General features: G+C 33.7%; 14 protein-coding genes and 1 non-coding gene across 20 annotated transcripts; 7 read left to right on the forward strand and 8 right to left on the reverse strand.

Annotated features, from left to right (window-relative positions):
- Positions 1–3663: 3663 nt before the first annotated feature.
- Positions 3664–6940, reverse strand: LOC145608483 (heat shock protein 90-5, chloroplastic-like). Its single transcript, XM_081664099.1, has 5 exons — positions 6715–6940; positions 6030–6134; positions 5819–5902; positions 5579–5722; positions 3664–4652 (listed from the first exon to the last, which is right to left on the reverse strand). Exons 1-5 carry the CDS (start codon positions 6862–6864, stop codon positions 4491–4493), a joined length of 645 nt encoding a protein of 214 aa, XP_081520225.1. The 5' UTR covers positions 6865–6940; the 3' UTR covers positions 3664–4490.
- Positions 6941–19787: 12847 nt separating this feature from the next.
- Positions 19788–22868, forward strand: LOC145606927 (uncharacterized). Its single transcript, XM_081662750.1, has 2 exons — positions 19788–20024; positions 20142–22868. Exons 1-2 carry the CDS (start codon positions 19788–19790, stop codon positions 22866–22868), a joined length of 2964 nt encoding a protein of 987 aa, XP_081518876.1.
- Positions 22869–26395: 3527 nt separating this feature from the next.
- LOC145609010 (outer envelope pore protein 16-3, chloroplastic/mitochondrial-like) lies at positions 26396–34739 on the reverse strand. 2 transcript variants are annotated; one of them, XM_081664587.1, is made up of 3 exons: positions 34610–34739; positions 33398–33749; positions 26396–26919 (listed from the first exon to the last, which is right to left on the reverse strand). In XM_081664587.1, the coding sequence occupies exons 2-3, from the start codon at positions 33735–33737 to the stop codon at positions 26771–26773; spliced, it is 489 nt and encodes a 162-aa protein (XP_081520713.1). In that variant the 5' UTR covers positions 33738–33749; positions 34610–34739; the 3' UTR covers positions 26396–26770. The 2 variants fall into 2 exon arrangements, with proteins under 2 accessions (XP_081520713.1, XP_081520714.1); XM_081664588.1 differs by lacking the exon at positions 34610–34739 and having other exon boundaries at positions 33398–33766.
- A 2666-nt stretch (positions 34740–37405) lies between these two features.
- Positions 37406–43130, forward strand: LOC145608672 (CDK5RAP3 protein homolog). Its single transcript, XM_081664278.1, has 10 exons — positions 37406–37542; positions 37629–37763; positions 39236–39330; positions 39421–39515; positions 39610–39745; positions 39854–40006; positions 40126–40677; positions 40827–41035; positions 41285–41417; positions 42782–43130. Exons 1-10 carry the CDS (start codon positions 37482–37484, stop codon positions 42911–42913), a joined length of 1701 nt encoding a protein of 566 aa, XP_081520404.1. The 5' UTR covers positions 37406–37481; the 3' UTR covers positions 42914–43130.
- A 509-nt stretch (positions 43131–43639) lies between these two features.
- On the reverse strand, positions 43640–48501 carry LOC145606928 (protein STRUBBELIG-RECEPTOR FAMILY 2-like). Its single transcript, XM_081662751.1, has 16 exons — positions 48411–48501; positions 47455–47587; positions 47286–47357; positions 47136–47201; positions 46973–47044; positions 46804–46875; positions 46417–46488; positions 46232–46297; positions 46079–46144; positions 45667–45998; positions 45231–45469; positions 44876–45141; positions 44631–44775; positions 44309–44448; positions 44057–44213; positions 43640–43786 (listed from the first exon to the last, which is right to left on the reverse strand). Exons 1-16 carry the CDS (start codon positions 48499–48501, stop codon positions 43640–43642), a joined length of 2136 nt encoding a protein of 711 aa, XP_081518877.1.
- A 1749-nt stretch (positions 48502–50250) lies between these two features.
- Positions 50251–55489, forward strand: LOC145608821 (uncharacterized). Of its 3 annotated transcripts, none has more exons than XR_014105902.1 (4): positions 50251–51079; positions 54601–54666; positions 54780–54922; positions 55001–55489. XR_014105902.1 is itself a non-coding variant. In XM_081664415.1 (3 exons), the coding sequence occupies exons 1-3, from the start codon at positions 50420–50422 to the stop codon at positions 54837–54839; spliced, it is 786 nt and encodes a 261-aa protein (XP_081520541.1). In that variant the 5' UTR covers positions 50251–50419; the 3' UTR covers positions 54840–55489. The 3 variants fall into 3 exon arrangements, 1 of the variants encoding a protein (XP_081520541.1); XR_014105901.1 differs by having other exon boundaries at positions 54780–54903; XM_081664415.1 differs by having other exon boundaries at positions 54780–55489.
- Positions 55490–56105: 616 nt separating this feature from the next.
- On the reverse strand, positions 56106–61847 carry LOC145608241 (squamosa promoter-binding-like protein 17). The gene is made up of 4 exons (XM_081663851.1): positions 61100–61847; positions 58011–58153; positions 57767–57901; positions 56106–56853 (listed from the first exon to the last, which is right to left on the reverse strand). Exons 1-4 carry the CDS (start codon positions 61453–61455, stop codon positions 56366–56368), a joined length of 1122 nt encoding a protein of 373 aa, XP_081519977.1. The 5' UTR covers positions 61456–61847; the 3' UTR covers positions 56106–56365.
- An 8620-nt stretch (positions 61848–70467) lies between these two features.
- On the forward strand, positions 70468–71161 carry LOC145609451 (pathogenesis-related protein 1-like). The gene has a single exon (XM_081664933.1). It carries the CDS (start codon positions 70470–70472, stop codon positions 71007–71009), a length of 540 nt encoding a protein of 179 aa, XP_081521059.1. The 5' UTR covers positions 70468–70469; the 3' UTR covers positions 71010–71161.
- A 2437-nt stretch (positions 71162–73598) lies between these two features.
- LOC145609003 (uncharacterized) lies at positions 73599–75495 on the reverse strand. The gene is made up of 2 exons (XM_081664582.1): positions 75241–75495; positions 73599–74305 (listed from the first exon to the last, which is right to left on the reverse strand). The coding sequence occupies exon 2, from the start codon at positions 74258–74260 to the stop codon at positions 73847–73849; it is 414 nt and encodes a 137-aa protein (XP_081520708.1). The 5' UTR covers positions 74261–74305; positions 75241–75495; the 3' UTR covers positions 73599–73846.
- A 2773-nt stretch (positions 75496–78268) lies between these two features.
- LOC145608199 (transcription termination factor MTEF18, mitochondrial-like) lies at positions 78269–82953 on the reverse strand. 2 transcript variants are annotated; one of them, XM_081663812.1, is made up of 4 exons: positions 80743–82953; positions 79584–79659; positions 79124–79205; positions 78269–78602 (listed from the first exon to the last, which is right to left on the reverse strand). In XM_081663812.1, the coding sequence occupies exon 1, from the start codon at positions 82664–82666 to the stop codon at positions 80879–80881; it is 1788 nt and encodes a 595-aa protein (XP_081519938.1). In that variant the 5' UTR covers positions 82667–82953; the 3' UTR covers positions 78269–78602; positions 79124–79205; positions 79584–79659; positions 80743–80878. The 2 variants fall into 2 exon arrangements, with proteins under 2 accessions (XP_081519938.1, XP_081519937.1); XM_081663811.1 differs by lacking the exon at positions 79584–79659.
- A 10741-nt stretch (positions 82954–93694) lies between these two features.
- On the reverse strand, positions 93695–100985 carry LOC145608474 (UBP1-associated protein 2A-like). The gene is made up of 6 exons (XM_081664089.1): positions 100724–100985; positions 97419–97539; positions 97119–97262; positions 95630–95826; positions 95467–95542; positions 93695–94515 (listed from the first exon to the last, which is right to left on the reverse strand). The coding sequence occupies exons 1-6, from the start codon at positions 100855–100857 to the stop codon at positions 94156–94158; spliced, it is 1032 nt and encodes a 343-aa protein (XP_081520215.1). The 5' UTR covers positions 100858–100985; the 3' UTR covers positions 93695–94155.
- Positions 100986–104566: 3581 nt separating this feature from the next.
- On the forward strand, positions 104567–104638 carry TRNAD-GUC (transfer RNA aspartic acid (anticodon GUC)). The gene has a single exon. It is a non-coding gene; the product is annotated as a tRNA-Asp (tRNA).
- A 72-nt stretch (positions 104639–104710) lies between these two features.
- LOC145608015 (peptidyl-tRNA hydrolase, mitochondrial-like) lies at positions 104711–109900 on the forward strand. 2 transcript variants are annotated; one of them, XM_081663617.1, is made up of 9 exons: positions 104711–105054; positions 105670–105754; positions 106870–106937; positions 107037–107087; positions 107167–107240; positions 107977–108035; positions 108111–108187; positions 109409–109526; positions 109784–109900. In XM_081663617.1, exons 1-8 carry the CDS (start codon positions 104770–104772, stop codon positions 109520–109522), a joined length of 813 nt encoding a protein of 270 aa, XP_081519743.1. In that variant the 5' UTR covers positions 104711–104769; the 3' UTR covers positions 109523–109526; positions 109784–109900. The 2 variants fall into 2 exon arrangements, with proteins under 2 accessions (XP_081519743.1, XP_081519742.1); XM_081663616.1 differs by lacking the exon at positions 109784–109900 and having other exon boundaries at positions 109409–109745.
- A 2510-nt stretch (positions 109901–112410) lies between these two features.
- LOC145608835 (myb family transcription factor PHL5-like) lies at positions 112411–117868 on the reverse strand. The gene is made up of 7 exons (XM_081664426.1): positions 116443–117868; positions 116151–116364; positions 115990–116066; positions 115858–115897; positions 113397–113454; positions 113238–113307; positions 112411–112973 (listed from the first exon to the last, which is right to left on the reverse strand). The coding sequence occupies exons 1-7, from the start codon at positions 117049–117051 to the stop codon at positions 112764–112766; spliced, it is 1278 nt and encodes a 425-aa protein (XP_081520552.1). The 5' UTR covers positions 117052–117868; the 3' UTR covers positions 112411–112763.
- Positions 117869–130589: 12721 nt separating this feature from the next.
- On the forward strand, positions 130590–132269 carry LOC145606929 (protein FAR1-RELATED SEQUENCE 4-like). The gene has a single exon (XM_081662752.1). The coding sequence runs from the start codon at positions 130590–130592 to the stop codon at positions 132267–132269; it is 1680 nt and encodes a 559-aa protein (XP_081518878.1).
- Positions 132270–137603: the final 5334 nt, after the last annotated feature.

Consider the following 137603-nt stretch of genomic DNA (forward strand, 5'->3'; position numbering starts at 1 on the left):
GCCCGTTTCGTTTTTTACTTTTATTAATTCTTGATCAAGAGTTCAAGACTAGTGTTCCAATTTATGTGTTCGTGATATTATTTCCGCAACTAAATTTGAGGTAATCATATTCTCTCAATTGTTACGAATTATTATGTCGATCTCTTCTTGCTTTAATTTTGTGTTTCGAATTTATAGAAATTGCAATTCTTTGTATCGCTGAAGATTTTGGATATCGGTGTATGCCAAATGCATATCCTTGATGGATAAAGTAACGGTAGCTGTAATTAATCCACACAATGAGGTGTCTTTTCTTGATTGAGCGACGGCGAGGCGAGAGAGCCACAAATCAACTCTACAAATCAAACAAACAAATCGAACAAGAAATACGGGAAAATACACTTCGTCCTGTGGATTAATTACATCTATAGTTCTTTCTCTTAAAGTCTATGCATTTGCCATACACCTATATCATAATCTTTAATTTATTAATTAATCTGTTATTTAAATGTGCTTGCAATATGAGTCGTTTTTTTATTTGATTTAATGGTTTTTTTTTTTATTTTATTATTATTATTTTTGGTGCACATTATTATTATTATTATTATTATTATTATTATTATTGAATATTTGATTTATCAGTATATATATTGCCTAATCGATATTAATATGGGTTACGATTAATAATGATCAAAATTCCTGAATATATTAGGGATTTTTTATTTTTATTTTTATTTTTAAAGGATTAGTATTCTTATATTGTGCTACATGCTTTATGTCTGTAAGTTTTATTGAAAGGACTAGTATTTTTTTTATCTGTTCTCTTTGTATTAAAAGAAGGTTCACCCAATAATGTTGTTACCTTACTGTGTAAGTTTTTACGAAGTATTATTTTTAATTTTAGGGTTATGACATGGTAAATATGTAGAAAGAGATAAATTTTATCAATAAAAATGAAAATAATAATTCAGAGTAACTTTTATTATCAATTTTAGGGATAGTAGTAAATTTTAGCAAGAGTGCAATAATGGAATTAGTATTATTATTGCATAGATGTTTATTACCGGTAATATACTTATACTTTGTATATACTTTTGATACTAATGTTGGATATAAGCTATACTTCATGAATGATAGAATGATTCAACTTAGTTATGTGATCTCATGTATACGATGATAGACATTGCTTCATATGTTTTAGAAATATTCGAATACCATTGAGGCTGATTGTATTTGCTTTGTCTTTAAATATTATGTGACATACCCCCACAAACTATGTCACATGTTTATAGTTTTAAAGTGGTTGAATATCTATACTACTACATAACTTGTCTTTCCCCAAAATGCACTTCTCAAAATTAAAAAGTTCATAACTGCTCACAGAAAAAATTAGAATCTATTCTTTCAATTAAAAAAAAAAAAAAAAAAAACAAAAAACTAACTACGTACGCACAAACCAAAATTATTATCACTAAAAAAAAAAACCAAAGTTATCTACTTTTCATGAATAATAATAAAAAAAGTAACTACCCACAAACCATGTTTACCTTAAAAAAAATTTCTTTTTGAATTAAAAAAAAATGATAACCGTAACATATTTTATTAAAATAAGGAAAATTAATATGTACTAATCTATTAACTATTACTCAAGCAAAACGTTGCTGATCTCATCACTGTCCATATGTCACTCTCATAATAAAAACTAGATTAGCCCCGTGCGATGCACGGTTTTAACAAATAAAATTGTATTCCGTAGTATTGAACTCACATATACTCTACAAATAATATTCTCTAGTGAGGTTTTAGATAACTAATTAATATATTACTTAAAATAGTACTCCGTATCAAGTCTATAATGCATGACAAAATCACACATCAATCGGATAATTAATGTTAATTTTACTTTAATATTTCCGCATATTTACCATAGATAAAATCATAATCCTATGTTGTTTTTTTTTTTTTTTGAAAACATAATCCTATGTTGTTAAGTGATATACTACTAATAATACAATCAACTCTTTCAATATAATTGACTTGTGGTGGCCGACTTAAAATTTAATGAAACAACACCCAAATTATCAAATACAGATAAATACTACAAAGTTTAATTTATCAATCTTTGAAAGAAAAAAAAAAGTATCACCAACAATGTTCATTCAATAGTATGTCAAAATATTAAGGTGGATGATTTCTAAAAAAAAAAAAAAAAAAAAAAAAGACACACGCAAACAAATTTTTTGTATTAAGTGTTTAAAAAAAAATAAAAAAAATATTATATTAAGAAAATATTCTGATTTGAAAAAAAAAATTCAAAATTCTTGTATTAAGAAGCAACCCCAGCAATATGATTAATCATTATTTAAAAGAAAACCAATCATTAATATGAACTCGAAGTAGAAAAACAACTATCCGTTAATATCCCTATTTTGCTACTTGAATTTAAATTATTGATTATGTAAAATGTATAGTAACTTGGGATAAATACAAAAAACAACTATACCAATTCAAATCCCATTATTTTAGGAAATAATAAAAATTTTTTATTATTTTTTTTCTAAAATAAGCCATACAATTGGGCGGGAAAATTTTTCATAATAAGTCGACACGTGTACAAGTTTGGAGGAAAGATGACGTCAGCGGTTGCTACTTTAGTTTATATATAGATTTTCCCGCCTAAATGCATGATGATGTCATCACCTTTTTTTTTGAGCTATTATATTTGATAGATTTTGAAATTTGAATAATAGAAGCTTCTATATTACAAATACAGCCTATCAATTTATCCTTAAAAATTGAAATAATTTTAAGTTGCACACTAATAAATAGACTCATACATTAAAATATGTATTAGGCAAAGTTGAACAGGTATTATATCATAATTTTGATAAAAATCTAAAATTTTCAAAATACAGATATTTTGTACAAGGTGCATATTCTTATTTATATTTATCCTTTTTTTTTAAAAAAAAACTTACAAATTATAAAAAATAAATTTTATATAAATCGTGCATCGCACAGGTTCTAACCTAGTATAAACCCCCTAAAAGAATCAATTCTGTTACAAAGAAAAAAAAAACCTTAACATTATTTAAAAGAAATAAAATATGCATCTATCTAATATATATATACGTACCATTATCGTAGATGTGTACTCTATAGTCTTTAATCTATTATCACTACTACAAAAAAGGCTTTATAGAACGGTTAAAATAGGCTTTATAGAACGCCTCATGACCGTTCTTCTGCTAAGCGATGTATAAAGTATATAGAACGGTTCATGGAGGCGTTCTATTAACTCAACTATAGAGAACGGTCATCACACACAACAGTTCTTTATTCCTTAACTAAAACCAGAAAATAAAGAAGGAATAAAGAACGGTTAGTCTACTTGACCGTTCTATATAGCATTACTAAAGAGAACGGTCAAGTTAGATAACAGTTCTCTAATCCTCATTTTAAAAATAAAAAATAAAAAACTAAAATATGGTATTATACAGAAATACCGTATTTTAATTTCTTGCTATAATAATTAGGAAACAAATTTAAAAACGAATTACAATAGTATTAAATTTGAAATTTAAGATAAATTTTTTTTTTTTTTTTTTGAAACACAATAGCAGCCCATTTTATTAATGAAGATCCATTTCCGCCAAAGTACTTAAGCTTTGAGGAAAGGAACCCAAACGTACATACTCAACATTGTTTCCGGTATCCCAACTCGACACTAGGTGGCCTACCATATTGAAATTACGCTTAACATGAGAAAATGTACATATGTCAAAGGGCAAACTATCATTCCTAATATCATCAAAGATAATGTAGATAGGCGCCAAACCACCATCATCAAATTGCGCAGCTTGAACCATATTTATAGCATCCGATTCCACCCAAAGTCGAGAGTATCCTAAACTCCTAGCAAGTTGCAGGTCACATATGATGGCAAGAGCTTCAGCATGTTATGGCACCTTTGTGTGAGCTTTTCGCGTAGCAGCAGCAAAGACAGCACCTATAACGTCCCTAAACACCACCCCTAAGCTAGCCTTACCCCCAGCAGGAATATAGGAATCTGTATTAACCTTGATGCAGCCCATGGGAGGGCATTTCCATCCATCAGACCTGAGAGCAGTAGTAACCCCAGCAGCAGCTATAAAAACCTTCTGGGCGTAAGAATTATAGTCAAAAACCATCCTGAGAAACCCAACAACAACCATCACAAAGCTAGGATGCTCATTCTCAAAAATTGCTAAGTTTCGACACCTCCAACCAGCCCACATTAGAGTAGCAAATGTCCTTACAGCATCTCCTATAAAACTTACTGTTTAACCAAACCCAAAACTCAGAGAAAGAAGAGTTAGGAGCACCCACCAAGCTGTCCTTATACTCACTAACCGCCCAAATATGACTTACAGCGTTGCACTCCAACAGAGCATGAAAAATAGTCTCCCTTTCCACCCCACACACCTGACAGGAAGCATCGTGTGTGATATGTCTGTAAGCCAATCTATCTTTTACAGCCAAGTTCCCTTTAACCGCACTCCAAAGAAAATGTTGTAGCTTGGGAGGGCCACGAACACTCCAAATAGAGCGCCACATTGCTGCATTTGCAGCTTGTTCCTGCTAATCCTCGCCCCCTGACTTGGCAAGCCAATAACCCGTAAAAATTGAATATACTAAAAATAAAAATAAAAAATTACAATAAATATAGCATGAAGATAAAACATAACAAGAGGTACAAATTAAACAAAAAATATATACAATCAATCGTTCTTATTTCTTCTCTTCTCGGCATTCCCCCTTTCTTTGATCGTTGTAAATTTACAAAACAAACATAAGATATAAGTGAACATTTATTTGAATAAAAATAATTCCAACATAAAATAAAGTTCTACTACAAAATTCTATGTTCTGTAATTTAAAAGCAAAAGCACAGTTATATGAAAGACAATGTGGAAAAAATGCAAAAACCCAAGGGAGAAATCACTTAGAGAATGAATTACACATTCATACAAAATTAAAGAGCATGATACTAAAATTCGCAATAACATAACAAAAAGACAATACCAGAAATCATATCTAGTAAAATGAATTATGAAACACAACCATTGAAAAGGCAAAATTAGCTACCTTTGATTCACTTTGCCTCATTCATGCTCGTAGCAAGCTCAACACAGTAGGAATGCACACTCATTGTAACTTTACAAGCAACAAATGGTTCACTATGTCCATCAGATTTTATTTCATCTCCACAAATCTGACATAGTTCTCCACTCAATTAATTCTTTCACATATTTTTGAGCTATTTTTACACCAAAATTACATGGGACAAAATATTAACTCATAGTTCTAGATACCCGCCAAAATCAAGTAAAACCAAGTTAGATATAACATAATTCTCTTCGATTAATAATATCACCACTTTTGTTCTCAAAAAGAAAAAAATGATTTATCTAGCCAATATACAGATTGCAGAAATCATAGAAACTAATGAACACAGCACACACATCAAAGTCACCACAAACATGAATATCATTTTAACCTCCAGTAGAAATTATTGTACATAACAACATATGGAATCAGCAAGTAAAAACATAAATACCCTTAGGTACAGCGTGATTTCTGTTCCACACTTCAGGATCTTTTCAGGGTCAGTTTCTTCCCTGATTACATATGAGCTACTGTCAGCTGCTGCTTCCCAGATATACTGCTTGTCAGACCTTGGGCTCTTTGTAGACACAACAACCTGATGGGAGGAGCAAATTCTAGTTTAAAAATTTGTCTCGTTCACTAACTCCATAATCAAAGTAACAACAAAATAAAGTTTGCATGATCTCAGTACCCTGTCTGCAACCAGAAAGTCAGAATAAAATCCAACACCAAATTGTCCAATTAAACCATTGTCAGCACCAAGGTCTTGATTTTCCTGCACATAAACAGAAAACTTTAGGATATAAAGCTTATGAAAAGTACAGTAAATTATTAATTATTTCATGCACAGATTACTTTAATTCAAAACATACAACTATATCACAAAAAAAGGTTTCGAGTACCTTCAATGCTTTAAAAAACATAAAAGTGCCACTCTGTGCAATAGTACCCAAACAATCAACAAGCTCCTCTTTTGTCATTCCAATACCAGTATCAATTAACCTAACCTACAAAATTACCAATCGAAAATTACAATCAAGAACTTAAATTAACTGCAAATGCAGTCAAATTAGATTTAATTATATTCCGAATTCTAGCAACACCAATTACTCTATAATCAAATCAAGTTCTAGTATGGTTTAAGAAATTGCTAATATCATCATTACATCAACATTGATAAGGATCGGACGAACTCATTTCAATTGTGACAACAAACAACTAGCCGTCCAGTAATAGCCATTTTTGTTTGGCCTCGGAAAATTCGAGAAATGAATCAAACAAGGGCTTTAAATTTGACCTAGGTCATATCAATTTTGTACGAAATAAATTAAATTTTTTGAAATTTTAAGTGTAATTTGATTGTAATTACTGCAATTTTGCATTCACAAAAGCCGATTGAATTATTTTCCTAAAATTAGAACTTTAATCCACCTAAAAACATAATAAAATTAATGTAACTTGATGAATGTTGTGATTGATTTATCATTAATTCATTATTACAATTCAACTCAATAAATACTTCAAATAAATCTACAATTTTCTAATCAAATTGGTACAGTAGAAGGAGAAGAAAATTCAAAAGCCTACCTCGATATTGCAGTGGTGGCGCGGTGACGAACGCGTAGGTGTAGTCATGGTGGTGGGTGCGGAGGTGTAGTGTTGGCGAGGCGGTGCACTGTTGGGCGCGTCAACGCGGAGGTAGCAGGCTTGATGGATTTGAGAAGACGATAATTGCATTTCATTTTCGGAGTGAAAAAAAAATAAAATGAAAATTTGATTGGAAATCAAAGATGTAAAATTTATATTAGCGAATAAGAAGAATTTCAGTGGTCGTTGATTAAATTTAAGGGTAAAGTTCTAATCCTTCTAAAAAAATAATCATAAAATAATAGAAAAATAAATGAAATATACACAAAACAGTTGTCAAGTGCACCGTTGTATATTGTTTAACATAAGTTAATAATAATTTATTATTTTTGCTAAAAACTAATAAAGAACGGTCAGCTATAAGAGCCGTTCTATATTCATTAACTCATAGAACGCCTTTTCCAAATATACGTTCTATATTGTTGCAGAGAACGCCTATCTTTGTTAACCGTTCTATATTTTGCGATCTCTAATCTAGTTTTTGGTGTAGTGTATATAAAATACTCCACATTATTTTTTAAGGTTAATTGAAGTACACGAAGTGGAGTAAATGTGTTGTTGACAAATTTTTTAAAATTTGTTTTTTAGTTCTTTAATTTAAAGTTTATGTAAGTATTGGTTTTCGAAAAAAAACTACAATAATAGTAATATGAGTAAAATAATAAATATCCTATATTGTACATGTGTAGTGTGTGTCTCATAACTTGTAGTCATAATGGCGAAACAACCATGACACTTAATGTCCATTAATTATTGCTTTCGATGTATGATATTTGAAATTTTGAATTTTTGATCTTAAGAAAGCAAAAGAAACTAGGGTTTAGGTTCGTAAGAAATATGATAGAAAACTAATATATTGAATATGTCACTTTAATTATGGTATTCAAGTTTAAGTAATTATGACCTATACGGGTTTTAAAACTGTTGAATTTGTAGTATGCCGATTGTTATAATCCAAACATATAATTCATAAAAATTAGTTAAAAGAGTTTGTGTAAATAATGCAAAAATCCTCAAATGTAGATCGAGATTAAAAAAGAAAAATGGAGGAAATGTATTACATATCAAAATGATTTACTATATTTAAATTTAAAAGAACTGAAAAATATAATTAAAGAAAGAAAAGGATAGCATTAAAGAAATCTTGAGTGATGATCTTCCTTTATTATATATGTAATGATTTTACTTTAATCCTGTTAATCTAATTAATTGAAATATTATATTGATTATTGACTATTGTGTTAAATCTTGAAAAATTATTTATTGGTGAACATATACCCTATATTTTTAATTATTGATTTTCTCCCTAGTTTAATTATTGCTTTAGGTTAATAATAATTCACAAATCACGCGTTCTTGATAATTTAGATTATATTACTTAATTAGGAATAGAACAATGTTTCTTAGTGGATTCAACCCTACTTCCCTTACTATCTTATTAGTGGATTCTAGGATTACTTTTAACTAAATCCTACGACGTTCTTTAGCTTGCCAGAAACCCTTAGAATGACTACGCAAGGTTCCTTCATTTGATTTGTTGCTTTGATTGCAACACGTAGCCTCAAAGATATAGCCTTTTTTTTTTTTTTTTTTTTTTTTTTTTTTTCATGTATTACATACCTTGAATCATTTTATTTGTTTACTACGTACTTATAACTTGTAATATATACTCATCCATTTCAACGACTTGAAATTGAGTCACGACTTTAAAATGATTAAAGTATGTAGCTTCAAATCAAAATTCGCCTCATATTTATGTTTTACTACTTATTTGTTTAAGGTGTGCATTCGCTTCATGATAATCGTGACCATTATCCCACCTCTTTGTGGACTGGGTTATACACGGCTGGAGTTTTTTCAAAATCAGCTCTATGTCAACAGTGCAGGTGGTCCTACTGATCCTCTTGACCATTGTCTACTTTTTGATGGTGTCTGTAATTATCATGACAACAGTGCAGTTGAAGGCTGGATTTGTAGGGAGGTTCATTCGGATAGGGTGCTTGGCGGTAGTGCTAAGGCCAATAGAACTATATCTGATATGTTCTTCAGGTGGAGCGTGGGCTGCTCTTAGGGAAGCTACTTATAAGGGTTACCTTCGCCTTGATTCTCATCTATACAGATTGCGCTGCCATGGTTTCTTTGTTCTGGCACACTGGTTCGGCTGATATTTCCTGTGCTTATCTAATTCAGGATATTAATATCTAATTTAGGATATTAATTAAGGAAATTCTCCCTCAACTTTCTGCTTGCTGGATATGTAAATTCCCTAGAAGATGGGTTACTCCCGCGCACTGGCTGGCTGTGCGTGCTTGACAATGACATTCCCTTTGTTAGTATTTTTAGTTTATGTGTTTTTTGTCTGTTTCTAATGATCTTTGTCAAAAGAAAAAAATAGTGACCATGATTGGATCTCCTTATTATCATCAATTTAGATGATTCTTTTTCCAACATTGATGACAAACTCAGTATGCTTCATATATGAGCATATTTAACTTTGTATTTAGATTTTTTTTTTTGATGCATGGCACATACTCCGTCTATTTTCCTAAGTTCGCTACAAAAAAAAAAAAAAAAAAAAAAAAAAAAAAATTATATGAGGACCTTACATACGAGTACTTTAGCTTTATAGAAGAAATAAAGAAATAGAAACCGTGCTCATGCAATAATAATGGAGCCAAATTACAGGAAAAATTTATAAAATATCTTCAAGGAAAGTAGTTAAGCATGTAAAATCTGTTTTGAAAACAAATATAAAAAATTTAATGTTAAAAGTCTATTTAGTCTCCTTCCTTGGTAAGTAGTTTTACGTATCTCTATAAACATTGTTTACCGTAAAGTCGTAAACCCAGAAGTACTCTACAATGAAGTGAAATCGATCTATAACTGATAATTCATTCAATTTATTGACATTTATATATACATCACAATTTCATTAAATTTTTTATTCTATTACCTAATATTATTTCATAAATAATTTATTCAAGTTAAATTATATTTCTATACGGAGGTTATGGTAGAAAGCATAGATTACACTATCTAATTTATCTCCACATAACTATTCATTTCAAAATTCAAGTACTTGGATCATTATATTCTTATTTACATTTCAATTCAAATAAGTATACATTGAATTTTAATAATCATTCTAGTTAATTCCATATAATATATTGAAACAATAAATGACCACACATTGCATATTTATTTTTATAAAAAATGAGTATCACAATTATGATTGCACGGGATTTAGTCTAAGTACTAACGAGATTACATTATTCATTGAATCCGATCCATTGTAGATATACCTTCTTTTTCCACTTTGATTACTAATTAGCGATTTAATAGGCAGTCTATAATAGAATATAAATACACACTCAAGTTTCATCTCTTTGGATTAACAATCGCTCATTCCAACAAAAAGAGAGAAGAATGTTTGTAAAATGTTGAGGGGATGATAGAATTGCTAAAAAAATGATTAGAGAGAACTAGAGAAGATAATGCAAGCTTGAATAATATTACATTTGCTTTTTCTTAATGTTTTATTACGAGTATAATTATATTAATAAATTAATTATATGGATCATTCTAACACCATCAACAAATCAAAGGAATAAATAAACAATAAGTAGTAAATTTTACAAAAATCAATGAAATATTATACCATCCCAAATATATGAATAAAACATAAAATGACGTTGTAAAATGTAAATAATTATTTTATAAAAAAAATTTATTATTCATGAATGCACGTATTAACCTAATTTCATATTGGACTAATGAATCACTGATTAGTCATCAAAGTGGATAAAGCTCCAATATTGTCATAATATGGCTTCAAGCTTACCCTCATTCATTGATTGATCATCAAACATATAGAGTGCATAGTTTCCTAAAGCATAACAAACAATATCCTGAAGATATATCTTGATCCTACAAACTAGGAAACTAAAGATATGATAATAATCACAAAGATATGATAAGATTTCATAATAATATTCCTAACAAATATATATAAAAACAAGGTTACATTCATTGGATTGGAGCTTATCCTCTTTGATGACTAATTAGCTTAGTGATTCATTAGTCCAATCTAAATTTTATATATGTCCTAGCTAGGTCAAACAACTATTATAAATACATACTCAAGTTTCATCTTATTGCACCTACCACTCATTCCAACATAAAGAGAGAAATATTTGTATAATGGTGAGGTGATATTAGAGTTTACAAAAAATTATGGTAAAATTAGTTTTGAAAAAACTAACTCGATAGATAATGATGAAAGGATTTAGAATTTGCTTTTGGATGTGGCTGATTGTTGTGTTGTCACCCCTCGGATTTGATTGCGAGGATGCAAGTGCAACTTCGACCGTGGTTACTCTGTCTAATCGTCACTACGACAATTGGCTTGCAGGTACATAAACTTGTTTAATTATTTAATTTATGCCATTTATTTATTTATATAATGAAGTCTTCTTATAAACTTGGTGCCAATACATGACAAACAAATTAAAATATTAGGCTTCAATTGCAATTCATATGGAGGGGAAATTAGGGAAGTAATGTCGTGAGCAACGGTTTAATCATTTACGGCCATGTAGCAATTCAAGGTAATTAGATTATTTTTATGTTTATTTTAGTTAATTTGTGAAATTTTTTTTCAATTTTTTATGTTGAATTTACGCCTATTATGAGATTTTTTTTTAAACTTGAAGTCATTTTAGTATTAATAATAACAAGCTAAGCGGTATGCGTGTACCATATAAAATATTAGAAGGAAAAAAAACCAATGCCCCCATCAACCTAGAATCACCCAAAAAGAAAAAACACTCTAAACTCTTAATCTTCAATTACTGTTAACTTTACCTTTTTTATATTTTATTTTATTATTTTTTTAACCTATTAATATCCATTATAACTTCCTATTCTATAACTTAACTAATCAAATTCAATAACTCCCATAAAAACATTGACATATACAATTAATATATATTCCGTGTTTTAGCACGGGTGCACTTTAGTAAGAATGAGTATAAGAAAAAGTAACATATATAATAATTAGTACGAGCAATTGATATCTATCCAACACGTGTTGCTCTCCCTCATTTATGAAATCAACCATAAATAATCAATCTTGAATATAATTTATCCATTATGTATAGGATCATCAATTAAATATTTTAAGATTTGTTTTGACATTAATTTGAAAATGTTTAGATTTGTGATCAAATATATAATTAATGATATCTCTATGTTAAATTTCAAATAAAAACTTTTATTGGTTACTGATCAATAGTATACATCTCTAATGCAATCTTGATATGTTTAGGGATATTGCATTAGTGGCTTCTTCTTGAGTATATGTACAGTATTTATTTCTAACAAGTGCAACCTTTTTGTTAAAAAAAACTCTAGAAGTCCCCCATTAAAAAAACATGACACTTCTTTCTTACAACCTTCTATCAATCCACTCTTTTCTTATCAACACTACTGAATCACAACAGCAAATCCTGACAGGAACAGTCGCAGAGAAGGCATAGTGATGGACCTATGGGAAGAGAATTCATGGAACCCAAGAAGCTTGCCAAGAAATCGCAGGGCCAAAAGAGGAAGAAAACACATAAAGATGTGGTGAATGGTATTAAAGAGGCAAGTTCGGAGAAAACTCAGCACAAAAACAAGGAAAACAGGCCAATTGTGCTGGGACTTGAAGCGAAAAAGGAAGAGGACAACAATAGGGGAAAAAAGTGAAGGTTAACAAAGGTAATAGCTCTAGAAAAGGTCGGGTTCATTCAAGCTAGTACAGGAAAAAGTCCCTAGGAAAGGTCAAGAACTAGCTGGTGAAGGCATACGCTCAGGGAAAGGTTGGGAACAAGCTAGTGAAGCCAGAATCTTCTAGATATGGTGAGATTCAAGCTAGTGAAGAGAGAAGCTCCGAAAATGGTCAGAAACAAGATAGTGTGAAACTAATAATACAGATAAAATATTTACTAAAAAGCATGAGAAAGAAAGAACATAAAAAACCATAAATGAACTAATACTAAATGAACTAATACCAAACTATAAATTGCTCCCCGTCATAGACCTTCAAGACATGCATTCATCTCCGCATGTAAAGCCGATTGAGACAAACTGTAAGCCGCACCTCCCAACTCTCCTTGAATACCAAACTCTACATCCTCCGGGCACCACCCCATTCCCGATTTATGTGTATGCTTGTTTCGTGAGCCATCTACTAGTATTGCTATTGTAAAAGGACCTTCTATGCCATCATTTTGTAAAATAACTCGCAAAAATATTGGTGGGTGAACCAAATTCTCTTCACGATGATGTAACCACCTTAGGTTGTTCCCTGAGCCCTCCACAAATAATTAAATTAACTCTGCTGCCTTAGGCCTTATGGAATAAAATCTGGCATTGACCTTTGATCGATGTTAGTTGATCCAAAAATATTCTATTATTTCGTGCAACCCACAACCCCCAAAGTGTGGCTATAAAAAAAGTGGTTTGATGACCTTTGAAAAACAAGTTTGAATTTCAAATGAAATTGAAGTTGCCCCACATACAAGGAATATTCCCATTCAAACAATAGGAAACTTGTGTACAAGATTCCTTTTGTACACCATGTGTACCTTAAATTGCTCCCCCGGATATAGTACAAAATCCAGTCAAAAAGTACAATGTAAGTACGCGTTTGCCAACACAGTTCGCTTTCAAAGTTTATGATTATTATTGCTTTATTTGCATAGCTACACCTTGTAAGTATTTGACGATAATTATCAATTGTGTTCCCTCACCACTTGTTATCCTCGCAAGGAATTACTTCATCACTGTAAACATTATTGTCATATACATTTAATTAATTGAATATGATGCTATGCTTGAATAGTTCAATTGTTGGGTGATATTATTACTCTTGATAATTGGACTAAGACCCTGTTAAGTTCACCTTAAAAAATTAATATTAAATAAAAATAATTTCAGTTTAGTAAAAATAATTTATGTTCAGTAAAATTAATTTCAGTTCAGTAAAAATAATTTCAGTTCAGTAAAAAATTAATTAGTAACTCTAAAGAAGAAATATAATAGAGAATCAGTAAAAGTAATTTTAGTTGAGCAAAAATAATTAAGTTCAACAAAAATAATTTCAGTTAAGTAAAAATAATTTCAGTTCAGCAAAAATAAGGTGAAGAGAACATGGCCTAATTAACCACAAAATTTGTATTAAAATTTAAATATTTTTGCAAGTGCAAAGTGTCCTATTACACAGGGCCTCGAAATAAAAAGGGCCTCGAATAAGAAAGAGCCCAGTTGAAACAAAGAGATATATGAACTTATGAAGTATATAATTTTATGTACATATTGTTTATACTATGTATTAACAATTTATTGTAGTTGGAAGGCCATTTTATATTTTGTGCAACTGGTGGGGGTTCGAATCCCCTCATACCTTTTTAAAATTTTATTGGATTTTTTAATTGTAATGAAGTTAGGGGCCCATTTCTTTAAATAAAATACTACCTCCGTTAAATGTTATATGCAAGTTTTGGTTTAGTTTAGTTTAGTTCAGTTATGCTCCTAATTTGCTTCTCTCATAAAATATTCATTTCATTTTAGTTCAGTTCATCTCCAATCTGTTCAGTAAATATGAACAAACCCTTAATTTTTAATAATCAATGGTATATGTGTACTTTCAATTAATTAACTACAGTAATTATTCTGTTAAATAAACGTAAGGGTTAATGACTTGGAGTTTTGACTTATAACTCGGTTCCCTCCTTTTTAATACTCACCTAGTACTAACGTTTAATTTTTAAGTCTAATTTTATGCCTGATTTATTTTCCTGCCAAATTTTAGATATCCATACGTTTTTTTTTTTTTTTTTTTACGCGGATGTTTCGTACATTATCTATTCATTTACCCAATTTCATTCTTGTGCGCCAAGGAGTATAAAAAAGGTCGGTGAATTATTCCCAAAAAGAAAAGGTCGGTTTATGTGTAGCAACTGTATATTAATTAGTATCCATTAAATGCATGCAAGACTGTTAAATTATTGTCGTTTGTTTTTTTTGTGATACTATTTCTGCGACTAAATTAAATACTTCATCGATCATAAGAATTATTCAGGTATCATATTTTCTCAAGTCTCAATTGTTACGTACTCTTATGAATTATTATTTCTCTTCTTGCTTTAATTTTGTGTTTGGAATTTATAGAAATTGCAATTCTTTGTATCGCTAAAGATTTTGGATATCGGTGTATGCCAAATGCATATCCTTGATGGGTAAAGTAACGGTAGCTGTAATTAATCCACACAATGAGGTGTCTTTTCTTGATTGAGCGACGGCGAGGCGAGGCGAGAGAGCCACAAATCAACTCTACAAATCAAACAAACAAATCGAACAAGAAATACGGGAAAATACACTTCGTCGTGTGGATTAATTACATCTATAGTTCTTTCTCTTAAAGTCTATGCATTTGCCATACACCTATATCATAATCTTTAATTTATTAATTAATCTGTTATTTAAATGTGCTTGCAATAATATGAGTCTTTTTTTTTTAAATTATTTGTTTTAACAAATATGAGTCTTTATTTGATTTTACATATATCGTCAAACTATCAATATATTGTCTAATCTTTTGTTTATTATTCTTTTGTATTTGTACTATACAATTTTCAGTTTAACAAATATGAGTCTTTTTTTTTTTCAATATATTTTCTAACCTTTTGTTTATTTTATTCTTTTTATTTTTTGGAAGGAGTTACTTTTTATTTATTTTTATATTTCTGGGTTGCTTATTTATCACTCATTAAGAGAATTAGTTGTTATTTTTCTTTTTTTTTTTTAAAAAAAAAAAGAAAATTAGTTGCTAATTATATTAGATATATATTAATATTGTATAATGAATAATATCGATATGAAAGGTTTTCGATTAATGACTTAGATTCCTGTTTAATAATAATAGGGGTCTTCAATAGAGGACTTTTTTTTTTTTTTTTTGGAAGGACTAGAATTCTTATTTTGCCCTACATGCATTATATTGATTTAATGATTCGTAGCACTATCTCCATCAATAATTCATTTTAGTTGATTGATACTATTTTTGTTCATGTTTGTATTAAAAGAAGGTTCACCCAATAGTGTTGTTACCTTACATTGTAACTTTTTATGGAGTATTATTTTTTATTTTTAGGGTTATGATTACTTTTTTTTTTTCATGCTAAATATGTAGAAAGAGATAAACTTTATCAATAACAAAATAATTGAGAGTAACTTTAACTATCAATTTTAGGGATATCGAATTTTCATAACCCAACTATAATCCATTCTTTTTATCTCTCTAGAATTTGAGAGCTTCTCGCTCTAAACGCGAGTTTTCCCTAGTATAGCTAGGGTTCATCAATCCTCCTTCAAGGAGTTGCTATCTGCAGGATTTTCTGCTGCACATTTGCTTACTGATCTAAGTAGATTGGATTAAGATTGCTTGCTTGTGTCTGTGGGTTTGTTTATCAATCTTTATCTTCTCCCAAGGGGTTTTAAATTTTTGGGTAAGGTTTTTCTCCTCGTTTTTCAGAAAAGGCCATTATCTTTCTACAGGCCTTTCCATCTCCCAACACTTCTGAGCGGCTCTTCTTCGGTTTTCACCCACCAAACTCCTCGAGCAGTAATTGCTCTTTATCCATTGGTGCAGCCTTCATGAGCTAGAGTCGGCTAGCCGTTTTCAGAGCATTAATTGCCCTAATACTTGTTTCCCATGAGTATTATTGGTTATTATTCCAATAACTGGAATTAATCTATAAATGCGAAGAGTTTTCTGCTCAACAATTCACTCTTCAACATTCTAATTCTTCCCTCTTGTCTCTTCTTCTTCTTAACTAAACTCTCAGTCTTTATTCTTATTCTTTCTTCAAACTTGTCCTTTTCTTCTTTATTTTCTGTTCTAAAACATGAGTAATAATGGGGATAACCCTAACGCTCATAATGATCATCAGAGGCTAGATCTGAGAGGGGGACCTCTCATTCCTACGCCAGAAGATTTCAATCTGGAGGAGGGCCAGATCGACTTTAATTCAAGTGTGATTGGTCTTTTTATAGGACCACGCCCGCCATCTGAGCACTATGTGCAGCATATTGTTAACTCCCGTTGGATTAGGAGGGGGGAAATAAGAGTTCATCGATCGGGGCCATTTTTTCTGTTCGAGTGCAGGGTGAACCAGGATCGGGACAGTCTGGTTCGTGCTAGTACTGCTATTATAGATGGCAGAGTAATTAATTTCAGACGATATCAAGTGGACTATGTACCACACAACATGAGCTTTAACCTCACAAGGGTCTGGGTCAGGGTGTACGGGCTCCCCTTGGCTTATCTTACTTCGAGCTGGGCAAGACAGATCCTCAGACATGTCGGATACATTGAGGAAATTGATCATGAAGGGGATGGACTCCCAATAAATGCTGAGTTAAGGGCATGCATGTTAATTGATCTCTCCGTCCCTCTAATTCCGGGGTGCTTCATCCCATTGGAAGGGAACAAGGTAATATGGGTATATTTAAGATACGAGGGTATCTTTAAGTTTTGCAAGTCTTGCGGTAAAGCAGGACACTCTACTAGGCGGTGCAACCTCCACGCGGTGGTGGCTAGAAGACGAGTGAGGCGGAGGTTGGACGAGGTAGAGGCTGATGGAATCAGAGTTCTTTATGGGCCGGAAGAATACCCATTCTATTCAAATTATATCAGGGGGTTGCCGGACTGGTATAGATTCAGGAACACCAGAGTTGATCTGCGGCTGTATGAGACTCAAGAAAACTCTTCATTCTATAGAAGAATGCCGAGGGAAGAGATGAGGTTTGATGAGGATTACCATTTCGATGGGCCATTGTCTTCGCAAGAAAGTGAAGAAAGTGATGGTTTTCATACAGCAGAGAAGGAATTATCAAATGAGGACTCCGATCTTGTGAACATGGAAGAGGATCCGGTGGTGCCGGACCTAAGGCTTTCTCCGGGCAGGCGTTTGGGTCTTGGTGGGGATCCCTATGCGGAGTTCATTCAAAGGGGTACGCCAAACCCTAGGGAGCAGGTGCGAGAGAATCAGCAGCAAGGGTCTGATCGGGTCGCTCCATTTATGGGTTCTGCAGGCTTGAACCCAGTTAGGCCGACGGCTATAAGGGGCCCAGATGCGCGGAACAGCAACAGACCCCAACCTCTTGCTCGTGCTTTGTTTGCAAACTCTACTTTCGAAGTCGGGGAAGGTTCATCGGCACAATAGGGAAACAGAATTGGAGGCGGGTCGGGAACTATTTTCCACACATTGGGTATTTCGAAATGGGCTGCTACTCCATCAGCTTTTGAGAGAAATAATGTGGGGCGGCCTGGAAATGTTGGGGGGCAAGGTAGAGCTATGGAAGTTCCGCTGGTTGCTAGCATAGGAGGATGGTTGGAAAGTTCAACAATTATGGCGACGAGACGAATTGATGAGGAACGACAGCAAGAAGAGGAACAGTATGCATGCATTATGGAAGCAAGCACAATTTTGTCCTTGGGTATTCGGCATGCAAGGAGGGATGAGATCCGTGAGATACACCGTAATGTGAGGTCGACCGCACCACCCTTCCTTCGGCTCTCTCCTTCCGATTTGGGTGGTCTTCCAAACCTTCCTCTAACCGAGTTTGATCCACCCAATACTCCGGTATCACACTTTAGCTCATTCAATTTCACTGATTTATTCAACTTTGATGATAGTGCAAATGACAAGAAGCGCATAAGGGAGGCAGTTGGTCATCTTCCTCATTCTTGTGATGGTGACTCGAAGAGGTATAGTGAAACGGATCATGAGTGGGTGGAAAGGAAGAGACTTAAGAGGTTTCATAGGTGGTCCGAAAAGGGCGGGTTTTCTATTTGGCTCAAGGATGAGAAAGGGATAGGAAGGTTTGCTTCGAAGGCTATTTCAGACCCCGACATGGCTAGGGAAGTTGGGGTGGAGATCGATGATGATATTAGGATGAGGGGCAAAAACAAGCAGCCCCAAGTGATCTCTTCTTCTTCGTCAGAGTCTTACAAGCGACAGAAAAGTGAGGAAGTCACTTCGGCTTATAAGGGACTAAGGGATGATATGGATATCGACTTTCAGGGTACTTTGTTTGAGTCGGCACAATCATTTGCAAAGGGTATGGAGGTTGCTCCCAGTCAGCCCCCGAAAGAGTTATGAGTGTTGTGGCGTGGAATTGTAGGGGTCTAAATGATCCACACTCCTTGAAATTCCCTACCTAGTGTGGCTCTATAGTTCTAAGCTACCTATGTTTTTGTTTGTTTCGGAAACAAAAATGGATTTTGTGAAAGCGGCGGATAGTTTAAGTATTCTAGGTCCTACTTCCTATTTTGGTTGGAACTCGGATGGAAGTAGTGGTGGTCTTTTGGTTTTAGTTTGGTCAAATGATGTTGTAGAATGCTTGTATTCCTCAAAAAACTTTATCCTTTGTAAGGTTAATGAAAGAAATGGAAGTATTAAGTATGTCTTGTTTTTTTATGGCGAGCCTAGAGTAGAACATAGAAGAATTGTATGGGAACAACTTCAATGGTTCTTAGAAGAGTTCAAAAATGTCCTAACCATAGGGGATTTTAACCAAGTGGAAAGTGGGAGTGATAAGTTAGGTGGCTCGATCCAAATTAGAGGAATTGATGCCTTCTTAGACTGGAGGTTTAATAGTAATGTAACGGAGGTTCCTTTCTCGGGGCCTAGGTTCACTTGGAGCAACAAAAGGAATGGTAATGAGCTCATTCTTGAAAGGCTTGATCGAGCCTACATCACAGAGGAATGGCTCAATCACTCCCCCGATGGGAGAATCACTCATGAACCAATTATATGCTCCGACCATGCAGCCATCACATATCATGAAAAAGCTAGGTCTACATCCTCTAATAGGCCATATTAGATTGAAATTGGTGCCTTGGCTTCCCGGAGATTAAGGAAATTGTGAAGGACTCTTGGGAAGAAGAAATTCAGGGGTCACATATGTTTCAGCTGTCAAGGAAGTTGGAGAAATTGAGGACCAAACTCCAGTACTGGTGTTTGGAAAATAAGAAGGTGTGGGGTATAAACAGGAGGAATCTCACTAAAGACCTCCAGAGTACAGGCATGAATGTTAATTCACTTCAGGAAGGGGAAGAGTACATTCATCGCATAAACCTCCTCATACCAGAAAGTCAGCTGAGTTTTAACTTCTGGAAGCAAAGAATGAAGGCAAATTGGGTAAGGTTCGAGGACTGCCCCACATCTACAATGTATAGGAAGGTGAAGCAAAGACAATTGAACAACGAGATTCTGACACTAAGGGGGGACAATGATACTTGGATCGAGGGGTAAAAGGAGGTGGAAGAGGTAATTCTCACCTCGATCAAAGATATCTACAATCCTGTCACTAGTAATAATCATGGGGAGGATATTGACCTCCTTCTTCGGCAATTGGACATCCCATCCCTCTCGGAAGCGGATCGGCTTTGGTTGGATAGGGATTTTACAGATGGGGAAATCAAAAAAGCTATGTTTGATATGCATGGCTCTAAGTCTCCAGGGCCAGATGGGTTTACAGTGGATTTCTTCAAGGCATTTTGGGAAGAGGTAGGTATTCTAGTGATTGAAAGTGTGAAGCAATTTCTGAGGACAGGAAACATGTTGAAAGAATGGAATCAGTCCCTGCTTGTTTTGATCCCAAAGGTAAAGGTTCCAGAAATTGCTAGCCAGTTCAGGCCGATAAGCCTTTGCAACACAGTCTACAAATGCATTTCGAAATGCCTTGTTAACAGGCTAAAAGTGGTGCTTCCTAATCTTATTACGGAAAACCAAAGTGCTTTTATACCTGGGAGATACATGGAGGATAACATCCTTTTGAGTCATGAGCTTATGCACGTCATAAATTCGAAGAAAGGCTCGAATTTCACAGCAGTTAAGGTAGATATGTCAAAGGCTTATGACAGGGTGGATTGGCTTTTTCTTCTAAAAGTCATGCAAGCTTATGGGTTTTCAGAGCACTGGATAAAGATGGTCTCACAATGTATTTCAACGGTGAGTTTTAAATCAGTTATTAACAGGAAAACTTCTGATCATTTCGCTCCAAAGTGTGGGTTAAGACAGGGGGACCCTCTATCTCCATATCTCTTTATTTTCTGCATGGATATCCTCTCTAGAATGTTGTCACTGGCGGAAGATATAAATCAGTTTCAGGGCCTGAAAGTTTCCCGCAGGTCTCCCTCGATTTCTCATCTCTTCTTTGCAGATGATGTTATGCTCTTCTTCAAAGCTAATGAGGAAGCCTGTGAATGTATTACTGACATTTTTCAAAGGTTTGAGAAAGCTTCTGTGCAACAGTTAAACCTCCAGAAATCCTTTATAAAGTTCTCTCCTGGGGTTGACATTGATAAAAGGTCAGCTGTAAAAGCAAGCCTTGCTATGCCTGAAACCGATAATATGGGGGTCTACTTAGGAGCCAAAATTGATATACAAGGAAAGAAGAGGTTACACTTCCAATTCTTAGTGGACAGAGTTTCAGAGAAAATTGTCTCATGGGCTTCTATGCACCTCTCTCAGGCAGCAAAGCTAATCTTGATCAACACTGTGCTTATCAGTATGTCAGCTCATGTTATGAAGTGTATGAAACTCCCTCAGAGCATTGCAAACAAGATCGAATCTTTGATTAGCAGATTCTGGTGGTCTAATAACGGTAATAAAGGTTTACACTGGGTTAGTAGGAGCGTGATACAGCTTCCAAAAAGCATGGGTGGGTTAGGGATTAGAGGTACTTCGACACTGAATGATGCCTTCCTTTTCAAACAAGCAACAAGGATGCACCTTAACCCACAGCTCCTTCTATCAAGGGTACATAAAGGTTTTCAAATGTGTGGCATTTGCAACATGTACAGGCCTGTAGTTAGGAAAGGAAATCCCTCTATGGGAAGGTCGAGCCTACAAAAGGTTATTCAGGTTTTCAAAGATGGCTTTGCATGGAAGGTTGGGAATGGGAATAATATCAAGGCTATCAGTATGCCCTGGGTTAAAGGGGATACTCCTTTAGCCAAGTCTAGTCAAACTCTAAGGGCAGCCTTGGAATGGAAAGTGAAGGATTTTATTGATGAGGATACGGGTTCTTGGAAAGCAGGGAAGGTTAGGGAGTATTTTGATTGGGATAGTGTCAAGTCCATTCTCTCGATGGAGCTTCCGCACTCAAGTGAGGATGATTTTCTATATTGGAAATATCACCCCTCTGGAAGATATACGACCAAAACTGGTTACTACTACTTGTCTAGAGATCTGGGGCTAGGAGAAGGATCGTTCATGGCCAGAGACCGGGATTTTGTAAAGATAATTTGGAGAATGGACATTCAGCCGAAATGGAAGCTTTTCCTGTGGAGACTTTTTCACGATGGTATTGCAGTTAAAGCTAATTTAGCTAGAAGAGGAATAAACGTCGATGAGATTTGTGATCATTGCGGGGTGGAATCGGAAGACAGCCAACACCTGTTTAGATTCTGTTTTCTGGCAAAGGAAGTATGGGAGAATGGCTCCCATACTATTTTCCATGACTCCTTTGAGTCCAGTTCTTTGAAAGGATGGATTCAACACTATATCCTGCTTTTTCATAGAGAGGATGGGAAGCATAGTCACCGTTGTGTGTTGTTTATTGCAACTTTATGGGGACTTTGGAGGGCAAGAAATGAAAGATGTTTCAAGGGTGCTAGAGGTACGACAGGGCAAGTGGTGGAATTTATAAACTTAGCAATGAGGGACCATGAGACCTTTACACACAGAGCGAATCCGACTACTGTGTTGAGAGCAAACAATGAAAATGATCCAATCATTCCCCCTGGTTTCAATTATATTCATCTAGGGAAAGAGAAGGTAGGATTTGATGACTACATAGTGGAAGTGGATGGGTCTTGGGATAAGAAGTCTACAAGAGCAGGGATCGGTTGGGCAGTTCAGACCAATTCTATGGGCTATGATATAGAAGAGGATGGGAGACATGGTACGGCCTCGTCTGCCCTTCATTGTGAAGCCTGGGCTTGCCTAGAAGCAATGAAATGGGCTCAAGCTAGGTAGGCAAGGGATCCTTATTCTATCTGACTCCATTTCTCTTATGGATAATTTACAAGATGATTTAGGCAAGGAGGTAATGATAACTTGGGCTCTAAAAGAAATAAGGAAAGTTGGGTCGGAGTTCCAAAGATGCGCAATCTTAAAAGTCAGAAGGGATCAGGTTCAAAGAGCGGATGACATTGCGAGGAAATGTCGGTTAACCCTGTCTAATTACTTGTAGTTTATTTTGTGTTTTCCTTTGCTCTTGTCAAAAAAAAAAAAAAAAAAAAAAAAAAAAAAAAATTAGGGATATCAGTAAGCAAGAGTGCAATAATGGAATTATTATTACTGCATAGATGTTTATTAATATATTATAGATACTTCGTACAAACTGTGATGGTACTAATGTTTATGAACATATGTTTATTAACATTAATATATACAGTACTATTGATCTATTATTCATACAATCATACTAATATTAATGTATTTATTATTCATTGCCGATCATACCAATTATGTGTCTATGTGGAAATATATATTGTATATGGTTTTTGCTAACGAACATCTTTGGGTGTTGGATATGGTATTAATTTGGACATGCATCCCAATATCATTTGTCAATCGTAAATAGAGATTATTTCAAGGTAATATTTCTACTTTTAATTATCTTATGTAATGCCTTCAAGGCGTTCGTTAACTTTTGTCATTACATATATAGATTTATTGCTTAAAAGTTAAAAGTTATATAATCATTAGATGGGATCATCTTTATTTTACAAACTCTTAAATGTACCTGGTTCAAATTAATTTATTGTGAACCACTTATATTATAAACACTATGACTATTTTATTAATTTAAAAAATCACTATATTAAAAAAAGGTTAATATGTTAAAATAAAAGTCATTGTGTTATATAAAAAACATACTTTGTAAGAGTTTAAAATTTTATTAATGAAAGTTTTTAATTATTAGTCAATATGATTAGTAAAGGTTACCATGTTAAATTAGGGTCACCGTGTTAAAATTAGAGTTATTATATTCATTATAATGTCGGCTAACACATGTTTTATAAGAGCCGAAAATGATGTAGCCCACCTCGTTAATTTGTTCAATTTTTGGAAATATTTTCTATTTTAGTAGAAAATGAGCTCTTTCATCTTGAAATCAAAATAAAAAAAAATTCATTAATTGAAAAAAACGAAATGGCTCTGCCGGGTATTCGTCGAAAGCAATTCCTTCCTTTCGATGAATACCCGGTTGGGTGGGATACAAATCGTTACTCTGAATGTGCTTGTATGTATCCGTTCTCCGACAGCCTACAAAACTTTAGTGGATTTTGATGTGAAATAATATTTTCGGCTAACGATTTCCTCAAAAAATTTAAAATAAAAATGTACGTGCATTTTTCCTTCGTGTCTTTGTTGACAATTGATGCTTGATTATGTGCAATTGTGCATTGAATCTTTATAAAGTTGAACCTTAGATTTTAAATTTAGGGATTAATTTGGTACATACTATACTATACACCATGCGATTACTTGTAATAAACAGAGTAGCCCCTATTATACTTACAGGGTAACCCCTTATTTTATTTATTGAGTAACACTCAAATTACAAAGTACCTCTTACAACACAGACAGATTAACCTATATATACTAAGTAGCCCTATAACTGTAACAAGATAACCTCTATAACACTGAACAAGTAACTTCATGAAGCTTAGGTTGGCCACACACATATTAAAGTTGGTGCTATATTTTATGTGGGGATCGATAAAAAATTGTCAAAACACTTTTATCCTTCCCCGTATGATAGATTTGAATGCATGAATGTTAATACAAAGTATATATGATTCAATATAATCATAAGTGCCAATTTTAAAATCCCCAACTTATTGCTAAATAACTATATATTACTTATTATTTTTATTAAAATAATTATGGCAGTCATAGTTCAAGAAGAGTCCTACATCTCATGGTCACTTTATTCTAGTGATCCGCTTAGTTCAAATAGGCTATACAATCTATCTTCTCTTTTCCCAAATGTGCGAGGTCCAAATACCACAATTCCACATTGGTGGTTCTCTAGATATAAGGTTGATCATAAATAGATTAATTCCCTTATGAATTATTAGTAGCATAAATTAATTAATCATACATAGAAGTAATGATAACATAACTTAGTATAGTTTAAATTAAGAGAAAGAAATGATAAAATAATTTAATTAGAGTTTTTAAGTAAGAAATAGAAATGACAAAATATAATAAAGTTATCATATATAGAAGTGATTCATTTAAAAGAAATATCCATAAAAGGAAAGTGATATGTTTAAAAAAAAACGAACGGAGTAACAAATAGGCTAATAAACAGCATTTATTACTTGACTAGACTTGAAATTTGATCAATCAATTTAAAGCAAGATCAACGTCAACAAGAATCCATTCATTTCTTCTTTGTATCGGGTACATTATGAGCATTGTGCCCTGAGGTGCAACTCCAAGGACCAAGTTGTTCAAAATTTCCAATACACTTCTTCTCTTAGGCTTTCTCCAAGGCTCCAAGCCAAGCTTTGAAATTTATGGTCCGGTGAGGGTGGGCATATGACTTCATGAGTACTTATATGATTAAAATCTTTGAGATAAATTAGTTTCAAAAGGCGGTTTTGATTTGATAATATACCCATTTTACTATAATCGAACTTTGTCGGGTTCTTATCCCACCAAGTTGCCAAAGAAAGATCCTTATTCATTCGAGATGACCCAATAAACTCCAAACAAGAACCCAACTTTTCATAAGAACCCAACCTTCATCTTCAATAAGAGGTGTGTATCAACTAGCTCAATTAAGGTCGTGTCTAAGATGTGGGATCAAATCTCGTTCACATGATGTGATGAGTGCTTCTCTCTTTTAAAACTAGGAGTGCAGTTTCCTCCTTGGTTTTGGATGACAAGTGTCCCTTAGAACTCCAATCCGTGGAAAATTTGGACAAGCTTAATTCTATCCATGAAAGACAAGTCACTTGTAAGATTTCTTACATATTGACTTTTTTTTTTTTTTTTTTTTTTTTTTTTTTTTTTTTTTTTGTGTGTGTGTTAAATATTGTCTTAAAAGATACAAAATTTGGTCAAGAATCATCTAGTCCTAATTCCTATAGGGGTTCACCAAGCTATTTCTCAAGGTTTGGTTTCCAAGCGTAGAATCTCTCATTTGGTTTCCAAGCATAAATTCACTCTTCCCTCTCTCTAGTCTCCAGTTTCAAGTAGCCAATCCTCTGATTTTTAGGTTTACAAATATATTTTCTTATCCAACTGAATTTTGTAGTTGCAGTGCTAGCCCAGAACAAGTTAACATGGAGCCCAACCTTCTAATAATATATTGAGTACCATATATACTAATCGTTTCGAAAACAAAACTCGTAACTTCCGCGTCACACAATGCACAGTTGAAACATAAAAGGGAGCAGCCTGTAAGTTTGAACTGCTTCTGCCACACATTCGAAAATTTATTAGAATCTTCAGCAGGAAGAAAGTCGCATATTATTTGTCAAAAAAAAAAAAAGTCACATATATAGTCTCTGGATTCATCAGAAATTAAATTCTTCAGCTAGAATTTGAAAATTTTACAGCCTTAACAAGCTTAAAGCCACTGACTAGTTAGAATCAACAAGTAAGGATTTAACACTCATTATACATCCTTGCTCTCTTAAAGATATCAAGAAGCGACAAAATGTTTTTCTTAATTTGTTTGGAAAGAGGATAAAAACTTGCAAATCGGCAGTACAAATTTATTCAACAATTCATTCAACCGTGGCTAATGAGTTTAAAGGTAAGGCTAAGGCAAAAGGAAATTACACAAGAAAATACATCTTATCTGAGAATAAGCCAAAGCATTGCCTCTGAAACACGATAGCACCAATACGAGCTTATTCTGTGGGTGCAGGCCTTTTCTTGACAGTGTAAGGGTAGTACTCTTTACCATTGTCAATTCTTGTTGTCTGACCACCAATATCAATGAGGGCAGAAGTGGCAGCCAATGCAGCTCCCGCAGAAATTGCCGTTGGAATGCTCCTTCCTGAAAAATATGTAATACATTGAACAACAGAAACAAATGCTTGGAAAAAAAGACTAGAAGCCTTAATACGCTCAACAATGATTAAGGATATGTGATATGCCAAGAAGGCCCAAGTAAATATAATTTAAGCAGACCAGAATCCAATTCTATAATGAACTTTCAAAGTTGTTAATGTTTGCATAAAGATCATCATTAGTTCAATAGTACCTACTTAGTGAAAGCTCAGCTGTTTCACTGTTTCAACATTTATATCTGCTGCAAAACCAATAAAACTTTATACAAAAACTGGCCAATTTTTTACAGTCAAGGTTAGTCCGCATGAACATTAAAAAACAATAACAAATTATTCTGTCAAATATGTCTCCGAAAAACCCAGAAATAGCATTTTTAATCTTTCTATCAATTGATATGAGTCACAAATTTGAAAACTTGCACACAACATATGACTAAAAGAATATAAATTTATGACATATTCGCTCATAAGAACAAATATTTTGAGCTTTGACCTCCAAAGTCAAATGTGACTGCTAACTTGTAATTTGTAATAAAAGTAGTCACTGCTAACTTTGTCCTCTTAGTTCTTACAGTGGCTTCATTTCTTAGCACAATCATATATAATTTTCCTAAGTTTGTTACATCAATTAAAGGAGCCAATAGGGCATTATCTCCCAATTTCAGCCTCAAATTATTTATAAATAGAGCATTCCCAATCAACTTCACAACTTTGCTAGAGATACTACTAAGTAAGAACTTGCATAAAAGGAGAGAGAGGAACGGATGAGAGGTGAGGAGGAGAAGAGAGATCAGTCAGTATCAGCCACTCAATGAAGAGCCGATATATTACACTCGTAAAGGGAGGAGAGATCACTCAGTATTAGCCACTCAATGAAGAAAATATATATTACGCCCTTCAAAAAGAAAAGAAGAAAATGTTGTATAAGAACAGAGGCATTGAGAACACACACTGATAAAGAACGAAAGGGAAGGTGACTTGGAAAGAAGCCTAACACCATGTTTGGATAGAGAAATGGAAGAAAAGGAAGAAAAGAGAAAGGGAGGGAATGGTCATCTCTTATTTAGATTAGCATATGGAAGTAGGGAAAGGGAGATAATTAGTTGGATCAATTTTCCTTGTCCTTCAATAAACCAAATCCTTCCCATTTTGTAAAGATTGGGAAAGAAAATAGAAACTCTCCCTCTCCCTCCCCTTCCTTTCCTTCCCCTTCTTATACCCTTCCCTTTCTTTCCCTTCGAATTCCTTATTTTTTGAAGGACTTTTTATTTAAAGTGATGGTCCAATTGGAGGACAGCCAACTGAGTACTAATGGGCCAAGGAGGCGCACAAGCCCGTTATCCTTTATTAAAAGGGAAGGAATATGCATCTCTTCATTTCCTTTCCTTTCCCTTCCCTTAATCTACGTCATAACCAAATAAGGAAAATTATATACCTTATTTTTCCTTCCCTCTCTTTCCTTTATAATATTCCTATCCAAACATAGTGTAAAATAAATATATAAAATACCTTTTCCCACTATGACAGTGGGTGGTGGAAGGTTGTTGAACAGATATATAAAGTACATTTTCCTTCCCTCTCTTTCTTATTTAGTTGACATGTTTTTTTAAATCACATTTGTCAGGGCAAAACTTCACCAATTGATATCTCTTATTATTAATAAATAAATAAAAATTATAACAAGTTGATACTATGAAAATACATATTGAGAGGATTTTGACAAAACTTTATATAACTATGTTTTATCGTAACTACAAATCATTAAAGGTAATGAAAGTAAAATTTTTTAATAGTGTCAAAAGTCAAAACATGTCAACTAAAAAGAACAAAATAAGTATATAACAATGCATAATTTACTAAACCATCAATTTCAAGTAATTTCCACAAGTGACAACTTAGTTTATCCTTTCTTGCTTGACACACTTTATTTTATTTTATTTTTGGCTTATCCATTTTATCATTATACCCCTTCAACCTCACAATGATTACACTTTTGCACACTTTCTCTTACTTTATTCACCTATTTCATACACAAACTTATCTCATCACATTCTCTTCCTCACTTTATCCTACTTAATCTTACACCCCCTCACCTCCCTTCAATATTTTCATAAATTGTGTATCTAAAGACAATAATCAATAAGTGGAACACAAACAAATAGAGAGAGAATTATCTATCTGAAAATTTTCTCAGGTAGCCATGTACTTTTGACTTTAATCATTGGTAGTTAATTTTTTTTCATGGTTATCAATGGTAGCTCCGAACTCTTACAATTTATTAAACGTGACATTACTTATGAGTTCTGGGTAAAATTTTTGCAAAACTGACTATTCTGATTTACCAGCAACTGTCATTCTTGTTCTCTCTCCACTAGCACCCAATCACTGATAAGCCCTCAACCAACCACCTCCATCCTCATTCTTGTTCTCTCTCCTCTAGCACCCAATCACCGATAAGCCCCAACCACTGCCCCTATTACTGCAAATTTACCAGAAATACCACCACCTCCATCATGTCTTACATAATGTCACCTTAAACTAACCCTCAAAACTATTTCACTCACCTTAATTTTCTCCTCTAGGTAAACACTCCCACAAGCAACAATCCCTTCCTCCTTTTTGATCTTCTTCACCACCTGTCAATGAACAGCATATATGTTTATCACCGCCAATAATAGTTGACATGTGGGTTGCTGAACCTTTGGTTGATGATTCTAGAAATCATTAATGAGCCTTTTACTGATGTTTTTGAGTGAGCCTTTTTAATGATGTGTTTGAGAAATTTGTTGGGCTTGAGGTTATTGAAGAAACCAATAAAATGGTCGAATATAAGATTTGATGAATACAGGGATGAGTGATATATCTCAATTGAAGTAAATGGCCAATATTATAATGAATTTAGGGAAAGCCTTGAATAGAGCATTGAGCATTAAGAGGTATGATTATCTTGACCCTTGGAATTTTAAAATGGTTTTGGAGAAGAAGCAAAGGAGGTGTGAATGCTTGATGTTTGTGGGAATTTAATGGAAAGACAGAAGAGGAGATGAGCTGAGAGTTTAATGGAGAAGAGGGGGGTTTTTTTAATGGTGGCGTGATGTTGATTTTTTAGCACAGAGAGGGAGGTAGGGGTGAAGTAAGAGTAAAAATTTAGCCATGATTAGATCAAGTTAGATTTAACACATTTTTTAACCAAAATATGTCATTAATGTTACTTTAGGTAATGATTAAAAGTTTGGTATTACAGAGATAATAAAATAAATAGTTGGCTACCAATTATAAAATAAAAGTCAAAAGTACAAGGCTACTGTTGTAAATTTCCCATTTTTATATGGGTAATGCTATACATAGGGCTATATATAAACATTAAAAACACTCTTGAAAAATTGTATAAAATTAGGAATTTATGACAAAAACACGCGTAGATCAGTGTAATTAGTGTGTTTTTGTCATAATTTTCTAAATTTAAATAATTTTCAAGAGTATTTTTAATGCTTATATGTAGCCTTAAGGGTTGTGTATAGCATTTTCTTTTTTATATGGGTAATGCTATACATAGTCCTTAAGGCTATATACAAGCATTAATAACACTCTTGAAAACTTAGTTTTAAAAGGCGCAAGGCGCACCAAGGCGCAAATGGTCCTTGCAGCCTAGTGGCGAGGTGCAAGGCGAAGGCGCGCGCCTTTTGTATGCAAGGCGCATGTATTTATATATTTATTTCAGATTATTTTTACTTTGATAGTACTTAATACCAATTAAAAAGATTCATAATAAATTAAATAATGATATATTTAAAGCTAAGGTAGTCTGAATTTGAAAAAATGTCCATCATTCTTCAATTTATAACTTAAATCTTAATTATTTTCCTTGAGACGCAAAGGCACGCCTTACCTAAGGCACTTGAATGAGCCTCGGCTAGCTAAAGCCCATTTCCCAGAGCCTGGGAGTGAGGCGCGATTTTTAAAACCAAGCTTGAAATTGTACTCCCTCCGAGTTTTTTTAAGTGACACACTTTCCATTTCCGGCCGTGTTTTTTTAAGTGATACACTTCCTCTTTTAGAAATTCCTTACATTTTAATAATATATCTTCACCCCACTATCTCTTACTTAATCATTTCTCACTCCTTTTATGGTCCCCACTTCCTCTCACATTCTTTTACTTTATCATTTCTCACTCCTCCAACCTACCCCACTAACATCTTATTTTATTAAAGTCAATAAAATCTCCTAAAAATCTGTGTCGGTCAAACTGTGTCACTTAAAAAAACACGGAGGGAGTATAAAATTAGGAATTCATGACAAAAACATGCGTACATCAGTGTAATTAGTGTGTTTTTGTCATGATTTTCTAAATTTAAACAATTTTCAAGAGTGTTTTAATGCTTATATGTAGCCCTAAGGGCTATGTATAGCATTTTCCTTTTTATATTATTGACAATTATAAGATTTTATTGTACCTTATTTAAGGTCTTATAATACCTTATTATCACTTTATAAACCCTATCTTATCTTATCTTGGCTCTTATCTTATCGAAACTAAATAAACAATAATTGTTACCTTTCTCCTGACTAGTTTTTTACGAAATAATTGTTTTTGGTTCATGTAGCCAACCTCATTTATGAGATTAAGGCTTCGATTGATTGATTGATTTTCCTAACTAGTTCTTATCTCCCAAACCATTCTAGTGGAAATCATGAAGAAAAAATAGGAAAGAGGAGGAACTAACTAAAGGACAATAAAGTAAAGTAAGCACAAGGCATGTCACAGCCAAAAATGGCAAAACACTTCTTTGCAACACTTATAGTGCAAAGAAAATTTTTTTTATATACCGCATATATCCTAATGGATGGTAACGAAATCTTTCATGTATACAACAGGTACCAAGCATAGGATCACTTCAAATCTTCAATCAAGAATAGTGTAAGGATTTAAAGGAAACCAAGCCCATAATCCCACTAGTGACATCAACCTTTCAAAGGTTCCTAGTGTATAATGCTGCAATGAGAACATATAAGAGACTTCAAGTTAAATCTCTTGAGATGAAGGTTGTAAGTTGAAATTCACCAATTTAGCAATTTCCATAAAATAAGACAAGAACTCAAAACATAAGACAGAATTGGAGAGGAATAGAGAAAAAGAAGGTTAGGAAAAAGAAACATCAATTTAAAGATGGGCAGTTGCAAATAGAATAAGCAACACTTAATGTATTAATTTGTCAAATACACCACGAGTTCAAGCCGTTCTTCATTTTCTATATTCAATGGAGATTTTTCCTAAAGTTATCGTGTATATTGAAATTCACCTATTTCCATCAAAACATCAGAAAAGAATTGGACAGGAAATTGAGAATAACAAGGCTAGGGGAAAAAAATCAAGGGAAAGATGCTTAAACAACACTAGCTATATTTATTTGTCATATACACCATGAGTTCAAATTGTTCTTTATCATCTATTTTCAGGAGAGATTCTTCCTAATGTTATCATGAATTCACATTCATCTCTTCAAGTTGATTTAAACACAAGGTTCCTATATATTGGATTATTGATGTACTTGATAACAATATTAAAAAGTACATTTCAAAATACACATGAACGAAGCCCATCTAAGCCCCTATATTGCATAATTTACACTATCATTGTCAAGGCTATGAAACCACAATGTGGCAATGAAGAAACTTGATAGTTTAAACTATACAAGCTGCTTGCAACCCTAGTTTCAGAGTAATGCACAGGAATTAAGGATAGCATATACAACCACTTAAATAGTCTTTAAAGCAATATGAGAGAGAGAAATATCAGTTGGAAAGATAATCTAGTAAGAAAAAATGATGTATTAAATGTAGCAACTACTTGTATAATATAAGGAAAGTAGGCAAATTTTCAAATTGGAATTGAAGAACACTAATTTTTAACTAACAAATAATAGGATTCAAGAATGACAATTTATTAGTAACAAAGGAGGTAGGAAGCGTCGTCCTTTTAAAATAAAAAAGGAGGTAGGAAGTATCGGCCATTTAAAATCAGCAGACAGAATATAGGGGCTTTAACTTCCCTCTTAAACTCTAAATAAAGCCAGCCACAGTCAATTTATATTTGCATGATACACAAAAAAACAACCTTAAGTACCTAAATTAGGAAAAAAGCAACCAGGTAAATCCATCATAGAGTGCAGATAGAAATCTTATAGGATTTCCGATTTCTTCAATAGAAATTTGAAATATGATGTTTTTTGTAACAACCTAGTATATATACAAACATGATTTGAAACACGCAGTTATTTTAATCTCTCTAGTTTGTACAAGTTAGTTCCTCCCTCCTACATTCAGTATATGCCATAATATCTCAGCACATTTAGCTTTATAAGGTTTTACTTCACAAAAAATTCCAAGGTATTATAAATGAAGTTGCTAAGATATTCATTACTGATTACTAGTTTCAATAGCATCGGAAAAAGAATATGCCATACCTTTGAAGCCCAAAACAGAAGCTCCAGCAACAAAGCCACCAACTGCTCCATTAACAAAGTCTCTCTTTTTCCTATAATGTTCCACCATCTGCTCTGCACCAATGAAAATACCACCTATAGCAGCAAATGTTAGCCCATAGTTTCCCATCATCTTCAAAGTCCTTATCAATCCTGGTAGTGCAACTTTTCTCTCAACACGGGGCACGTCATACCATGTTGCCACAACGGTACCAAATATTGTTCCAGCTGCTAAACCACTAGTTGTACCCTTAATAACCTTCATCATGGGGGTGTCATCGTCTTCAAAGTATCTGCGCTCTGCAGGGCTGACTGAATCCATAGCTTTTCCGAACTGAAAACAACAAGATATGCAGCTAGATAACAAAGTCTTTTCGCCAGCTATATTCCTTCCACTGAGTTAAAAGATAGCTGTGCATCAACTCTTGGTTATTATTGAAATTACATAATTCAGCATAACGAAAATCTTATACTAAGCTCCAACGTCATTGTCGCCCATGAAATACTCCTATGATGAAGGCTTTACCAGTATGGGCAGCTCATTTGCAAAGTTACGAACTAGATGATAGTAACCACTAAACTATGTCATAATTCATGTAATCATTTCAAAATGAAATATAAACAAAATTTTAAAATTATTCGTGGAATAACCCGGGGCATCACCTACGCACAAAGACTAATTAATGCTCAAAACAAAGCAGGGTGACAGCTCTGCACAAGTGGTAGCCAAATTGATTGAAGAATAGCAGCATGATTGCAAGCATTAGTTCAGCTAGAATTTTGACAAATAGTTTCTGCTCCTGAGAAATTGCAGTTTAAGTGTTTAACACTACACATTTACACAATTAGGAAGAAAAGTCCCAATCTTTATAGTTCGATCCTAAAATTATAGGGTTCTGCAACACATTAGCAACCAAATTTGATTCGATTATCAAATTAGGCTCATAATTTTAGGGAAGAAATGTCCCATTTTATAGTTACATTCAGCAAATTTGATTCAAATATCAAATTAGGCTAAAAAATCACATAATTCATTCTTCTCTAGCAACAAATTCGAGTTTAGTGACAATAAAAAATGATTCAATGATCGAATTTAGAAGAACCCTTAAATGAGTATACTGTGAATTGAATCAACGATAAACTCTAGATTGTGAAATTGATAATCGATGATTACAAAAAGAAACAATATATTACCTCAGAAGCAGCTTCAACGGAAGACAGAAATTTCAATGGAGAATGTGGAGTGCGCTTCAATGGAAAACTGAGAGAGAAAGAGACAGATCTAGGTTTTTGGTAAGATGGTGTTTGCTTAAATCAATTATTTTAAACAATAATAAATAAATAAAGATTACGGATTAATAAAAATCGTTAATTAAAAAAATAATAAAATCTAAGAAATAAAAATTAAAAAAATAAAAAAAAAAATCGTTTTCACTACTTTAGGGCTTGTTTGGCATCATTTTTGGTTTTCAGTTTCCTGTTTTTTTGAAAACTAAAAACCAAAAACAGGAAACAAGAAAAAGGTGTTTCCACTTTTTTTGTTGTCCGTTTTCAAAATTATCATGATTTTAATAAGTCTAAATATTTTTTGATCCACTATGTGACATATATAATGTACTTTTAAAAAACAAAAAACCAAAAAACAGAAAACCACAGCAATGCCAAACGGACCCTTATTTTGATTTTTTTTTGTTGCAAGTGTTCACTACTCCGTACTTTATTTTTATTTTTTTGAGGAGAGTTTCTACTTTATTTAGATTCAACTAAAATTATTTTTAGTGAATTTAAATACTACATATTTTATATTTTACTTAAATTATTTTTATTTAATTGAAATTCTTTGCACTGGTTTCTATTATATTTCTTGCATACAGTTAGTGATTTTTACTGAACTTAAATTATTTTTATTCAATCTAATCTGTTTAGAGAGCCACGTAGGATCTAATCTTTTTAAAGGGGAGTTTTTTCCCGAGTTTTTAGAGAGCCACGTAGGATCTAATTTTCTTAGCGCGCCATGTAGGATTATAAATCTTAGTAATAGCCAATTAAATAAGAGAAAAAAAATATAAACGAACCGTGCATCGCACGGGCTTCATCTATAAATTTTAGAGAGCCACGTAGGATTTAATTATCTTAACGCGCCATGTAGGATTATAAATTTTAGTTGTAGCCAATTAAATAAGAGATAATTAATTTATTTTAGAATTACTTAATTCAAATGTCATGTAAGCAAAATTGACGAATGATATTTTTTAGTTTAAATTAAATAATATAAAATATTATCTTTTGATTTTAGGAATTTTATCTAAATGTGCAACAGAATTTAGCACATAAGTATAAAAAAAAAATTAAAAAAAAATTCAAACAAACCGTGCATCGCACGGGCTTCATCTAGTTGAATTATATTTGTTAAACAGTATTATAAATTATGATTTTTCTAGATAGTGGCCCTCTATTGACATTTTCAAATTGCGTCCCAATTTTTTAAGTTACAAACAGTTGACTTTAGATGCATTTCGTAAGTTAATTGTAATCTTGCCTTTTTTTTTTTTTTTTTTTGGAAAATGTTATACATAGCCCTTAGGGCTACATATAAGCATTAACTTTAAACATGAAAACCATAAAAAGTTAAGAAATCATAAAAGTATAAACATTGATTTACGCGTATTTTTGTCATAAATTCCTAACTTTATACAATTTCTAAAAGTGTACTTAATGCTTATATATAGACCTTAGCATTACCCTTTTTTTTTTTTTTTTTTGAAATATTTTAACCTTGCCATTTGTTAATACATCATTTAGGAATTCCACTAATTATCTTGCCAAAGCCTTTAATGTTAGAAAATAAGGGTGCAATTGTGTTTGATTAATGCGGAACAACAAAATAAGAATGAGAAAAGCAATAAAGAAGATAAACAAACACAATATGTGGTTTGGTCAAATAAGACATACATCCATGATTCCACGAGCAACCTAATAGTCATATCTTCAACATTAATGTTTTGTGAATCCATAATAATAGAGAAGAATTCATATATATAACACTTAAACGGTTTACTTTCTTCTAGACGAAGATCATGAAGTCTAGATTTAAGTAGTAGATGGTTTGTCACGCTTTTTGTCATATAAAGTGACTCCAACTTCAACTACAAACCCGCAGTAGTCGTTTCATTGGCAACCTCTCTCAAAACTTTATTAGAAAGTCATAATTGAATTACCGAAAGAGCCTTCAAATCAATCTCATTCTACTTATTCAACGTCATGCTTGAAGGTTTTTTGGATACATCTTCAAGAGTCCTGTTACAACTACGTTGATACAAGATAGCTTTCATCTTCAATTGCCATAGGAAAAAATTATATCGAATGTCAAATTTCAATGACATACGTTAATCAAACTAGTCTATAAAACAACTAAAACCTAAGACCATAAACCTGACTCTAAATACCAATTGTTTAGAAAATAAGGGTGTAATTGTGTTTGATTAATGTGAAACAAGTCAATGGGAAAAAAGAACGAGAAGAACAAAAAAGAAGATAAACAAATAATACAAGGATTTAAGTGGTTAGGTCTAGTTTGACGGAAACACTAGAGTAACCTTTAGGCTTTGTTTGATAAAAAGATTTTTAGAAAGCTCTTAGCTTATTGAGCACTATTAGAGGTTTGAACATAATAAAAAGCTAATGTGTATGTCTGATATAAGAGGTTTTTGAAATTAGCTTATTGAACAATTAGCTTTTTTGGGTATTAAATACACTGAAACAAAAACAAACAGCTACTGTTTATTTTTGTTTTAGCTAATTACCAAATACTACACTAAGTTATTTACAACTAACTAGTCAAATCAGCTAATATAATTAACTAAATCAAACCAATTAATACAATCCGCTAATTAAACGGCTAATAGCTAATGTCAAAAAACATCCAAAATTCCAAAACAACCCATTTTAGGCATTTTTCACCTTTTGACTGATGTAGTGATCGGACTTCCTTTCTTTTGAGTAACTCAATTCAATAGACTTTTTTTGCTTAGAATTCCAGCGTTGGTAGAATTCAAAATCCCCAAAAATGCCATCTCAAGAAGACATTCAAAATCTTCCAATTGACATCTCATTCTCTCGCCTCGGAGGTTAGGTTTAATGTAATCATTTTCTCAATTTTCATTCAATTTTTTCCTGATTTTGTTGTTTGATTGTAATTTTGTTGAAATTGAAGAATGGCTTGTGGATCGGAAGAGAATTCCTGGGGATTGGAGAAAACGATTGAATGCAATCAGAGCTAAGATTTCATCCGCCTTTGCTTCGCTTCCTAAAGATGTTGATCCTTACTTCCATACTCTCGATTCTGAAGGTGTGTTGATCATATTTTTTGGTATTAATTTTGTGTTTCAATCATAAATATACAATGAAAATTTGCTGATTATTTCATTTTTTTTTTGTTTTTGGGTTTCTGTACTACGTAATTTACTTTGAAAATGAAGAATTTTTTAATTTGATTTTATTTTTATTTAATTATGTGCAAAATTATGGTTTAAATTTTTCTCAGAGGAACAATATCCCAGGATAAACTGCAAATGTTGCAATTTTATTAGCTTTATTTAGGAGGAATTACTACAAATAATTAGACGAGACATTGTTTGATTATTAGAGAACGAATAATAAGGTAAGACGTAGTTATGCTTGAGAATTAATCATCAAAATCAGCATGCTTATATGGAATTGAGACGTTGAGTAGTTGCACCTTTTCCACAAGAACAATTAAAATGCCACATCAGTTGTTAGTTTGAAATTCTTCCATGACGGACCTTCAATGTAAATTTATTTGGAATTGTAGACGATATTTTTTTTTTCCTTAAAAAGTTTGGATAACTCGGGTGGAACCGTGGAACTTTGTGAGATGGTGAAAAGGTTTGATTAATTGCTTGCTGATTTCGCCTTAGCTGAAGACGAGGTGGAGGGAAGAGGAAGTTGAATACAATTTTTGGTGTATGGTTTACTAATTTGTTATTTTTTTTCCTCTCTAATCATATGAACTAGGTGTTTTTTTTTAGTGCCGCAAACCTTGCCAAGTAGGTATGTCTGGGTAATCTAAGGCTCTAAGCTATAGCTGAAAGCACTTGAGCATCTGATTAGTTACCATTCCATTCTTAATGTGTTTTTTTTATATAATTTTTTTGTAACAATAATTTGGACGCATTCTTGTTCTGCTTTGTTGGTTTTGTCCAGCCATTCATCATATTTGTATTGATTGTAGCTTTTAGCAAAGGAATGCTCGGCCTCTAAGTAGCGTGTATCTCAATTTATATATTTTTTTATTGCATTCTGATCCCATTGCTGATTTAGGTCCTCCTACATAAGATTTAGGTCTTTAGCTGTTTAAAGTGATTGAATTTTGACAACATAAGTGTTTGGATTTATAAAAGATATTTTTAAGTGATGAAGCCCTCATTTGCAGAGATGGTGTTGGATGAGGAGTGTTTTTTTTGTTTTTTTGGTTACTTCTATGATTTGTTTGTTTTATACATCTGCTCATTTTTATACTTAGTACCAAAAATTCGTTTTACATCTTTTAATAAAATCTTAAAATTTTGAATTTGTGGAATATTTGAAATCGTCTGGGATTAAAGTTCCTATAATTCATTAATTACATGGTTATTTCAAGTTCTCTGCCTCACTTTACATCTCATTCAACGCTTGTTCACTTATTTAATATCTTTGAACTTAAAGATAGTGGGTTTTTACTAAATGCCCTTTAATTATGTAGCTATACTTGTCCAGCTGGTTTCTGTGCATAACAATGATTTTTCCCATATCTTTCACCAGGAATTGATTATTTGGATGCAAAAAAAATATATGAAATTCTTTTGAAGACCAATCCTGAAAGCCGGAACATATTTGGTCGGCTTTCAGGCGCTGCTGTAAGTTCTTATTTCTCTCCTTGCTGCTTAGCTGTATGTTTTTAACTGAAAAATTTTGCTAAATTTTGCATTTTGTGATTACGGTGACAGGGTGTATGGGAAGCAATTGTCCAGGCATATGAGAAGGATCATGTATTCCTTGGTGAGGCTGCTCAAACCATGGCCCAAAATGCTAATTATGAGATGTAAGCCCAAAGTCTGATCTTCTATCATTATGAGCAAACTTGTTGGTTGCCAATCATGTTGATTAATTGATTTTTTTTCCCCCTCAATTTGAAGCCCTTACTTAAAAAAGCAGGTTCAGAAGACACAGCAACAGTTTGCAGAGCTTGATCGCAAGGAAGCTGATATCAAAAGAAGTGCAGCTTCATCAGCAGCAAAGTATGCTGAAGCTTGTCAAGAACTAGGATTGCAGGTGTGTGTTTCATAACTTGGGTTATATTACTAAACCCCATTTCTTGAATCCTGTGAAGTGAGTTTTCATAATGATTCTGAGCAGTTTGATTTTAATTTTTGCTTTTAGGGGAATAATGTAAGACTAGAGCTCCTAGGGAGTGCTACAAAATCTCTTCCAAGTATCTTCAGTAATATTATGGAAGTCGTAAGTGGTGATTCTGTTGCGCAAGCTATTGAATACTACTCCAGTATCGTTACAGAGCTTCATACCAATAAGGATGTAAGCTGATCTATACTTTTTATCTTTCCAATTTTTGCTTTTTATTGTCTGGTGAAAGCTGCTTTACGATGACAACTTTGCCTGCCTGTTGCTAATATAGTCTCATTTATTTTATACAGAGTACATCTGGCATCGTGGTTCAAAGTTTAAGGAATATAATTGAAAACCCACCTACACTTAGTGTCTCTGTGGTATCTGATTTGGTCGAGTCCACAAATGATGTGTCCAACCTTAATGAACATTCTGATACTTGTGGAACCCTGAGCACCGGGGCAGATGGCATTGATTGGGATATAACATTAGATAGCTCTCAGATTGACTGGGATATTGGCGCTGTTGAAGAGACTGATGATGCTGCTAATGGGTTGGGTCCTTATGAAATTATAAATGCTGAAGATTTTTTGCAAGATTCTTCAGCAATTGAGACTGAAAAGTTTGGCCAGGCTGCTCCAAGTGGTGGAGGGCCCATTGATGTTGAGGTTTCGGAAATATCGTGGGATTATAGTGTTGACAATTCTCAAGTGGAAGCAACGGAAGATTCTGATAAACATAATGCAAAGGAAGCTCAAACATCTGCTCTGAATACTTTAGCTGATGCTCAAGTCTCAGGTGATAGAAGTCCACTTTTGGAGACGGAATACAGGAATAAAATTCTTGATGATCTCTTTGAGGTATTTAAATGTTTCTGCTATGTGTTAACAGCACCTTGTATCACTCATTAATTTTGCCTTTTATCTTTCAATCTGGTAAAAGTAAAGGGATGGATGAAATAGAACTGATCTGCAGTGTTTCTTATTGTTCCAATTGTACCTTTTCACAGATCAAGGCATTTTTAAACCAGCGTATGATGGAGTTGAAAAATGAAGAAACTTTGTCCTTGCAACATCAAGTTCAGGCAGTTGCTCCATTTGTCTTGCAACAGTATTCTACTGATAACATTCAGAAAATGCTTTCTGACGTTTCAACGGCCATATCTTTGCTAACAAACAAAAAAACAAGAGACTTGATCATGATATTAAATTCAAGAAGGTGCTCACATTTATGACTATATGAGACTATATTAGCATTTTCTCCCTCCTTCCAATACTAAGAATTTGTCCTGAGATTTCTGCTGTGCATGTCATTGTCTTCATCTTACTGCTATTTTTTTTACATTTGAGCCGTCTGCCTTTTGCTATAATAATTCATTAGATCATTGACAGAATTTTATGTTTTCAAATCATCAATAATTTGTGATGTATTTGGAGCTACAGCTCTAATTATTTCCATTTGTTACAGATTCTTAGACAGACTAGTGCAAAACTTGGAAGAAAAAAAGCATCATGAAGTAAAGCTGAAAGATGGTTTGAAAGACTTGTCTGCGAAACGTATGGAGTTGCAGAATTCAATTTCTTCATCTTGGCCTAAGCAAGTGAGTATTGTGTGCTCGGTTTCTTGTGCCATGCTTCAATTGTTAGTTTTGGGAAGAATTTGTTCTATTGGAAATTATGGATTTGTAGCAGGACGATAATCTTCAAATTTTGAATGATGACGTTTTGCTTAAGAAACCAAATAAGCCAATAGTCTTTTTTAAGAAGAAGATGAGTTTCGAGTTTAATAAATTAACGATTTTGAGGTGCTAACACTAATCGTCTTGTTTGACTTGACTGTTGGGGTGAGGCGAGAAATGAGTAATGACTACACCCCTTAGTGTACATGTAATTTAGTTTGTCCGATAAAATTGACGCTTAAGGTGCAATTTACTTATCTGGACATTTTCTGAAGTTATTTGAGCTTACCTGAAATATTTGTGCTTGTTAGAACTTTTTTAGTTAAAATTTGATGTAAACCTTATTCACTATATGAACTTATATTTCTCGAACCTATCTAAACTTATTATTTTTATATGAATAATTTTTTGTAATAAGTGGGAATAAAGTGAACAAAACAAGCCCTTTAATCAAGATTTTAAATGGCTCTTGAAATCCCTTCATCTTCTTGCCTGAAAACTTAAAAGTTTGGGTTAGTGAAGAGTTATCCTTGAGGAGGGTGCAATGTTCATGAAAAATAAAGAGGCAAAATATAATTTATGTGTGTGTGTGTGTGGGCGTGCCTTGTGAACAAGATCTTTCTAATGTAATCTGGGGTCCATCTTATTAGATAAAGAAGATAGAATTAGTTGCAAAATCATACCAGTATAGTTGGCCTTGGCTAAATACATGTCATGAAGGAAGACACTTTGCACACTTAAACCTTAGTTTGTGAAATGTAAGAACCTAAATGCTCAATGCAACTGAAAGGAGACAGCAGAGAGCGGAATTGTGGTTTTCTTCTATTTCACTTGTTTATTGACTAATAGAGAGGAAAATCATGAGATTCTAGTATTTTTCATTCAAGAATTATCAACAACTGATGCATTTGATGCGATTTGAGCTAGTGGTTCTGCCTCTCCCTCCTTTACTTTGGTACTTTAGTGCTACATATTAAATACAGTGGAAGAGTTGGGGATCAATCAATCAATCAAATCCTTTTCCCACAAGTGGGGTCGGCTACATGTAGGAGTTGGGGATGAACATATAAAAATGTTTTGGTGTTATTGTACTTCAAAAATGCACCTCAAAATGTGATAGTCTTTGTATTATTTGCTTTTGCTGGTTGAATGACAGAAGTCAGACTTGATGCTATTTTGTTGCCTGCATGCAGGCTGTACTTTAGTGCGTGCGTGCATATATTCATATTACTAATTTGACCTGAATCCGATGAGCAGAAGAATTAACGAGTGCTCTTTATTCACAGGAAGTAGCAATCAACAAAACAAGGGAGCTGAAGAAACTATGTGAAACCACTCTTTCATCCATGTTCAACGGAAGACCTGTCAAGATAATTGGAGAAATTAATTCCTTGTTAAATAGTGGTGTATCTGTGTGATCTTTTTAGCTGTTCTCCCAATCTTTTCTACCAGTGTTAGCATGTACTAATAATAGGAACCAGCAACAGGCTAACTTGGCATTCTTACACTTTGTTGTGTTTTCAATAAAGACGTTGAAATGTTGAATATAGTTTAGAAAGTTTATAATGTTGTATAACTCTGTTTTGGTATATATTCTTAACAAATTAAGCTTCAAATAAGGATTTATTTCTCAAATTTTCATCTGGTTTAATTTTGTATGTTTATCATTAGTTGCTTCAAGTCTAAGGGCCGGACCATGTTCATTTATGTAAGGTGGAATGTAACATGAAGCAGTATATCTGATGAGCCCCTTTTCTTTTCCGTCTTCCCTATCAAAAATTTGTTTAGCTGAATGTAGTCGACATAAATTTGAATTTGAAATCAAACACTACAGAGAACAAATCTTGAACAGAAATAAACTGAACCTATGATAAAAAGAAACTGTTAAACCATGAGCTATTGTTTACTCTGTGCCACTATTTTTCAGTTATATCCTAACTCACCAATGCTAGCTTGCATTGGACTCACAGTATTACAGTGTAACCGTGCCTTATTAGGCATTGGGCCATACTATAAGACTCCAACTGTTAATGATAATAGCTTTGCACATCCTGCATTCCTATCTCTAAGTTGAGTGGCAGTTGCTGGCATTGCTGCAACAATGTATTTTCTGGTCTGACCAATTCATACTGGCATGAAGCTTCTCAGGAGAGTTCAGAAAAACGAGTTTTAGTTGACCGAAAAGATCTCTCAAAGGCATCACCTTCTACAACATCTGCCCCAGGCTTTGGCAAGATTCTCATTAGAGCTTCAACAATTTCTGACATTCGTGGCCGGAATTCTTTTTCAGGCTGTTAAAGATTCAAAGAAAGCACGTAAGGAACAGAGCATGTGTTGGTCCACATAGTATTTGGGTGGCCATGAGACTTACGGATGATCAGCACGTAGAATTTTATATGAACTACAGTGAAATTATCTTGGATGTATACAAGTTTTGGTTTTTCAAACATGGGAAAGATATTTCCTATCATGTGGGATAATGTGAAAACTTTTGATGGGTTATATAAGCCAAAGCACAGAGGTTTGAGCATGTCTTAAATTTGTTCTGGATGAGTATTTACCTGGACACATAAAGATATGATGTCAGCACATCTCGAGAGAGTCTTTGCAGAGATTGATCTTCTTAGGATTGGATCAACCATGTCTTCAAGAGATCCATAATCATGAAGCCTATGTGAAGCCCATTTTACCAAACATTGTTCTTCTGTTGCTCTAGAGCTGAAACACGATGTCACAGGAATGATAAATTTTGTTAGCAGATGCAAATCATATCCATCAGAGTACTATAAATTTTTTCAAAGCAGTTACAGTACCTGTCAAATGGCCTCCTTCCGGTCAAAAGTTCCAGAAGCAAGACACCAAAGGCATATACATCAGTCTTTATGCTCTCTAATCCTGTTTGCCCATATTCTTGTGGAATGTAGCCACTGTCATTGATAGCCATCTCAGCAGCCTGTTTATTGCAGTTGTAATAGACAGTGATAATTAAAGACCAAAATATTTTCGGAACCACACGTTGGGAACTAGAGAATTGCAAGCATTGAAATACAAGATGTGAGCAAAACTGAGAGGTCAATGCAGTGTATACTCTTGCAATGTCATTAGCACTTATCTATGCAAAAATATTGTATTTACCTTGACTTTGATACTGTTGCTGGTGAGAGGCCTCAATATAGAAAGTCCACTGTCAGCTACTTGAGGCTTAAGCTCATCATCAAGCAAAATGTTGGCGGCTTTCAGATTGCAGTGTGCAATTGGGGGTGACAAGGAATGCATATAACTGACATCGAATAAAAAATCCCAGTGAGATAAGAGAGAAGAATAGCAGCACAGGTGAGAGTGATATTTGTATTTTTTCAAGGAACTACAAAGTAGCTTACTTCAGGGCTTCTGCCACACCAACTGCTATCTGAATACGGAGGTCCCAGGTAAGTGGCAAAAAGAATTTACAATGAAGAGCTTTATCAAGAGTCAAATCTCTGACATATTCATATACAAGAAGGTGATGTCCGTTCTCCACACAGTAGCCAGTAAGACATACAATATTTGGATGCTGCAAACGAGATATGCTACGAACAACATCCAAAAATTGTTCTTCTTCATGGAAAGACAGAGATACCAAGTTTATGTTTTTCACAACAAAAATCTGGAAACCAAGAGCATGGATATTTTGAATCAGCTTATCATCAGACTGAACTTAATTTGAAAAGATAAAATCAGCACTCAAAAATATACCTGGCTGTCAGGGAACTTAGCTTTGTAAACTGAACCAAGCGATCCTTCTCCAAGAAAGTTTTCTTCATTAAAGTTATTTGTAGCCAACTGGAGTTCAGATACTGTGTAAAGTTTTGCATTTGGGGGCACTTTGCCATTGGTAGACACACGAACAGCAGATGTATGTCTGGGTAAGGCCACAGGTGGAGTTTTGAATGACAAATTTTGTGGGAGATCTTCATATCTTCCAGAAGAATGATCTGCTTAGGAGAAAAAAAAAGTAACATTAGTTAAAATTCTGAAGTTAGAAACAAACATACACCAAAATCTGTGCTTCCACAACCTACAGTAGATGCTATGCTGGAGCAAAATGCAAAACCAGTGTGAAAGGAATTAAGGAAGGACCGAAGGAACGTCTGAAAGAAAAAGAATTCTATATAACAAATAATATGATTACCTCCATTTGAACTAACTGGAAAGGAGCACATTGACCTACGGCTGCTGTTTAAGCTTTCAGGCTCAGCAGTATGATTTCGCTTAATGTGGACAACAATAGCAAGTCCCAGAAGAGTTAAAATGAAGGCTGCTCCTCCAACTCCTAAAGCTATTATTCCTAAAGCCTTCCCCTTTCTCTTGTGCTGCTGTTGTGTTTCCCTAGAAGGATTCTTTTCTATGGCGCTTGACTCAGCTATTGGTGGACTAGAAATATTCTGCTCACTGGGGACCTTATCGTAAGGAAAACTCCATGGAGAGTAAGAGACAACTCGACTGAAATTATTGCCTCCAATCCTAAAAAAATCATAAAAGTGATATTAAGTGTGAAATGTGATATAGTAATTGCTAATTAGGAACTCCTCTTAGGCTCTTACCATAGATTTGTAATGGTTTGAAAATGCTGTGGGATGATGCCACTGAAATGATTATCCTGAATGTTCCTGGAAATACATCGTAGCCAATATTATGTGAATGTTACTGAAGCAAATCACAAATAAGTCATATTGCATATATAAGATTTGACTTACAATTCAATCAATGCTAGGTCAGCCAGGTATACCACTGAACCTGTGAGTTCATTGTTTTGCAGATACCTGCATGATATTCATATCTTCAATTAACTAAGATGATTTTAACACTGAAGAGGCATTGACAGATAGATCTTAAACATGTTCGGGTTCGGTTATCATCTCTACAGAATTAGTAAACTTACAGTTTGGTAAGATTTGTCAGAGATGCAAATGAGCTCGGTAGATCTCCACTGAACTTGTTGTATGATAGATCCCTGTAGCAGTAGATTAATATTAGACAATAAGGATAACAAATGAACAGTATCGGCATTAGAAAATTCCTAGTGATTAAGCCACATGATTATAACAAATGAAGAAAAGTATAAAGATGTCAATGATTAGAATATGCAAAATAAGATGGAGAAACAATATATGCACACAAGAAATGTTTTTTGATGCCTGTGCTGTCAGATAATGTGCATGCAGGATTTTAACAATTGGCTCTGTCAGATTATGTGCATATATGATCCTATATTAATTGAAACCAGCAACTTAGGCTAGGATGGATATAGAGTGTTAAGGAAACATACATTTCCTTCAAGTTGTCAAGACCTTTGAACACACTTCCAATGGGTCCAGATAAAATGTTGTGACTCAGATTCCTACCAAAGAAAATTTTTTATGTTATTTTAGCATAAGACCAGCATAATAGTAACTGACAGAATAAACCTTCAAGTTAGGATAAAGCAAGCTACTCACAGGTGTCGTAAGTTTCTCAAGAAAGAAAGGGTCTGTGGAATGCTCAGTAAAAATTTGTTTTCTGCCAAATTCCTGCATGACATAATAGAACGAATTGTAAGCTCATGGGCATTCAATAACTTTAACTCAAATAATCATTAAAAAAAGACAGAACAGGCCTTACAAGTAGGTGACATTAGGTGGAAGGCCATCTGGGATCATTCCTCCAATTCGATTTGAGCTGATATCCCTAGTGTTGCAAAGGAGAAGTCAGAAAAGACTATACACTAGTAATACGACAAGCTGAAAAACAAGTGAGATCGAGGCCAATTACAAGTGTTTTAAGCTGTGGAGATTGAAAAGCAGGCCACCAAGGTATCCCTCAAGCTCCAATCCATGCAGTTTGCTTCATCGCAGAGAACGAAGAAGTCGAGTTAGCATTAGTACACAGTTTACAAAATTTGCATCAAAGAGAAACGTTGAGGGAACTGAGTGGGATTTACATATGAATGACAGATGAGCCAGAGCATTCGATTCCAGTCCAAGATTGTTCACATGGATCTCCACCTTCTGACGTCCAACCCTTAAGCTGCTTTGGCCTTTTTAGGGCATTGTACAAGTCATGCAGTGCTAAAGCTGCATTTAATAAAACGTTCTCATTCAATTCAAACAAATTTTAGTTGAACTATTTTATAATCACAGAAAGTTATCTAGTAACCCAAATATTGTATCAGCATTACAATATGTATTTGAATAACAATTCTCCAGTCACATTATCCGATTATAATCCCCTCATCGAATCCTTGATAATCTTTCCAAGCCATATTACAAGCAACTAACATCATCTAACTTGCAAAATACATTGGTCTAATGTTATAAACTCGCTCACAGAAGTTTGTCTTCAAGATATAGACTTATGATGATCCCCCACAACCCAGGATAAACCTTCTCTAATCCTAGTAATATAACATAGAACTTGGACAATTCACATAACATTTGGAATTATGAAGCAACAAGACCTTTGGAACCATAAAACCCACACCACTCTCTAATACGAAGTATGCAGTAATCTTCTGTCAATCATGGAAGATTAAAATCAGTAATATATGCTCCTTAGAAATGAAGCACAAGTCGGCTATCATCACTAGTACATAGAAACACCAAGTATAATCACCTTAATTAGCGAAAAACAAATCTTATCTTCGTATGTTAAGAACTAATACTTCCATAGTTTTGTACTCCAAATGTACTTTAGACCAATTTTCAAAAAATTACACTCAACGCATAATCTATTCAAGATCAAAATGACACTGCCGACAGTAAATCACAATACATTCATGAAATTATATTAATAAACATCAATTACTCGGATCATAACAATTTCTTCACAGAACACGACGAAATACAGAATTCACATGATAAATTGTATGAATAATTTGCAGAGAGACTAAGAAATTACCGTCGTTTGGATCAGTTGCAGCTTCCGAAGAGAGTATCGCCGAAACGAACACGAGGAAACAAAGGCTCGAAAAACGCAGCAAGAACGCCATCATCAATTCTCACTAGAAATCAAAGAAATGCAGAAATTATTGTAGCTCTTAATCAAAGAAACATTATCAAAAATCCTTCACGAAAACAGAGTTCCAGTATTCAAGAATCAAGTAAGCAGAAAACCAAAGCATAAATTATACTTGAATACATCACAAAATCGCTATAATAATACGTTTTTCATCAGAAATCTCAGAACAAAGTTCGAAATATCAGAACTACAACGAAAATTAGGGTGAATATAGAAGCAAAAAATTAAACACAAATAAATCAAAGTAAGCAGAAAACGCCATTAACAACCGATTATCACTAGAAATGTAAAACAAAGATAAACATCGAAGTTCAAAGATCAGCAGAAAATATACCGAAGAAGAAGAAGAAAGCTGCAAATTCGATTGACAACGAACAAATGAAATTCGACCAAAGAATGGTTGAATTAATCGAATACTCTGGAATTTAAAGAGTAGTAGAAGAGGAGTTGCAAGAAAGCAGTGAAGTGAGTGATGAAGAATTACGAAAAACTTGATCGAGTAACAATGGCGGTGAAGGTTGAAGATGTTGAGAATGAGGAGAGAGAAAATGGAAGTGTGTGAGAGTTTGTTATTGCAGAGGAGAGAGAAAATGGGAGGAAATCTATTGCTGTAACCGTTTTTATGGCGGGCCCAGAGCAAGTGCCAGGTCAGCTCATATATTTTTTTTTTTTTTTTTTTTTTTTTTTGTAAGAGGGAGGAATTTTGAGAACTTCTAGAATTATCTCACTCCATTCCAAATTTGCTGCCTTAAAAGTGATTATTTTGAGTGATTATTCATGAAATACATGGTTAATGGATTAATTATGCCGTTGTCAAGGAAAAAAAAAAAAATTATGCCAAATGTAACTAAGTATCCACATGTAATACTTGTATGTAAAATGGTGATAAATTATACATATACGACCTTAAGTAGTGGTTTAGGGTAAAATCGGTAAAAAACAGTTTTGACTACAAATAGTAAAAAAAAATTGCATTTATTACGATTTTGCCATTTGAGAAACATAACTTGTTTCTCATGTTGACAACTTGGAATTTCTACTAATTAACTACTCGCATAATATTAAAAAGAAAGTTGCAAGTTTATGATGAAATTTCTTTTTATGTAGTTTAATGAGTTCGTATGATGCACTTAATTCATATACCGTAGTTTATGTTATTAGAGTTAGTTTTCATCATAGGTAGTTGTTATTCTTTATTAGGCAATGCGAACATTGATATTTAGGGTTATAGAGTATAACCTATTAAATTGTGAATTTGAAGATCAGACAATAATACTTCAATAAATTATGGAATTTTCATTTTCCTTATATGGTCATCAAGTCTAAAAACAATTGGTAAAAGTAATTTGCACTTAAAGGGAAAGCGTGATAGTGATTGGCTGATTACAGGGAAAGCGAGAAAGATACATTCTCCCTTATTCAAATAAGACTTGAATTAAAGAAGGGAAAAGATTGGTATTAGAGGAATCCAATTTCATTTTTCATTTACCAACTCCGTTACATATTATTTGCAACAATTTGACATAAAGTAGAAGGGGAAAGTGTCTAACCGTTGCAAATAATTTGTAACGAAAATAGTAATAAATTAAATCCCTCCATTTTTAAAAAGATTTGGATAGAAAATAAAAGCTCACTCGTTCCCTCAACTCATTTCCTTTTTTCTATTTCGTTATTACTCTCTAGTCTTTCCCTCCACAATCATAATTCATAAACCAAACAAAGTGTCAAGGGTAAGTCCATATGTAAATCCATTTCTACATTAGAACATCACCAATAATATTTCTCCGTATGATTTTTACCCCCAAATTAACAAAAACCATTTATTAAAAAGATTCATAGGCTCACCCAAAAACCCCTTGTACTGAAACTTTTGCAAGTTCTTCTCATCAATGGCGGAAACAGAAGCAACTAACGATAAACCAAAATCACCAGAAGAAGAAGATGAAGATTACATGGGTGATCTCTCAAAGTTCATCACAACCAAACCATCTCAACCTCTCAAACCCAAAAAACTCCCCCCCAAAACCCTACCCAATTCATCGCAACAACCCTCAAAGAAGAAACCCAAATTCCAAACATGGCAACACCAAAAAGAGCGAAAACAGCTAGAAGAAGATGAAAAAACCCTAGAAAATCTCCAATCAGCAATTCCCCAATCAAATATTGGGTTCAAATTGCTGAAACAAATGGGGTATACCCCAGGAAAGGGGTTAGGTAAGGAGGGTTCAGTGGGTCGAGAGGAGCCAATTGGGTTGGAGATACGCCGGTCGAGGGCGGGGATTGGGCGGGAGGATCCGGCGAAGGAGAGGGTGAAGAGAGAGAAAGTTAGGGAAGTGTGGAAGAAGAAGACGGAAGAGGTGATGTTGGAGGATTTCGAGGTTCGACAAAAAATGCAATGGAAGAGTAAGAGGATTGTGATTAATTATAATAAGGCGAAGGCGGTGCTTGATCAGTTGGAGAATCGAGAGCCCCAGGTTGAGCCGGAGAAGGAGGAAGGTGATGATGGGGAGGATGAGGAGGAGGAGGAAGAGGAAGTGATTACTGAAGAGGTATATTTATTTGGGACTATATTTGTTATGTTAGTTGTTTGAATTTTGAGCTGTGTTTTTTTTACTAGCATTGTGATTGTGATGTGTTTGTGTTTAATGATTATGTGATAAAAAAAATGGCTGAATTGTGTTCATTTTAGGTTAATTATAGTCATGATTTATCCTTAGTGGAGTAATTTGTGATCTTATATTGTTTGATATTGCCCAAGATTTTGTTTTCTTAAATAAAATTAGAATGTCAGTTTGCAGAGTCGAAATTGCAATGATATTACAGGACCTTTTGGTGTAAATGGCCGCCATATGGCTAGCATCCACCCTTGTAATTGATGTTGTTTAGACATTGTTATTTGCTTCTCATAACTTAAATTGAGTGAAGACTTTTGAGGTTGAGTGTTTTAAAGGAAATATATGATTTTGGTTAGCATTTGTGTTCTTCTATCATATTCATATAATTTAGGATATCCTTGTCTACTAAGCTAGGAACATTATATGTGCAAAGACATTCCACTTTTAAGCTGACAGAAATCTTTAGCTCTGGTGATAGCCGATTAACCATGTTGATTGCCATCTTGCAGTGAGTTTGTTATTTTACTTTCATAAGCTTAATTGGGTGAAGACTATAAGCGATTTGGTTCGTGTAGGAATTCTTGTATTGTATTGCTGATATCCTTACTCGAGTCTCACTTGGAATTTTTCCTTAATTTCTACACATGGAGTTATGTGAATTGTGACAGGGTTCTATGTACGACTCTTTGATCTTGATTCCTGAAAAAAATCTTAGTATCATGTGTTGTTGGGTTGATAACATATTCTATGTTTGGTTCTGTGTTAGCCTTTTAGGTGTCGAAAGGGAATGGAATAACTGATCCATTTGTTTTTTCTTTGGAATGAATAACGGAGCCATCTGTTTTATATTATGAATAGTATTCTTCACTTGAAAAGAGTTTGGTTTACACTTGAAAAAAAAAAAAAATATTCTGTGTCTTGGCACTGAGTTGACTTCTTTTTATGTGGTTTGTGGCTGTGAACTCATGGCCCGGTGGATCAAAATGTATGGTTATATGATGATGGGGGATTATGATCTGTCTGGTGTCATTCAGTTGAAATGCATGTTATGTCTTCTGTCCTCCTAAATTTCCCATCAATGTGAGGGTGTAAAGTTGTGGGAATCACATGCAAAAAAGGATTTCATCGATAGCAGAATATCTAGTTTATCACAATGAAGAATTTTCATGTCTCATGTAGTCATGTGAGAGAAATGATTGTTAAAACAAGGTAGTTTTCTCATTCATGCATTTTTTCCCCTATGTGGAGTGTCTAATTTTTGAACACATGGTATCTTATAGAATAGAAGGAATGATAAAACTTGCAAAATCCATTGTAAGGGTTTAGTTATAATCAATATTGAGTTTCAAGTTGTAGACCCAAAGCTGAGGGAGATTGTTATAAATTGACGTTCATATTGACAAGGTCATGTCTCCAATACATCCAATGTTGGTGGATATAGTAAGACTCAGGCTGGCCTTGAGATGTATGATTTCATAAACTCATGAGCAATTAGATCTGCTCTAGAAGACATAGGTTATGGCTTCAATGATGCCAATTACTAGAAAAGGGAATTGGCAAGTGATGCAGTAACTAAAGAATTTCTTCTTTCTTGTATAGAGTATATCCTCTGATATGTAATTTAGGGTTGTTTTTATTAGAAAAAACACACTTTTTTTATTTTTTTTTAAAAAAATGCTTTATATTTATAAACTACTTTAGCATAATTTATTAAGTACTATTTAAGTTATACTATGTTACTTGGAATCTTCATTTCACCTCAAGTATTGGACCTTTGAAACTTGGACACTTCATTTTAGTTTTAAAATACGGAAAATCTTCACAAAATAGCCAAGTTGGACACTTGACATAGACCTGTGTTGGGCATGGTAACGTATTTATTAGGCCATAAGATATATTTTATTTTGGAAAGTAGGTTTTTTTTTTTTCTTAAAATAATTTATACACTAGTTTGTTCTGGACTATTAATCAAGTTTAGGATTTTGAAATGACAAGAATGAATTTAAGGCAAGTCTTTCTTTATTGGAGAGGTTTTTGTAACGTTAGACTGGCTACATACGCGGGGGAGAGGGGGGGGGGGGGACCACTATATTTAGGGTAATACAAAAAAAAAAAAAACCTTGGATAGCGTAAGAAACTCTACTGTTCTGACTTCTGAGCTTAGACAAATGCCAGGCCTCAAAAAGATGTTATCAGTACACTTTTTTGATGGTTGTGAACCTTGATTATCACAAGTAATTAGATATTTAGCTTTAGACTATCATGGATTCAACTAAACAAAGCACCGTTGTAGTGAGCTACATAGGTTTTTGTGCTTTCAAGCAACATATGAACCACTTGCACTAGATTTGTGAGCCCCCCTTGTAATTAATGTTGTAGGAGCATTCCGTAATTTAACTCAGACAAGTTTGAATTTTGATAATGAAGAGTGTTTTAATTTCAATGAGTTGGGTTATTTTCTGAGTCTACTTTGTTTTCACCTTGTTATTGGAAGTTAATTGCGACATACTAAATTAAAGGTTAAATGCGTTGTCATAGATTAATGATCCCTTGACAATTGGGTGAGTTTATTAAAAATCTTTCCCGCAAAAGTAATAAAATATTGTTAGGTTTAAGTCGTTAAAGGAGAGTGACATGATAAAGTCAGGGAAAGACGACAATAATTTTGGGACAACTCTAATTGGCCTAATATAATAACAATGAATTGTATTATGACTTGGATGGAACTTACGGCTTCTTAATAGGTGTATTGAATAGTTAGTCCGTGGTTATATGGTGCTAGAAATATGATTTTTAGTTTGGAATAAGTTTTGGCTGAAAAAGTTACAGCACAAGAGTCGATTCAAAAGCAAATACAATTTTTATAAGTGTAATGGTTATAAAGAACTAAATTGATGGTACACCCTTACATTTTGCTTTAGATGGATTCCTGCATCTTCTTTTTGAACTTAATCTGCCATATCTTTTTACTGACTACCACAAGCCACGATGTTGTGGAAAGAAAAGTCATGCTCATGCCTGAAATTTGAGTATTTTGCTATGTGATAAGCTGACTTGAGTTTCAATTATATACCTGACGCTTGCATCTGTGACTCTTTTGGCCCTGCATACTAATCTCAGTGATATGCTAAGTGTCATTGATATTGTGTCCATTGTCATTAATGATTTTTAATGTCTGTATTTTGCAATTGATAAAATTTGCTTTCTCGTCTAGCTGAGGCTATTCCTGGGAGTGCTACTTACTAGTGCTAGCTATGGTTGATAGTGCTGCGTATTACACCAATTGATTTGTGTGTAGTCCTTGCTAATTATATGGCTGATTTTGTTTTTCATCTTGCCACATATATGTCTGAAATCAAAAGCCTCTATTCATGGTTGTTTGGATGGTGTGTTGCAGTTATTTCTTTTTTACTATATGCATTCACTAAATGACAGTTCTGGTGCATTTGATACAGGATTTGCTGGAGTTATTGGAGAAGCTTAGAGAAGAACATCGCTATTGCCTCTTTTGTGGATGTCAGGTGTGTGTCTAAATCAATGTGAGGCCTTTTCAATATTAATCTTGTTAAAAAGGCAAACAGTAAGGTGCATCTTTTGATAGCTAACCCCTGAAATTTACCTACCTTGATTTCAGTATGAATCCATGGAAGCTCTCCTCTCCAACTGCCCTGGACTAAACGAAGATGACCATTGAAGTGATTTCTTGACAGCATAAAGGGGCTAATTGCTAATTATGGGAATGTTCATTCATGTCTTCTGTAAGACTGGGCAATTATGGTTGTGACTGCAAATTCTCGACCCATCTCTTTATACTGGTCAACTCCTTTTAATCCATGCAGTGCTGCTTTCTTGCAGAAATTTTTGAAGACCTAATTCATCAGATTGGGTTTGCTTAAAATATGGGATGTCGTCGTATCAATGTCCTTGCTTATTGGAGAGAGGGTACACCTCCTTGCTTTGGTTTAGGTGGTGAAACATAAAGCATGGGTGATGGTGATATGGTTGACATTTTGGCCAGACTGGAATGGGTGCTGGATTGGCATTGTGGCCAGACTGGAAGGAGTGCCGGATTGCAATCCATATAGGCATATAGCCCACGTCGGATGTCTCCATTGATGAAAATTTGGTAGTGAGTTGGCTATTGATGCATACTCATTGTATCCCTTGTAAAATAGGGATGACTGTATCATGCCTATTAGCAGCCTCTCTGCAAGTTTCACTGTAGCTGTGCACTGGGGTTGAATATTGATGATGTTAACGTTGTAAACTGACACTTCCATGTGCATTTTAGAAAACCACTTTTAGCTTGTGATTTACAGACCAGAGTTACTAATTTATTGAAAAAGCTGTGTTGATAAATTTTCAAGATGTTAGTTGTTCTACAACTGTGGAGAGTGTCTTTTACAAATCATTGAAACAGGGTGGAGCTACAGAAAGCCGAGACGGAGTAGTCTGTGTGACATAATTAGAACAACTGCTTGGTCGCCTCATCCTAAAAGCAAGCCTTAATTTTCAAATATTTTGCTAACATTTCACAGTAACAATGACTAAAAGTAAGTATGTTTCTAAATAAAATGAGATGAGATAGTCATAACAATTTTTCAGAGGAAAAAAACAAAGATTGACATAACAAAATACACCGTACTTCGTATGAAACTAAGAACAAATCAACACGCTCGGCTGCTCCATCCTAAAGAAAGAAAGAAATTAAAAATTCTAGCAAAAATGGTAGTCAGGTAGTCAAGAGTAAGGTCCCATTTACATGAAAAGGGAACTAAACAAACTAAAGCATATTGTAAACAGCCCTTTATAGATACAGTCATGCCCTACCTCTGCGGATCAAGTTGCAATAGTCATTAAAGCACTTGCTTTTTAGCATCTGATACCGCCATCGGTCATGGCAAAACAGATAACAGATACAGAAGAGAGGGGTAGTGAGCAGACAATGATTCAGATCAAATAGCAAAACACAACAGTATTTGATCCTTTCAAGGAAACAGAAATTACAAGCAATGGGACAAATAATCAGTTCAATCCCATAACATTAGAGTCAGTGGTGCGGATAACAGTTAAGAGTATCATTCTGTTATGCTACACACCTAAGAAAATAAATAACCAACTTATGGATTCGGGAAACACATAGCAGTCATCACAGAGACCTCTACAGAAATCACAGCAACACACTTGCTTTCGCTCAGTACAAAGCAGAGAAAAGAACAGTCAAAGTGACCAGTCCACATGGTTTGTGTTGTTTGAGTTGTAAGCCCTAGAATGGTCAACTTCCATGTATTGCCGTCCGCCATCATGGACATGGTCCATCAGAAGATCACCATGAAATTGACCGTTATAATGTGGTTGGGAGATTTGGCCAAGTCCCAAATGACCAGATGGCACACCATGTAAACCACAACTGGCATCATTATTGCCTTTAAAACCCCATGATGAGCTGCTGTTTGGAAAGTGTGCAACTGTAACACCATGAGCTGCATTACACTGGGAAACGGGTGTTCCATCAATGCTCATCGAGTTACCTAGTGCAGTACCTGATGAACTGTTTCTGGAGCCCCAAGATTGATTTGACAGAAGAGAGAGAGCACAGCTAGAGTCAGATGAGACGCCTGTGATACATTCTCCAGAAGGGAAGGAATAACTGGACTCACTAGCTGAACCATGCAGATACATCTTTGCAGGATGATCCTCAGAGTGGCCTGTAGATGTAATATGCTGAAAAAAATGAGAGAAATTCCAAGACTTCTGAAATTTTACAAAGTTTATTATGTTTCAGGTTATCTTGAGACTCATCCAACAACTTAACATCATAATTTTTAATCTACAGGTAGATGTAAAAAAGTCAAAATGGTCCAAAAGGAGTACTTGTTATTTGCTAAAACTCTATAATGAGAAATATCAAAACAAGGACAATTGGAAAGATCGATCATCCGCACATAAAGAGTTTTAACAGAATTTAGGAGTCCTGAAAAATTAGCAGTTTAGCTAGAAGTAAAGAAGAAGCAATTTTAACCCTTGAAGAGACAAGTGAATGAATTAACTTGATAAATGACAGCATGTTTGGTGAAATGTTCCATTCATGATAACTCATATGCACAATCCCAACAAAGAATCCACCCCCCGTCCCTTCTCATCACAACCAAAACATACTTTGTACTTACACAAGATACACTTTATGCAGAAATTTTGAACTCGTTTCTATTACATCAACTTATAGCCTTATACCAAACTTGACTCTGAACACAAACTTCTTATAATGATGACAGGGTTACCTAATATGCAATACACGGGATATTTACAAATTACAATACACTTGCAGTTTTGTTTAATACGGTATTTGAAATCATACTACGATATGAATAATATGCCCATTTTATTGGTACGAAAGACTTTAACCGGGAGATGATACTATTAAATCAAATTATTAGTAGATCAAAGCAACAAGAGCATCAATAGTAGAATCAGATATTAGCAGTAGTATTAATTAAATTTTTTTTTTTTTTTAACACAATTATAAAAACTCGTGTAACTACTAATTAGTGGGTTTAAATGAGTTTTTCTTGCTAGATGCAATGTAGTAGGTTCAGTGTACAGAATGCAGGATTACATCACCTGGCCACACAATGGACCTGGACTGACTTCCAGATACCTGCTCAGAGGTTTCTGAACCTGGCCACAGATCCTTTTCAGACTGCTTTGAATACGAAGAGAAGTCCAATAAAAACCCACCATTTTTGCTAGTGTTATCTGCAATGACATGATTCAAGTTTCTTAGCAAAAAGCCATCTTCTCAAATTATAATATGAATACCTGAAAAGTGAAAAGACCCTAAAGTTACTGTGGCTCAGAGGCTCACCACCAAAAAAGGAAGAAGATAGACGTCCCAAACGTGATGATAACAAAGATCCAGGTGGTGGTTTTCTTCGACGTTCATTATGACCAGCAAGGCGTCTGCGACAGCTTCGTTTCCCTTGGTCAAATTCAGGAAGCCGATGAAATCTAAGATAAAATGACCAATTAAGAATTATCACAATTTTGTTGTAAGAATGAAGCACCCAAGGTGTAAATTCTCTCAATTTTTACATTTTCTTAAATACATACGTCAAATTAAGATGTGAAGTTGATTGGACAACACAAAAATTGACAGTATTACACCACTACACTTTATAAAGCTGCAGTTATTCATTATATGTTTACACCAGGTCAAAAGTCACAAAAATTGAACTTTAATCAAAAACTATTTATCAAAAGCCAAAAAGAATAGAAATCCACTGATCAATTTTAGTCTTTTTACTAGAACACTAGACAATCTTAAAGACTGATAAATAAAACAAAAACTGCTAATGCTCTAATTTATACACAGTTGTACCAATTCCTACAGATTGTACTAGCCATTGCATTAAAAAAATCTCTAAAAAAATCTATATAAGGCACCAGCCCCTTTTTGTTGTTCACTAATGACAAAATGCCGATGTATAACTAAAAATGTAAGATGCATAGTATACTTTACTAAAACAAAGGCCAACCCCGAGAGAACTTTATACCACAACCATTTTTGATGTGGACATGTCAAAACATGTCTATATCAGAAGGCTAGAACATTTTGAGATACATAGTAAATTCAGCAACAATGGCCAACTCCAATGATAATGAAAAAAAATAAAATAATAAGAGCATAAAGGAACATGGAATGTCTATTTTCTGCTTCACCAGAACGTCTAAACAAAACAAACTTCCTTTAAAAGTAAAAGAACTCAAAAGGAATGGCATGCCACACAAAACACATCATTCTCACATCACACACCATCATAATTAGATCAGGTGTTGACTGATTTGTCAGACCAAAATTAATGTAAGTCAAAATTGAATACCTAACCGGGCTTCACTAATGTAATGTTCCATTATACGGATTATTGTTTATTATACTAATTCCTGTGGCTTTGACAAATTTCAAATCTTAACATGAACCAGGGATTCTACATCCAGTGGCATAACAGCCTAACATCTTGGTTGTGGAGTAGTACAGGGGAGACGACATCATATAATAAGTGGCATGAAGGAAGGAAATCATTATGTATCTCTGGTTGAGTCCAAATGGTGAGCAGTTTAGAAAAGCTGCTTCTGTTGCTCTACATAAATACATAATGAACTAAAAGTCTCCAAATTGTAAACATCTGATCATTCTCCCCAACCAATGACAAAAATATTACTACAAGTTAGAACTTAGAACACAACATAAATATTCTCGATCAAAAAACTCTGAAAGAGTTCTTTATTGACAAGTGATTTTTGTATTTTCCTACACATGAATCATCTGAGATATGTCAATATGTCATCGTCTATATTCTGATGATCAATAAGACTGTAACATCTAGATCTATATAATATCTCGAAAACATGAGGACTCTCTATAATGACATCATTCCCCATTGATTTTCAAAATAAACTTCATCGTAGATGATACAATGGCTACCCTAAATAAGTACTAGCAAAGAATTATCAACTATAGTCGACACATATGTTTTCTGAAGAATAAAATACCAACACAAACCCCCAGCACCCCCCTACTCGAAGATGTAATGGAAAGAAGGCCATGATGAATGAAATGTAAGCCACTGTTAACTGAAATTTACAATTCCAAGTAACTAGCAACTTGATTCATGGGCATGGTCATGATTCAACTGTACATGCAATAGCTTTTTAAACAATGGAAGGACAAAAATCAAAGTCGTTTTTTGAAAGGCAAAAGCACCTCAAGTTGCTAATCATAAAATTTATTGGGTTGTCGGGGAGGGAGGGGTGTTCAGCAATTGGTATATGTTTTCCATTATTCCCCTTACCCTATTGTTTAAATTTGGGACACTAATAGTGGAAGGAGCAAAGAATCTGAAACAGTGCTATGACAAACAAATGTTAAAAAGCCAAAGCCCAAAGGTACCAGTGGCTGTAGTATGAACTCTTAAACAGCAAATGCTTTGAACATGTTATTCTTTCTGTCTTCTTCAAAGCCAAAAGCGACAAACAGAACATGACCTCCAGATACTCGGCCTCTTTAGCCTTGTCTAACAATCATTTTTCACTGTAAGCGAAACTTAAAATTCTAATTCTTATCTCTGAAAATATCCAATCTATACAAGGACCGATCACAAGTAATAACCAATGCCTGACTTCTCTCATCCTTCAAGCTAAACAATCTCTCAAAACCATTCTTTTCAACCAACTTACCAAGATTACACTTATTTATTGTCAAAGTAATACAACACAATGTCAATTGCTATATATTTTTTTTTTTTTGACAAGAATTGCTATATTTTTTTCGTTTCACTCCAAATGCAACTATCAATACCCTAATAATGTAATGTTATGCTATATTCTCTAAATGCAACTATCAACATCCTAATAATGTAATGTTATAAATTATAAGTAAGGTATTCTTTAAGCACAAACTATCATTACCTAACCCCAGAAGTATGAAAAAAATATTAATTAGACCTAACACCAATACCACATAATTAATTTTTTTTTTTAAAGAAAAAAAAATTCTCATCCACAAATCACAATAATCAAATCTGTTTTCCTTATTAATTACTCAAAAAAAAAAATCAGTCCCCACTTAATCCAACAATAAATATATAACTAATATTTACTCGTATATTTTTAATTAAAATCTTAGACTTCAGAGACTTGGCCACATTAAATGATTGATAAAATAACAAATTTTATGATCACAGAAAAGGACAGGTATAATTAATTAGACCAAGCAAAATCAGATACAAACTCTAACATTAATCAAACACTTTTTTTAAAAAAAAAAATAAACACATAACCCATGATTAATAACAAGATAAATATCAAGAAATATAAAAATCAAATTTAAAAAATCAAAGAAATTGTCAAAAAATTGATAAAAATTTCCAAGAGAGAGAAATAATGAAAAAAAAAAACCTGCTACACTGCTGGCAAAAACGCTGCTCAATACCAGCAACAATAACAATAGGTGATTTAGAGTGCATTCCACAAACTTTATGCCTTGAATAATAAGTCTTTGCATCACTAAGATCTGTATTACACCCTTCTACTTGACACCGCGGCGGCTGCCCGCTTTGCAACACCGCCTTCCCTCCCTTTTTCACCGCCCCACCGCCGCCGCCGGAGGACTTGCCGGAGCCGCCGCCGCCGCCGCCGCCACTACCCACATCCTCAAAGTAGATTTTCTGACCAAATTTAAGACCGTTGATTGAATCAGACAACCCAGAAGAGACTGTTGAAGACCCTTCAACGGTCATGTGGTTGGAACCCATGAGAGTGAGTGAGAGTTGTGGTTGTTTATGCCCAATTCTTCATGATTTTGAGGAGAGAGAAAGTGGGTATTTTAGAGAGAATGAATTTTTTTACTGGGTTTATGTGGGATTTTAAAAAGAGTGGTGTTTGTTTCTTTTTAGTGGGGAATTGGAAAGATAGCAGACAAGAGGTACTTGTTATGGCCCATGACAACTCGAGTTAACAGTACCACTTTCTCTCTCCTCAAAAAAAAAAACAAAAAAAAAAAAAAAAAAACAAAAACAGTAATCTTGTTCTTCGTTTCTCTGAATTTGTGGGAGAAAATGGAAGATAATCGACAATCGATAGGTAAGGTAAGATGATGGTACGCTTTGAATGGTTGGGGTCAATAAAAGGATGTGTACTCGACTACTCGTATGTTGTATTATTTGCGTATGTTAAATGGACAAATGGTGCATAGTTAAAAGGGTGTTTGACAGATATCGACTCGAATCTAATGTAAAGAGAGTTACATACACCTAAAAGTCGAAAAAGTTTGGCCAGTTGCTCCGAGCTGTTTTTTGTGTGAAGAGAGAAATAAAATCAACAATCAAAAAAGTGTCAATAAATACCAAGATTGTACGCTTTAGCTTTGTTTATGTTTGTCGTCCCTTTAACTTGTAGATTTTGTCAATTGTTTTTTTTTTTTTTTTTTTTTTTTTTTTTTTTTTTTTTTTGAAATTTTCCAAGTTTATCTTGTTACTTTTTCAAGCAGTCGTTTGTTTGCTTTTTTCTACTCTAACTAATGTCCGTACTTGTAAAGTGGAGTAAATAAGTAGAGAATTTCACTAACAAGAATTTTAAAATTAATATCCTAAGTATATAAAAATAGTGGAGGTTAGACAGTTGGTAAAAAAGATGAAAATTTGTGAAGAATTGAAAATGAAAAGAAAATCAGAAGATTTTTGTACTTTGAATATGTGCTTTAATATTTAAATATGGTCTAATCTATTATATTTTAATAAGATAAACTAATCACTTTATTTAATTAATAACTATAATACTTATGGACGTTATGGTCCCATCTTCCCCTTTGATTTTATTTGTTTTAAATCTAATTGAGTAACATATATTTTTAATCCGACATTTCACGGCGATTTTAATGATGATGAAACTTAATCACGGAAGATGGAAGTTTTTAGTTAACCTTTGTATTTCTCATCGTGTATGTTTTTGTCAGGAATTGATCTTCCTTAGTTTGTATTTCTGTATGACAAAGTTTATATACAACCTAAAAACATATTAGGGCATAAACTTAGGCCCATAAGCAAATTACAATATTAAGGGCCCGTTCTCATTGACTAAACTGAGCTGAGCTGAACTGAGCTGAGCTGAACTGAAATAAATATTTTATAAGAGAAGGAAATTAGGAGCTGAACTGAACTGAACTTGTAACACCCTAGAAATTCATTTCCTTAAAAAACACACTTTAATCTTTGAAAATGCGTTTTAGGAATATCTAAGACATTACCGCCACCGTGAAAACGGGTAAGGCAACTATCAAAGATACACAGCGAAAGACTTAATAATCAAAACTATTTAAATAAATCAATTCAAAAGCCAAACCAACAAAAGTAAAGTTGAAAACCAACAAAACCAAAGTCAAATAAAATCCACTACAACTTGGAACCATTTAAGGCCCTTATTCAAAACCGAATCAAACCAAACTTTTGCGTTAGTCCATAAAATAAACATCATAAAATAATCAAAGCATAAAAACACATCATATCCTAATGGAAGCTAGCATGATTCTCTCTTCACTCATGCCCGTCATGAACATGCTTCAATACCTGAAAAGTGTATCTCTACTTGCCCCCGCTTCTCTCCATTTAAAATGGATCATCGTAGGGCCAAGATAAAGACATGGCCAAACACATACAACACACACAATCAGCAAAGCTGAGTACATAAGCGTAATTAAACACACTAACATGCTTTCTCCTATCATCACACACTTACCTCATTGTACCTGTTTACAAGCACACACAACAATCAACAAGACACTTTAACTAGACATTAAATAATCCATTTAGCGATGATTACGCATCGAACGGGTTTCCAACTATACCTCCCCCAAATAAATTGAGGTTAACTGACACGGGAGCTAACCGTGCTAGCGACAAAACCACTCAAAGGTGGCGGAATTCCTGCGCATAATAATAAATAAAAAGGAATGTACAGCGTCATGTACTCCATTAGAAGTTATGGTTAAATATAAAACCCCATAACTCCCCCCCCCCCATTGTTCATATTCAAGGTATATACGTTCCAAGAGTTTTGGTGCGTAATTTCTTTCATTTTACGTTATTTACATGTTATTGGACTTGGTGATGACTCTCAAAGCATAGAAAATCAATCAACAGTAATAATTCAATCAATCAAACATACCAATTTAATTCTTGAATATTTAGTGACCACATAATATTTAATGTTGAACCCTTTTTAATTCTACCTCAGTGTAAAAGACACCTTAAACGCATAAAGCGCCAAAAATCCTATCCCTCGGTGTTAAAAACACCTTAAGTGCACAAAGACACCAACATACTATTTATTCCTTGTGTACATAGACACTTATATAGCTCCTTCCTCATGCTTATGGCATCAATAAAAATTATAAGAAGCTTAATAAAATTCCTTTTCAATATTCCAAACATAATTAAACAATTAGTTTGATTAAACATGCTCTCTATCATGCCATAAATAAACACGTGGTTCATAAATAATATTCCAAACTATAAATTTCCATTCAATAACTCATCACAAATAAATCATGCTTCTCAATTCAATCACTAATAACATCCAAATCACAAATTTCCATTCCAAACCTAGCATGATACTATTTTTAATTAATCAAACACACTTAGCATGCTACTACATCAACATAACTATGCTAAGTACGCGAACGTACCTTGAATACGATCTTAAAATCGCCACGACTAGTAAAAATTGCTCACTTCGAAGTCTCCTACACATTAAAATTATAATAGAGCATTAAAATCTACTCTAAACAAATTTCCAGCAATATATACTATTTCAAAACCCCTCATAAAATAATTAGAGTAAGCTGAAATTATGTTTAAAACACCATAATTAAGTCCCACTTAATGGGTAATTTAAATTTCCTTTAAAAACATAATATTAAGTGTTTTACATAAAATTCCAGCACTTTATTTCTAATTAAAACTTGTTGTAATTTAGTCTTAAAGCACTTTAATTGAAGATCTAAACATTAATACATCATATACTTTCATAATTTCATAAATCAAGAACCTAGGGTTTCAAAAATTGGGGCTTTTTAAATTAAAACCAAAGCTGAAAATTAATTAGCATAGTTACAACATTCAAACATCAAAATTAAATCCCAAAACTCATAAATTATAATTAGATCTAGGCATAGATTAAATTAAAATAAGAAAGCTAAGTTTTTTTTATATGGATCGAAAAAGGGGAACAAAAGAGGAGGAGGAACGGCAGCCACCGGCTGCCAGCGGCGGCGGCCACCAGCTGCCGGTGGCTGGCAGCGGTGGGGGGAAAAGAGAGCAGCCGAAAAAAAAGGGGAAGGGGAAAAAGAAAAAGAAAGAAAAATAAGGAGGAGAGAGAGAGAAGTTTACCTTGGGTTTTCTCCACTCTGGGCAAAGTTGATTTGCCTCACAAGTGGGATATTTATACCCCTTCTCTACTAACCCTCTTCCCTAAACTTTCCTCTTTTAGATTTTCCTAATTCCTTCCCTAATAAAACTTGTTAAAATTAAACTTTCCTAAAATAAAACCCCAACTTTTAATTAAAATAATTAAATAAACTTTCCTTTTATAATAATATTAATTAAAATACTATAATTAAAATAATTACAACTATTTAAATACTTTATAAAATACATACTTTAAATAAAATACGTTTAAAAATACGGGGTATTACAGAACTGAACTGAGCTGAACTAAACTGAATTTTAACGTAAGAGAACAGGCCCTAAGGCTTAACACCCCCTCAAGTTGGAGCATGCAAATCACAAATGCCCAACTTGTCAAGTAAATACAAAAATTGTTGTTTGCTCAATGCCTTAGTGAAAATATCCGCTAGTTGATCCGTTGTCTTCACATACGACGGACTAATAATCCCTTCTTGAATTGCATCTCGAACATAATGACAGTCAATCTCAATATACTTAGAGCGTAAAGACCGGATTCTGCCAGTGGCGGATCCGGGGGGTACATAGAGTTACAGTTGTACCTCCATTCTAAAAAAAATAATAAAAAATTAAATAAAATAAAAAAAAAACCGTTGAGAAAAGAGACCTGTTTTTTGTAGCAGGCGATCTGTTAAGTATTGTGATACAAAACCACTAGTTTTGTAATATAATGAAAAGAGAACGCCTACTAAAACAACTGTTCTTTTTAATTTTTTTACTTTACCAAATACACGACTATAAAAATAGATGAAATAAGAATTAGGGAAAAAAACCCAAAAAATTCGAACCAGAAAAACAATTTAGTAATTAATTGTAGGGATTTAGAATGTATAATTTATGATTTTAGGAATTACGGATTAGAAAAAAAATTTAGAGTCTTAGGGTGTAGAAATGTATTGGCTCCGATACTACGTCAGGAATTGATTTTCCTTAGTTTGTATTTCTGTATGTCAAAGTTTATATACAACCTAAAAACATATTAGGGCATAAACTTAGGCCCATAAGCTAATTACAATATTAAGGCTAACAATTTTCTTATTTTTGAATTTTAAGTTAAGATTAATTAATTTAAACAAAAGTTTAAGTTAGACTTCATCTGGTTTGACGAAACACGTAATACATTCGCATGGAAATAAATTTTCATAAATTATTTTTTAGACAGTATAATTGAAAGTAATAAGGAAAAAAGATGGAAGGGGAAGGGTGGGGGTGAAGGAGACAAAAAAAAAATGGAGGTAATAAGGAGGAGAATGGAATTATTGTCCACCATAGAAAAACTATCTCATTAACAAATTAAACCAAACACCAAATAAATAAAAATAAAAAGGGGTTAAAACATAAAGAAAAATACGAGAAAGTAAAAAAATATTTTCATGAAAAGCGTTTTTTTTTTAAATTTTTTTTACAAAGGATTAATTTGCATATATTGAAAAAGTGCACGCTAAAACAAATGGAACTAGGCCCATTAAGACCTTTACAACAAAGCTACGAGCAACACTTGCTCTTATGAACACTAGAAAACAAGGCAATTTAAAAGAAACTGCTTTCATATAGTTATCCCCGGAGTGTTGGAACCACTGTGTAGGTACCCTTGCCTTGATTCTGGCGAGTCGAAACCTACATTACATGTTATTCCCGGTGTCCTTTTTCCACCAAGGGACAAGCTTGTGTAATTGACCACAGTAGAAATTCTTTGTAACTTGTTCAGCTTGAAAAACAAAACCAAAGCAAAAAAAGAAAGGAAGGTAATATCACGGTAACCGGTAACTTGATTTCTCTCTTTTAAAGGAAAGAAATCCATGATTGGTAGCATACTATGAACCCCAAATAATATGGGAGCAGCGCACAGATTTAAAATTTTGAACGTAATGAGTACAAAACCCATCACAGACCTGAAAAAACTTAAAGAACTCTAATCATGAAAATTAGAGCCAACTAACGACGAAACTAAACTCCAAACCTTCCAGATGTATACTTGCAAACCTAACAGATAAAGAGCCATTAACAAATGACTCTCACCCAACTTGTTCTTCAAGGCAAACCCACTGCGAAGGAAGTGTAAGCCTAAACTGACTACAATAAGGAGACCCACTTCTCCAAATCCCATACATGAAAGTATGAAACAAAGGCAAGTAATTACTTCCCCTTACCTCTTTAAGATTGAAAAAACCCACCATGGCCATCCAATCAGAAACCAAACAGGGACATAAACCAAGCAATTAAATAATCCTATATACAATTCAACAAAATTAAATTTGCTTAAAATAGTGCACTTTAAATAATTGACACATGCATGCCCTTTGAAATGGAGTTGCAAGCTTTGTTGACAGTGACAGTTCCAGAAAATTTCTATTATGGGTTCGGAATCATCGACATATGGGTGTACACATGTTAACTTAATCTATAATTTAAAAATTAATATATTGCAACTAATTATATTGGTGTATACATGTTAAAAAAAATTAAAAAAATTAAAAAAAAAAAAAACCTTCAAAAATTATACAAGTATTTAATTTTCAAGAGTAAATATGTAGTATATAATCATCTTCATTAACTGCAAGTAATTAAATCCTCAAATACAAATTCATAAGCATCAATTATACTAGCATCAGAGGTAAATTAGCTAAGTAAATAGCCAAAAAAATGAAAAATAATATGAAAAGGGATGCTGATCGAGCTAGGTTTTATTGATCATGTCCTCTTCCCAACAGTTGTACTTTGTCTTGGGGCGTCTTTGGCTTTACGAGAGAAAGCCCGCCGGAGAAAGTCATGTGCCCGTAGATAAACTCTATTCAAACTCGGGACCTACGGTGTAAAAAGTTAGGCTTACAACCGCTGGGTTGTTGGACGCGACGACATTGTGTAAATTGTGCACTGTATTAGGTTAACCAATTTTTAATAATTAAAAAATCTAACCAGATTTTTTCCGGATCTAGTAAGGATTCAGCTGAACACATACTGAAACCGCCACTGTTTGTTGATACGAGGTGCATAAAAACCTAGATTTAAATGGGAATTTGAAGTTATATTGATCTAAGTTTTGGAATAAGAGAAGATAACTAAATAAAGTACTCCATATAAATTAAATTGATGGGAATAAAAGAGATTGTCTAGAAAGAGGAAGAATCAAGTGAAGAAGACATATCAAAGGGTCAACGAAGATAAAGTAAAAAGGGTGATTCTTAGATGGAAAAAAATGGCCCAAACAATCCAATGTGTTATCCAATTTTTCAAATATTATTTAGGCTCAAAAATACAAAATCCTTTTCCCTCCATGTTTTTTTAAGTTTTATACTTCCCATTTTTGGCAGTGTTTTTCTAAGTGTTACACCTCCTTTTTTGGCAAAAAGTTACATTAAAATATTATATATCTCTCCTCTTATGGTCCCCACTCAAATCCACTACTACTTTTTTATTATATCTTTTATCTCACATTCATTACTTTTCAATAAAATATTAACCCCACTATTTTTCTTTTACAATTTTTTAATACTCCAACTACCCCACTTACCTCTTATTTTATTTATTTATTTATTTATTTTGAAAGATACCTCTTATTTTATTTAAGTTAATTAAATTGCCTAAAACTATGTGCCGGTCAAAGTGTAACACTTTAAAAAAACACGGAGGGGGTACACACTTTGCATTATTCGGTCATTGAATTTTACCCACTTTGGATAATTCAATTTGGGTTGAACTAAGTTGAACTGAATTGAACTTATTATTGCTGAATTGAACTGAACTGAATATTCTATGAGAGAAGGAAATTAAGAATTGAATTAAACTGAACTGAACTGAAAATAATCTGAAGACAACAAACCCTTATTGAAATTCTACCCTCCTTTTTTTAGAATTCTACCACTTTAATTTGCGTCAATGGGTCAATTAAATTTTACCCTTCTTAATTTTATTTTTATTTTTATTTTTATTTATTTATTTTTTTGTAATGGAAATTTTACCCATTTTGATTATTCGGTTATCTGTCCGTAATTTGGTAAACTCCATGCACGTATCATTAAATGGTTCTTTGGTGTGCACACATACCCTTTTTTTTTTAATACATTCCTCTATCAACTTTTAGTAGCATCAATTTGACTTCATAAACACTAACACACATCTATGATATAATAAGACAAATTTAACGCACAATTATGACTATGAATTTTTCATCTATTTCTAGATTTTAGAATAGTTTCTTTTTATTCCATTTTTGAAAAATTCACCTTATAGTACCATCTTACCCTTCTTACATTACAACATATACACCTTTTACATTCATTCTCTCACACTTACGGATCATTTATATTAAATTATTATATCCATACAAGTCAAAATTCAAATTGAAATTTCAAGTCAAATCGAATCAACTCGATCAGGCCACTTTTTTGACATCTTTACCTAAGTCTAGGCGCCTAATATACACCCTACACATCATATATATTAATCCTAACAGTGACACGAACAAATTAAAACCAAAAGTTTTGCACCAAAAAAAGTTATAATAAATAAAACAAGAAGTTGCCTCCACTAAATAGATTGACATATGAGTAGTAAGTACGTGTATATTGTATCATTGAATACATCTAGCCGATCTAGTTCAATTGGTTGATATTATGCTACAAGTAGAATATTTGACTGTCATAAATTCATGTTATCATTACATCATCTTACACTTATGCTCAAGTATATACATATTTTTTTCAAAAGAACCATGAAAGAAAAGAGAGAAAACTACTTAATCCCATGACATATACATCAATTAAATATTAGACCTTAGCATGTACTGATAGAGTATAAAACATATTCTTGGGCCTTAACCATCAGCTTAAGCTTTTGGTTGAGATGGTCCACTAACATGGTATCAAGAGCCAACGTGACACAAAGGTCACGGCTTCGAATCTCATCCACCCCCACTTTCAAGTGGAATATTAAGCGTTGGGTATGAGGGAGACCCATGCTGCATCCACACTTCTAGCCCAAACGGGCTCTCGTGTGAGGGGGCGTGATAGAGTATAAAACATATTCCTGGGCCTCAACCATCAACTTAAGCTTTTGGTTGAGATGATCCACTAACATGTACAACTTACTCCTATATCATCCCATATTCAAACATTATTATATTGTTACATCAAATCTCTTTATTCTTTCAAACATCGTGCCCTCTATTATCGAACATGCACCTCACAAACTTGTTCCTCAAATCTATGACCTTTTCTATATTTTCTTCTCACCATATCATATAAATTCCCTACCCCAAAAAATATGTCAACCAAAAAAATAAGCCCCAAAAAAATAAAGAAACAAAAAATATGGCCTCTTCTAAGGCTAAAACCGTAATATTTTCTCTCCTCCTAGTCTTTGCAACAACCCTATCCTATGCATCCGAGTCATCATACAACTACCACCCTTACTACTACTCCGGTGGTGGTGCCACTGGGTCCGATAAGGCCGCCTTCATGCAAGTCCACAACGAGGCTAGAGCAGCTGTAAGACTTCCTCCATTAACTTGGGATAATAGACTAGCTTCCTATGCTCAATCATGGGCTAACCAACGTATTAAAGATTGTCATTTGGTTCACTCGGATGGTCCCTATGGTGAGAACCTCTTTTGGGGTGGTGGTGGTTATTCAGCAGCTTTCGCGGCGAAAACATGGGTAGAGGAGCGTAGGTACTATAATTTGTACAGTAACTCTTGTGTTAATGGTATGGATTGTGGACATTATACTCAGATTGTTTGGAGGAAATCGACTCGACTTGGTTGTGCTAGGGTTACTTGTTATAATGGTGGTGTTTTTGTTATTTGTAACTATGATCCTCCTGGCAACTACATTGGCACCCGCCCCTACTAGTCATTTTTTGGAATACTCGTATTACTTAAAAGTATTTTCTATTTGGACAGTGATTGTCTCACAAATAAAAGTAATTTTTAGAGGTGGAGGATTTTTATTTTTAGAACGCCAATTTTATTGGTTGTTTATGGCGTTCTAGAAGATGTAGGCTAAAGGAGGGTTTATAGCTAGTCCTAATCAATAATTTAATATCTTATATATATGCTAACTCTTAACTATGTTCTTGTGGTGATTTCAGTTGATGTTGTGCCTGTGTGTGCTTTTTTATTTCTTTTATTTTCATTAACTAAATGATATATCCATCTATATGTATGTAACAAGTAAATTTTTGAAGAATGGGTATTTAATTTGTAGGATTTCAAATGAATAGTTGGACAAGATTTGGAAAACTCAAAATATTCGATGATCAAACATCTATATTTATAAGAAAATTTTCAGAAATCAATTTGTATAAGTATGCATAATTTGTGAGAATCGACCTTCTAAATATGGATGATTTTACAGGGTCCATTTAATAAACGACTACCATACATTAAACTAAGAGCGCAATATGATTGGTTGAAATTTTACACCTTATCGTTATTTTTTTATTTATTTTTTAATGCAAAAATTAATATTACATTCAAAATTTGTTGAGTTTATTCATCAATCCATTTAATGATTCCATATTAATTTTCGATTTGTTCTTCAAATTTTCAAGGACAATGGATGAATAATCCTTGGTTAACGAAGAATAAGCCGCATATATCTTTGAATATTTTGTGATAGCCAGTGCTACAATTAAAAGTGTTTTTTTGACAGGGCAATCGAAGAAGACAACCAATCTTTTTTTTTTTTTTTTTTTTTTTTTTTTTCGCATTCAGTTTTGATTCGTAAATCTGTAATTAGTTTTCACGAAGATTAGGGCATTTCAAAAATAATAAATCATTATCTAAGATCACCAAATCCATAATTTTGTTTAAGTAAGGAATGAGCCTAACTAATTTAAACCTCAACTCTCAAGCTTTCTTATTTCAGTTTTTTTAAGCCAAACACTTGAAAATGAGGTGGCCGGGGAGGGTAATGAATCCTTACCCCAAGCACTATACCCTAGTTGGGACTTGGAAGGTTTAGACCTTGTGATCTTAAGATTATATGATCAACTACACAAGCCTTGCTTGGTCCTTTTTCATGTTAGGGCTATAAAAGGAAATTTAGGGCAATAGAGAAACTATATAATCGGTTTCTTTGTGTAAATACAGAGCATTATGCAATCTACAAAGCAAGAAGCTGAGAGACATGCTTTGAATAGTGATGCCGCCCTACTTGATTAGTTTCCCCTTATACTGAAACACTAGTAATCTGAACTCTCCTTAATCCAAACTCGATTATTTTAGCTGCTCTACAGCTCTTTAGGCTCCTCAATGATCAAAATTAATTGTGATTAAACAAAAACTATGTTTTACTGCAGGTATAATATTGGAGTAGAACTGTGGAAATCTTTAAAATCATCACTAGCATATACATGTAATTTATACAACTGCACTGCATAATCGAGTAGTTTCACAATAACGTCATGAAATGGCCACAGTATTAAATGAGCGAATAAGGAAGATGATGAAATGAGTAAAGTAATAGCATAGCCTTAGATGATTAGATTTAAAGAAGCTTGCCTTGCGTGGGTTGCTGACAATTACAGATCATAGTATCAGACAGTAGAACAATGAGGCTTTACGGGGGAGATTAGAGTGATTGTGCAAGCGAAACACTTTATGAAGATTTAATACCAATTGCAATCATTGAAGCAAACCTAGCTTCTTGATTTAGACTTCGGGATGAACTAACCTGAAAACTGAAGCATAAGAAATGAGATATTATTTTGATATGCAAGCCTTACAAGAACTATAAGAAACATGTAATGAAGCCTCTTGCAGACTTTATGGAATAATTGCAAACCTCTGCTGATGGTTAACACCATTCATGAGTCACGCTTGTGTTGCGGAAGGCAGGTTGAAACTTAGGGCCAAACAGATGTACTTCTGATCAGAAAGACGTAATGAGATCACTAATTCAGCGAGGAAAGCATTTAGCTAGAGGAAGCCCCATGTAAGTTTTATGCACACAACCAAAAGATATTAGTAGTTCTTGCATTGTAATTTAAGGTAAACCTGGCAGCCAGTAAAATACTAAAATGACAGATGACATAATAGAGTAAAGATCAGCTAAGTGGTCAGTGGTCAGACAGTATAGAATGATGCGGGGCGTGGTTTGGGGGGTAGAAACTTACTTCATCGGTTCATCCAGCACATATTTTTTACTACCTCGGGCAAAATCTTGAGTTAAAATGCTTGTGCAACAGTTGTCGGATGAATTCAACCAAACTTTTTTTTATCAAACATCCTGCATAAAAAATGCTCAATTGTTCACAGCTTGCTCAGATAGCTAATTACCTCCGTTTGAAGCAACTGCTGCTTATGCTTCAGTGTGCAATTCGCAATATCTACACAGACACGTTTAACATTATCCTCAGATGCTCTGACGAGAAAAAAAATAGTTGAATGGCTGTTTAAAAATTAGACAGCAGGAAATTGAATTAAACGGAAATAGATGTCATCCAAATGACTAATGAAACTATACATTGCTTAAAAATTCTTCCAAATTTGAAATCAGCAAATTATGTTCATCAGAATAAAACCACAATCTCAATGGAGGGGGGGATTGAGCTTGAACAATTCACAAGAAACTGAAACTAAGAAAATGCTGAACACGAAAAATGAGCCAATACAGGTCGACCCTCAGCATAAACCATATGCCAACACAAAATGAGGGTGCTGAAAGTCATAGCAGACGCTTTCATTTCATTTGCATTTTACACCAACTTCAGCAGCACGATGAGGCTTGCTTTTTCTCCTGCTTCCAATTTGTCTAAACCCTACTGATTTCACAAAACCCTCAGTAATAGACTTTGGTTCTGCAACATTTTCCTCCTTGACGGAATCTAAATTCTCCGTCACTTGTGATGAATTCTTCCTTTTTGTTCCACTCACAGCAGTAAATTGACCTTTTGAGCTTCTACTCGTCATTGAACTGTTAGCATTTTCTTCACCGTTTGCTATCTTTGCACTCTCTACATCTTCGACCTCATCCTTCAGTGGCTTCTGTGGCCTCCCCCTTCTCTTAGATGCGGGAATGTTTTCATCTTTCGCGTTCTCTACATCATTGTGAGCTGTAACAGCAGTCTGCTTCTTGTCTTTTCCTCTACCTCTAACCATGATGAAAAAATTCGGATAAAAGCTCAAGACGATGGATTAACAAGCCTGCAAACAAAAACTAGCGAGTTTATAGACAACATCAACTCCTACTTAACACCTAGTACAACTTCTAAAGGAAGAATACAATAATGAACCATGTCCTCCTGTCAAAGTTCCATGACTAACAAATTTCAAACTCGAACTTCTACAAGAAGGCGGAACATAAATTCTATCATAACATATTAACATTCAAAAGTTCTGTAATGTTACTTCAGACTCGAAATTCTAAAATAGGGCGTAATTTCCTTTCATAACTTATTAACATTCATAAGTTCGATAATGTTAATTCAGACTCAGAATTCTACAGCAAGTGGAACATAATCTCTATCACATTCATATTTCCTCTAAAAGTTACAGATTTAAACTCCTCAAACTCAGCCAAGTCAAAAACTCTAAATATTCATTCATTTCAATACAAAATGCTGAAAACTAAAGTATTTTATTGCAATACTAGAGCAAGCTATAATCTGGAGAAAAATCAACTGCATTACACTTAAACTCACAGAAAATTTTGTTGAACCCTGATCTTTCTTGACCAATCAGAATTCAGAAACTGTTATCAAACAAAACAATCCCTTTTGATGAGATCAGAATCAAAATATATCTCAACCATAATTCATGCTCAAAACTTAAGCTTTAAATATAAATTCAAAATCAATAAACCAAAGAAAAAAAAAAGGTCACCAATTTCATTCAATACCATTATACAAAAGCATTGAAAAATCTATATCCTTCAATTATAACTATAGTTAAGGGAAGAAGACAAATCATATAACCCAAATAAAATCAAATTTTCAATGACAACTAAATTCGATAAGACAGAAATCCAACTAAAACAATGAAGCATGCAAAAATAAATAAGAAAGACACACATAATAAATCAAATTAATTAAATTTTTGCATTGATCCCAACAAAATTAAAATAATTACAAGAAGCTGACCTCAATAGATGACAACCATCATTAGAATTAAAGAGGAAAATCAAAATGTAATTAATTAAAAACCCAACAAGAAAAAAAAAAAAAATATTGAGTTTAATTTTGGCAAAAAGTAAGAAGATTGGTAGAGTTGGTTGAAAATTATGATCTGGGTAAAGAAAAAAACTAAAGACCCAGATCAAAACATGATTAAGATATTGTGATTTGAAAAGATTGAAAAAGAAAGAAGTGGATTTTTTGAGGGGTTTTTCTATTGAAGTATACCAGGGGCTGAATGAGGGGAGAGTGTGAGAAGAGAAGAGGAATTAAAAATGATGGAAAGTGGAAAAAAAAAAAAAAAAAAAAAGGGAAGGCAGTATTATGTTTAATTGTTGTATTGAAAAGTTGTGGGTTGTTCAGGAAACAAGAAATGAAAGGGCAAACAAGATTGCATAGTAAATTGGATTAGTAGTGTAGTACACTTGGGTTTGGAAGTTATCTTCATTCTTGCATCATCTATTTGTAATTCTTATTTGGCCACTCTATTTTCTTAACCTTTGATTTGTACCTCGATTCGTTTATGTCCACTGGATCAAGTAAAATTAGCTCGAGTTTATATTTAAGACATAACTACATCATTTTATTTAAAAAATTATACATTAAAATGAATCTACTAAGAATATGATGATATGGCTAAACTTTATTACGTTAATTAATATTTACTCCGTAACGTCTTATCATAAATTCAATATATACAAAGTAATATTTTTCTGTTCTTTTTTTTTTTTTTTTTTTTTTTTTTACTTGATCTAATTTGACTTTTGCATTATACATACATTCACCAAATTTATAGTATGGGAAACTAGTATATAATATCTTGTCAAAACCAATTAACCAAATATATAGGTTTCACTCCTTAAGCATCCTTATAATAGTTAAATTTTTACACTCCTTAAAATAAAAGATTCCAAACGTAACCAACAAAAAGAGATAGTGGAAATACTATTTAGGAGGCGTTTGGTTCAAACGATAGTATGGGTTTGGAATGAGGAATGAAACCTGGGTGGTATGGGGTTGGAACTTGATACTTGATTTCATGTGTTTGGTTTTTATCTAGGAATGATAGTTTTCCTTTTAATTTTAAACCTAAAGGTATGGGTATGAGCCATACCCACCTCCCCCCTTGGGTGTCAAAAACCCATACCTTGAGGGTTTGAGGTATGAGTTTGAAAAATGAAATTTCAAGAAACAAACACAAGGTATGGTTTTGGTTATTCCAAACCCATACCTTATACCTAATATGCTTGAACCAAACACCCCCTTAGAAACTGGTTTTAATAATTTATACTACGTATCTTGTAATTGTGTCATTTCGTATTTCTCTATGTCAATGTCTAATGTGTCCCTAGGTTTTTTTTCTTTTCTTTTTATGAAATCAGCATTTTAGGAAATTATTGGAAAATAAATTATCATAGTAAATTGTATAAGTAACAATCTTTACCTTCATTAGATTGATACTTCCTCCGTTTTCTTTCACTTGCAACACACCTTTTAGGCACGCAGTTTTAGGAGATGATTAATGAGGGTAAACGAGCGATTTTATCAATATAATTTTTACACGAAGATTAGAATAGGGTTAAGTATCATTTGTAAAAATTATAATGAATAATTTATCCGTTTACATTACATAAACCCAACCTCAAAACACGTGCCACAAGGCTGTGTTGCAAGTAAAAAGAAACGGAGGAAGTATACAACTAGTCAACTAGATAATATGGCAACAAATCACTGAAAAGTGTAATCTGTGTGAAATATATATTAATTTTTTTTATTATAAGAATACAATCGTTATTGACTTGACATTAGACATGTTCAACGGGCTGGATTTAGGTTGGGCCGAGCTAAGGCTAATCTGAAATGGGTTGGGCCATGGGTCACTAGGCCTGACCTGACCCGGCCCATCTTAACTTTGCAAAACAAATTACAACACCCCATTTAAGCTTCTTCTATCACATGAATACATGATCTTATAATTAAGTTCATAGGAACTTGCTAGCATACATATTGAAAGTTCAAAGTCAAGCCTCAAGAACTTAAAACATGACAGTACACTTGCATATACACACAAATTTTACCAAGAAAAAGGCTCCAAGCCAAATAGGATTTGAGTACCCAAGGTTTGACAGAACTCAGCCATAACATCTAATAGAGATGGTACTCCTCAGCTCTGTAGAACTTTTTTGCGGGCAAAATCTCAGTCGCGATCTTCCTGTTCAGAATCTTTTGCTGATGATCATTCCCCTGAAACCAATTAGTTCCCCTGTAATTTGGGAGGTGTCATTGTAACACTGAAATAACATATGTTAGTCTTAGCAAAGCCATCCCCTTTTCTTCCATAACAACATAGAAATGCTTCTGTTCACAAATTATCCAGCTAAAAACACTGTGATTTCTACTTCATGCATTAAAAGATGAAGTCACAAGAATGAGCAATAAGGCAATCTGATGGTGAGAATTCCCCACATCATCAATCCAATGTAGATCTCGATTTTAACAATTTTGTGTATTTGCTCCAACCTACTCTTCAGATGTGTGATATTTAAAGTGAAGGTGAGAAATGCTCCTTCGCTCTACAGTCTACATGCTGAACTTCCAAGTCCATCGTGCTAATCATAATGACTAAGTAGGAACAACAATGAGCAAGCAAAACACAATTTTTTTCCTAGCATGTTTCATGTCCCTTATGGTTATTTGATTATATTATTACACTCTAATAGCAACATATTTACATCTACATTATCACTTCAAACGGCAGGATTGATTGTGAGAGCCAACTGTGATGACTGTCCAACCATGACAAGCCGGAGCTTGCCAATTAGTATGCTTTAAATTTGCTATAGTTTTGTACATTGTTAATTTGTTCTAGTTTAATAACCTTAAATACAAGGAGTGAAACAATAATTATAGATAAGTGAAACTCAAAACATTTATCCCCTGCCAAAGATTTTCAAGAGGGTTCAGCAAATCAGACACCTCTTTGTAATACCTTGCTTCTCTTATTTTTCATTTTTCCTCTTCATTAAAATCTCAATAGAAGCAACTAAAAGCCATGTATTAGTGTGGAAACAGTGAGCTACACGCCTACACTGGTGAAAATTACAGATGAATGGAGTTAAATACATTCCTAAAAAAAATGAGAAGTTATTTTACAAGCAGACATGAAATCTCAAACTTGAACCGATATTCAGTATCCATTTCATCTACTTCCTTCCTGAAACCAGAGCTCCAACCAGAGCCAATAATGACATTCGTACATGCAAAATTCGAAGTAGAAACAGCAAAGAAAATGTACTTCAGATCAGCAGTTCTTGATTTATAGCTTGAATCTACAAGGATGAGATAAAGAAGAAAATTTCAGAAAAAGATTTTACCATCACAGACATAGATAGAAATGGCCAAATTGGGAACCTAGGTTGCTATTTGAATATTAACTACAGCGTTTAAAATAAATAAAAATAAATAAATAAAATAAAGGAAGAAAGAGTTGTACACTGTATAAAGGATCAATTGTTAAAAAAAGAAGAGGGCTTTGGGGGAGCATATCAGGAAGCAGTAAGGGTATTATTTGTCCTTCCTCCAAACAAAGAAAAATAAAGATCGTGTTAATGCCCAAAGGCACCTGATTCAATTATAGCACCCTCAACTCAAAATATTTATCATTCTATTTTCTGCACTTCCTTGGATAGAGGAAGTCTCCATATCTTTTTTTTTTTTTTTTTCGTTCTTTTTTACTAATTTGGGTATGCAAATGTAAGAGAATCCTTCAAGCTTTGAAAATATATTATGGAGGGAAACAGAACACGATTCAAATATTAGATAAACAGTAATTGTGTTGAGTTGTGCTTACAGAGTTACGTATGAAATCCCAAATAGTCGGAAGCCAGCACAGAGAGCAGCATTGCTTGATGGTATATAGTTCAGTGTACAACCTGAAAACAGAAGTTTTTTTTCTTCAGTTGGTATACTCTAAAAATTTTCTGGCAAAACAACAAGCCACAGTTAGAGAATAAACTGAAGGCCATAAAATTACATTCAATAATACCACTCTAGAAATGATGTTTTTAGAATATCAGATTTAAATATAGATGCAAGGGATCTTTCCTTTTCACCGCCATTTTATTAGCCTGTATAGCATAGACAAGGGCATTTTTTCTGCTGCACTTAAGACAAGCTACAGCAAGGATATGGGTGTTCTAATACCCGACACTTGAGCTTGGAAACTATGGGATGCACCACAACGTCCACAAGTAAAGACCTGAAATACAGTAAGAGCACATAGAAGACTAGAAGAGGGGAGGACCACCAACCTTGAATGAAGCAGATCTACTATCTTTGCAACAACAGAAAGGAAACGTTTTTCCCTATATCCCTCCCTCTGGAGTTCTGTATTCAGGGGAGTAGGAGTTTGTCATAAAACAGTATTTAAAATGTGGATCATAAAGCCTACATGATGAGTGTGAGTGAGGAAACTTTGACAGATGGGAAGAGAAAATGAAGGATCTATTTCCATTGTTCAAGTATGAAATGGGAAAAGGAAAAGAAAGAACTTGGAGGAATTCATTTTCCTTGAATAATAACTAGTCTCTCCATAATGGTAAATTTTGGAAGTAAAATGTAAGTCAACTCCTTCCCTTTCCTCTCCTCCTAACCTTTTTTTTTTTGGAGGATTCCCCTCCTTCCAACTGATATTGCAAAACAAGCACACTCTGAAAAAAAGGAATCTCGACATCAAAAGATTCATTTTTTAAGATTATTGACCAAACCAAGTTATTTAGTAGATTCTGTGCTTAGGGGCCCCAGGACATAGGTAATTGAGCTTAATATCTAAAAATGAATTCCGTGTTTTTACATTTTAGATTATTCTGATATAAACCGTAATACAGAATTTATGATGCTATGTGTCCCATCTTCACACTCACAGTTACAACAGAGTAGGCCACAGCAAGGCAGAGACCTGGATAACATTACCTTCATGCAATAATTATACACTTGCATTAGTAGCCTATAGTTGCTGCAGAAGGCAAAGCTAAACAGTACCAAAGCATAACCACAAAACTCTCTGTTGGGCTGAACTGTTAAGCACGCACAACGTTTTTCATATAGCCTAAAATCCTAAAATCCCAAATAATAATTACGAAAAATAAAGAAAATTAGCACAACCCTAATATACAAAAATGCTGCAAGTCAGAAAACTGGAACTACGTTCAAAGAACCTTGACTATTGACATCTCTAGTCTCCTATTCTTTAAAATCTGATTATCTAAGCATAAATTAAAATTCATGTTAAAACATTCAAGGCACCTAGCTTAGTAACTTCACTCTAAAACCTAGGCAGAACAGATATTGAAAGAAAAATCTTACAAAGTATGCACTCAAATATTCAGCTGCAACATATGTTCAAGAACCAAGATAAAACATAAACAAGACAAATGGATGATGTAAGCTCTCTTAGTGATTACGGAGTACCTGTCAAGTACTGAACACACTTTGTGATTATGCTGAATAGAGTCCAAAAGCTTTGAGACTTGGGAGTAATAATGGCTGAAAATCTGAATCAGTTTCTCAGCATGCACAAGTGAACTGTGCTAATGAGCAGGGAAACTTATTTCACATAAATCGTCTTCTTCAACTCCTGCCACACATCAAGGCCTCTAGGATGTTTATTTACATACTTCTTCACAAAAAATGAGTCCGTGCATCCAATTATGGTACTCAAACTCAATGTACCGCAAACAACATTTTGATTGACAAGCCAAGTGTACATAGAAAATCTAAGCTTTACCCTTTCCATTGTATAGGCAATGAACCCTGGGAATGGTTTCAAACTTGACACTGGATAGCCTAAATCATTAACGAGATATCTAATCTTTGTCTCTATAACTTCCTTTGATTGATTGAGAATCTGTGGTGCCGCTTTTGTCATCTGTGCAACATCCCCTTCACTGAGCCCTGCTTTGACAAGACAGTCAAATCTCTCACAGAGTTCCTCTCCTTTGCCGCGGAATAGCTTTAGTGCCTTTTCCATTTCTTTTGAATGTTCTGTGAAGCCAATGCTTGATAAGAATTTAATCCTCTCCTTGCGAGGACACATTCTAGTCTCAGGCAATCGCTTAATTTTTGCTCTCAAAACCCAATTCTTTAGCACCAACGGATTTTCTATAATGATTTCACACAAGCGTTTCTTTCCTATGTTCAAATTACAAATTAAACTGTTTGCTTTCTTCACTGAGCATGAACCCAGCAACATGACATGTGTTTGAATAATATTTTCAATATTCAAAGCATCCATGTCTAATTCACAAAATAACTGAAAAGCACGTCCAAGATTCTGAACAAATTTTCCAACTTTGATTTGTGGAAAGTGAATAAACAGTGAGCATATGTCATTCTTCGTGCATCCAAATTTTATCAGAAACCCAATCAATGTAAAGGTGAATCGACCTGAATGATCAAATAAAAGTTCTGGATGTCGCCTCAACAAATTCCCCAACTCCTTGTTTTCACAGCCTATATCATTCAGCATATGTAGCAACTCAAAGATTTGTCTCCAATTGTAAAAAGCATTCTCCAATAAATGTTGCTCAACCCATTCATATGCAAAACCAAGGACCTGCAACTTTACTACCACCTTAAAAAACTCTTTTCCCCCACCATCAATCAAAAGACAAGGGTTAAAGACAACAGCCTTAGCTATAACAGGTTTACTTAACCCGAGCTCCTCAAATTCTCGTAGCTTCGATATCAAAACCCCATTACCATATCGAAACACCTCTCTTGCCCCTCTATATATCCTTCCTATATGATAGCGATTAACCCCATATTCACACAAAACAAAGTAGTTGTCAAACAAACCTTCCTCATCACTCAAAAACATCAAATCACGCGGAAGTTGTGCAACAAACTCAGAGGGTTCCAACCCTATACTTTCGAAGAACGGTTCGAATTCATTAATAGGATGGTAACGCAAGAAACGAGCCACAGAGCGCCCAATTTCAGGCTCATTCTTGACATTATCTACCAGCTTCCTCAAAAATTGAGGGGAATTTTTGCTCATATGCTCAGCATCCAAAAAGGGTAAGCTTCTAGTAGAATGCAAATAATCTAACAATGCACCTTGAGCCTCTTTCTTAATAGTTTTAGAAAATCTACGAACTGTATCACCATTATTGGAAGTTGAACTCCCTTGAATACCTTCATTTTGCTCAAAATTAACATTCATAGTACTGATTAAACTAGAATAATGCTGTACATTACTATACTTACAATAACATGGAAAATTACTTCGAAAAATAGGGTATTTTGATGGCAATTTTAAGGGGTTTGGGGGAAAATCAAAAGAAACCCATCTGAGAATAGGATATAATCTAAGTTTACGATAATGGGTCATCATTAATTTGTATTACAGTGTTTCAAAAAAAAAAACAAGCAATCATAATTTGGAGCTCGAAGAAGACATCAATGGCGGATTTTTACCTGGATTTTTTTGCAAAAATTGAAGTGTAGGAAGCAACAACCAAAAACAGGATGCAAAAGAGGAGGAGAAAGCGGCGACGGCAGAGGCGTCGGAGTAGGAGAAAGCGGCGACGCCGGTGGAGGAGAGAGTGGTAGTCAACAGCGACAGGGTGGAGACGTGGAGGGGTTGCGCTGGTAAAAAGTAGAAATGTTTATTTTTTTTACTTTGTTTTATAATTTCCCCCATTTTTTTCTTTTTAAAAATTGATTGAAAAAGAGAGAAGCTTTTGTTGTGGTGGTGAATAACTGACTACTCCCTCCGTTTTTTTTTTTTATTTTTTTTATTTACATCACTTGGGAATGCACATAGTTTTAGGAGATAAATATAATTTTGTGCGTGGGTGAATAAATTATTAAAATAAAAGTATGAGGGATCATGAAAGAAAAAGTATGTGAGAGATAATAGATATTCTATTATTAGAGTGAGTACCATAGATGAGAGAGAAATAATAAAATAATTTAAGTGGGGTTTAAAGTAAAGGAGAGAAATAATAAAATATAGTATAACTTTACCAAATATAGAAGTGATGCATTTAAAAAAAAACACTCATAAAAGAAAAGTGATATAAATAAAAAAAACAAAGGGAGTACTATTCATTTGTTTAAAGAGTTAACATTCGAAAAGGGTATTCGAATCGAGAACTCCAGACTACTGTCATCTTGGGGAGATAATGATGATAACAAAAACTATTGTCAATTGGCTTGAGTGCATGACATCTGTTGTAGCAACCAAACTAACCATGTAATCAAGCTAGCTTAGACCTTTGTGGGGTTAGTTATAGCATGCTATTGACTTCTTGTGGAGAAAAGAAAATCATTGTTTGCAAGGTAAAGTGAGTTCTTCCCTTGTTGCTTTGAAACATATGAGTTACTTGGACCTTAGCCTAAATATTTTCCTCAATGCTTTGAAACAAATCATTGAATTTAGGCTTTGAATTGAAAAAATATGTTTAGTTGTGAGTTTCTAATATTTCAAACAAGTTATAGAATTTGTAAAGTACAAATAGATAGATTTATTAATTGATAAAATATGATTAATAAACTCCTATGTATAGAGTTTTTTTTTTTTAGATTTGCATTATCTCTTTTCATGAAAATAATATAAACCTATGATTTTATTTCAATTACACAGCTAGAAAAGTCTTGACATTTCTAAATTAAGAAGATTAATCAGACTATAAAATGAAAGCTAATTGAACATACAATCAAATCAAATAGTCTAATTAATTAAATTATACTCCTTAATTAAGAGCAATGGAAGCAAGTGGTGGATCAAGAATCTTCCTTTTGGCTTTTTTCATCTTATTTTCTCTCCTAGTCACGGCACACTGTAAGTTTTGAAATGATTTATATAAACATTAGTTAATTTTTTTTTTTTTTTCCAAATTTCTAGTTTCCCATTGTAGGTTTAAAAATTAAACAACATAATTTTTCATTTATTTAATTCAACATTTTTGTCCTTTTTACTCACTTTTGATTGAAAGTTGAACATGCTAGCACAAATATTGATATTTCCTTACTTTGATCCCTTTAATTTCCATTAATCCTATCTCTAAATAATAATATTGATACTATATATATGACAAAATCAAACAAGTTTAAGATATTCAATTCCCTTACAAAAAATTAATCAAGTTTATGATACATTATTAAATATATATGTTAATCTTAGTGATCTTCCTTCCTATTATGACTCCGAACATTTCAAAATCAATATCAATATTATTTTAAGAATCCCCTCTTATTTATTAGTATAATAGTGTTTCCTATATATCTCTTTTCGTGATTTTTTTTTTCTATAGTTTCTTTAATTTCATAGCTAGGAAAATCTTGACATTTTAAAAGTACGAAGTACATTCAGTCTATAAATTGAAAAATGGATTAGCACACAATGTATTGTACTCGCTTAAATCATTCATCCTTAAATCAGATTGTTTAATTAATTCGTTAATAATACTCCATAAGAGCAACGGAAGCAAGTGGTGGATCAAGAATCACCCTTTTGGCTTTTTTTTTTTTTTAATCTTTTTTTCTCTCCTAGTCATGGCGCATTGTAAGGGTGTTTTTCAATTCCTACTTTACATGAAGTTTTAATATCTAATCTGTTTCAAAGAATAAAAGAAAACGGTTTATTTGTCACATGCGTTTAATTTATAATATATATATTTGCCACATGCGTTTAATTTATAATATATATATATATATATATATATATATATATATAGGGGAGGGATCCGGTAAGAACCCCTAGATATATAAGAACCCTAGATATATAAGAATCCATCTCAACCGTAGGATCAAATTGTTTTAGACGGTTAAGATTAAAACACGTGTCCAACTTTTTCAACCCCTTACCCACCTCCCAACCTTTTCTCTCTCCTCTAACTTTCACTCTCTTCTTCCCGATTTTCTCATTTTCTCTCTCCTAAAACCCCCAAAAATCTGATACAAGTTGCAATTTGAAGGATTTTCGCTTCAGGTATGTTTTTCTTTTCGATTTTGTTCAAATTTTCATGAAATTAGCATGATGTTCAAGTGAATTTGCAGTTTTAATTGGTGATTTTTGCAATTTTTAGGGTTCGGATTTAGGGTTCTATTTTTGCGATTTTTAGGAGTCGATTTTTGCGTATTATTTTGTGCGATTTTTGAGTTGGATTTTTCGTATGGAGTTTGATTATTTTGAGTTCGAGTTTAGCAAATTTAGGGTTCGAATCTTTGCGAATTATTTTGTTCGATTTTTGCGAATTATTTTGTGTGATTTTTGCGAATGATTTTCGATCGATTTTTGTTCGATTTTCGATCGATATTTGTTCGATTCTTTTCAGACTTTTCTATTGAATACATTCTGTTATGAGAGAAGGTTTATGGTCCATGTTTGGGTTATGTGTTATGCTAGCGGTTTGAGAGAATAAATTGTGATTTGTGGCTAATTAATGGGTGCTTACTGCTCAAGAGTAGATTTTTTTTTGTGGATTTATGTACTGTGCTTTGCATTATTAGTATCCCTGGCTGCCTCTAGTCTCATTGTGTTGTTTCTATTGAAATTAATATTTTGTTGTTTGCTTGACATGTTTTGAATTGGATTGTGTCTGGGTTCTTATTTACTAGAAGAATCTTAAACAGCTTCGAGCATTAGGATTCTTAATTTTATTTCGGTAGAGGTTGGGATTTGTTTTTAGTAATACTGGGAGCATAATCAAGCCCATTAAACACTATGCTGATTATATTCAGCCTGGCTTGTGATTTGTGATTGTTTGGGTGTGATTTTTCATCCATACGAAGGCTTTTTTTTGGTCTTGAAGGTATGGTGGTTTGAGTCTGACTAAAGAAGGATTTCCATTGTGCTCTTCATTAATATATAATATGCTTAGTTTTAATCTCTGCATTTACTGGTAGTTTCTCTTCGTGTAGTAGTAGTGACCGCTGAGTAAAGGTGTCAAAAACTAACCTGACCCGATCAGAACCTACCAGAACAAAACCTGATTAACATTTCGACTTTTTAGACACGCTAATTTAGCGTGGCTCATTTGAAATAGCCCTGATCCAACTCACCGAACCCAGAGTTAGTTACCGGAATTGATCCCTCTTGGTGGGCCATAATTTAGGTCTAACAGCACACTTGATGAGCACTATTGAAAAATAATGATCGTAGGGTGATTGAACTTATTACCGTATCAAATATTTCGTACGTGTTTATACTTGTATAATTGATGCCTGAAATGTAGTTGCTATTCAAAGCCATGAAAAATATTAATTGTTTTCTAATTTTAGGTATATTATGCTTATGCTCTTAATTTAGATGTATTATGTTCTAAAGATTTATTTGTGTTGTGGGCTGCGTGGCATTGTAGAAACAAAGGCATCTTTGAGCAGGAATCGTTTAATGTTGTTGAGGTAGCAAGAGGGTGGATGAATTACGTCAGAGAGAGCAATGAGTATGCATCTAAAGTGACACAAAGGGCTGCTCCTACTGTGTGTCGTGCTCCTAGCTCTTGGTCTTGTCCAAATGTTGGGATGGTGAAGGTGAATTGTGATGCTCATATGGGTGCAAAAACAGGCTTGGGCGTGGTTATTAGAAGCGAGTAGGGGCTGCTTCTTGCTGCTGCTGTCCGTCAAGTGGGTGCAGGGTGGGACATGGGAGCTGCTGAAGCTGCTGCATGCAGGTTTGGCTTGCAGCTTGCCAGAAGGCTGGGCTTCACAGTTGTTCACCTCGAGTCAGATGTTGTGATGGTGGTTAATGCAATTAAATCGAAGGCTAAGGGATTCTCTCCTATTTTCTTGCTTTAAATGTAGGTGTATTATGTTTATATTTATGTTCTAAATTTGTCATAGAGGTAAAACATTTAGCATAATGATCTAGGGTGGAAAAAAAATAAAAAATTTAGAATATTGGGAAAAAATAAGAGCATAGAAAATAAGTTTAGAACATAGGAAAGCAATTTAAAACATAGGAAAAAAAATTTAGAGCATAAGGTGAAAAAAATTAGAACATAGGTTAAAATTTAGAACATAGATAGAAAAAATTTAGAACATATATAGAAAAAATTAAGAACATTGAAAATAAATTTAGAACATAGAGAAAAATTTCGAACATAGGAAATATATTTCGAACATAGACAATAATATATAGAATATAGGAAAATAATTTAGAACATAGTAAAAATTTTAGAACACATGCAAAAGAAAACTTAAAACATAGGAAAAAAAATTTAGAACATAGGTAGAAGAAAATTTAGAACATAGGCTAAATAATTAAAACATAGAAGAAAATTGAAGGCACATGTTTAGAACATAGGAAAAAAATTTAAAGCACATGTTTAGAACATAAGAAAACATTTAGAACATAGACAAAAATATAATTTAGAACATAAGAAGAAAATGTAGAGCACATGTTTAGAACATAGAAAGAAATTTAGAACATAAGAAAAAAAAATTAGAACATAGACAAAAGAATTTAGAACATAGGTAAAAAGAATATTTAGAACATAGAAAAAAAAAACTTTAGAACATAGGTAGAAAAAATTTAAAACATAGGAAAATAAAACTTTAGAACATAAGTACACTAAATTTAGAACATAGGAAAATAAAACTTTAGAACATAAGTAGACTAAATTTAGAACATATGAAAATAAAAGTTTAGAACATAAGTAGACTAAATTTAGAACATAGGAAAATAAAACTTTAGAACATAAGTAGACTAAATTTAGAACATAGGAGTAAGAAAAAAAATTTAGAACATAGAAAAAAAAATTTCTGTTTATGTTCTAAAGTACGTAGTATGATTATGCAAATCTTTCTAATATTCTTGTTCATGGTTTAGAACAAATTCAGTATATTTTAGAACATATGCTAAACCTATTAGCTCAATTGGCAGAGCACTATGCAAATGCATAGAAGATGTAGGTTCGATTCCTACATAGGTTAACTCTATAAATAATTTCAAAAACAACTTAACTCACATACAACCGCTTGTCTTGACACAATGAAAATGAACCTACGTGGGATTCGAACCCACATCTTTTGTGCATTTGCACAATGCTCTATCCGTTGAGCTAGTAGGCTAATGTATATAAATCATTCTTTTATATTCTAAGATTTTCTATTATGTTATAAAGTTTGCTATTATGTTCAAAAGTTTTCTATTATGTTCTATTATATTTTTCCCCTTATGTTCTAAAGTTTTCCCTTATGTTCTAAAGTATTTATATTATGTTCTAAAGTTTTCCCATATGTTCTAAAGTTTTCCCTTATTATGTTCTAAAGTTTTCCCTTATGTTCTAAAGTATTTATATTATGTTCTAAAGTTTTCCCATATGTTCTAAAATTTTCTATTATGTTTTATTATATTTTTTACTTATGTTCTAAAGTTTTCCCTTATGTTCTAAAGTATTTCTATTATGTTCTAACATTTTCTATCTATATGTTCTAAAGTATTTCTACTATGTTCTAAATTTTTCCCTTATGTTCTAAAGTTTTCTATTATAGTAAAAAAAAAAACAATTTGAAATTAAAATCCAATAATAGAAAAACTCAAGCAAGAAAAAAAAATTTGGAAAAAAAAATTGAAAATGAAAACTAGAAACTTAATAAAAAAAAAAGCGAAAAAAATTAGGGAAAAAAAAGAGGAAAAAAAAACGAAATAAAAATAAAAAATTGAAATCGAAAAAAAAAATGAAAAATAAAAAACTTGAAAATAAAAATCGAAAAAAAAAATGGAAAATGGACAATAAAAAAAAAACTGGAAAATATAAATAACAAAATGGAAAATCGAAAAAAAATTGAAAAATAAAAACAGAGGAAAAAACGAGGAAAAAAAACGAATTAAAAATAAAAAATTGAAATCGAAAATAAAAAAACTGGAAAAAAAACGAAAAATAAAATAAAAAACTTGAAAATAAAAATCGAAAAAAAAAATGGAAAATGGACAACAAAAAAAAAAAAAAAAAAAAAAAAAAAAAAAAAAACTGGAAAATATAAAAAAAACAAAATGGAAAATCGAAAAAAAAATTGAAAATAAGAAATCGAAAAAAATGGAAAATCGACAAAAAAAAAAAAAACTGGAAAATAGAAAAAAAAATCGTAAAAAAACAATTGAAAATAAGAAATCGAAAAAAAATGGAAAATCGACAAAAAAAAAACTGGAAAAAAGACTGAAAAATAGAATAAAAAAATGGAAAATCGAAAAAAAAATCATAAAAAAAATTGAAAATAAGAAATCGAAAAAAAATGGAAAATCGACAAAAAAAAACTGGAAAATAAAAATAAAAAAAAAACTGGAAAATCGTAAAAAAGAATCGAAAAAACAACTTGAAAATAAAAAATCGAAAAAAAAAACTGGAAATTAAAAAAATATATTATTAAAAATCGAAAAAAAATAAAAAACCAAAAAAATAAACTTTAAATCGCCAAAAAAAAAAATTCAACAAAATCGAACCAAATATAAAAACAATTGAACTTAAAATGGCAAAAAAAAAATAAATAAACTTACCAAGTTCTTGAGGTAGAGGAGAGAGAACAGAGAAAATGCTGAGGAGAGAGATTTAGGGTTTTCTTTTATTTAAAGATTGAAAAAGAGTTATTAAAATTACAAAAATGCCATTACTAAAAAGGGATTTTAGATGGTTAGATCAAAATCATTGAACGGTTGAGATGGATTCTTGTATAAGATTGGATTCTTATATAGAGGATGGTTCTTATATGAGCCTTCCTCTATATATATATATATATATATATATATATATATATATATATATATATATATGTTAGAGATAATATCGGAAAATATATGTGTGATATATTTTCCATATTGATCTTATTAGGAGAATAATATATTTAGGTTTATTATATGTTAAGATATTATTTAAGTATATCTTTTAGGAAGATTGTTTCCTATCTTATGTTCTTAGGTTTTGTATAAATACTCTACCTATTGATGAATAATAAACAAGCCATTCTATTCACTTTCCTCTCTAATTTAACAATATATGTATGTATATATACTCCCTCCGTCCCAAAAAGAACGACCCATTTGGGTTGATTACGCGGGTATTAAGGAAGTTAAGTAAAAAGAAGTAAAAGTATATTGGAAAGATAAATTTACATGAGGTTTGCAAAAAAATAAAGAGAGAAAGTAATAAAATAACATGGAAAATCAAATTTTTATATGGGGAAGCTAATTTTGCACAAATATTGTAGCAAATTGGTGAGTGTTTTAATGCAAATGGGTCATTCTTTTTGGGACAAAGTTTGGCCAAATGGGTCATTCTTTTTGGGACAAAGTTTGGCCAAATGGGAAGCTAATTACATGTTTAATTGTCCAATTATCAATTCATAAACCCTAATTTTTCAAATTGAGCAAAAACCCGCAAATTGATTACCCAAACCATAATTAAACTACTCAATTCAGTTCGTTGTAGGTTAGATGTAGCAATTATAACCTAATTTGCGAAATTTTTGTATTTGAAATCAAATTTAAAGATGAAATTGGAAGGAAATCGTGGGAAGAAAGAAGGAAATCGAGGGAAAACGAAAGTATGGGCCCATGATGACGTCATGTCGCACATAAGGTGGGAATTTGAAAACTTTTGGAAAAAACTAGGTGGTAAAATTAAAAAAAAAAAAAAAAAAAAAAAAAAAAAAAAAAAAAATTGAGGTGGTATTTTCAATTTGGGGAACAATAGTTGGTGATAATTATCATATTCCTTCATCTAAATATGTGATTAATCTTCTTCTAAACTCTCCCTCCTCTATTATTTTATCCTCATTCTCAAAACTTACTTTAGACCTTAAATTTCCTTTAAGTGATAACTTGTTTATACTCATTTAGATGAATTTTTCAACAAATTTTCCCTTTTTGGTGAAACTAGGGTTTATCTGTGTTCTTTATTATGAAGAGTTTTTCCTCCATTTATAGTTGGAAGTTAGTTGTTCTTACACCTATCCTCTTTTGGACACATGGTGTTTAAGCCCTAGTCAAGTTCTCTCCAACACATTTTGGCCTTCTCTCACTTCTAATTTTAAACTCATTTAGTTTCTTTCTATTAGCAATTCTTTATTCTTTATCTGCGTGTGTCAATGGATTGTTAATGGTGTTGATTCTAATACTTTGTAGTATATAAATCTCACTACTCCGTAGTATCCCATTTCCATTTGTTTTCTTTGTCTCTTGGTGACAACGTGAAAAATGTGCATCTATTCTACTCTAGGTAATTTTTCTTTTGTTTACACTATACATTCCCCATCATCCCCTTTTTGATATTAATTAATTACGGTCCTATTTTAATAAGCTCATGATATCAGGATTTTATTTCCATCATGATTAAGGGCCTGTTCAGATTGACTGAACTGAACTGAACTTATTAGAGCTGAATATTTTATGAGAGAAATTAGAACTGAACTGAACTATTGGAGCTAAGCTGAACTAAAAATAAGCTGAAGAGAACATACCCTAAGTGTCATCAGTTTAATCTTTACTATAATCTACAAAAATTGGTTTGGTTTCAATTAAAGATGGGCAACGGGTTGTGCTGTGCCGCCGCGTGCCGTGCCGCGGTGGTGGGCATGCCGTGCCGGCTCCGCGGCGGACCGTGACGTGCCTAAATTTGGCACACCCCAGCCCACGGCACGGCACGGCCCACGTGCCTGGCGGGCCGTGCCGTGCCAGGCCGCGGGCCAAACCGTGCCACTTTTTTAAAAAAAATAATAAATGTAAATAAAAAACGATATAATATATATTTTTTAGTACAACTTAATTTTATATAAATAATGTTATTAATTTATGTTAATTTTAATATATTTTGTTTTGAACAACTTATTTTAATTAAGGTTATATAAATTATTTATCTAATTATGTCTTAAGTTTATATAAATAATTTTATTAATTTAGCAAAAAAAAACAATACATGTAATAAAAAAAAATTACAAGTGCTGTGCCGACCCACGGGCTGACCACCGTGCCGCCCACCATGCCTCGTGCCATGCCCGTGCCGATTCCCAAATTTTTATTCACGGCATGGCCCACAGGTGGGCCGCCGTGCTGGCGACCGTGTCGGGCCGTGTCGGGCCCGTGCCCATCTTTAGTTTAAATGATTTGATGATATATACTTTGTAGTTTGTTTGTTTGTAATGAATATTGCCATTATCTGATTCTCCCACCAATCCCTATCTGCCATTTGCATTCTTAGCACCTTTGCACCTATCTGCTATGAACCCATGACCCCCACCTTTGTACTAGAGTTATGTTCTGCCGAGGAATTCTAGGACTCTAACTGTTAGAGTCATCTAACAGGGGTATTGTGGTAATTTTATTGTACATCTCATTGCTAAATATAAAAAAAATAACTGAAAAGCTAAGAAAAGGACGACAATGCAAGGACAACTTTATGATTATGCGAAAAGGTGAAATGGACAGCTCTTCCCAGCTCCACCCCAAATTCTTTTTTTTTTAAAAAAAAAATTATCAAATAGGAAACTCTTTCAAGGTAGTGTTCTTTGTTCTCCATTTCCTCAAATAGAGTCCAAAGCATGCTTGGGAAATTGGCGCCAAAGTTTATTGTAATTGCCTAATTGGTATCTAAAAGAATACCATCAACAACAAATAGAAAAAAAGGAATACCATAAAGGATACCATCAAGAGCTTTTGGTATCTAAAACAATACAATCAAGAATTGTTGAAGAATACCATCAACTCATCAAGGGCTGTTGGTATCTAAAAGAATACCATCAAGAAGTTCGTTGTTTCATGATTTATATTATCTAACAAATCGAAATACTTGGTATCTAAAATAATACTATCAATGACAAATAGAAAAAAAGGAATACCATCAAGGATTGTTGGAGAATACCATCAAGGGTTGTTGATATCTAAAACAATACCATCATGAATTGTTGGAGAATACCATCAACTCATCAAGGGTTGTTGGTATCTAAAAGATTACCATCAAGAAATTTGTTGGCATCATAAAAAATAACATCAACGGCAAAAGGTAGAACAAGATTATCACCAACGGTTTGTTCCCACCGTATTTTAGCCCCAAAATTTGTCACATGTTGAGAACTTCATTTGAGAAAATAGCAGAAAAAAGAACTCAATTTGCCAGAATTTTTTTTTTGAGAAATTAATTTTTGTTCTAAACTGAAAAAAAAGGGACATTTTTGGCCTATTACTCTAACAGTTAGAGTCTTAGAATTCCTCGTGTTCTGCCATCATCCCACAACAATTTATCAGAGCCGCAGAGGTAAGAATCTTTTTTTTTTTAAAAAAAATGGAGGGATGGTTAGTCCCTCCATCCCCCCCCCCCCCCAACATCCGCTCCATGTGACGGGGATTCGAACATCACCCCCCCTCTTATGATAGTAGGGGCTCCCCGGAGCACCATTGTTAAAAAAAAAATTATTAAGAGAAAAATAAAACAAGAAAATGCCCCTTTTATAATGCTTTCACTAGTACACTCAATTGTTGGACCACAAATTCACAAACATGGAGCATCTTCAACACTATGCTAGATTGCAAAATTAAATATTAAAAAAAAAAATCTTTTAACTCTTCCCCTAGACGTCTAACTAATAATAGTACAAGATACATTATATTCTTAGGATTCTAACCTATAAGGAAAGCCCTCAAAACTCCCCGGTATATTCTCTAAATCGCAATTATTACCGATGCTTCAATTAGCAAAAGGCATTTATACTCTGATTGAATCAAAATTATAACTTACTGCCTATAGATACAGAAGCGAACATACTGAAGTAGTCAAGAAGAGCAGATGATAGATGCAGAAATCCTCAATTCGGCTCAAGCATATACCAGACTGTAGAGAAAGCACGGAGATGTTCAAAGCTTGAATACCACACTGCAGCAGTATTTGATCATTGTTTCCCCATGTAATATGGGTAGCCCTGCATGCCAACGGGCATAGAAGGTGGCATTCCATAAGTGTCTTTTATGGGTGGTGGTGCATAGGAAATTTGGGAAGGTGGTGGTCCTTGAGGATATGGCCCTGGTGCCATTGCAGGTGGAGGTGCAGCTGCTGCTGGAGGACTAGCATAAGAGACCGGTGGGTATGATGGCATGTGTGGAGGGTAATTGTATCCAAGCGGTGCCTGTGGTTTCCCATGCTGTGCGTATCCACCTGCTGTAGGAGGGACCATAGGAGCTGCTGATGAGGGATATTGGTTTGCAGTTGTTTTGTTCTTTGTATCAGCATACTTCACTGTAATGTTCCGGCCCTGCATATAGCACAGAATATCATTTTGATGACTAGCAAGAAAGAATTCGACATTGAATGAAGCACAATAGGGTTTGATGCTGTTCAAGTCAAATACATATCAACTAAAGTCACCTATTACTGCAATAAATTCTAATTAACAAAGGTAATTAATGATGATGGAGCTCTCAACAAGCCATGAGCAATTCTTGGGCAAGACAATCTCACAATAACTTATTGTAACAAGTCATGTCGCATCGAGAAACAGATAAAGCCCCCTAGGTTCATTATACAAGTTTTTGCCAAAAGCAATTAACAGTTAGTTGATTGCCACTGATTCTCTCTAAAGTGCTAATAAGTAATAACTATACACAACACTTGTCAGTTGAAAAAGAATGGAGATAATGGGTTTAAAAATTTCATATACCGGAAGAAATCAATACAACACAAAAGCTTTTTTAGGAAACAGAACCCAAAGAGAAGGAAAAGTAATTTTGTACTCCAATGATAATAGTAAAATGCCACTTTTCTTGACATAGTTCGGTGAGACATATGTAAGCTAACTCCTACATCCTTCTTTCCAGTGAGCAATATAAAGAAGTACAAATTACTATTCCTGTAAAAGTTCAGGCTCCATGCAACATTACTAAATTAAGAACATGGTTGCACAAAGTTAGGGGAACAAACAGAAAGAGAAGGGCTTGGTGACTGTTGAGGCTGCTGAGCTAAAAACTAAAATAAATTTAATTTGACATTATCTTATATCCAAGAATGAGAAGGTGTTCAAAGGGCAAGTCCAGAATAATGTAGTAAAGCCTTCAGCTTTACAAAAATAAGTGGAATGCTTATGCAATAATGCTACTACAGCCCTGCAGTTTCAGCAAATAACACCTCTCACTGGAAGATCATGCATTTAGATTTTAAAGCAAAGAAGCAAACATAGAAAGACATGAAACTTTCAGATATCAATTACCCCTAGAGTTCTCTCAGGGTCATCAAGGGCCTTCTTCGCAGAATCAACTGTCTTGTATGTCACAAACCCAAAACCACTACAGAAGAAAAATAAAATGATTAGACATAAGAAACTGAAGCCTGCACAAAAGTAACTAAGAACAAAATCTTTAGATGAAGAATACCGAGACTTGTTTGTATCTTTGTCATACGCGACTGAACCTTCATCTATCTCACCATGCCTGCTGAAAAAACTGAGCAACATCTCAGTAGTGGTTTCTGGTGACAAACCTCCTATATAAAGTTTCCGCTGTGCTTGATCAGGTGCGGTGCTAGCACTGCTTAAGCCTTCACAAGCAAGGTTGCAGACAGTCAAGCGGCCCTGCAGTAATGACAAGCAGGAGAGCAAATGAAAGACTGAAAACATACAAATATATATATATATAATCTCCAGTCTCCACATGACACAACTTTTATGAAATAAGCAAAATTGGACTTTTTCGACAAGTCTTGTGTTTTAAACAAAGTAACCAACTCCCAACCAAATGAATGAATCCTTGAGGCCCTTGGGGTAATTTTGATAACCTTTACATGCCAGTGGAAAATACAACTGTGTGGCAACTGGCAAGACATTAATTTATGTAGTCTCTTAATACAATTTCTTTTATATTTTTTATTAATATGGTCAAGTAAAAGACTCTTAAAGAGAAGGACCTATGGCAGGAGCAATCCAGCTTCGAAAATGATAAGGGAAATCCTCAATACATGATACATAATATTTCTTCCATTTTCAAAAAAATAAAATAAAATAAAATAAAATAAAATTGCAGGCTCCTATGCGAACTTTGGCCATAAAAACTTGACTTATGTATAATTTAAAATTACATATAAATAATTCATACTAGAAAATACACATTGAAATAAATCTAAAAAACTCTCACATGAATTATAAAAAGTATCACATTTGTAAAAATATACAATCAAAGTCTGTAAAGTTTGGCCACCAAAAAACATATATTGCGATACAAAATGGAATAGAGAAAGCATATGTTATATCTCAGAACTTGAAAACAATTTCCTGAAGATGGGTCTTTCAAATTCTAAGTTCCAGTAGATGTTTATATAAAAGAAGCTAAGAAAATGTATTCCAATACAAACAATCAAACAAATATTACCAGAACTCCAACAACACCAAACACATTATCAGCCAAGAAAGTAATCTATAAAGGTTGTTGCAAGAATTTAAAATACACCCCCTATTATTCACACATACTCGAGGAAGAAGTCAGCCACAATCAATAGCTGACCACAAGTGGCAAGTTGTTGAATCAGTTGTTAGGTGGTTACCGCAAATTAAGGGGATTCTGTTATGAACTTATGTTGAAGAGTAAGCGGCATTGCGGCAAGGAGTAGGAGTATAAATAGGGGAAGGCTTGTAATAATATGGGAGTATATTGGAGAAAGTATTGAGTGGAAACACAACCTGGAGGAATCACACCCTCGAAGTGCGATGATATTAGCTTAAATTGATTAATTTCACTGCTTAGATAATACAGTGCAAGCCTACCCTTATAATCTTGCTTTATGTCTTATTTTCCTAATTGGTGCATTAGTTTCATTAATTAATCACAAAAAACCCAAAAACAGAATCTGAGTTGTAGCAGTTGTACTCACATCAATTAATTTGCTAGATGCCTTTAGAGCATCCTGAGCTGACTCCATATTTTTGTAAGTAATGAAGCCATAACCACGAGATTTGCCGGTTGCTTTGTCAGTGATCACAGCCCCTTCCTCAATATCTCCATGAACTGCAAATGCCTGAAAAGGAGAATTTTGAGCTTTACAAGCAACAGAACTAAATTAAAGGGAAATGGTACCTAAAAGCATTCATTCAAATGTTTCAATTCACCCAAACATGTAACTATCACCCATCATGACACGCACAACTGATCAGCAATCATACAACGCACTCACATCACACAAGGTTTCTGATGTAGTATTCCATGCCAAGCCACGAACAAATAGCTTTCTGTGAACAGGATCAGCACTTGCAAGACTCATAATTTCTCCTGCAACTGGAGAATATTTGGACCCTCTTCACGCCACACATGCAGGCAAACACACATGCACAAAGTCAATTTATTACACACAACTATAAGCGTAGATGTTCTACCATCACTGGCACAGACATATTAATTTTGGATTTGCTTGATCAGACTTATTGACATAGATTCACAATTTATAAAATGATATGCAGTAAGAGAATCTATTGAACAAGGAACCTATAGGCTGATACTAGTGCAATTTGTACCAAAAAATCTTCTCGATCCATGCTAGAAAATAAATTAAAAAAGAGGGGGGGAGGGGGTGTAGCAGTAAATGGATCTAGGAAATAAGGTGGACAATGACATAAATTGAGTCAATTCTCAAGCAGTAACTCAATACAACCAATTCAGGATATCAATCATCCACCTATTCTCTAAAACAATTATATGCATGCCCACCCTTAATATGTTACAACTTACAAGCATATAAAATCTCATAAAAGCACCTAGATAAGGGATTGAAAATTTGAGGCATGCAAACTTGAAATTTCTTCATATGTCTTTGCATTACCTGATCACATTCCATAATAAGTATCAAATAAAACTAATTAATTCCAGTAATGAAAACCTATGTCAGATTGTGTTCATCAAAGCTCACAAAAAAGAAAGATCAAGCCAGTTTTCCTCTTAAAGTCTCCATTGAGGAGCCAGACTCTTGAATTTTAACTTCCATGGCTGAGCTCGCCAACAAATGTAATCATATAATTCAATAAACTTTGCGAATCAAAATCATTAGCCATCACATCAATTGTTCATATACTACTCCTTAGTATCACTACCAGGATTTGAAAAGATCTAGTAAACTGATTAATAGCTCAAACTACATAAGCAGTATCAAGCCTGGTGGCTAGTATATAAGCACACATAAAGTTGAAGATAGTTGATGCAAGCAAAAACTGCTTCATTTAAATTTTGTCTCTTGCTTTTACTTTAAAGAGCAGTAATTGTAATTTAAGCTGTAGTGGCTTACAAAAAAAAAATTATTCAACATTTTTCAACCACACCGAATCTAAAGCAGATTTACGTGTTTTGTGAGAGCAATTGCACTATGCCCTCTCTATCTCAATATAAATCCATCAATAATATCTTCATTATTCAGGTAAATCTCTAATTGCGTAAAATTGTCCATTGCTGTCTTTAGACTTTTTATCTTCAAGTGTGATGACCAACAAACATATCATCCATAGTGCAAATATACAACCAGATCACTTAGGTTGGGCCATATCGTGAAGGATTCTCAATTGACCAAACCAAAATCACTTAGTTAAGTGCAGTGTTTTTCAAAAATCCACAATCTTGTTTAAATTACATGTTGCAACCCCATATCACCTTGCATTGAATGTCACATCCATGTTTCACTCAAAAGTTACTTGCGAGATTCCCCATGTATCCCCAAAAATGGCTTTTTGCCTCTACTAGTCTACACTAGCTATTATAAATTTATAATAGCTTACAGATGTTATTAAATCCTAGAATACTCAACAATGACACGATTCGCAATCAGCATATCATTTCCGTTTTTTGCAACACCATGACCGTTCCTGGCATTGCGACCTAAACAATGTGTTCGAACCATGATACAATCCAGATATAGCAAATTAATAATGAAGCATCCGTTGTTAAATATCTAAGTGAATTTAAATGATCAAAATATTACTATATACAACCACAATTGACTTTATAAGATGCAAATATCTTATTAAGATGTAACAAATATTCATGCCTTGAGAATTGAGATCATATTAATTTCTCGACAACCTACAAAAAACTAAAAAAGAGATTTCTTGTTTTTATCTAAAATCCCTTAATCTACTCCACATAGATTTAATATTCAACGTCACCCCGAAATATGTTACCTTCATGCCAACCTAATAAAAATGAAAATTCAAAGTATCAGCTAATTCAATGATAGCACGAATAAAAGGCTTCTTCACCAAAAGTGGCAAATACCTTAAAAGTCAATGCCCTCTCTAAGACTTCTTGGCCTATAGTGACAAATACCTTAAAAGTGACAAATAACTCAAGTTGGAGGCTTCTTCAACAAAAGTGACAAATACTAGGGTAAAAATTATTCCCTTGAATGCACATAATTCAACACTTCCAACCACAATTGATTCTATAAGATGCAAACATTTTAATCCATTTCTTAAGAGTTAACCATATTAATTTCTCAACAACCTACTAACAAGAAATCTCTTGTCTTTTATCCGAAATCCCTTAATCCACTCCACAAGCATAATTATCACACAAGGGTCCTTATCTCTTGTAGCATGGCTTCATACGGTCATACCACTTCTTGTGATGCTCATTTAACATAACTTCTTACCCAACTTCTGCTACATTTTGCTTGCACGTGATCTTAAATACATAATCAACAACGGTATTGCTAGCAATGAAATCTTAATTACACTTTAAAGCCAAGTATATTTCCTATTTATATAGACAGAGAAGATGGAAAGACAATTGAGACAAAAAGAACCAAATCATAACAAAAAAGAATGGCATATAGCCATATACTATATTTGCTCTTGACAGATAGCCCTACTATCACATTAGATACCGACTTCGAAAAGCCGGGCTTGCACTTAATAAGCTTAGACATGATCAAGATGAGAGCCTAAAGTGTCACATAACATCCCAACAGTACAACGCCCATTAGTTATAGACCTAAATCCACCATTTTAAGACACTGTTTAAACCAGCATATGACATACACATAATAAGCCTCAGACCAACTTTAGAGATATACTACTGCCTACTGGTTAAACCATGAAGCACTAAAACCCTAATTATTAAAAAAGCTTAAAGCTTATATGTATCAACATATTATAGTGTGCCCCTTAACATTCAATCTTTTCATAACCCAAAAAAACCCTATTAAACTGTACAATTAATTTTGGGCGTCACGTTACGAATGTCAACTAGCTTAATTGGTAAAGACTTCGGGATAATAGTACCCAAGCCGCGAAATCAAATTCCATCTACATCAATGTACGTATGGCTCTATATACAAGAAACGAAAACCCAATAACAACAGCTTAAACCTATACAATTCATATTCAATAAAACAAGAAATAACACCAAGCAAAACCCATTAAATTAAACAAATTAATAACACAAATCACTATCTCAAAATAAAAAGAAACTATTAAAATTAAGTAAAAAGAGTCTTACAACTTAGCAAGGAGATCAACCAACTGGGGTTTAGCAAGCGGTTCAAGCAAAGAACGAAGCTTTTCACCAGAAGCAGGAGAAATTTGACCATTTTCTTCAACATCATCAAGCTTTCTCTTCTTGATGTCCACCATCTTCTTCGCACGGCAAAGCTCTGCTTGTCTCGCTGAAGTCGGCGGCAGAGCGTGAATTTGGGGATAGAGAAGGAGAATGCGTAGTTTATTCCAGAGTTTGGCAGAAATTGAGTTTGATGTATTCTTGTGAAATTGTGTAACATTAAAATTAAGACCCTTTTTGTTGGGCCTTGTTTGAAATATACTATACCTATTGGACAATGAACCAGTTTATGGCTCAGCTAAGCGCGAGTCAGACGCAGCCGGGCATGAGCCACGAAGGTGTGGACTGCGTCGAGGGTAAGGTTAGGTGCATAACATAATGTGAAGTATTATGGGCATGGTCCTTAGCTTGAACTAAATGGATTCAATTGAACTATTATTGCAGTTAGACACATTTAGGGTCTGTTCTCTTACGTTGAAATTCAGTTCAGTTCAGCTGAATTCAGTTCAGTTCAGTTCAGCTCAATTCCTAATTTCCTTCTCTTATAAAATATTCATTTCAGTTCAGTTCAGTTCAGCTGAGTTCAGTTCAGTTCAGCTCAGTTCAGTTCAGCTAAGTTGAGTTCAGTCAATGAGAACAAGCCCTTAATATGGATTCTTATTTATGGACTTGTTAAGTCTTATTTTTGAGTCCATATTTGACATGAGTTTTGTGGCTTATAAGAAAAGTCTTATGAGCTATTCAAAAAAAAAAAAAAAAAAAAAAAAAAAAAAAAAAAGAGAAGTCTAATGAAATTATCTTGCTAGAGAATACGGAGTACTTGGGGCCTGTTCTCTTCAAATTATTTTCAGTTCAGTTCAGTTCTTAATTTCCTTTTCTCATAAAATATTTAGTTCAGTTTAGTTCAGCTCCAATAAGTTCAATTCAGCTCCAATAAGTTCAGTTCAGTCAATCAGAACAGACCCTTATTACTTAGCAATTGTGAAATAAAACACACGCACAAAATAGAGAGCTAAGTGAGGGTTACAAGAGTGCTTCCATTTCAAAAAAATTCAACATAAGTTTTAGAAATATCGCTTGTTTTCGAAAATTCAACGGTTGGATAATTTAGATAGCTTATTTATGACATCAAGAGTCTTATTTGGGACAATTGAATCGTCTTTTAAGCTTTGATTTGTTCAAAATTGTCACTGGACAACGTTGTTGTTTTTAGGTGAAATCTACTCTTTTCACTCTCTAATTTTAATCTCTTATTTGTTTGTTTGTTATTGTTGATGGGCTGTGAATCCATTGTAAACTTATTTGGGATTCTTTTTCCCTCAATTTATCAATAAGAGAAGTTAGAGTGGACTCCTTAAATATTCTTGTGATGTTTATTCTTCATGTCAAAGGGGTCTTCCACGTATAATTCTTGTGTGTTGATTGATATTGTTTCTTCCTAGTATTGTGCGGTGTTATTGTCGTTTTGATACAGTATTGTTGCTAATTTGGTTGTGTGATTTTAATGTGTAAGAATTTTGTGTTGATTGGATTGAATTTTTGGTTGACTGTCGTGTGTGTGACATTATGGGTGTCGTAGTGGCCTCCTTCCGATTCCTATAGCTTTTTCTAAGGCCCCATGTATTTCATCGGATATCTTTCATTATCCATCAATATGGTTATAAAAGTTAATATGTGAATTCTATACATTGAGAAATTCTAACAAAGTACTTACATAACTATGTTTAATTTATGTATAAAAGTATTGATTTTTGTTAAAGTAGCATTATTGTTAAACGTAAAATTAGGACATTTAAAGCAAAATCGAAGCGAATATTAGAATCAATCAATCAATAACATAATATTAAATCGGACACCAGAAATGACACGTGTCATTTCCTGGTTCTGTCATTTTCCCTCCAAAAGCTTTTTTTTTTTTTTTTTTTTTTTTGGTAAAAAATATCTCATACCTTATATAAATATTTCTCTATAATAATAGTTAAACTATATATATCAAATCTATCATTTGAATATATTTGAAAATAGAATATTTTACTCGTGTAGATAATAGGAAATATTCTATAGCAGTGAATATATCACAATCGTGTCAATTCCTTGAGCAATATTTTCCCTCCAAAAGCTTCTTCCCTTATTTAGAGAATATTTATATGATTTTATTTCTTCTATACATACACAATCAAATAAAATTATTATTCTAAATATGGTATACTTCGTATCTTTTCTTGCTAAAATATTTTTAAAGAAGTATAATATGATTTCCTATTTAGTCATCTAAGTTATTCTATATATAATCAACTAATTAATAAGTTTATTTTATTGTATATCATATTTGGCTGTAAAATAAATATTGTTTTTAAACAACTTATATTACATGTCTAATTCTAGAAATAAGTATTATCTCAATCAAATTTAATACTTCATAATATGGACGGAAGACATTAATAAATTGTTGAAAAATTAATACGAGTAATAAAATAAAATAAAAAGTTTATACTACTCCGTCAAGCACAAAATGCTACCTCCGTTTCATACTATTTGCAACGATTTGACATAAAGTAGGAAGGAAAAATGTTTAATCGTTACAAATAATATAAAATGGAGGTAGTATTACTTTTTTTTTTTCAGTGCAATTATTTGAGATAATTTTTATACTTTTAATAAAAAAAATTCCTATTAACTACTCCCTCAGTCCTTTAATTTTGGCTCCATTTGCTTTTTTGCGGTCTCGTAGGTGCACCTTTGACCGCATTTATCTTTAATTACGTATTAGTAAAAATTATACAAAATATATTATGAAACTATACATTACGACGAATCTAACAAGATCGTATACGGTAATGTTTTTGTGGTATAAATTAATGAGAATTGATGATCAAAGTTTTTAAAATTTGACCCTCAAAAAGCAAATGGAGCAAAAATAAAGGGACAAAAGGAGTATTACTAAACCATGTCACGTTGACGTCACTATAGTCCCTTTGACAGCTTCATAATAAAAAAATATTACCGCCTTATCTAAAGCTAACATTATCAAAGTATTTTCTTAAATAAAATTTGGTAATCATGCTTTTTTATTTAATGAGATGTAATTTAAATTTTGTGGAAAAAATAAAATAATTTCACTATTTTGTTTTCCCTAAAAGATTGATTTGACTATCGAGCTAAACTCTTCTCCTCTTTTTCATTTCATCTCATCTTAACCTATCTCATCTCCTATTTTGTTTGTAATTTTATCCACTTCCTACGTGCCATTGAATTAAGAATTGGAGTATCAAACATTATAATTACAGTAATTACGTATTATTTTAAAACTAATTTAATGACATACAACTTTACGCAAATTTTTTAGATTAAATCCGTGCATCGCACGGGCACTAACCTAGTTTAGAAGTATAGAGATGATCAATAGTCAAGTTTACAATTCTACCCAAAATAGCTGCCATTTTTGTGTTGGGCTTGACTTTTGAGCAATATACACTTATGTCTTAACCTAATAAAATCTAGCATGCTAAGGTTGAACTATTTGAGCCTAAATCAAAGGTAGATTAAAGGCTTGACTTTTTTGAAACCAAGATTAAAGGCTTGACTTGCAACTGTTGTAACTTGCAAGTATCTCGTCAAAAAAAAAAAAAAAAAAACTTGCAAGTATACTATATTCCTTGTATTTAACAAGTTGTTTTTCAAAATATTACTACACAAGCACCTAAATATTCGTGATTTTATATTCCTTGTATTTAACAAGTTGTTTTTCAAAATTAATTAGTTACAACTCAGATATTGTTTAATGAAGTCGTTGTAGTATAGTGGTAAGTATTCCCGCCTGTCACGCGGGTGACCCGGGTTCGATCCCCGGCAACGGCGATATTTTTTTTCGTTTTTTCTTTTTTTTTTTTCTTTTCTTCTTTATTTTCTAAACAACTTCGATTCTTCAAATCTTGTTTCAATAGATTGAATTTCATCTTCAATAAAACCCTAATTTCCCAAAAAAAGGTATGAACATTACCACAATTCCAATGCAAATCTCATCATCAGCTTTTAATTACTGCTATTTTCGTAGCAGTTGCAGTTGTTTTTTGTCCTCTTCAACATTTCGCAAAACCCTAAAATCCCCCACTTCGAATTGGAGAATGACCAATTTTGCTTGTTTATCTGCTGATTCTAATTCTGACGATGTTGCGACGTCGTTTTCCGTTGGTGCTCCTAAGCCTAAGCCTAAACCATGGCTTGTTGTTGGCCTTGGAAATCCTGGCAAAAAGTACAACGGCACTCGTCATAATGTATAATTTCTCTTCTAATTATACTGTAATTTCTCTATTTTTTGCTGAATTTTGTGATTTTATTTTTGGTGATTATTGTAATATTTGATGCAATATTATGTTAGAAAATTTCAGTTTTAGTGGGTTTGTTGGAGTGTAAAATTTGGGTGTTACTATTTTTTTTTCCTTTTATTGTTGATCAGAATTAATACTCTTGAAGCAGAATTGGGTACATGTGTGATTAAAAAAAAAATTGGCTGTGATATTTCAATGTTTTTAAGTTTGAGTTTTAGAAATTGAATATCGTGTTACCAATTTAATCAAAAATAATATATAGGTTGGAGTTAGGGAACATTTCATGCATTGAAATGTAATTAGGAGAAACCTTTCATATCATCCAGCATTTTGGTTTTACCTCGTGTGTGGCGAAGAAGCACGTTTCGAAGTTTAATGGAGTTTGATTTTTCCTACAACGCATATGCATGACTAGCAAGATACTGTGTTTAATATGAATTATCCTAATATTCAATCTTCATTAATTGTAGAATGTGCTATGATTTTGGTCTTGCTGAGTTGGATCTTGGATTTGATTTATCTACAGAGGTAGTGAATGTGTTCCTTTCCACTATTCTACAGGTTGGATTCGAGATGGTAGACGCCATTGCAGAAGCAGAGGGAATTTCAATGAATAGTGTATCTTTTAAAGCTATGTTTGGGAAAGGTACTCTTGCCCTCTGTTTTAGTTTAAACATTCTCAAGTAACATAGAGGATATTATAGCGCCATAGCGGAAGAGCATTGAATTAGGATGGCAAATGGGCACGAGCTTTAGTTGGTATCAAACTATCTATTAACAGCTTGCCTTTTCTCAGGATTCTGCGAATTTGTCAATGTTGTGCGAAAGGGTTACAAATTTACCTAATGTTAAAGCAAAATAGTATGAATGTATACATCCCTATTCCCTAATAATAAACACTACTAAATGATCTAGAAAACATACTCTTTCTGCCCCCATACTAGTTATGCTATTTATGGTTTAAAATCGATGTGTATACTTTCATCTAGTTTGCCTATCCATTCAAGTCAATTGGCAGAGAGACCAATTTTGATTCTTGGCGCACTATTCTGTCAACAAACAAATTGTCTCCTGCTCACCGTGTCAAGGAATTGAGCTGCTCAATTGAAGCTGGTCAAAGTGAAAGCTTGGTTGCAAAATTTTTAATTGAAGCAAGTGAAAGTTGGAGCTTGGTTGCATAGTCAGCCCACTAATCATCCATACTAGACATACGTTTTGTTTGTTCCGTCAGAGTATAGTATATATATTATATAAACTACCTTTGTTCTCATTCAATGAATGATGATAGGTGGAGTAAATAAGTGAGGTTCTTAGTAACTAAATGGACTTCAAAATGCAAATTGTTAGGATTGTGGGAAGAAACGTCATTAGAATAGGGTTTAGCAGCCAAGGTTGTCGAAGAGTGGTGAGGGAGAGAGGGGCTTTTAAGGAAATTATTTACGATAGAAATTTATATGTGAATTGCAAATATAATTTGTATTTTTAAAAATTATTATTGACTACTTTTTAACTTTTCGTATAGTTTAATCTCCTAGTCTCCTACATCCCCCTCCCAAAATATTAGTCCCCATTTACATTTGCAACTTACCAATATTATGATTCATCAATTTTTGAAGGCACCTAATGGAACAGATTTACAGATATATTTGAAATGACCGTCATAAACAAGGAATAATTGTTGATGTTAATTTTTTCTTGGACTTCTTAACTTTTGCTTTTCGTGTTGTTTTTTAATTGAAATAATTTAATTGTGTTTATCAGGTTACATTGGAAAAGTTCCAGTTATCCTTTCCAAGCCACAAACTTTTATGAATGTCAGTGGTGAGTCTGTAAGTAGCTTATCTTGATATATTTATTTAAAAGCTAAATTATTAACTCTGTTATATGTTACATTTGGTGGTAACTAAACTCTGAAAAATTTTATGAAGGTTGGTCCTATGGTTTCATATTATAAGATCCCATTGAACCAAGTATTAGTGGTAATATACTACTCATATACTCAATCTATTTTCAAAATCTTGAGCCTCATATTTAAATAGATGTATGACTATCTTGCAGATATACGATGATTTGGATTTGCCTTTTGCAAGATTGAGGCTATTGCCCAAGGGTGGTCATGGAGGACACAATGGGTATTTACCTTCTAGCACTTCCTTTGTTATACTTTTGCCGTTTCGAATTACTCGCTACACTTTCTATTTGAGGATGTTTCAAATTACTTGCTACACTTCTTCTTTGGGCAAAAAACTCTATGCATCTCTCTCCTCTCACGGGGGCCCTCTTTTTTTTTTTTTTTTTTTAATTCATTTATTTTATTTCTCTCTCTCTTTTTTCTCCAAAAATTGCCTAGGGGTCTTCCATTTTAGAAGTGTAAAGAGTAATTCGGAACGGAGGAAGTATGTTGTTGGGTGCTTTTGATGCTATGATATTCAAAATTTTGACATGTTTTACATGCGAAGTCAATTTTTTCCCTTTAAGTTACTCACCCAAACTCTTAGGGGCTAGGAACCACGTCAAACTTAGCTCACCACTCTACGTAGTTGGTCACTTGGAGTCTTGGACTTACCTAATGGAAAAGAATGTAGTATTATTTGTCAACACTTTGGCCAAAAACTTCTTTATTTTTGGATTATATAGAATATATACTAACATGAACTGGTAACTTATGGGACTCGGATAAAACTCTCAAGTAGTTTCTGACCTTTTGAAACTGTATTTAGTCAAGCTTATTAGTCTCGTCGGCATGCTAAAATTTTAGCTTTATGTTGGTGAAACATGAAGATTGACTCATAAAGTTTATTAGTTTATGAACAATGATGTGAGGAAGGTTGTGTGTGACTGTTGATTTAATGTGCTTGTGCCTTGTAGGATGAGGAGTATCATTGATCATTTCAAAGGAAATCGTGACTTTCCTCGTTTAAGGATAGGTACAAATTAAGAATGAAACATCTATTTTTGTTTTATCCTTTTTTTGTTCATGTCAATAATCTGAGTAAATTTAGGTATTGGGAGGCCTCCTGGAAAGATGGATCCTGCAAGCTTTGTTCTTCGTCCATTCAACAAACAAGAACGTGAAGAGGTGAAAGTCTGCTTTCTTTTTATTTTGCAAGTTGTTACCACATCTATTTGAACTACACATGTACAACGTAGCCCTTCTTTACACACTTTTGAAGCTGCAATATGGAAATAATCCTTGACCATGAACTCTTGCCTTCCTTTTTTACGTCACCTTAGTCCTTGTTGGACTATACAAAGTAACTTTTTGGGCCGAGCAATCAATCTGAGCCTTATAATTTCCTAACCAGTCCATTCCCAAAATGACATCCAATTCTTGTAAAGTCAATTTTATTTATTCATTTTCTTAAACTTTGTGTCATTTTGATATGGAACAACTATTAAAAAACGGAGGGAGTATTAGATAAGAACATGTAATTACTATAAAAGCAACTATCATGAGTTCGATTTAGATCAGAAGAGGCGAACTAACATAGCCTAAGATCATTGTAAATCAATCAGTGTTTGGTTGTCATGTAATCGAGGTTTGCAATGCATCACATTACATGATATAATCTAAAATGTATAAGTTTGAGATTCATCCATGAAGTTTAGATGATTAGAAATTTAGAACATATGAGTTGGTAGTATTTGAATTTTGAAAGGAAGAAAAAGAGGGGTTGTTTGGAGGATAGGTGCAGAATCATGGTGATGAAGTTTTGGAAGCCACTAGCTCCTACCTTATGATTTTTGTATTTATGGAAACCGTAACAAACTTTATATAATGTGTATGGACAAAATAATTCCTCCCTTGTTCATCTCATCTTCTATTGTCTTTGTAGTAGAGTTGGTTTGTGGGCCTGTTAAGTTTGGAGTTTTGGACTTTCCCACAGGATAACAACTTATAGGAAAATGGTGGTTTGCCCAAATGTCTGTAGTGTGTTTAGTATGGTTGTATATATGCTCTAAATTGCATCTAGGCTTAGTGAGTATACTTTTCAGGCGGAGAAATTTACCTTTTTGTTCTAATATTTGGGAATTTGTTATAAAGTCAAATTTGGTTCCATCTCAATTTTTGAGCTTTAAAAACTTGAAAAAGCTCCATGAGGAGCTCTCAATGAAACCAAACTTAACTACATGATTGGTATTTTTAGTGCTATGATAGCTACAGTACTGAGCTAAATCTTCAACAACTAGTTAGAACTTTGATCCTTTGGTTACGATTCTTATTGCATGTGGTGTGGCAATCAACATTACTGGATAATGGGATATTTTTATCAGTGGCTGATTTTTTGGTTGTGTGCAGTTGGACTTGACATTGCAAGGTGGATTGGAGGCCATTCGGATACTTTTGCTAGAAGGTTTTAATAAAAGTGCAACATTTGTGAATACTACAAAGCGCCTGGAACAACTTAGTTGATCAAGTATATTATCAACCATTTTTTACTTTATACATCTCCATTGGTAACTGTCAATATATCTTCATTGATGATTTGATGATATCATTCAAATTTGAACCTCTAGGTGTAATTCACACTATAAACATTTTCTATAATCTTGTCTGATTTTTAGTTTGTTCTTTGAGGGCCACAACAGGTCATATTTGTTTGAACCTTGAGTTAATTGGCTTTGGTTTCTTGTTTTGTTACTGAAGTACTTACATTTAGGAATTTCCTGTCAGGCTTGTTGTTGAAGAAACCAGTTTCATAATCATATATGGCTGCCTATGTTCTCCCTCTTCAGCTCTTTCGGCATTAGGTTTTTTTCTCCTCTAATTGATTGATAATTATCCTCCGTGATCTCATTTTTAATTTGCCATAGCTAACATATATCGGCTCATATGCTTGGCTTTTAGTTGTTAAGTCATGTGTACATTGATCTGACTTGGATCGATTTTACTGATATTGGGTAGGAATTACCTGCCCCAAATTGTTTCCAGTGCGACTGCCCTAGTACAGACCCTGATCCATGATCAGCTTTTAACTTGCCAATAAGTAGGTGGGGTGTTTGTGTTATTCAATTTCGGTCCCAAGTCAGTTGAGTAGCGTTGGAGGATTTTAGTGCAACATGCAGCTTAATCATGCAAATTATTTGGGTGTACCGTACACCCGAGTGTATGTAACAAATTCTACATCCTTATCCCTCAGTAATTAACCCCCAAACAACTCTTTTCCTCATTCATCTCTCTCTTGATTCACTTTTAACCCCTCTTTGTCTCGTTATCCTCCTCTTTCTTCATTTTCTCTTTCACTCTCTCTCATGGTTGGTGGCAAAATTCGATCCCTTTGACGGTGAACAGCCGATCAAGGACCTGAACGCGGTAGCTATATAAAGAACCATCACTCAACTCTTTCATTCACTACATATGATTTCATCAACTTTCTCCTTCATCTACTATACGAAAATTTAAGTGCATGCAACAATAATAATAATGTCATTATCAACCTAGCTAAAAATGTTTCTTTAAACCGAATATTTGGGATAAACAAAAGGAATTATAAAAGTAAAAGCAAAAAAATATCAATATTTGATGCTCTACCAATTCGCCGCTTTCTTCACTATCACTACTCATCATGTGGATTACTCCCATAATATATAGCGTAATTACGTAAACTTCCATTAACAAACAATTAATTAATATAATATGTGGAACTTTAAAGGACCATTTTGTAATTTTGAATTTAAATTAAATTAGTGATGACATTTTGGCAGTGTATTCAACTCTTGTAATGTCCAACGTCGACATCGCAACTTGTGTTCATTTTTTTTGATTGTGACTTCGATTGATCACTTCTCTATAAGACAAAAAATAGCAAGGAATATTAATTTTTAATTAGTATTAATTAATCTAAGAAATATCAAGGAATATTAATTATTAATTAGCATTACTTAATTATTAGTTAGTGTTCCTTTTGTAAATTTGTAAACTACTAGCTACTAACTATGAAAAAATCAATGATGGTTTTATTAATTATATCATACATATTACATACAAACCACAAAATTATTAAACATAAATAACAATGGACCACACAAAGTTTAGTATTATTATGATTTTGGTTAGTTGTAGGATTTTAGTGATGGTTTAGGACCGAATTTTTTTTTTTTTTTTTTTTGTTAAATAAATTTTTTTTCTTAACGAATGTTAGGACTGAATCTAGGGTAGTAAATAGGGACAAAACCAGTAGTTTTAAAGGTTTTTAGGATTGCACATAATAAAACGTAATAATAGAAATATATTTATGCAATAAGGGCTTGCTAAATGTCTAACTATAAAAAGCTAAAAGTAAACACATTAACCATTAGCATTATAATAGTTATAATAATTTAATATTATAATTAAATCCTTATTATTATTATCATTATTTTTATTATTAATTAGCTTTTGTTCCTCGGCAATTTTAATTAATTCTCAATTTGTCTAACTCACTATGTTAGTGATTGGTGTTAGAAGCCTAAATTCTTTCTGAATAGGATCAAGTTGACAAGAGAAATATGCATCCGCGCTATACATTTTTTTTTTTTTTTGACAATATACATTTTTTTTTTGCAGATTGTTAAATGGCCAGCCAACAAAGCATCTTCTATTCTTCCTTAAGGCAAATGGAAATTTTGAGGTTAAGTACCCAGCTCAAAGACAGACTTGAATACTAGAGTTGAAAGTCTCTAACACGACACAAAAACACGATTGAAACCAATATAACACGACACGAACATGAAAAATACTTATAGAAACCACAAAGTCAACACGACCCGAAACCAACATAAACATACAAATTGATATTAAGCAATTAGTTTACACAAATCACACAGGAAATGAATACGAGACCAAACATGAATTGCCAGCTTTATTGAATACTTGCCTATTGCCATCTTTAATGAATACATATGAGGACGTATTAGAGGTGTGCCATGTCATGTAAGCTTTAGGGTCAAACAACATAGTCCTAAAGTATAGGGAATGATCAAGAAATTAAAAGTAAAAAACTAAAATATTTCTTCTTCTTCAAAAAAAAAAAAAAAAAATAAAAAAATAAAAAAAAAGTTAAAAACTAAACAATGACTTTAACCTAGAAAAAGTATTCTGTATAACTTCAAGGGTTTTAAAAATCTAAAGTCTTAATAAACCCATCTTCATTGAAGCAAATTAGTTGAAATCAAATGAGAAAATTAATCATTTTGCAAGATAGTTTATACAATCACCTTACACATTATACGGAGTAATGGACTTACATATCGATTTTCTAAAGTAAACTTTTCATGACTCGAGAAATTCTTTGCGAAGATAGGTGATCATTATCATGCATGTAACAAATAAAAGAACTCCAACATTTTGCTACCTTAAATTGAAAAGAATCAACTGTACTTCTTATGTCATACACAAGCTTTTGACTAAAAATAAAGGTACCCTAATATGAAGCAAAAGTAAAGAAAGAGGGGAAAGTTAAACTAAAGACAACAAAAACATGTTGGCTTGACAAGGTGAGCACTAAGCTACACTAAGCAACACAGTACACAACATGCCATCATCGCCACTTTGATCATAGGTAGCGCGACCCCTACTTTTCCACCCCCAAAGCATTTGAATCCACTCGATTTGTGTAATCGTAGCTCCGGCCTTTAGCAGCATATGCAAAATGAGGCTGCATTAGGTTAACAAGCTAACTAGTCTTGGTTTGGAAGTTGTTACATCCTGAAACTTCTTCAGTTGAAATTTGAACATCATCGAGGCTAAACGTGGGGCCATTTGGAGACATATTATCTGAATTTTGATCTCCTAAAAGAGTCTGCCTTGTCTTCTGTTGCTGATCAAACATCATTTTCAGCTGTCTTCCTTGCTCTTCGATCCTCAACTGCAACTTCCGCTGAATCTGATTTATATTGCAAAACCAAATAAATTAGTGTAAATAATTTCCTCATCATCATATTTAGTCCTATAACATGGGATCAATAAATAAATAAATAAATAAAAAGATAAAAAAAAAAATCATCGAGTAGTAACTTCATGGTGTACAAAAGTAATAAACCACACTTTCATTTTTCAGCTACAAGCAGTTCAAATAAAGAGGCAACAAAAAATTCATTTCAGGAATCTCAGAAATGAAAGGCAGATATCATCCTATTAGGAGCTACACCTCTAATTGTTCATGGAGACGCCTTTGGACATCCAGTTGAAGTGATAAGGCCTCTTTAAGTTGCATGCCACTACATGGTAAATACGAAGGAATAAGCTAAGCAGACATTTTAATAATAATAAAAAGAGCAAAATTTTTTGAGGTTAGTTGATGGATTACTCTTTAATGTCAATTTGTGTAACATCATTCAAGCTGCTACCACTCCTTCCTGATTTTCCTGCAACAGAATTGACAGAATTAGGTTAATCTTAGAAACGTGAAACTCCTTATGTTCATCCAAGTGCAATGGATATACACCAAGATAATAAAATTTGAACGAAATAGAGAAAGTCAATGTTCATCCAACTGATCCAAGTGGGAAGGATATACACCAAGAAATTATAATTTGAAAGAGAGCAAGTCTTGGATGAGATGGTTTCACAACAACTTAGATGGGAAAAGGTAAAAGACTTATCCTAAAATAGAAAGTCAACTCAATCACACAATCACTTATTATGAGACTGTCTCGTACTAGATTTTTCTTCTAACAGATGAGCCTTCAGCTAACATCACCGTTCATCAAGCATCCTATGTCCGACACGTATGCTCAAAACACACAAAAAAAAATATTTTTAAACTGGTCCCATGATATAATTATATTCCATTCTTAATTACGAGATTAACCAGCTCCAATTAGTAATAAACAATGTGATGTGGGAAGCACTAGTTGCATAAGTAGGCAAATAATTAACTATGCTTTCTTTCTGACAAAATAACAATTTCAACTCCTGGAACAAATTGACCTTTAAAATAACCTGGAGAATGGTGCATTACCAACTAATTGCAAATCTGTGTTTTCCAAAACTACTATAATTGATAGCAACCTCCTGACCTTATCAGAAAGTTTCAATATTAAATTATCCACAACTTGCTTTTTTAACTTAGTCACTTTCCTTTTGGCCATTTCTCACACCATTCAGGGGATACATGATGCGCGCATTATCTCAAATAAAACTGCTCCAATAATTATAATCATAGTTTTATACATACACCAAATTGCAACTACCAAAAACAATAACATGGGGATGATAATGTAGCACATAACATGTATTGCAGGAACTACGAAGATCATCGGAAATGCATTCTATCAAGCAGTATAAACAAAGGCAAGATCTCGAAATTAAAAGGCATATTTAGGAATAGATATCAGTACTTTATTTTACTACAGAAATCACACTAATCCTCAGATGTAAGATAACATGTGAGTGCTGCAATATACAGTGGAAAATTAAAACAAAAGAGCATTCACCAACTAGGTAGTCTACTCTAGGTTGATTTAAAGTTGGTAAACAAGTAGTTTCGAATAGAACTGGTTCAGTTTATGTAATATTCAGAATACGAGACATTTGGTTCAAATGTGATTCTTCCATCCATAGTTACACTGTCAAAAAGTTTAATATGAGAGTAGAATCAATATTACTCATTAGATTTCAGTTTGATTCTGTTCTGATTAGACTAAATTCGTTTCAGACTTTCAGGATAACTTTGATTAAGATATTTACAAGTCACTTCTACTATATGAAAGTGAAATGGTCAATTTCACCTCAAAATCCTTGAATCTAGTGCAAAAACGTGCAAAAGAACATTTGTAATGCAAGGTCAATATCAGAGTCCACTAGCTAGCTTCTTCCTAAATAAGAATATAATTGTAGCGACTAGCGAGCATATAAGATTTTACAAATGGTTGGTGAGCACCAATAGGGGGCTAGGATTAGCATATCAGTATCTAAAGCAATAGAATACAGAGTGGGTCAGTAACTAAAAATAGGAATGGATACTCTCAGGAAGTGTCTTAATAATCAAATTTTTTGAAGATAATGAAGACAACAGATTCTTATCTGATGCCTTTAAAAGCAAAGAATCAATTTTGTCTTAATGACTTCTAAAAACCTACATGGAAACAGGCAAACAGCACTAACAGGCATTTGAGTAGACTCATTGGTTTCTTTTTCGACTGGAATGAGTTTAGTGCTCAAACACAAGCAGCAAACTCTGCTAGGTGCTAAATCTGCTAATCAAATATTAAATCTCTAACATGCATGCATCTTTTTCCGGACAATGGAACCTTATATATGAATCATGTCTCACTTACAATGAGCACTACTTCTACATAAGATAATCCTGACCGAACTTTGGGTTTGTTGGAAGGCAAGGATGCCAAATCAGAAAAATTAAAAAAATAAAAAAGCGTATTGCATGAGTGGGCACATGGCAAACACACTTTGAAGCTCTTGGTCCATACATACATTGAGTTTTTCACTTATTCAATCAATGTCTCGATATGCTGATCTTATTAGCCATTGATTATCAAAATATAGAAAAAATAAACTGATGATATAGTGTTAACTCGACCCTAAATTGCTAGCCTGTGACAAGCCTAAGGGCTTTGATTGACAAATTGTCTCTATAATTCATTTCAAAACAGCAGAATATGAATAAGCATATAGTAAAACTCAAGCCATTGGCATACTTGTTCACAACCATTTAAGAAAAAAAAAAAGAAAGAAACAATCCTAACACAGTAACACTTGAAAAAATACATGCGTTATTTATATATCATCTTGAAGATCACAATATTTACCTTCTGTAGAATCAGGCATGTATTTTGCAATTCGATATTTCTGCAAGAACAAGAAAACAAAAAAGTCAAAATCCTAGAAGTATGCACTGTTGAATGATCATGACATAGATGCATTCTGTTAAGTATTATTACCTGTAGATGACTTTTGACATGAAAAATGGTCAATCCATCAGAGTTCATTAGTTTCAAAATTGCCTTTGGGGTTGCCTCTGAAAAATCAAAGCAATCAACTGACTACAATGATACATTCTTATTATTAACTAATGGATGAGTAAACTAAACAAAAGACTTACTGTCAGCTCCACCAAGACGGCTCACACACTCCACAAATTTCTCATGAAGTTCTGTTGTCCATCTAATTCGTGTTTTGCTTGAAATAGCAGCTCCAGATGAGAAAGAATTGCCAGAATTCAAGGGCAAAACCCCTAGAGGTCTAAGCACTTGTTTTTCTCCTTGAGAGGAAAAGCTGAAATGACCATGAGGAGATTCATAAGATTTGTCCAATATCTGCAAGAAGGAAAAAGGATAGTTAATAAGGGCTGTCAAGAACATATCATAGTCAAATAAATAGAATTCAGAGCTTACTCTAAAATCCTGCTTCTCATTTATAGGAAATATATAGTTCCTGCCATCTGAATTCGCATAATCAACAAGCAACTTATTCTTCAGCTGCTGAATATGCTCACTTTCTTGGAAGTTGCCACATGGACTAGCATAAGTTTTACCCGAAGCATAAAATTGACTCTGATCACCATAAAGTAGAGATTTTGCAGCAGTTTCCAACGTGGTTCTGGATTGCAATTCATTCGCGTCTTGTTCTGCTAATTGAGCAGAAAATCCTTCAGTAGAACATGGAAATGATCGATATTCCAAATCATAATTCTTTGAGCACTGAGAAGAAAAGGTTGGGCTGCTGATTTGGTGAGCATAAGGAAGGCTACCATATTGTTCAGCTGTAGAGAAATCAGGGACTGGTGATCCAAAGCGGCTTATAACAGTGCTTGAAAGATTAGCAGGCAAAATATTCTGAGGCTGCGACTCTACCCCTACTCCTCCCATACAAGAACCCATGTTCCAAGGCTGCCGAACACTAATAAACTGGGAGTCTCGGCTCCCAATTTCTATCATACAATCATTAATAACCCCATTAGTCTGCTGCACTTGTTCCCGAAAGTCAATCTTTTGATTGCTCATTTATAAATGACTTGAAAGAACTAAAAAAAAAAAAAAATCACCTACTCAAAACAAAGACAACGTCAAGAACTTCTTTATCTCTAAACTCGCTCAATCTAACAAAATAAGATTGTAAATATCATTCCTTGTCTGTAACTTACATTTAAAAAGGAGCCATACGCAGAACACACGCAAAATCAATTAAAAAATGAAGCAGAAAGATAAGCAACGCCACTATGATAAAGTTGTAATAATGTTTCTGCCACAAAAACAAAAAATTCTTATGTTATTCCGCAAAACTTTAAATGGAAGCTCTGCCAGCTTATATACCAAGACCATATCCTGAAGGAAGGCCAATGAGCAATGGTCCTTGTCAATATGTAGTAAATACAAGTCTATACAAGATAAACAAGTTGGCTAATGGTGTTGAGGTTTTCACTTTTCAATATTATATTGAGAAGGTTTCGTTGTGTTTCCAAGCCATCTCAATCAACAATATAAAATAAATTTGAAAAATAAAAAAAATAAAGTGGAAGATACTAACAAAAATTATGCAGATTAAAAAATCACAGGGAATATGGGCTGCCAGGGGGAGTATACTAGTATAACATTTTAAAGTCAAGCCTTTAAGCATTGGAAGGTCGAAGAATCTTTACAGGGCCAACATTATTTCGATAATGTTGTAGGAGATACTGGCATAAATTCACACCTATCGACGATCCATGATTATGCCCATCATGGATACTCAGAAAAATAATAACAGCCGATAATGGAAATTTAGAGGATAAAATATAACATATAGGAGCATATGGTTCCTAAAAAGAGAAAGCATACCACCACCCCCTTTGTCAGTAATATAAACAAAAATCCACATATTCTTCAAGTTATGAATAAATTAACTGTCCTTCTTTCCAGAAACTTTGTACCTCAAAAAGTAGAATACCTGGAAATTTCAAGGTAGTGGTAAGTACAAGTGAGTACTATCTAGCTAAAACGGAAAGGAAGTACAATTGAACGCCTGAAATGGTAATGCATTTTAAAGATGCTCATACACTGTTAGAAAGAATCGCTGCTACATTATCTTCAAGATTTGTCCTGGAGACATTTTAATAATGGAAAGACTCAGAAGGTTTATCACAATAAACAATGAAAGTATGAAACAAAGCCAAAACTAATTCAAACTACACAGTCCATCTCCTACGTGTACAGCATTTGCAAAGCTCAAAAATACAACAAGTGCCTTTCCTAATATTACTTGCCAAAATAGCATGAAAAAGATTATAATATAAGCCAATTGCCTGGAATATAGAATTTTATTTACTACTCTTTCCGTCCCATATTAGTCTATACATATTCCTATTATGGATAGCCCACATTACTTTATAGTTTATACACTCTTTTGTACTCGTATAAATTTTCCGCTTTACTCTTTCACAAAAGTTGGGCCTCTCTCACCCACTTTTCTTCACTCTCCTTAATCTCTGTACAAAAACTTAATGTATATGTTAATTCAGGACAGAGAAAGGATTTCCGTGACAAACAAAACTTGAAATAAACATTTTTATGTTAAATACAAGTATTATAATACAATCCTTGATCAATACTATTCCATGATTTGTGATTTTGTGTAAAAGTACTAAATAACATCATAAACCTATTGATTCTGATTATCATGTCGTATTTTGTCTTTTAGTGTCTTATAAAAATATGTTACATTCAAATACTTTTCCCTCCTTAAAATACACATATGTAACCCTGATGTGAGCTCCATCAACAATCAAAAAAGGAAGAGAGAACTAAAAGTGACATTAATGTTAATAAAGCCCAAACTTTTGAAAACTTCCTTTCATAGTTACCTCACAATACTTTTACTTTTAAACAAAAAGTGATAGAAGTTTGGTAACTGGCATGGATCTTGGAGTCATAGTATTTTATTCCATCCAATATTTCTTAATACTCTTTCATTTGTCACAAAACTTACTGTTCACATCCCATTTCAAGTCAAAACTGTAACTCTGTAAGTGCTTTCTTCTGGGAAAAATTCATTGTTCACATTCCATTTCAAAACAATATTGTAACTACTTTCTTATGGAAAAACTATTACTAAGTTTAAAATTAATAGCAATAAAGTAAACTTTTCAATGAGTAGTTTAGAAACAGACACAGTCCATTATGCTAGCTCGTCCTAGTTAAAGTAATGCAACACCAAGACATGTTTCATAAATTCCAGAGAGGTGCAAAGCAATCCAATCCTCTCCTAAGTGAAAATAGGCACAGTGGCCTTTTGGATTGGTGTGATGTATTTTGCATATGTTTACAGTGATATAAGTTTGTAATGGTACTTCGGTTGATTGTGGTCATATATCCCCTGTGGAGTGTGTGGCTGTGTGGTGATACCTCAAATGAATATTGGTCTCTAAATTTATAACTATCCTTACTCGCCTACCCCTAGAATATACTCTGGCCTTTGCAAGTTTTCAAAGCTTGAATGCTGGGACTTATAGTGAATTGTTATGGTCGTTAAAGGAATTCCACCCTCCATGCCTCATGACTTCAAATTTTCAGGCTGGCCGCCTCTAATGAAGAATAATCAAGGAATACTAGCCTACTAGGTATATAAACTTGTTAGTGCATATAAACCGACCAGTTCTTATTATCAAGTCGTATTTTCTCTTTTACGTTACATTCAAGTTTTCATATACTTCTTCCCCTTAAAATACACATATGAACATGGAGTGGGCTACTATAGATAAGCAAAAGTAACTCAACTCCCACTTGTTAAAGGTTGTAATTCATGAGATATCTCCAATCTTTCAATTCCCTTAGCTACTAATGGCTATTGAAGTAAATCTCCACTTTAACTGTCCCCATTCCACAAGAAGAACTCAGAGAGGGGTACTAGCTAACTAACATTTTAACATTGTAGCTTATCACACTCAAAATATTATCAACTCAAACTAGCAACCCATATAAAGATAGAATAAGAATCTACGATTAAGAAAACAAGTATCTAAGGACATCACTTGAATTAAACTATCATCTAATAAACATTTCGAATATTTAAAACAATGGCCCTTAACAGTTAACTTGAAGCACAAGAGTACACAGAAAACACACCCTTATTTTTTAATACTCAAGTACTATAGTTGAGTGACTACACTATAATACAACATACTACACCCTTAAGTCCTAATTGCTTAGAGAAGATTATTTCATAAATTACATATAAAATAAATAACTACTCTCTCTATCTCATATTATTTTTCAGTTTCTTTTTACTTCCAATCTTGCAACACTTCTTATTTTACGTTAATCAAAGCATTATTTCAATTATCAAATTTTTAGTTGTTAACAATTAAAAATTATAGATATTATGAAAGTAGAAATTTAAAGCATAGATTTAACATAACTATATTTTCATCAACTATAAATCATCAATTTCATTCAAAGCATAGATTTAACACTTTCCCATATAAGGTTATACCTCCCTTCATATATATATATATATATATATATATATATATATAAGGTTTTACCTTTTGCACAAAAAAATAAAAAAATAATAAAAGTTTTACCTTTCTTATTTAGAAAAGATATCACTATTATCACATTACACCTCTGTTTTCACTACCAAAAAGTTAAAGCCCAAATACTATTTATCACCTTCTACTGTAGTTAGTATCTACTTATTAAATAAAATAACAATTCATTTTTAACTACATAACTCCCTCCATCCCTTAGTGTTTGCTTCAATTTTCTCATTAGTCCCCATTCCTTTTTGCTTCAATTTCCTTTTTAGGCTCTGTTTGTTTTAACGGAAAACAACTTATTGGGAAAATGATTTTCCATGGAAAATAATTTTCAAGGGAAAACACAATAGTCAAAGTAGTTTTTCTTTGTTTGTTTTTTTACAAAAAAGTTAAATAGGATTGGAAGGGAGAAGATGGATGAGAGGAGATGTAAGTGATGTAAGGAGGATGGAGAAAAATGTGACATACTTTCTTTTTAGAAAAAAACATTTTTTCACTTTGTAAGAACTATGGAAAATTGTTGTCCATCTCTTTACAAACCAAACAATGAAAAATGAGAAAATTATTTTCTAGAAAAATATTTTCCGTCAAAACAAACAAAGCCTTAATCCAATCATTTAAATCTACTCTATCTGTCTCTTTATTTTTGCCCCATTGCCATTTTTTGGGTCAAGCTATGAAAACTTTGACCATAAATTACCGTTAATTTATAATTTAAAGTCAAATGGGACAAAATAATAGGGACAGAGAGAGTAATACTTTACTTAGTTTTGTTTGTTAGGAGTCTTAGGACCATAACTTCACTCTCACACCAATTATATTTGATCCCACCATTCTTCTCATTCGTCAATTCCTCTCAACCAAAACTTATTAAAAGGCCATTGTCAAAACTATTGTAAGGCAAAGATTATACCCCCAATCTTCAATTAAAATTTATTTTCCAATTAAAAAGCAATTGATAACTAACAATAACTTGAAGTACTACATGTCTACATACTATGCAAATTGATGAGTGTCAAATATTAATTTAAGGTGTAATATATATTAGTATAGAAGATTAGGAGTTAAGAATATTTTATAGCAACAAAGTCAAAAGGATTAAAGCAAACAAATAATTAAAAGAAAGAGCATATTAATAATACCTAATAATTATCTGGGAATGTAAAATTGGAGCTCTGACTGCATTTCATGGAGGAATCCACTCCATGATCACAAAAAAGAGGAGATTTAGAGATCATTGGAATCGTCGAAGCGACGACTTTACTGCAATTGGTTCCACCAATAATTAAAAATCGTAGATTGGAAATAATGGAGGGTTTAATGTGTTTGATATTACACACTAATGTCATTAACAATAGGTTGTTTTCGAATCAAATCTAAATTGCCTTTTTTCTGCATTTTACAAAATTCGATACTCTTAAAACCTAATCTTACTTGTTCAAATTCTCTCTTTTTTTTTCACTGGGTATCTGCTGAAGAATTTGGAATGATCACAATTTTGAGAGTGAGTGTATAGGTGGAGAGTGGAGACGTGGAGTAAGGCCATTTCTGAGTTTTAATTCATTTCATTTCATTTCAAAATACTACCTCCCGTTATACATTATGTGCAACATTTTCTAAAAAGGGATGCTACATATTATGTACAACAAATAAAAACTTTCTTCTTTTAGTAAATTTTATTGTTTGAAATTACCATCCTATCCTTACTTAACTTTAATAAACACATTAAATTATATGTGATCAACTAATTAACCAAAATTAATTAATTAATTATTAAAGTCCTAACCCACCTTCTCTCTCCTTACTCACATCCACCTCCACCACCAAGGCACCATCACCACCACATTTTCTCTATCCTCCCTCTCAGCCACCACCACTTTTCTCTCTCTTCTCTAACAACCACCGCACCACCACCACCATCCAGATCTAGTCGCCGCCCCTCCTTGTCTGAGTCGCTGGCACTTCTCCTCCCCTTGTTATTGTCGCCGCAGCCTTCTCTTCACATGTTTAAGCTGTCACCATAAATTGAAACCCTAGAAAAGTAGAATTTGAGATTGAGCTTGAAAACTCATATCTAAAGCAGCAATGGTGAAAGATGAGACGAATCCGAAGGAAAGGTGCGGTGGTGGTTACGGGGTGGGTGTGGGGTAGCCTCGTGGTGTGGACGCGAGTTGGGTGGAGTGGGTTTCAGATCTTGGTGATGGTGAGAGGATGGTTATGGCAAGATTTGGGTAGGAAAGAAGTGGGTTTTTTGGATCTACTTGGTGGTTTTGGTGGGTTGGTATGGGTGGTTTCGGTGGGTTGGTATGGTGGTTTCGGGGGTTGGTATGGTGGTGTCGGTGGTTGGTAGGGTGATTTCGGTGGTTTTGGTGGTTGGTATGGTGGTGTCGGTGGTTGGTAGGGTGATTTCGGTGGTTTTGGTGGTTGGTATGGTGGTTTTGGTGGTTGGTAGGATGATTTCGGTGATTGGTACTTGGTATGGTGGTTTCTATGGTGGTTGTTGCTGGTGGTGTACGTAGGTGGTGGTGCAGTGGGTGAAAGTGATGGTGGGTGGAACATCTTATTTAATTAATTAACCCCATAATCACATGCCCATACTTTTGCTAATTAGCTTTTTCATTTTTTTTCTTGGGAAATGTGCAACCTCCTTTGTTGCACTTAACATGTAACGGAGGTAGTAGAAAAATTGGTTTTAATAATCCCCGCCCAATTTTTGTTTAAATAATCTAAAATTTAGGGTTTACTTGACACGTGTTAAGGTAAATGATTCAAAAATATATAAAAAAAAATAATAATAAGAAAAAATTACTCGGTATATTAAAAAAAAAACTGAAAACCTGCAGCCCCTCCCCCATTAGAACTTCCACTACCTAGCTCAGTCTCATCTGCCGGCTGCCCTTCACCCACCCCAGTTGTCGGGCCTCTCCTTTCCATCTGAACCACTATCCCCTCTTCCTCAAAACCCCTTCTCAATCACAACCCCAACCCACATGAAAACTCCTCCCCGGCCCCATCCCCAAAAACCCACAATTTTCCTTCCCCCACTACAAAATCCTAGAGACAAGGGTTTTCTGTGGTGGGGGAGAGGGTTTTGGGAATGGGGAAGGGGCTTCAACGGAGTTTAAGTGGAGGTTGGGGGGGTTTTAATGTTGGTGGAGAGCCGGAAAAAGAGGAATGGGGGCGGTCGGTCGACATTAATGGTTGGGTGACCGGATGTTTGGTTAGGGTGAGACCCGTACAATGGTGGGGGGCTGAGTGTGATTTTTTTTTTCTTTGAAGGTTTTAACTAATTAATTTGCGACAAGTGTTATTTAAAAAAAACACAAAATAAAATCATTCAACTAGAGATGATAACATTAACCCAGCCTGCTAGCCCGGCCCGAAATAGGGTGGGTTTGGGCAAGTCTAAAAATGCAATTTTAGTTCAAAACCCAAACCCGGCCCAAAAAAGCCCAAAAGCCCGCTTTGGCCCGACAAGCCCTGTTGGACTTAATGATTTTGATGATGACACAACCTCACTTACTTACAGACTAATAATAGCTTGATTGTTTAAGTGTGTGATCAGTGTAAAGACTAGGAGAATTGAGTGTCAAGCAAAGACACCATGAGGAACAGGAAAGCCAGAAACAAAAGCTAAAGAAGAGTTCCCTCGAAGGAACGGGTGCTTCGGAAATTAAATGAAGACTTGAGAAAAGAAGGTTCCCCCAGGGAACATAAGCTTCAGAGAAGAAGCCTCACCAGAGAAGAGAAGTTCCTTCCAAGGAACAGAAGCCTCGGAGTAGAAGCTTCATCAGAGAACATGAAGACTAACTATATTTTTATATTTTAAGATTTATGTAAGTATAAGATATTAAGTTACATTCGAAATTGCTGTGTGGAATTGGTCTAAAAAGATAATATTTTGCTAGCTAGTTTTTAGGAAATTCGTTATTCTCTAACGATTATCTTTTCAAACAAAAAGAGGATTTTATTTTATTTCTTATTTTCGAAAATATCTTTTGAAAATATAATCTTTCTTATTTTCCAAAACTTGCGGCCTACTTTCCCATGTTTTCTTTAAGACATGGTCTTGCACATTGAGGAGTTCATGGTTCCTTAAATTAAGGGACATGATCTTCTTAGTGGGTTGGAGTAGTGGCGTAATGAAATTGCTGCACAAAGAAGTTTTTCCAAGGCGTTTGTTTCTCTATAAATAGTTACTGATTTCAGTTGGAAAAACTCACCCTTGCTCACATAAGTTTTCAAGCTTTAATTCGAGTTAAAAGTCCAATTCCACATAAGTTAAATAGAGTGCTCTTAATGTTCTTATACTAGAGTTTATTTTTCTTTCGAGTTGTAATTCGAGGAATGGGGAAGTTTGAGCGAACTTCTGTACTGTGAGAAAGAGAAGTGAGAAAGAGAAGAGAAGAGTAACAAGTTGGGTGACTTGTTTCTCGGGGCTTCAAGTTCGTTGAGGAACTTGAAGTAAGAGCCTTTAGTTTGTAATAGGATTTATTGCCCTATTCTAGTGAAGATTCTTTTCCTAAAATCCCAAGTGGTCGTAGTTTTTCTCCTTGATTAGGGCCAAGTAGTTTTTCATGTAAAAATCTCTCTTGCAATTTGTTCCTTCGGTTTATCTTTATGTTCCTTTAGCTTACTTAGTTTTAATTCCACAAAAAGTTTGGCTAAACTCTCATACTACAATTCAACCCCCCCTTCTTGTAGTATTCATTGAAACAACAAGCCCGCTACATTTTTGCGGGTTTGGGAGAAATTATGTTAAGGCACGGCCTGACCCGTTCCGATTTTTTATTACCTCTACAATCAACCGGTTACCGGTCAATGGGATAGAAGAAAGAAAATAATCTCCAAAGTTCGGATTATTTGAGAATAATCTAAAGTTGGGATTATTAAAAGAAAAATGGACAAAGTTGTGATTATTAAAACTGATTTTTCCTTTAAAAAGATGTGTAATCCGAGTGCATGTTCTTTTTTCCGTCTTGAAAATCGAAGCATGATGGAAGGGTTAAATTTTTCTTAAGATATATTTGTTTCGTATCAACACATAATTAGTATAAATAAAAAAAAACCACTAGCCACCTACACTGGTGGCTTCCACCCTCACTGCCCCATCCTCTCCCTAACCCCAAACTCTGGAAACAACCCCTCCTCCCTTCCCTTAAAACCACCCATATTTCGGTGGTTTATATGGGTTGTTTTGGGGATGGGGGAAGGGAGGGGGTCGTTTTGGGATAGGATGGTTGTTTTTGGCGGTTTGGGACTAAGGAAGGGATAGGGCGGTGAGGGTGGAGGCCACCAGCTTAGGTAGTCGGTCGTTTGATTTTTCATCTTTTATTTTTGTATTTTTGGACCAATTACGTGTTGACACATATCTCGCCTGTTGTAACAAGTTGATGATCTATCGGGATTGAAAAAAGAATACGCATATGAAAGTTAGGATTATTGCATAATAATCGAAAGTTGAGATAATTCAAATAAATTGAACAAAGTTGAGATTATTAAAATGAATTTTTCCGTAATTAAATTTATGCTAACTATACTCTTATTACTCCTTCAGCTAGTATTTTATTCTTTGCTACACTTTTGTTTTACGACCGTATTTTACTACTAATTCCATTTCTTTTTTTGGAAACTCTTAACAATCTATAGTTATTATAGAGTACTAAAATAACAATCGCTAACATGGTCTCTTCTCCTAACAGTGCATATGTCAAGTTGTTGTAAAAAAATTTCCTGCCTAATATATATGTGATGTCATCGCTTTATCATCAATCAATAACTATAACTATATATATACTAAAAGGCACAACAACAATGACATATGTCATCTCCTGGTGTATCTTTAGTTTTTTTTTTATTTTTTATTTTTTTATTTTTTTTTATGAATAATTCTATTTAAAAAACAAATCTTATACAAAGATAATTCTCTAATCTTATCTGATATAATTACTAAAAAAAAAATGGCCTTTTTATAACACAAATATCTATATAACTATATAGAAAAAAAGTTCTTAACATAATTTTGATATAATTCTCTAATCTTAGCTATAATTTTGATAAAAAATTACCTTAAAGTGAGTAAAAGTTACCCTAATATGAATAAAAGTTATCATGATATAAATAAAAATTACCAAATATTTATGCTTTATGATTAAGGTTGCTCGACAAATTGTAAAAGTGATCCTCGATGTACAATAGTTTACTGTACATCGGATGTATACAAAATTTTACTTAGTAATAAAATATGAAAGAAGCAATTACTTAATTGGCCCCATTATATAATTTTATTAAAACTTTATGCAATGATTAGTGTTACGGCTATTACGATTACAAAACAAATGGAGTAATTCTTAACTATATATGCTTTTATAATTTTCCTAAAACTCTTAACATGACTAGTGTTACAACTATCACAAAACAGGATTGATTCTTGATCGTCTCTGTAATAAGCATACCAATGTTGCCGATGTAAGACTAGGGATGACAATTGGGCGGTACGGGTGTGGGTATTTCCTCCCCCATACCCCCAGGGTGCCAAATTTTTTTATACCCGCTATCTACTCGCTACCCGCGATGGGTAAAATTATAATACCCACGCCCGCCTAAGCGGGTAGCAACCTAGATCCACCACCCGTGTGGGTATCCACCAGTCGCATTTACTCGCCAACCTAACAATATTTGTTATATAAATTTTCTATAAAAATGTCATTTTGCCATATCTAAATTGCTGTAAAAAAACATAATTTAATAGCATACTAAACAAGGTAGTAATCAATTTGTGATTAAAAAAAATAAAAGTAGTAATAAGTTGGCGGGTTCCTGGGCGGGTAACTATGTGGGTAGGTGGGTAACTGTGCGGGTAGACGGGTAATAGGCGGGTATGACATCAAATCCACCATCTACCCCCGCTAGTCCGTCACCCACAGTGGGTATGACTTTTGTAACTATACACGCCTGCTTACACACCAAAGTTTGACCCATACCCGCTTCAATTGGGGCGAATACGGTGCGAGACATTCATTGGCTGCATCTTAATACCAACCTGCAATCCCTATGTCTGGTCTGAATTTTTTAAGGTATGATATGAATTTTCTGATCTGGTCTGATCTGATCTGATTTAACAATTTGACTAGACCGCATTTTAATACTAATCTTTAAAGAAAAGTATCATCAAAATGTATCTGGTTAGATTCGTCTCATTATGAACTATTTAAATATGTAATTTTTATAAAAAAGATTTAGTACGTAATTAACAATTTTTAACGATAAGTAAATTGTATTCAAAAGTTCTGATCTGGTCTGATCTGAACATTTCTTATCTGATCTGAATTTATCAAGTAATAAATATCTGAAATAAGTTGAAGAGAACAACTCCTAAGACTTAAAGACTTGTTAAAAAAAAAAAAAAAAAAGGACTAAAAGACTTCTCATTTTTGCGCGCCAAAATGTGCACACTTTTCAAGACGGTTTGCAAACCCTAAATAGTGAATTGTGATCGTCTTTACTCATTTTCACTTCAATTTACTCATGGTCTTATCACCCAACAAAACCATATAGTTTGGCTAATTGTAATAAGCTTCTCATAGTTCCATCATTTTAGGTAAGGTTACCTCTAATTCTACTCAATTATTGTTTTTTAATTTTTGAATTAAGTAATTTTCATTGGTGTTATGCATTGGAGTTGGATAATTGGTATATTGAGCAATCGGGCTAATCACTAATGGGGTAATTTTCTTTTAAGTATTTTACTTACGATCTTCCACTAGGTTTAATTTGGGGGTTAATTATCTATGTAGCACGAAAATGGCTTGGGTTTTGGAAATGGGTTATGTGCTTCATTAGCACGAAAATGGTTACCGGTTTTGGAAATAAGAAACTTAAGCCCAATAATCCAGGCTTTCTATTTGTTTTGTCCTCCCTCCGTCCCCGAAAGAACGACCTGTTGATTACGCGGGTATTACGAAAGTTAAATAAAAGAAGTAAAAATACTCTGTATATTGAAAATATAAATTTACCTAGGGTTTGTGAAAAAATAGAGAGAGAAAGTATTAAAATTACATGGAAAATCAAATTTCAGTATGGAGAAGTTAATTTTGCACAAATATTGTCGCAAATTGGTGGGTGTTTTAATGCAAATGGATCATTCTTTTTGGGACTAAAATTAGGCCAAATGGATCGCTCTTTCGGGGATGGAGGGAGTAATTTGTTGTATACATCTAGGTGCACCACACACCCAAGCTTAATTTTTTTTGTTCTCATTTGATGATTAAATGAAAAACAATAATTAAAATGAGAACAAAATACTCATGGTTGTACGATGCACCTGTTAACATAGAAATGCACAAGAAATGGAAGCATCAAAAGTTGTTTGGTTGACAAAGTTATTATTTTTTGCTATTTTTAGAAAATGCGGCTTCCTAGTTCCTACAATGGAAGAACTTGCTTATTACCCACTTACCCCTAAGTAAGTGGAAATTCTAATCTTCCTGTGATCAACCAAACAACTTAGGGTGCGTTTGGTAAGTTTAATTTTGAAAAGTGTCACAGGATGAACAAGGCTTACAAATAACCTTAGAAATGGTATTTTTATGTTTAACTCAACGACCACTAGGGTTGATTATAGCAACTTGCAATTACAATGGATATGAAGTAGCTTAGGTATTACATTTGTTTATAAGTTGTAGCCTAAATGTGGGTTTTGAAACCCATTTATGTTGTTTGACTTTAAGAGTAATTTTTAAGTGCACTTGTTGAAGATGGAAGTTGTGTTATGGATTTTAATGTAATGAATTATTATTTGGGGCTATTATGATTTGGAGACATAGATATATTTGTTTGGCAAGCAATATAAAATTATAGTTATAAGAGATGTAACGAGGATAATTGTATGATTAGGCATCCCTTGAATGGAACTTATGTAGGAGTCTTTATGCTATTTGGTTGGTGATATGATGTACTCCTTTTGTCCTTAAATAAAAGCCTCATTTCTCCTCCACAGAGTTATGGGAGAGGAAATGTAGTGTGTTGTCATTGAAGTTGAATACAAAAAAGTAGTGGGAATTCATTATTGTTTTTAAGAGAAAGTATAGTGGAGTTAAAATGTTAAATGGGGTTTTGTTGATTAAAAGTGAATAAAAAAAAATTTAGCGGATGATGAACTGCACCCAAATGAGAAATTGAGCTTTTAATTAGGGACTAGAATTATGGGAGCAATGGGTTTTTTTATTGAAGGACTTTTGAATACCATTTATTCATAAGCTAAGACCGTAAGAATTCCCAATAGGAGGAGCAATGCAAATTAGTCAAGAGTATGGAGCTGTTGTTTGTACATGAGACGATGACAATATTTCACCAGTTTGTTCGTAGTTCTTTATGCATTCAGATTTATGCATTAGATAAGCCTAAAGTCAAAATCTTGCTTGGGCTATCTCATCATACTGTGTAACCGTTGGCTCTTTTGGCTGAATGCAATTTCTGTTATCAAAATTCTTAATGTGGCCTTCCAACTCATATTATACATTTACTGATGAACTTGAGATACTTAATTTGTTTCTCTAGTGTTATATAGATGTAGACTATTTACTTTCCACAACCTTTCTAAGATTTCTTTAATGTATCTGTGAAAGTTATACTATCTTCTAAGTTCTTTTTTTTATTACAGTCTAGCATTTGCCCTTTTTTTTTTTATTTTTTTTTATTTTTTTTTTATAGTATCTGATCTTCTGTTATTTCATTCTTTTATCCAACCCTATAAAGACTGTAAGTTAAACACTTTATCATGTGAATAGTCATCTTAAAGTTTGAGTGATTTGTAGGTTGGTGCAAATATGTATTTGAATCTAGGCAAGTAACCATTATACTCACGTTGCTAGTTACAAAATATGTTGTGTTTAACAAGTTATACTTGCATGTAGGCTGGGTAGAAAGTGAAGCAGTTGTACCTGGTTACATGCATGTAGACAATCATACACATAGCTTGAAGCCGAACAGGAAATTGGGGTGTTATCAGGTAGCAAGATACAGCTAAAAATGATGATAGGGAAAGAGTGTGATGAAGGTTCAATGGCAAATCACGTGGGGCAACGAGATGAACACGCTTCCTTGACAGATGCGAACACTATGCTCCAAAATGGGAGTTTTGTTAACATTGATGTGGATAATGAAACAAATCAGTTGATTGATGCAGGCATAGACATTTTACGTCCAGAAAATGAACCAGATCAAAATGCAACTATTGACGCTCCTACAGTAGGGATGGTGTTTGAGAAGTGGGAGGATATTGATATGTATTACCGACAATATGGAGAGCAGCAGGGTTTTGGTGTATTCAAGGATGCGCCTGGGTTTAGTGGGAAGAACAAAGATCAGAGAAGGAGCATAACATGGAAATGTGAATGTGCATATCATCGAGACATGGGTCGGAGGCAACAAAGGAGAGGAATTGTTGAGATGGTTCAATTAAGTGATATGTCTGTAGTGGAAGTAACCAGTAAGCCGCGCAAGTCAAAGAAATGTGGTTGCGGTGCAATGATTTATGCAAAGTCCTCTCCTGAAGGAAATTGGTTTCTGAGCAAAGTAGTTTTGGAGCACACGAACCACAATCCTAAGCCTAGCAAATGGAAGGACATTAAGCAGTACAAGGAGTTATTACCAGATTTGGAGAGGAGAATGTTTGCTAAAAGAAAGTTGCACAATTATCTGGCAAATGAGAAAGATGCATCTGATAATGTAACATCTAGAGAGGCTGACATGAGCTATGCATATGCAATCGAGTGTTTTTTCATGAGAATGTACAATGGTAGCCAGAACTTCTCCCATTTTATTAGGCATGATGACTATGGGTGTATAAAAGATGTGGTGTGGGTGGATGCTAGAAGTAGGGCTGCATATGAGGATTTTGGTGATGTGGTATATTTTGATACAACATACTTGACAAATGAGTATGATTTGCCACTGGTTAACTTTGTTGGGATCAACCATCATGGTCAAACAATCTTGTTGGGATGTGCATTGATCTCACACGCAGGAGAAGATACGTTTGAGTGGGTGTTTAGAACTTGGCTGCTGTGCATGGATGATAGAGCACCTCAGGTCATTCTAACCGATCAAGCTCCCACCATGAGGAAGGCTTTGGCAACTGCAATGCCAAAGACGAGGCATGCATGGTGCTTATGGTACATATTACAGAAGTTTCCTAAGAACTTGGGATCAGTTCTAAGGTATCAGCATTTTAACAAGGAGTTAAAGGATGCAATTTGTAACTCCTATACAGTTGAGGAGTTTCAGAGACGTTGGACAAGTGTGATCAGTGAGTATCAGCTTCAGGAAAATGAATGGTTACAATGCTTATTTCACGAGAGGCATATGTGGGTTCCTGCTTACACCAATCACTTGTTTTTGGCTGGAATCTGGTCAACTATGAGGGTGGAGCGGTTTCAAAGTTTTTTTGACGGATTTGTTGAAAAACACACCACGTTATGTGAGTTTGTTAAGGGTTATTGCTTTGCCATGGAGAAGAAGGTGAGAATAGAAGAGGATACAGATGAGGACTGTGCACGTCAGGTAAGGGGTTTGGCCACAGGCTTTATCCCGGAGATAGTATTCCAGAAGATATACACGGATGCCAAATTCAAGAAGTTGCAAATTGAGTGCCAGGGTCAGCGTCATTGCCATATTCTGGAAAAGAAAACAGTTACAGCACGGAAGTAGAGCATCTCATGCAAGATAGAGTATGGGTTGAGGTGCCTGGAAGAAGTGAAAGCATCATAACTGATGACAGAAGAACTTTCCGAGTGAAGTTTAACACTGTAACAAATGAGGTTTCATGTGAATGCAAGCTATTTGAGCACAGTGGAATATTGTGTAGGCACTGTATATTTCTGTATCACTGGCACGATATGTCTATAATCCCAGAGAAATACATTCTTAGACGCTGGCGGAAGGACATACATAGGAAGCATTCAAGGACTAAGGTTGCTTACTATGATCCTTCAAATACACAAGAATTGAAAAGGTATCAGAAGATGCAAATGGCATTCGAGGATGTTTGCAGCAAAGCAATGGAGTGTGACAAGTCACTTGACATTGTGATGCAACTAATCACTGAGATGAAGTTAAGAGTTGCAGAATGTTAAGGGCAGAACTCTGTAGGCAGATTGGTAGTATTTAATGATATGGATACTAATGAGAGCATATCTTCTGTTGGAAATGAGTGTGAGAATGATGATTAGTAGACCGTGGTACAGACTGGTAATGTTCTCTGTTAAATTTTTGTTCAATGGCTTTTGTTCTATCATTGTTAATTATTAGAATCATGCCATTGATTAAAACCATTTGAAATTAGTAATGCTATGGATTAGATTATTGGATATTCTTTTGTATTGGGAAGCTTGATTTATGGACGAATCTTATAATCAGTGTACCTTTTCCTCTGACTTAACAAAGATGAATTTTTATCAATGTTTGAATTTCTTGAATATTTCTTCCAGTTTCTTGCAGATAATAAGCTGTATTAGTATCTTTGTTACTCCTGTTGAAAACTATCTTTTTAACTACCAGACGGCACAAATTCTACAGGAAGATTTCAAGAAATGTGCTATGAGGATTGAAGTAGTACAAAGCTGTAATCATTTAGATCAGTAAAGAATGGTGGGGCTGTGGGGAGACAATTTATTCTGAAATTATTTAGAACAATTTATATATACCTCCTCTTTTAGTAGCAACACAGCGGGGGGAGGGAGTGGGGGGTTGAGATTTCACATTTTAGGAGATCAATCTCTGATGAGACTGGGTTGCAACTAAAGGTTGGAGTACAGTCTGCTTTGCAGCTTCATCACCAGTTCTTTTGTTGACAGGAGAGGTCAGGAGCACAATTCACTTCCATCATTTTACTAAAAAAAAATCAACCAACCTTAGTCTGGCATTGTCTAAAATTTTACATAACTAAATGAGGCTTCTTTACAATTTTACATGATTAGAGATGTTTCTAAAGTTATCCTATTGCTCTGGTATACAGTACAATATATTGCTAAGAAACCTTTTATGGTATTATTCTGCACAATTTTAGCTTTGCTTTTCTAGAAATTTTGTGTAATTTTCTGAGTTCTGAGACACTTTGAAGTTTTGTGTGTGTGTGTGCGCTAGTGCTTTAACTAATCTATGAGATGTTTATCTTCATTATAATTCTCATTGGATATGAGCATTAAGGCAATAAAATTACTGTGCTGTAGAAGGCACTTTCTGTGAAATTTAATTGTTAAGAGTAGCTATTTATAATGGAGAATTGTAGAAATCAGTTTCTTGGAGCTTGGGTCTTTACTTTTTTTGAAATGTATCAGATTCTTAAGTTCATAAGTGAAAATTATGATTAAAGAGTATTGGACTATTAGTCAAGTGCTTTACAGATAGGTCCATGCGTTTCTTTGAATGTTACTGATTAATTGCCACACTCTTTTAGGCCAAGTGCCGTGGACACTAGCTCCAGACCGTTATCTGTTGATCCCAATTATAGAGCAACCTCGGAGCTGAAATTCAGAGGTTCTAATCTCGACTCTTCTGCTTTCCCCAAACGTAGAGAGAACATGTATGATGATGGAAATTGACATGTAAGATAAATCTTTCAGGAAGTGTTGTAGCCTGCTAGGTGACAGGTGTTTTCACTGAATTTTGTTTTTGTTTCCATGTTCCATCAATATGTGTTCATATGCAGTATTTCTGTTTGAGCCTCTACCCTAGCTGTAATTTTAAAATCTTCACTTGTGAAGATGGATACAATAATGCTAGAACTTATTATAGTTCTATCTATATATATTTCCACAGGGGTTATGCTTTTCTTTAGGAAAACGTTATTACAATGCTCAGAAAGCTTATTGTGATACTCTTTTCTTGGTCATTGCAGTTTTTTGTATTTGTAAAATTTCTCTTTTTTCCTACGCATGATATCAGTGATTGTGAGGAAAAACTGATTTCTGCCAACAATTGAACAATTGCTACCAATTCCTGAAAGGAACTGTATTGCTTTAGCTTTGACTTAAAATACGCATTTTTGGTAGGTATTCCGTCTATTCTTAATACTCAATATCTCCATTTTTCTGAAAGTGGTAAATTCTGTAGAATGCAGTTCGTTGTTGGTTTCCTAAATTCCGTAGAATGCAGTTCGGTGTTTGTTTCCTAAATACATGTAAATGGACGAACAAAAAATCCTACAATTGATGAAGGTAAACTTTTGAGACAATAACATATTGTTAAGAAGCCAGTGATATTTCAGTTATAGGGGATTTCTGATTTCAATAATACATGAATCTATTCATTCTATTGGATACACAGTATTTGAGCTTCTGACTACAATTATTCGATAATTTGTCAAAGTCAACAATAATACAAAGATGTACTTCAGTTCATTTTTAGGAACTCAAATAATACAGTATGATATTCAATGTAGCAAACCTGAAGCACACACTAGTTCACAGTTTACAACTTTATATTGATGTATTCGGTACAAAGTGTACAACAAAACAGCTTAAATTCAAATAAAAAATCATCCTCCTCAGATAACTTAAAAATGTGATGCAGCAGGTTCTTTTGCTGTCATATAAGTTAAATACAAAGGCTTCTTACAGCAGTGAAAACAGTCTAGTCATCCACTTTCACAAATTCGAGGGGTTATTTCTTTTTTTTACTGTCCTCATGCTTGATGAGCTGAACTGGAGCAGCAGGTATCCCAAACCACCACTCTCTTAGTCTCCTCAACCACCTGTAGCTGTTTTCCCTTCTCAAAGGCATTTCCCTAGTGTAGGGCTCCATTAGAACAAACAGGATTATAAATCTGAAAGGTACTAGTATGAACAATGCCGCTGTAAGAAGTAAAAAGATGGAAACCCTGTATGTGGCCTGAAGAGCAGAAGAAGATAAGGTTAGGACACAAAAATAAGGAAAACAAAATGAAAAAGGTAGTAAGAGGATTCAAACTTCAGAACTTAGGGTCATGGAAAGCTTTGAATGGAGCTAGTACAAACATAGCTATGCCTTGATTTATGCTTAATTTCATAGGGGAGAGTGAGGGAGGGCAGCCACTGCCAAGGTGAGTCATAGACTAAGCAATTGAAATGGGATCAGACGCAAAACCCTTGCCAAGGCGTCATGATCTGGGTGTTTTGACAACAGAATGGTGCACTCTTGCTATATGTTGGGCAAGGGTTCAAGCCTTGTGTGTGTGTGTGTGGGGGGGGGGGGGGGGGGGGAGATAGGCAATATTGCAAGTATTAAAGCAAAGCAACACAAGAAGGAAGCTTTGACTCTCATTCGTTGATCATCATTCCTTAAAGAGCTTTATTTTTAAATTACACTATTTTCCTGATTGACAGTAACATAATAATTTCCTCCAAAACCTCGGAAACTAATAAAAAAAGTCCTAGAAAGTATAAAACAAGAAAAGGAAGGTTGGATTATATTCTTTCCGTTTTGCCTTGTTCTCATTAGGCTTGTGGGAAAATATGGGGTGTTATAGTAAATCTCACAAATAAAAATCCAAGATGCAAGGATATTTGAAGTTTCTAAAAGACAGCTATTAAGGTTAAAGGGATCTTTCTCAAAACATTTCAGTCACAAAGTTCAAAAGTTTATGCATCCATTTGTATGTCTTTTAAGCATTGCTAAACTTCAAAAGAGATCTCTCTAGCAAATCATCAGGCATGACAAAAGCTTCATTATAGTTATTCTTGTTTCTGAGCATCTCATCTACGAAGGACATACTCTTATCACATGCACAAAGAAAATAATTGATGGACATAAGTATCAATACATGCACTCATAATCCAGAAGAATAGATGAAGACAAATGTCAAATCAGAGGTCACTTTCTAATCTCCATCTCCTTGATGAATATAATATGAATTTCCAATTTTCATTGCAGAGCCTACCCCCCACCCCCCGAAAAAAAAAAAAAAAAAAGTTGTTTCCTATATCACATAGGAATCTCATTCCAAAAAGTGTAAGCTTTCTTTCTTTTAAGAGATTTCCAGCACAAGAGATTACAAAAGATAGCTTCTTTAATTTCAATATACACTTGTGATATTAATCTTTCTCAATGTCTAGCAATTATAATATAAGTGAAAAATACACTTTCAGATATCTATATATAGTAAGTTGTAATAAGCAGAAAATACAGGACAAAAAGTTCATAGAGCTGGACAAAAAAGCAAAAAACAGAAGTTATGTTCAGTTATTCGGATGGGAGAGATACCTACAGCAAATAGAAGGGCTCTCATCTTCAGGAGAACAATATTCACAGCCTGGACCAGCATTTCTACCTGAGAAATCGCTTCCTGTAATGTAATCAGCTGCTCCACAGCATTCTTATTGGGAGGCGCTATGATTCTGAAGGCATCTACCAGCTTCCCTTTGTTGGCCAAACGGTGCCAAAGCATAAGCACCGCAAGGGAAACAAGAATGAAAGGCAGCACAAACTTAAACCATCCACTGAAAATAAAAATGATACACTCTATTCAAACATCTGGGAGGACAAAAGAAAATTAAAAGAGAGTAAAGATAATACAACCAGTTGCCACATCCCAATGATAAGCTCTAAACTTTGTGCCTTTGTGATCTACATCCACATAAAAAAGGGCATATACTCTAATAAGCATCCGTGGCAATCTCATTCAAAAACGATGGAAGTTACAAGACAAATAAGCTTTAACATTTTGGAATCTACGTCTAGATAAAAACGAGCTTGTGTTCTAATTAAGTATCCATTGCAATCTCAACATTCTCAAGATCCTGAAAGAATCTATAGCATAATGAGATAAGGCCCCACATGGCAACCTGGTATTCCCTTCAACTATGTCTTAAGGCTTAAGCACACAGGCATTAAAAATGATTAGGTTCTGACACATTATGAGTATGCCAGTCATCATGTAAAGTGTGAATTCAAGATTTCAAATCTGAAAAAGGCTCCTAAAACCCGAGTCTAACTTTATTTGGCACGTCTTGAAGCTTGCTTATTCTCACATATGGATACCAAAACCAAATTCCAAACACTTTAACA

The sequence above is a fragment of the Chenopodium album genome, chromosome 23 (assembly GCF_948465745.1).
Source record: "Chenopodium album chromosome 23, dcCheAlbu1.1, whole genome shotgun sequence".
Lineage (NCBI taxonomy): Eukaryota > Viridiplantae > Streptophyta > Magnoliopsida > Caryophyllales > Amaranthaceae > Chenopodium > Chenopodium album.

Excerpts from the sequence above, each read along its gene's own strand:
- LOC145609010 (XM_081664587.1), bottom strand. The coding sequence starts at position 33,737 with ATGGATTCAGTCAGCCCTGCAGAGCGCAGATACTTTGAAGACGATGAC. Across the intron at positions 26,920-33,397 it reads TTCTGTTTTGGGCTTCAAAG|GAAGGAGCATTCCAACGGCA; the intron begins GTATGGCATATT and ends CATATTTTTCAG.
- LOC145609451 (XM_081664933.1), top strand. The coding sequence starts at position 70,470 with ATGGCCTCTTCTAAGGCTAAAACCGTAATATTTTCTCTCCTCCTAGTC.
- LOC145606929 (XM_081662752.1), top strand. The coding sequence starts at position 130,590 with ATGATGATAGGGAAAGAGTGTGATGAAGGTTCAATGGCAAATCACGTG.
- LOC145608474 (XM_081664089.1), bottom strand. The coding sequence starts at position 100,857 with ATGGTGGACATCAAGAAGAGAAAGCTTGATGATGTTGAAGAAAATGGT. Across the intron at positions 97,540-100,723 it reads GTTGATCTCCTTGCTAAGTT|AGGGTCCAAATATTCTCCAG; the intron begins GTAAGACTCTTT and ends TGTGGCGTGAAG. Across the intron at positions 95,543-95,629 it reads AAAGATACAAACAAGTCTCG|TGGTTTTGGGTTTGTGACAT; the intron begins GTATTCTTCATC and ends TTTCTTCTGTAG.
- LOC145608483 (XM_081664099.1), bottom strand. The coding sequence starts at position 6,864 with ATGCAATTATCGTCTTCTCAAATCCATCAAGCCTGCTACCTCCGCGTT. Across the intron at positions 6,135-6,714 it reads GCCACCACTGCAATATCGAG|GTTAGGTTAATTGATACTGG; the intron begins GTAGGCTTTTGA and ends GTAATTTTGTAG. Across the intron at positions 5,723-5,818 it reads ACTTTCTGGTTGCAGACAGG|GTTGTTGTGTCTACAAAGAG; the intron begins GTACTGAGATCA and ends TCCTCCCATCAG.
- LOC145606927 (XM_081662750.1), top strand. The coding sequence starts at position 19,788 with ATGTTTCAGCTGTCAAGGAAGTTGGAGAAATTGAGGACCAAACTCCAG. Across the intron at positions 20,025-20,141 it reads AAAGAATGAAGGCAAATTGG|GAGGTGGAAGAGGTAATTCT; the intron begins GTAAGGTTCGAG and ends GAGGGGTAAAAG.
- LOC145608821 (XM_081664415.1), top strand. The coding sequence starts at position 50,420 with ATGGCGGAAACAGAAGCAACTAACGATAAACCAAAATCACCAGAAGAA. Across the intron at positions 51,080-54,600 it reads AGGAAGTGATTACTGAAGAG|GATTTGCTGGAGTTATTGGA; the intron begins GTATATTTATTT and ends CATTTGATACAG. Across the intron at positions 54,667-54,779 it reads GCCTCTTTTGTGGATGTCAG|TATGAATCCATGGAAGCTCT; the intron begins GTGTGTGTCTAA and ends CCTTGATTTCAG.
- LOC145608199 (XM_081663811.1), bottom strand. The coding sequence starts at position 82,666 with ATGATGACCCATTATCGTAAACTTAGATTATATCCTATTCTCAGATGG.
- LOC145609003 (XM_081664582.1), bottom strand. The coding sequence starts at position 74,260 with ATGGTTAGAGGTAGAGGAAAAGACAAGAAGCAGACTGCTGTTACAGCT.
- LOC145608835 (XM_081664426.1), bottom strand. The coding sequence starts at position 117,051 with ATGAGCAATCAAAAGATTGACTTTCGGGAACAAGTGCAGCAGACTAAT. Across the intron at positions 115,898-115,989 it reads ATGTCAAAAGTCATCTACAG|AAATATCGAATTGCAAAATA; the intron begins GTAATAATACTT and ends TTGTTCTTGCAG. Across the intron at positions 112,974-113,237 it reads GTCTCCATGAACAATTAGAG|ATTCAGCGGAAGTTGCAGTT; the intron begins GTGTAGCTCCTA and ends AATATAAATCAG.
- LOC145606928 (XM_081662751.1), bottom strand. The coding sequence starts at position 48,501 with ATGGCGTTCTTGCTGCGTTTTTCGAGCCTTTGTTTCCTCGTGTTCGTT. Across the intron at positions 46,298-46,416 it reads CTGACAAATCTTACCAAACT|GTATCTGCAAAACAATGAAC; the intron begins GTAAGTTTACTA and ends AATATCATGCAG. Across the intron at positions 43,787-44,056 it reads TCATATCTTTATGTGTCCAG|CCTGAAAAAGAATTCCGGCC; the intron begins GTAAATACTCAT and ends AATCTTTAACAG.
- LOC145608241 (XM_081663851.1), bottom strand. The coding sequence starts at position 61,455 with ATGGGTTCCAACCACATGACCGTTGAAGGGTCTTCAACAGTCTCTTCT. Across the intron at positions 58,154-61,099 it reads TTTTGCCAGCAGTGTAGCAG|ATTTCATCGGCTTCCTGAAT; the intron begins GTTTTTTTTTTT and ends ATTTTATCTTAG. Across the intron at positions 57,902-58,010 it reads ATCTTCTTCCTTTTTTGGTG|ATAACACTAGCAAAAATGGT; the intron begins GTGAGCCTCTGA and ends ATGTCATTGCAG.
- LOC145608672 (XM_081664278.1), top strand. The coding sequence starts at position 37,482 with ATGCCATCTCAAGAAGACATTCAAAATCTTCCAATTGACATCTCATTC. Across the intron at positions 40,678-40,826 it reads TTCTTGATGATCTCTTTGAG|ATCAAGGCATTTTTAAACCA; the intron begins GTATTTAAATGT and ends ACCTTTTCACAG. Across the intron at positions 41,036-41,284 it reads ATGATATTAAATTCAAGAAG|ATTCTTAGACAGACTAGTGC; the intron begins GTGCTCACATTT and ends CATTTGTTACAG.
- LOC145608015 (XM_081663617.1), top strand. The coding sequence starts at position 104,770 with ATGAACATTACCACAATTCCAATGCAAATCTCATCATCAGCTTTTAAT. Across the intron at positions 105,755-106,869 it reads TAAAGCTATGTTTGGGAAAG|GTTACATTGGAAAAGTTCCA; the intron begins GTACTCTTGCCC and ends TGTGTTTATCAG. Across the intron at positions 107,088-107,166 it reads CATTGAACCAAGTATTAGTG|ATATACGATGATTTGGATTT; the intron begins GTAATATACTAC and ends ACTATCTTGCAG.